Genomic DNA, 140,134 nt, shown 5'->3' on the forward strand with positions numbered 1-140,134 from the left:
TTTAGACAGCAAGTGAGGCTTAAGGGCATCTGGCCTAACAAATGATTTATTTTGTTTCCTTCTGTCTTCTGTTCACTGCACTCTTTATTTGAAAGGACTTAAAAATAGTGGATGCCTGTGCAATGTAAAATGGAACTGGGGATCTACGAGTAGAGAATTTTTTCTCCATTGCCATCCTCCGCTGCTCTGATCTGATCTCAGTCTTCAAACCTGATAATTTGGTAATTGGTAAGAAACCTGTCCCACTGGAGGGCCTGATTGAGTGGCTTGTCTAATTGAAGTATTTTGCTTGTTGAGAGCAACGGCTTGTATTAAGAATTAATTTCCTCAGTCTGCGATTTTTATACCTGTTTGGATGTTATGAAACAGGCCTCAAAGGGAGCATTTCTAGGACTGTTCGTTTTCAATCGATAGATACATTTCCCTTCCAGAGGTTTGATCCTTTGAGCTCTGTAAGAGAGCTTAAACGTACAGATATAGATCTGGCACCCAGCCATTTTTCTGTTTTCTCCTCTGTAATTTGTCATGAAGGATGAAGCAAAGATACCCCCATACCAATAAATCCTGGAAACATTCTCCTAATCTTGATAATCTATTCTTCTTAGGCTTCCGCTGGGAACACCTTGAAGATATAATTCACTTTTCAGCACTACAACGGTTTTTAAACTATTAATTTCCCCTTGAACAAACAAAAGCGATAGTTTCTATTTTTTCTAATCTGATCACCTGAGACTCCTCCATACTGACCTCGGCGTCACAAGCCGACTGAAGTTTAGGCTTATCAAGAGTTGCAACAGTTTCCTTCTTTGAGGAATCGTTCACAATTATATTCATCTGCTTGCTTAATAAAGCTTGCTCAAGGGCATCACATCCTAAGTTTCCCCACAACTTACTTTGTTACTGAGAATATTTCTGCATTTTCCGTCTAGCTGGCCAGGCTGAAACCTAGGCGTGGGCAGGAATCAGTTATATCATCATGAATGTAATGTATTAACATTATATATCAAACCCTTGCGCAACTGGCTACCTCAAGAACAGTAATTGAATCTGGAAGAAAGGGGTGGGAGCAAGGTCGGCAAGTATTGAAGTGCTATTCATGCTCTTTACTCCTGTTGTTTAGCTGGAGGCCAAATGCCCTAAAGACCGTTTCAAGTTTTCGTGCTTGTGTGGGATATTTGACTTCACACAGCGTGTGCTCATTGCCAATGGCTGAACTTGAATGTGGCTCGTGATGGAGCAGACAGGTGTGGTCAGCAGGTAAGCTGTGCCAGGGGAGCAGAGGCAGCTTTACTCTGCATTTGATCATTTGTTCTGCATTTCAGTGCATTTTGCCCACAAAATATACAGTCAATTCACTTTACAGTATATTCTGTGAAGTGCTTTGAGATGTCTCGAAGACGTGATGAGGGGCTATATCAAATGCAAGGATAATTATTATTATTATCAGCTGCGAACCTGACCTGGGAGTCCAAGAATGATGACATTGCGTAATAAAAGTTAAGGATGATTCAATTTTCCCTGTACTAAACACACAGAAGATTCATTTGAAGGAAGAGATGACACGAATCCAATGCTGCTACAATAAAATAAAACAAACGCAATGATACCTAAACATCATTGCATGCTATGAATGAGGTGAACCTCTGCCTCATCTATTACTGTCTTGTTTTCTTCGAAGAGGGCGTGGTGCGAGAAGCACTAATTGTTTGGGGCTTGCATTCATGTGGGAAAGCACTCTAAAATTATGCTGTAATAAAGTAAAATGACAGTAGCTGTTTATATGCTATGCTGATTATTATTGCAACCTCACCTTCATTTCTCTGTCTGTACACTGTAATCAAATGCGATCCCATGTTGGTACAACTATTCCTATTTTAGCAGCACCTACTTAGCAATCACATCATGTAACTTGAATCCAGAGCTGTAAGTCTGAATGCCAGGTTGCCTTAGCAACCAATAATAGTCTGCACACAGGTTACTGTATACAGGAGGTAAAACCTGCTCTCTCTCCCCCCACCCCACCCCACCCCTTAAAACGCAACTGTTCAGATAATCCACTTCTATCCACATTTATGGTTCAAGCGATGCCTGGCTTCTCCCCACTGGGTCAAGGTCGGATTCCACGCCCAGTGACCGACTGACAGCACAAACACCACCACTCAATTAGAATTAAGAACATTTTAGCCTCTGTGTTTTGGGGACATCTTCCTGATGTGAAAAGAGCTATTTTAATAGAAGCAATTTGTTGTTTATTGTTGTCTTTCAACACAGGTATACAAACAGGTTTTCTCTCCTGTGCTATTATTGTCTTCTCTCGGTTAATCTCTTCCCACTGTTCTTTTCCCTGCAAGATCTATGCAGTCAGTTCCTCCTCTCAGTTCCTGTTCTCAATTCTATCAATTTTCTTCCTTTCACTTTCCTCCTTTTTTAACCCTCTCCTATTCCTGAGGAGCGAGAGTCAGCAACCCAGGAAGATTACATTTCCCACAGGAACTGAATCCATTTGCTCCACACGCAATAAACATTTGCAAGTCTAATTATATATGTACGCCAACCTTTTGTGCATAGCCAGATGGTGCTGTACCTTCATTTATTTTATGAGTTAGAGGTGCCATAAAAAACATGACTTGATATCATAGCATCAAGGTGTTTCATTTCAACGCTCCATGACAATGTTTTACATGTGTAGTATGCGAATTAGATTGCACTCTGTACTCTTTTTCAGTTTCTGCCACGCATACACTTCAGAAATTGCTATAAAAATGAGGTCATAGATCCTGTAATCCTCCCAAACATTTTTCTGCTCTCCAGTATCTGCCCAGGTATATTCCTGTGACTATTATCTCTTCAGGTGTCACCTGATTTAAATTGATGGTGTGTCTGCATATTATGTTCAACCTTCCTTCATGCTCTGGCAAACACTTTGCATAGATTTGATAAAAATAATAGTTGAGTCCGGATAAACAGAGTTAAAAAAAATAGAATGTGAGCCTGAATGCTACAAATCTGCAATCAAACCAGAGAATACAGAAAATCGACAGCAAGTGAATGGGTATCCGATGAGAAAAGAAGGTTGATGTTTTGTGCAAAGTCCGTAATTAGAACTGAAATTGTGATCTGGGCTGCTTTACTAGGGTAGGGAGGACAAGAAGATCCAGATCAAGGGAAAGAACTAGGAAGAAGTTGAACAGGATTGTACACACAAGCATGTGTGATGGATGGGTCCGTTGAGTCATTAATTGGTTGTGAGATCCTACAAGGGGAGGTTAGAAAAAATAAAAGCAACTGAAACACAATGCACAGTCAATCCACTTTACAGTATATCCTGTGAAACGCTTTGAGACCTCTCAGCGATATGATAAGGTACTGTATGAAATGTAGGGATTATTATTATTATTATAACATGTTCGCCTACAAAACACAGTCACTAGACTTTACAGAAAACCACCATCCAAATGTAAAATACTTTCTATCAAATGTAAGGATTATTAAATTGCTGTCTTTATAAATATTCTCTTCCTTTTTTCCCCCCACATTCAGTTGCTAATAAACCTTGGACTGCTTTACTTTGTTCTTGTATCATTAAAACTTAGAATATCGTAATAAAGTTGATACAGAACCACTAGACTCTCAGAAATACTCCATTTTCTACATTAATTGAAGTGCAATGAGCCAGGAGTTCTTGCTGCAGCACAACAAACTCGTAGACATGCAACCAATAGGATTTGATGCCTTAAGCTAATCGTTCTTTCAAACACGTTCACATCTGTAATACAGTTCCTCAACAGAATTATTCTTTGAACTACTTTTCTATTGTTTAACCTCAATGCTGCCAGTTGCTTAACATGATAACTGGAGAGATGCCTGTTAAAAGAGAAATATGGAAACAAGATCAAAATACAAAGTTATTTTACATCTATCCACAGAGCAAAAATAAATCATGGGGATGGGCACTTCTTGAGTACAATAAAGATTTCCCTGGACGTCAGATTGCGAACCTTTGTACAGTGTCCCGTTTAATGATTTATTCAGTGAATTTGCATTTCAGTGTTCTGCATTTAGAGTAATTCACTTGTGTTCTGAAGCCCAAGTAATTGGATAAGATTCATTCTTCTGGTCCTTCTGGTCGTGGAGAGAAACATACTGAGCATGTGCAAGCACCATGTAGGATACCAAGACTCTCTCCCAGCTGATGGAACTGGCTCAAATAGCAAGGTTTGAGAAGATAATACAGGACCTCTCTCTCTCTCTCTCTCTCTCTGAGGACTCCAAGCAATTGGAGAGGTTGTGAGACCTACTGGGAAAGGCCACTTTGACATGACAAAAGAGGTTAGTGAATCAGAGAAGACTGATAATTGGAGGCAGAGGAATAGAAGCCTTTTCCATGTTTTCCTCGAGGCTTCTATAGCACAGATTTTCCACCTGAATTGCTTAAGTGTTCTCTTGGAATTCAACGCTTAGAAGGATGGTGACTTGCATGGACTGTGTTTTATAGGTCACTGTGTTTGACAATAACAAACTACATTCATTATTATGTAATTGTCAGCATCCACATAATACTTTGCATCATTGCATCATGATGGTTGGCTGGCTGTTGGACATTTGCTGTCGCACACTTGTTTTACTTGGAGCTAAAATATCAAAACAACCAATTAGCATTTCAATCCACACAAAAAACAAACAAAAAATCAGTTAGAGGAGATCAGGAGTAACGTGTGTTTAACAACTCGTTTTTTTAAAACTCATTTCTAACCAAATTGCATCAGCACCAGAAAAAAACAAAATATTTGCGAGACATTCAGTTTGACTCGTGTTAACAGCAGCTTTTGAAGGAAACTCCCAGTGGGGAAGCTCTCAACCATTAATCCATGCCTCAACAGTGCCCAGCTCAATTCACAAGAAATCCATTGTACCTCACTACCTTCTGGACTGATAAAAGCTCCGGGGATTAATCCAACTCCACACCATCTCCAACTAATACTGTGCGAAATGCTAATGTTAAGTGGCACTCCCACCTAGACGGAAATAGAAACCTTATTATAAAATGCCACCACAATTCTCCTCAGTCATTTACTAAAATTATGAAGAGTGGCACTTCTGCTTGTTTTTGGAGCCCTGGACATGACAATGGCAAATTCAATTTCAGATTCCATTCTTTACTTTTGACCGGTAGTTGGATTTGTGGAAGTCTTCGAGGAATTAGAAGTCAATTATTGTATTGAGGAAAATTCAATGCTTTTGCATTATTCAGTCTCACAATGAGATTTTGCTACAGGATGCATTAAATGATCACATAATCGGTCGCAGGGATCATTGGATTTGAGACAGGGACCTGGAGCAGAGCAGATTTAGTGTGGGAAAGAGAGTGACAGAAATAAACTGATTCAACTGCAATACGTGGAGAAGAAAATCAAAGGATTTGGGGAGGAGAGGAGGGGAAAGATTTAACAACCGATAAGTCATTTTATATAATTGATAATTTACAAAGGCGGATCGCGTGGCAAAACTAAAGTAAAAATGTCAACATTATACATCTGGTGAAATGCAAATCTCTCAACCGGGATTAATTGGGATTACTAGCATTTACTACGATCTGTTATGGAGGCAATGTTGAGGACTTTTCTTTAAGAAAGTTTCGATCCCAAAAGATTTCAGCATTTCTCTCTTGGTGTGGATCCAGTGAATGCACCTCAGTCTAATGGCTCCTTTACTTTACATCACTGCAGCTAACACCAGCCACATCTTCAGCAGCAGTGCTGAAATATCAACGAGGAAGCTTCCAGAGGTGACAGCGTGTGGCACGTCAATATAAATGGCTTCTGCAGGTACGTTCACACACTGTGCTATAGCCCAGGTGTGGGAGACTCAGCTTTCAGCCCATTGTGAAAGATCAGCCGCACATTTATCCAGGGATGTGGATAGCCTCCTCCAACCAGAACACACATGAACGAGTTTTTGGGTGCTCAGCTGTTGGCGCAGGTGATGCCTTGCAAAGAAATATCTCAGAGGGGACCTTAGAGGTGTATAAAATTTTATTTGTCTCACACCCTGCACCCTCCTTCATACTCTGGCAACTGGTACAAATGACTTCATTCCCTGGCACTTCCCTATCTCTCCAACCTACTTACATCCTCCTCTCTACATGCCCCCTTTGCTCAGTTGGCTTCAGCCTCCTGCACCAAAGACAGCAGCGAGACAGCAGAGCACAAGGATATGGGTTTAGGGTTCCAAAGGACAATTTCAGAATAAAGGGTAATGAGGAATGGTTGAGGCCAGGACGCTGGACTGTTTAAAAAATAGCTTGATTCTGTGATGCGAAGTTGGTAGGGTGGTGTTCTGAGATCAAATGGACCAAAGAGCCTTTCTCTTCTGAACCTTTCTTGTGATCTTGCGATTCCATCTCACAAAGTAAAGAAGACAGATTGAAAGCCTGAAGCTATTTGAGGAAATATTTCTATTTGAAAGCAGTTTGTGCGATAAATTCAGCATAAAGGCAATTCACCAGCGTGTGACAGATCTACCATTTTGCTCGACTTCCTACTTCTCATTATGTAATTATACATCACGAGAATTTGCAACAGGCAAACATTATCTGTTTTACTTCTATTTTCTTGGTGTAGATAAAGCACATTAACAATTACCGTCAATGAAAGTATGAGATAAATATTTTATGGCTAATCAAACACTTCTGCTAACAACAGTTACACTCGAATTTATTATTAGAACAAATTGAATTATTATTATTATATTTTTTTTATTGATATATTTAGTGCTCTCATTGCCATCTGGCTGAGATCTGCCAACTCAGCACAGGCCAGAGAACAAACTTTCCCAGTCTGTTTGGCTCAGCTAAACACTGAATAAACACTAAACCCTTAGGGGAGCTTTACTAATGCATTATAAGCTCTAAGTACACAGCCACACCAAGACAGCAAAACAAGAGGACACAGGTTTAGAGTTGCAATTGGTAATAATAAATAATAATACTACTAATAATAATAATCCTTGCATTTAATATAGCGCTTTTCATGTCTTCTAGATGTCTCAAAGCGCTTCACAGAATAGATTGTAAAGTGTAGTGACTGTGTTTTGTGGGCGAAATGCGGTAATTTCATGACAGACCCCAGTAAGCATTCCTTGTGCCAAGGAATTTGCCAGGAAGGTTATTTGAGGTAAGGCTCCTGGACTAATTTAAGAAAACATCCTGATGCTATGATGGGAGGATGGTGGGTGGATGTTCTGGAAGGATGAGATCAAATGGGCCTTCTTCATCCAAACCAATCTTGTGATCATCAACTCTCTGTGATCAACAACAGTACACAAAAAACATTCCAATTGGGCAAGTCCAAAACTTTTCAGGTGAGAAATTCCACCTGAAAATGTATGTGACATTTCAGACAGCATGTAACTTGAAGCCAGTATTCTGTTGTTTTAAGAACTACAAAGCGCTGACATCAAGCTGTCTTTGGATCTTTATTGTTCGCCTGAACAAGCAGCCAGGACCTCGGGTACAAAGTCTCATCCGAAGGATGGCCAAAAAGCAACATATCCCCAGCGCTGCATTGGAGTGTCAGCCGAGACTATTCCTATTCCCGACATGGGGCTTGAACCCGCAACTTTTGGACTCAGTGGCGAGAGTGCTATCAGGTGAGTCAGGCTGACACAATTCCCTTCCTTTCACCCTTGAGATTACCTGACAGCCACAGCTTTTCCTCTTCGGAAAGCTGAGTCAAGGGTCATTTTTGTATGGACCGCTTCTGTCACAGCAACAGTGAACCTGAAGAAACAGCAGAGCGCTCTCACAATCCCCTCGCTGCAGAGGCTGGGAAAGGCTGTTCATGCACAAGGGCTTCGAAAACCATTTGAACTCTTGCTCCAAATGTGACTTGAAAGGTGGTTCAAGCATACAGAAATGTAAATGGAACGTCCTCCTGGTGTGAAAGGTGCTGCATAAATGTAAATTTGTATTGCACAACTAAAAGTAATCTGGGTTGGTTTAAATTTTTAGTTTAAAAAAATAATAAATTGGTCACTCAATCCACAACTATTTGTGGGACGCTGCTGTGTGCGTCTGGCTGCCGTGTTTCACCCACAAAATATACAGTCAATTGACTTTACAGTGTATTCTGTGAAGCGCTTTGAGAGGTCTCGAAGATGTGAAAAGGTGCTATATCAAGTGCAAGGATTATTTATTTTTATTTTAACCAGTGATGTTTCCTTCCCTCACCCCACAACCATACACACACATCCACAACGCACACACATTTTAATCCTACGCTGTGTGATTCCTTGCTGTCTTCATCAGCCACAGATGTGCTTTTAGGGTCCTTCAGGGCCCTGTTCTCTCAGCTGGCTTCACAATGAACTTCAAGTGGCCTATATAAACGACTTTGCTGGATTGGAAAACCACAGCAATTCTAAACTAAAGCTTCTGACCAGTTGTTGTGTCCCCCAAGATGAAGCATTCTGCTCCATTTAGCGAGCCCGTGAATGTCAGTGGAAACCCAGTGACAGATATCTTTGAGTGGCAGCTGCCATACCATGCAATGTGTGGCAACGATGTAATCCCTAGATGGCCTGTATTGGGAGGAGCAGAAGGTTGATGTAGATGTTGGAACCCATTGAGTACACAATGGGCATTGGAAAGGGACACATATTTATATGAAATATGCTTCACTGACTCCATGGTATCACTTGTCACTCCGCAGTATAATATTAGCGCAAAGTGTATTTTAAACACTAAGCATGTTATGACAGGGTTTATACACAGGTACACCATAGAAAAGTAGGAATTGATACTTCGACAGCATGAGAAATAATTAATCACATAAAAAAATAAACATGTTTACAGCTAGATTAAATACATGTATTTTATAACTGCTGAATTTATTTTTTACTTCCACCGTGATAGTTGTTGTGAAATGTGTTGCAGTACATAGCCATTGACTAATCATTTGGATGGTTCAAATCGGAATTGGAATGACATTAAACAACAACAACAACAACAACAAGATTCCATTTATAAAGCGCCTTTCACGTCAGGAGGACGTCCCAAGGCGCTGCACAGTTGGGTCATGACCCGAGCAGTGGGGAAATGGTCAGGGTGAGGGGAGGGAGCAAGGAGGGGGGAAATGGTCAGGGTGAGGGGAGGGATGGGAGGGAGGGAGGAGGGGGGAAATGGTCAGGGTGAGGGGAGGGATGGGAGGGAGCGAGAAAGGGGAAGAGAGTCAAGAGGGGAGCTGAAGGCTCGGTCAAAGAGAAAGGTTTTGAGACCGGCCTTGAAGGAGGAAAGGGAGGAAGCGGCGAAGGCACTGGGGGATAGAGTTCCAGAGCCTCGGGGCTGAGAGGCTGAAGGCCCGACCACCAATGGTAGGGCGATTGGGGCCGGGGACGTGGAGCAGACCGGAGCCGGAGGAACGGAGGGTACGGGTAGGTAGGTAGGGGAATTAAAACATGTTGTATTGAGCTTATTGGTGCTAGGAGGTGTAGGATAGCTTCCAAACTCCCACAGAGTATGACAAAGACCCCCAAAACAAGTTAATGACTCCAAATACTTTCATTATGTGTTGGCAAATATTTGGGCAGATGTTCTGAAATGACTAAATACACAGGGTAGAGCTGTTGTTTGCTATACAGCATATAAAATAACCATGCCTTGTTAATTATCAAATTTAAAATCCTCCATGCTTTGTTTTTATACCGCACATTTACAACATAATGCAACCGATTATAAAACAGCAGGATGCTTATGGCCAGTACACTCTGTGATCTCCAAATTTAAGGTTTGATGCTTGCTGCAAATCTGATTCAGATTATCGCAAAATGCACAGTCACTACATAATATCAGTTACACTTCCATTCATTGTTCTGTCCAGCAATTGAACTCATCTGATTTGGCTGTTCAACGCATCTGGTTTGGTTAAAAGAAACAGTTACATCAGTCTTTCTGCTTTACAGTTCCCTAATATTATATAATTCATGCAAGTGAGACAGAAGCAGAATTGGAAAAGAAAGGAAAATTATTTTCTGAGTGGAGTAAAAGATCAGTTTAGATCTAATCCTCAGAGTCCTCCGTAATTTTAAATAGACTTGGAAGTGTTTGTTGTTACACTCCTTCCATCTGCTTGGCTGCCTGGGATCAGCAGTACAGATTACTCTGATTCACACTACAGTGATTTAGTGATTTCCATTTCCATGCAAAGCCTAATTGGACGGTAAAAAGCATCCGACACAGTCTCAGCATTACATACCAATCTCAATTAAGCGTTGAGCCGCTTGTTTGCATTGATATAAAAGCTTCAGGTCAGTTTTTGATAGAAGCACTGCAAAAATGATTGCTTTAACTGCATTGAGCAATTTACATCAATGTACATCCAAACTAATATAAAACAGAATGGAATGATTGGAGAATGATACCTTGTTTGTTTGGTTGTTGCCCCTATATGAGTAGTATATGGTAATAATCACAGATCTTTGCAATACCCACTTCTACACTTCAAATTTTCTTTTCCAATATGTCAGTACTGCTTATCAAATCCCATTATTTTAAGCTGAGGGAGTTAGTATTGCAAAACGCCTGGAAATTGACTTTTTTTTGCTTGGAGCTTTATGAAATATTTTGAGATAAATAAGGAATGTTAAAATGGAGTCCTGTAGCTCAGTGGTTTGAGCACTTGCTTTGCAAGCGAGACACCTGGATTCAATTCCAGCCAGAGTGAAACCTTGGGCAAGTTTCCTTACTCCACACGCCTAATAATAATAATAATCCCTCCAAAAAATAATAATAAATTGGTCATTTTCAATCCACGACTGTTTGTGGGATGCTGCTGAGCACAATTGGCGTTTCGCCCACAAATATACAGTCAATTCACTTTACAGCATATTCTGTGAAGCACTTTGAGACGTCTAGAAGAACCAAAAAGCGCTATATCGAATACAAGGATTATTAATATTATTATTATTATTAAAAGTTTATTTTGTGTAGTTTTCAAATAAAATCTGCTCAGAAGGTTAAAGTAGGATTCCGAATATTTAATGAATTCCATAGAGAAAGTCCAATCACTACATTGAAAGTGACCTCACCGCTACACATCGAAAGACTACTGTACTATTTTATTAGCACAGAAAAGGCAATAACACAAAACCTATGTCCCAGAGCGCTTAAAGCACACAAAACAAAGAGAAAGGAACCGAAAGGGGAAAATAAAATAACTATTGTATTAGGCATCTTGAAGGAGAGTTGTAAGTGCAACACTAACAGTAGCAATACAGTGAGCAAATAAAACATCTGAAGAATACTCAAATTAAAATGAAATTATATTTCTTATTCTGTAATTTTCAGGGCATACAAGGAAATAAAATTCACATTCCCGAAGTTCTTACTGACAGATAGGCACCATTACTTTCTATATTCAGTGTATTAAAAACTGAAACTAAATGTCCAATGACAGTACTACTTCAATGAATCCTGTTATAAATAATTGTTAAATCTGTCAGAATTACTGAAATTCACCATGGGCCTATTGTATTGCATATGGATTCTGCTTAAAGTAAATTTCCCGTAAATTTCCCTTTGCACCGGAATTTCATATTATACCACAGTTTGCACAAATCTTAGAGATTAAAACTATTTATATGGAGCTACTGAGTCTTTAAATAGAAAATTAATAAATGATCGCAAAAATTGGATTTTCCACTAGCTGGTGAATCAGTAGCATTTGCGAAGCTAAATTATTTTCATTGGTTGTATGATGATAGGAAGTTTAATTTGAGTTAACAGCTATTGATTTAATGGATATAATTGGCTAGAAATGAATCCCTTGACATATAAAGAGGTATTAACAGGTCTGTAGGCTGGATGAAGAGCATTGGGAAACGACACAGAGAAAGGATAAGGGTAAAGAATGCTTGGAGAGTGTAAAATTGAACCGCATGCTGCAAATAACAAGTCAAGAATCAGTTGTCACGTTCTGACTAAAGGTCATAGATCTGAAATGCTAACTCATTTTCCTCTCTCCATAGATGCTGCCTGACCTGCTGCGTGTTCCCAGCGACTTCTGTTTTATTTCAGATTTCCAGCATCTGCAGTTTTTAGCCTTTTGTCAAGAATCAATAGCTGGCTTACATACTCCACCCCAAATCACAAACATATCGCTGGGCAGAAATTACAAATATAATTGATTGAGTTTATAAGAAAGGTCAAAAGAGTTGGCAGCTCGATCACAGCAACACAAGAAGACAATATTACAATAACCAGGCAATCTCCGAGAAGGGTAGCTAGAGCGATGTGTCAAACATTGGGTAGACTTTTGAAATGAAATACTTGCATCTTAATTATTATAATCAATAATTTATGGATCACAAAAAATGTTAGCTGGCAAATGTAGGCCCCAAATATACACATATATATTAGTGATATATTCCATTATAACACTAATATAGGTCAATGTTTATACTTCAAGAGTTAAAGACATTGCTTTCAGATTGAAAAGTAAGGCGAGACATCCTCAATATTTTTATTGATTCGTTGACATTTGGTTATCTCACCTTTCACGGGTGACCTTGGACTTTCGAGAAGCAAAATCATGGCCTACTGATGCCACCAAAGAGCCTGACATTGTGTCTCAAAATACAGAAAATGTCACCATCCGAGTCGTTAAGGTTGGCTGAAAGGGCGGTGTAAGCCGATTCAATAACAACTTTTAAGAGTTGGGGATCATTTATTTGGGGAGGACAAATTTGCAGGGCTATGGGGAGAGAGCGGGGGAGTGGGATTGATTTGGTTGGATAACTCTTTTCAAAGAGCAGGCACAACACAATAGGTCGAATAGCCTCCTACTGTACTGTATAATTCTATGATTCTATGATCATTTGAGTATGACATCTCTCATAATGAAATACATTTACTTTGGAGAATCAGAGTTTTCCACTTTATCACTTACCTCCATCTTCTTGACCGTCTGGTATCAACAGGGAAGATTATACTGATCTCCGACTACCCTGAGTTAGTGTTTATAGGCCCATAAAAGCCTAATTGGATACTCAATTGAGCTTCTGACTCAGTTTCTCAACTACTTAACAATCTCAATTAGATACTGAGCAACCTGTTAGGTTAGAAACTAGAATATTCATTCAATTTTTAATGGGAGGATGGTAAATACAATTATTGGACTATTGAATTAGATACTCGTTCATACACACACACACACACACACTGTGTCTGGCAATCTGATTAAGAGGCTGAGTAGGAGAAAGAATCAGCATCTTTGGAATCTCCACAATGAGAGAGCGAGAACTCCCACATGGACTTGAAAGGCGGAAAGACACAGAGTATGACACTTTGCAAATGGTGCGTAAAACAATGTAAGAAAACTGGGACAAGTAGATAAATGTGTTGGCTCATTCATCAGCTTACTGTCTGAACCCATCCCCGATTAGATATTCTGCTTCAATGACCTTACTTGGCTGCTACACTGAAGGCCCAACTCATCAAAATGTCAGTGGCTTGAACATGGTCATAGCTGAAGTGTCCAGCTCAGATACCCCTTTTCAAGGCGCATGAGAAATGCTTTGTTCTTCTCTTTCCTCTCACAGATTTTGACTGTCAAATAACTTGCGTGGAGTTCACATCTGTGTGACAAGTAAACTACAGACGCTCTCCTCCTGAATGGACATGCAGTCTCAAAAGAATATAGCAATGAGAAGCCAATTTTCAACCTTTATCTGCCTGGTGTTCTTACAATAAAATACGATATCAGGTACACAATGTATCCTTCTTTAAAGACATTCTGACTTCACTTTTACTTGACAACATTTGTTGGATTTTACAGTGTGACAGTTTCTTGTCATGAATCTTTGAATGGATGAGATTACATACATTAACATGATTAACATTTAGTCAGCATCTCCTCACGGTCATGTTAATTACTATTCAATCTGAAAATGCAGCATATATTGAAATCCCATAACACTCAAAAAACTGGTAACCTTTTGTCTCCAGACATTTAATACATTTCTTTGTATGAGCAATAAAATCAAAAACCCTCTCTGTGATGAGGGGTGACAGATAGTTCCGATTCCTGTCACACTCATAACTCTACTCCTGCCATAATTACTGGAAAACCTCAGATTGAAAATCCCATTACCGCAGGCAATAACCACATTAAATGTCAATGGAAAATTAAAACTGGAGTTCTGGGGACAGCCCCGATGATGTAGTGTATAGAACTACATGGACTTCTTATGGACCAAAGGGTTCATTAGTTTGAATCCCAGTGATGCTGAGTTTGCTGGTCTCTGAGCTTGCTGGTCTCCCAGGGTTAGGGAGGGGAAAATCAACCAGGATTCCTGTCTAGCACCTTCTATTGGTCTGACGACACACTCCCAAGGCTGTTTTTTTGTCAGACAGGTGTCTGACATGCGGAAACCCATCGCCATACTTATCCAAACCAGACTGGAAATTCCACAAATGCATGCCGCTGACACATGGAAAAAAAAACCCACAGGTGATTTATTTGCACACTGTGAATATACTTCTTTCTGATGACCACACTTGTAATGTGCAGTGTCATTGTACCTGTGCTACCCTAACAATGACACTAATAATAATAATAATAATGAAATGTTCACTCAATCCACGACTGTTTGTGGGGCACTGCTGTGCGCGATTGGCTGCTGTGTTTCGCCCACAAAATATACAGTCAGTTCACTTTCCAGTATGTCAAATTCAGGGATTATTATACATTATTATTATTTTTAAGCAGATACTTATTTAATTTGTTTTGTTGAAGAAGCTAACTCACAGGATCAACTACTTTTGTTCAGAGTGTGTTTCCCTGTGTGAACAAAACTATAGAAAAGATTGAGCTTGTGGTTTCATATTTCCATTACTCTACGGAAGGAAAAAAAAACAATGTCTGGTCTGCGGTCCTGCTCGAGCTTGTTTTTTAAATTTTAATTTGAAGCCTACACCTTCCAGTTCTGCTCTCATGATTTAAATAGAAATTCCTGCTTTTGTATTGATTTTCTACTCTATTCATCACCTTAAAAGTCTGACCGTATAAAAACCTTTAATCCTTCTTCGCCTAAACCTCTGCAACGTTTTAGTCTAAACCTCCTGCAAGTGCGTAGTACTTAAACCTCTGTAAGCACATAATTTGTCACATTACGTTCCCGAATGATCTTATTCCTCCACTCTGATACTATACCAATGCATCAATATGCTTTTGAAGATTGTGTGCCAAAAGTTGAATATGTGCAAATGTGGCCTCAACAGTCATATACACAAGATTTAATACATATGTCCCGCCAACAGATTTTCTTCTAAAAAAAAATGCAAGGATTATTATGGCCATTTTCATCACCTAAAGGCCAATATTGTTCGAAGATTCACAGAATTTATTATTAAATACTCAGATTTCTAGCTTCACACCATGGAAAGAAATTGTGGAAAATTAATTTCAATAAAAGCTAAACTCAATGAATAGTGTTTATATATCTGATTTACGGGTAATAATTCCTTCAAAAACAAAAAATAATAATAAATTAGTCACTTCAATCTACAACTGTTTGTGGGACACTGCTGTGTGCAATTGGTTGCCGCATTTCGCCCACAAAATATACAGTCAATACACTTTAGAGTAAATTCTGTGAAGTGCTTTGAGATGTCTCAACGATATGATAGAATGCTGTATCAAATGCAAAGATTATTATTATTATTACTATGTTCAGTTGCCTGGAGTTCAACAACTAATGAACAAATATGAATGGCTAAGAAAATGTTTCAACAATGTGCCAATATGTGCCATAATACATGAGTGTAATGAAGATTACAAATCCCTTAGAAGCTAGAATTAAATTTTCTCTTAATCAATCAGGCAGATGAAACATTTTGGGAAGTGCATATAAACTCCTTGAATTAATCTAAGACCAAAATGATGAATATTCAAATTCACTGTGTAAAGAGACTCAAATAGACAGCTTAAAATAGGAAGATATCTGTTTCCGTGCATGCACATCAACTAGATGCTTGATGAAGTTTAATCACATACCGAAGGATATTTCTTCCCGAGAAACTCTTAATTAAATTAGGTTGGAGCTAGAATTAATATAAAAGCTCAGTTGTTTGTAAAGGACTTGTGTTTTGGATTTTCAAGTTATATGGTTGGTCATAAAAATCTTGCATTTGATACGATGCCTTATCAATCTGTTGAGGCATGAGTTATTGAACCACTTGTATGAACAGTATTATTGGCAAGATCACCTTTGGAATATTGCGTGCAGGTTAGGGCACGCAACAGCAGAAAGAACACTGAAGAACATTAAAATATTTGAGAAGGTTGAAGAGAAGAGTGATATGTGAATGGAATTTTTTGCATTTGGGGTATGTCAGGGCAGTGGGATTGAATGAGTTCTTTGCTCTGAGAGCTGATGCAGACTCAATGGTCTGAATGGCTTCCTTCTGTGCTGTCAATTTCTGATTCTAACCTATAAAGGGACGAATCCCAGATTGGTATTTGTTCTCATTACAAAAAGGGGAAAATTAATCCAGGTTTAATATAATAATAATCATCCTTGCATTTGATGCAACGCCTTATTACGTCTTCAAGACGTCTCAAAGCTATCACAGAATATACTGTAAATTGAATTGACTGTATATTTTAAAAATGACAAGAGGAATAAATGAGCTAGATAGAAACAGGTTAGTTAATAAACCTTAAGAGCAGACCAGAGGTACATGCTTAAAATTAGAAAACCTCTTCTCACCTCCAATAAAGCTGTAAATTCCGGATTCATTCTTTACCTGAAACATGTCTAATGCAACAAATAATAATAATAATAATCGTTGCATTTGATATAGCGCTTTTCACGTCTTCTCGACGTCTCAAAGTGCTTCACAGAATATGCTGTAAAGTGAATTGACTGTATATTTGTGGGCGAAACGCGGCAGCCAATTGCACACAGCAGTGTCCCACGAACAGTCGTGGATTGAAATGACTAATTTATTATTGTTTTTGTTTTTGGAGGGATTATTATTTTGAAAAGAAATTACGTAGATAAACTCTCGGAGGTTAAAACAAATATTGGCAAAACAAATTTATTAGTCAAGACATGGAAACTCTGAGTAAGTAAGTTGCAGATACAAGCTCCAATGAACCACTCTGTGTCTTACCCACAATACACTCATTTCACCGAGACCAGCAAAATATTCTAACTTCTCATTAACAATCATCTGCTTCACATTTAAAAAAAATCCTCTTTCCTTAATTTATACCCAATAAAGGATTTGGTGCATCAAGAGATTATAAAGACTTTACAGATTACTTTGGAGGCAGATAAAGTGAAGCAAATATTTTAGGAGCAGCATTAGTATGCAGACAGACATGAAATAATGCCTCCACGATCCATATAAAGGAATTATTGAAGTCGCATAAAGAAAGAATACCTGGTACTCACACATCGCAATCTACAAAAGACATACTTTAAATGGTTTACAGCCCTAGCACCTGTCAGGCGGAATCCACTAAAGAAATCTCTCATCAGAAAGATAACGTAACTCATTGTTTAGCCTCACAAAGGACAAACAAAATCTCCAGAATTCATTTGACAAAATATTCAAGAACAATTTAAAACTCAGTTCAATCCATTTAATTAGAGCTGTGTGTGATACAAACAAGCCAAACACATTTAAATTAGATACGAACATGCAGCAAACAATGGCACACCCACAGGCTGCCCAAAGGGTAAAAGGTTCTAATTACCTGCATTAATATCAATGGAACATGCATAATAACTAATAATCAAGGACTGGTTGCATGTCACGAAGGAACTATAATCTATTGTGAAACAACAATGAAGGTAGACATCAGTGCCATCATTCAGAGATCAACCCTTCCCACAAGATATATGTACAGCGTGGAGGAGTTGGGAAAATTGGATGGTAGCATATTCTGATCATTGAAGGCAATGATTTGAAACGTCCAAGAGGATTTTCTTTATTGCGATGAAGATCAAGATTGGGTGAAAACCCAACCTGCTTTATGTAAGTAGAGGCAACACAATTGGAGAATAGAAACCTTTGCATTTGATATAGCGCCTTATACCGTTGTTGAGACGTCTCAAAGTGTATTCGTGGGCGAATTTGAAAACAAATGCTGCGGGTTCTTTCGATTGTTATTTTACACCAGCGTGGATTGACTGTGTATGTTGTGGGTGAAATGTATATTAAGGGTAGCACATGCAGCCTTTTCCATATAAAGGAAAACCTCACAAACTCCTTTCTTTCTTCCTGTCTCGCACACAGAAATAACAGTAACTACAAAATTATAAACTCACACCAACTCTAATATTTCAACGCTATTGGAATTGATTCAATCCATAGACACACTACAGCTTCAAACTTGTCAACAGCTATAAGGTATGATTGGAAGCTTGCCAACTTACTCTGCAAAATAGTTATTTTATAACCGGTACTAAAGGGAGTTGGATAGCTGGAGCACTGATAATAGAACACAATACAAAAGTGATACATCAAATCTGAAAACATTCAATTTTAAAATAAATAAATCCAAACATTTGGTTGAGGCAGTTTAATCAAAGTATTCCCTGTTTGGGCATTAAGTAATATGATAGAAACCATCATATTATACTGGACATGTAATGCATAAAACAAATACAGTACCTACAACCCTTGAAAAAAAAATCAAATATATTTGTAAGAAAAAGAGGTAAACAAGAAAAGATTAAATCATTAAAAACCGTACAAGGTCGATTCCTTTTAAGACATCCCTGGATAAGAGGTATGTATAGTGACTATGTATTTTGTAGACGGGCACGGAAAAAAAGATTTATACACAGCAATATCCCCAAGTAATCATGAAACGAGTGATCAATTTTTGTTGGGAGAAGTCTTGGCATCAGTTTAACGTCTGATCCGATAATTGGTAACTCCAGTCATACAGCACTCGCCCAGCACTAGATTGGAGTATCAGCCTAGATTATGTGAGTTCAAAATCCCAACATGGGGCTTGAATCCATAACTTACCAACTGTGCCAGCTGACCTGATCCACCAACACATAAGCAATATTTTGAAACATTTTCTCGACTTTTACAAATGTCACACGGTCTAACACTGAATAATTTGTTTACAAAATAAAAGACAAGGTGCAATATTTGTTACATTGTCCAAAATAAGGCTGTAGCAAGTTAAATTTTAAAAAAATATTATCGCTAGCTGTGCTGAAAGTTGAATCAATAAGGAATCTGTTACGATATAGGTTTCATCACTGCTTTTGCTGAACACAGAGAGTTATGTCCTGTTACGGTCTGCTAATGGTCTAATTGGGTATGCAAACAGTCAAACAGGGAGACAGTGTATGATAGCACATGCAATTTGGCACATGTCAGCCAGTTAAGCTTCAACAAATATGAAAATCCTGATCAGACCGGGAGGTGTAGGAGGCTTGAATGACCTCCAAAATAAAAAAAAAACCTTAAATCATGCCCGGTAGTTTCTACCTGGATTATAAAAGGAAATGCAATCTGTTTGTCGACAGCTGCAAGTTTAAAAAATAGTTTTGGTCGGAGAATTTAACACGTACATAGTTCATAGGCTGATGATGAGCGTCTGTCTGTGCACTGAATAGAAATGTTCCAGTAGCTGACTACCAAACAGCAACAAATCTTATCACCATGGTAACGCTCTCGCTTTCTTCTGAACCGCAGATGTAAAAGAGGATTGATAAGGACAACAAAGCAAAGGGGTGGGGGGTTTAGAAGGAGGAATCAAGGAATCAATTGCCCACACATTCTGAACTGTATCAAACCCCAATCTGGAAGGAAAATTTGCTTACAGCACAATAACCGAAAAGCACATCCATCCAGTAATTGTTTCAGAATGAGATACAATCTCCCCTTAGTCTTTTAACCCGTCTTCATTTTATCATTTGTTGCACTTGTCATTTCGATACCTCTCTGCAATTTCAAATCTGTCTGCGCCCAGAGTACCCATTCTATCAATTTACTCTGCAACCAATTGTGCTTTATGAACCCAAGACCTCCTCGAAACGCATGGTCAAACAGTTGGTTCTGGCAATAACAACAGCGGGTAACATTACTGATGGAGGCAGTGATCAGTTTTAAAAGGATACAATTTAAAAAATGCAAAACCTAATATGGGCTGAACTTTCTGCACACTGCGCACTTATGTAGAAGGTGTGAGACATATTTTCACAGTACAAAATGATTGTTGTCATAATGTTTTCTCATTAGCTGACAATTCGATTGTAAAAGCTAAAATTGCGATGCTTTGGGGACTGAATCATCATATGGCTGAAGTTTCGTGTGATCAGTACACGTGAACTCAAAGTCTCAAATTAATAATGCAATTTCAGAAATTTAGCGTAACCATAGTGCACTGAAGGGTCCTCTTGGAGGTTGTTTAATTCTAAGGCTGGAAATGCATTCCATGAGAAGACATAAGCTCGTCTTTCAGGACTTAAACCAGGCATACGTGGGGCTGTCATTCCAGTGAATGCATTAGCACTTCACATCTGAGGAGGTTTCACTTGACCTTTTTTTAAAATGTACAAATGTTGTACTGTACTGTGTGCAATACCGTGAGCCTGCACAAAGCTCCATTCCCTCATTCCTTCTAAGAATTCCACGCCTGAATCACAAGATGAAATGGGATTTCAGAAAAGATAGTCTCCTTCAATGCTGCAACTTCTAGCATTAAATTCATGCAAGTAAGGGACCAAAGAACTCATCAATAGTGACCTAAAATTATAAAATTCTGTCTCTCCAACTGTTTCCCGATGGGAATGTACGAATCTGCTAGTTTTCTCAGAATCTTAACATGGTGTCTACTCTGACGCCTACGAAAAAAATCACCCGGTCGTGCCTGAAAAGATCCTAATTCCCTGTAAGGTTTCTGTCACTTTTGCAGTCAGTGTTAGCGCAGTTGTCAATATTCCGTTTAAATCAGCTCCACGGTAGAGAAACGCATACTCAAACCTAAGGAATAATGTAATGGGAAATGCTGAATAAGTTTTGCAGCAATAGCCCATTTCTGGGACTGGACCATCCAGTATTTTTTCAATACTTTATTGTACAATTGTTCACTAAATATATTTACAAGACACTAATTTCAACATCAGTGCGGTACATAATGTTGCATAATTACCAATTGTTGAAAAAATTGAAAGTAACAATGAGATTACGGTTGAACTGCGATAATACAATTTTAGAAAGCAACATTTACAAGTGCATCGTTGAAAAGGGTAACAACTTCACTACTTATCAGAAACAGTAATATTCTTCCAATCAAATCACCAAACCAGCCTGTAGCTCTGTAAACATATGGCCTCTTAATATGGCATAAAAAGTAGTCGTGTGTGGATGTAGATAGAGGATCCCTTTGGCAACATTTGGAAATTAACAATGCCATTTTGTTTCTTTTGAGAACATTTTGAACAATGTCAGCTGAGCATCATGTTCACAGTGATACGTCCAAAATGTTGAACCAAGGTACCGTTAATCTTTTTCACACTCTGAATGATAAGGAAGTAATTGTTAGAAAGTCATAAAGGGAAATTCTGAACAATGTGCTCGGGATGTAGTAAACCGCTCGCTCAATGGAAATGGCATAATATGCCTGAAGAAAGAATGGAATATGTAATAAACAAAACAGCAAAAATACACCAGTGGGTATCAGGATGTAACTTAGCTGAGGTACACAAACATGCACTGAACGGACAGAGCCCAAGAACATCACAGTAGTAAAGAGACAATGCCTGCCACAAACAGAAGACCAACAGATATACTCATGTAAAAACTACAGAATAGCAAGTTAGTACCGGAATTTAATCACTTAGCAAATTAAAAAAAAGACAAAATACCAAGAAAAATTCCCTTGGGCAATCTTGATTTGGCACTTTATCAGAACAATTGGATTCCGAGAGACCAAAGATTAATGCATTTCAGTACACCCCGTCCTGTCAACATAATTATGGGCTGAAGTACTTTATAATTATCGGCACACACCTGCACACAATCAGATGAATGTACCCACACAGTTAAAACAGACATGCACTAAAGATAACTTCCGTTAACTTTCCTCGCAAAAATCTTTCACTCCCTTTCGGTTTTTACGTGGATTCTTCAGCAGATCTGGTATCTGATTTGAGGCGTACAAATTCTTTGGCCACTTCATCATTGGTCCTCTGTGAGAGTATTCGAAGAATTGTCAGTCCGGTTTCATCCATGTAAACGTTTTTGATGAGAGGATACCAAGATGCGCAACTGCCTTTCTCGGCTATGTCCTTTAATTGGATGACTGTCATTCCTATAATCCGGTCTTCTCTGGCAAAGCAGTAATCCTTCACAGAGATATGAAGCTCATAGGATTCAGGGCCATTCTCATTACTCAGGATGCTGTATGTAGAAACAAAGCTTCAGTATGAAGATATTTTACTCCGCACCCTATGAATGTTATTTACAGTACTTCCATTTATCTCACTACAGCTCTCCATTGCATCTACATTTCCACCTTCAACTGGTAGCATAATATACATCAACCCAGCAAAAGCATTGTGATACATCAGGTTTATTCTGTTATTTCTTTACCTCCACACTTGCTCTGCGGATTCAACATTCTGTGGTTGTAAGTTGTCACAGCCTCGGAAAGAGCTGATTAAAACTCAATTCTAATGGTTCTTACAAAAAAAATCATATTTTTTGGGTGCGTTTTATTTCTTTTCAAGGTGAAAAATGTCAACTTAGGGAACAGAACTTTCCACTTTATCCATCCACATGGCAGTTTCAAGCATGCTGAAGAAGCTAACAGCTGCACCGTTATTACATTTCCACCACCCACATCAGCCAAAGTGGCCTTTTATCTGAGCAAGATGGTCAATTATTCACTGTTGGCAGTTTTATTCTGAGGATTGACTGGTGCCCACTAGGAACTGAGTTCAGAGAGTTTAAATTCGTTTCACTCAGCTGAGAGAAAAACAGACCATCGTATTTCAAAAGTAGGTTTGGACTTCAACCCGGGTTCAAATGAAGAGCAAGTGTCTGGTGGGATTCAAATATGGTGGGGAATTGTCAACAAGAGCTTTCTAGGAGAAGTTTGAAAATGAGTCCAACTTGACTGTCGTTCATAGTAAAGTAAGATCTGATTTTAGATGTTAATATTTTGTAGAACAGTACATATTTGTTCATTGGCTAGTTTGATTCTAAAAAAATTTAAAACTTTCCAACTTCATAATTATTTAGAACATTTGAAACCAATGATTAGGTTTAATATTATTATTATTTATACATATATATATATAAGAATACAACCAAGAATATTCATGAGGTTACTTACAAATGAAATGTCTCATTGTATTTCGGAGACCAAGCATTGTTTTTAGTCTTGGTGCCAAATTTTCTTTTCTTGTCGCTAAGATTTGGCCCGATTACATTCAGCTCTACAAATGGTCGAAACATAGCAGTCGTTTGCCAGAGCAACTTATTCACTGCGACAACTGGAAAGGGAAAAGAAAGCATCCCTTAGCGTTAAATTCTCACAATCTTTTACTCTGTTTCCAGGCGCAGTTAATTAACTGGCTGTTTGCTAATATTCAGAATGACAACAACTGCACCAACATTTATATAGAGTCCCTCACGCAGGATAGTGTCCTAGAGCGCTTCACAGTGGCGGAGCATGACGCCAAGCAGTGGGGAAGATCACCAAAGGCACAGTCTTCAGGCGCGATCTGAAAATGGGGAAGGAAAGGGCAGAGGGATACAGGAAGAGCGTTCCTGAGTTTCAGATGTAGTGGCTGAAAGCGTAGCCACCAATAGTGGAACAGAGGGCACGGGAACATATTGCGCTAATCTGTTGAAGTGAATGGAACACTTACTTTTAACAGTCACTTTGTGTTCTCCAGTGCCCGGATGTGTGAAAAGATCAACGTGAATTGATATTTCGCCCACTGAGCCATTGGTGCATTGAGCTGTGAGGTATCAAAGTAAACGAGAAAAGAAAAATTAGTCATAAACTTAAAGTCTTTTGTACTTGTTACTTTCAAGCATATGAACTGGAGGCTTATTCCCAAGCCCACGTAGATGGTGAGACTAATGGGACAGATGCTCTTCGGTTCTACAGAAGAACATATTTCAGTGTTTTAAACGCACTAGCTAAATGTCATTTGTACTATACCATGGTTCCAGGGTCTCTGGAGGGCAAATTACACATTTCCCAAAGTGTAATGTAAGTACTAACACCAATGCCAATCGCAGGCAATTCCTTTCCTGAACAAGGCTTTTCCGAGAAATGGTTTCACAGGCAAGAGTCCAGCTCTTGTGTTCTCTGAGAGCAATTTAGACCATTGCAGAATGCTCAGCTCCTGTACTCTTGCCACTAGCTTCATACAGCTCTATTTGTAATCCTTCAAACATTCACTAGACAAGACCATCCTGACCGAGTCCTCTGTTTATGCCGCTTTGCCATGTACTTGAGTGCAGCACTTTTTTTTCTTCTACTCCCTGACAAAATTGAGTTCTAACACTCCTTCGCTGAGCAGATATTGACTTTGTAGAACACCTATGGTGCCCCCTGTGACAAGGACTGTTGCACCTTTTTGGTTGAGTATTATGTGCACGTTGATAGTATTACACAAACAGATTGAACATTTCTCTATAGGTAGTACACTGTGGAACAAGCTCTTCGATAAGAATCAAAGTTTGAGTGTGTGTTTGGGATACTGCTGGAGCTCAACCAGATAAAATACATAGTTTGCCATTCACAGCCTTGTCTGACAAGCTTTCTGCTAAACTACCTTGACCAACTTGCTTGAGTAACTAGGACCACGGAAATCCTACTGCACTCTTTGAGGAAAATGAGGTTAAAGAGGAGGGAAGGTGGTTATGAAGAGGAAGCACAGTACTGTGCTATATTAGGAAAAATGATCCACTGAAGGTTAGTTGAGATGCATTACACTGGGTATATTGTGTGCACTTACCTTACTTGTTCTGTTTAGTATCACTTCCCAGGATGTTAATTTGTCAGCTTTAACATTAAACTTGACATTTTTTGATATTAAAAATATGAGCCATCAATCTAGTTGCCCTTTGCTGTACCTTTTCCAATGACAAGATGCCCTCCTTGTTATATGGCAACCAGAATTCTTACAACACCAGGTTGTATGTGTGTGGTGTGTGTGTGTATGAAACAAATGCCCTGCGCGAGTTCAATATCCCTTGCACATTATACTATTTTCACTTTACACTTGTTTTAATGTGGACACCAAATTATTATTCTTCCTTTTTTTTCCGACTGAACATTGATGGTTTTGGCAGCAGAAAGCATTCATATCTGAAAATATGGGCAGAAATTAAAGGCAAGGATTCAAATACCTATTAAATTCCTGTAAAAAATGTTGGCAAACATGGACACCAATTACTGTATAACCCAAGGCCTATTTATAATTCACTGTAGTCTGGTGCTTTTCAATTAAATTGAGTGATAAATATGTTTTTCTCTGTAATGAAATTTGGAAACGATATTAAAGTCCTATGAAATAGCTCATAAAATAAACTAAGCCTTTGATCAAAATAATTCTGTTTTCTAAGAGCATGCTTGCTTTTCCTCATACACAAATGCATTTGGTGAAAAGGACATCACTTCAACAAATCAATCAATAAATCTGAATATTCTCTTTTGTATCTGCATGGATTTTTCTGTTGACCTTTTTTTCATGTGTCGATGTGCGAATCAAATCGAAATGAACTAGGAAATGTAATAGTTTTTTGCTTTATGTCTCAAGACGTACATCTTTGACCGAGCTTTCTGTCAAAAAAAGCTTTCTCCCCTCACTCTTGCCTTCCATCTAAACTACTCTGCCAATGTGTTAAACCTCCAGACTGTAGAGCATCTGCCTTTCCCTGTTTGATATTTGTCAGTGTTTGCATTGCTCATACTTAAAGATATTTGAATGAGTTTATACTCATTCAAAAAGTATGAACTTTTGAATGAGTTTCAAAGAGTCGGCACAGGTACGGTGGGCCGAATGGCCTCCTTCTCTGCTGTATAATTCTATTGATTCTAGGTAAGGTTTGCACCAATTGGCCTTATTTTAGGTAATTGCTCACCTCCACTTAGAAATGGATGAAAATTATGCAGGCCATTTCAAAACGCAGCTCATGCAAATGCCATTACTTTCACTCCATTGATCTGACCCACATTTCACAGTTCAGCTCAGAGGTACTGCCGAAACCCAATGCACCACAAATCCCTGCTTGAGATTTCATTTCATAACCCAGCGCTTGTTAATTAATCAGTTCAGCTTTTGCGAAATATGACCGCATTCTCCCATTGTAACATATATATTAAAAAAACACCCCCTGATTGCTGGGAATCTTTAAAAGTTCTTGTTCCTGTTCATCCTCAAAGCAAGTAATTAATTAATTAATCAATCAATCAATAAATCAATAAAGCGATCTAACAGGACTGAGAAGAAAGAAAGCTTTTGGATGTGAGTTTTTAATGGATGCCAACAACCCTCAAATGTTCGAGATTATAATGTGTTTGTCCTTTGATATTACAGTTTCCAATAGGAAAGAAATGGGCTGTAAGTGGCAGCAGCAATGCTCCAGTTTACATGATGTGTAGAGCTGAATTTGCAATCGATAATAAAGCTGGAAACTTTATTATTTTATGCTGTGGTTGATTGCTTCCAACACGACTGACTGAAAAAACAACTGCATTGTTGGAAAGCATATAACTGATGCTGGAAGCTCCCAGTACATTACCCAATAATAAGGCAGAAACATGGATAATTTAGCAATGTCAATATGGAGATGCTGCTGATATATATTATATATTTTAGGGGGTCCATCCAGAAGAGGTATACATTTCGCAGGAGAACACAGGATTTTTGTCCCCTTTGCATGTCATAAAAAGTGCATTCTGAACATTTATGAGTTAATTCTTTCTCTCTGCTACACCTTCCTTTCTCATGTATTATTTAAATCTCAACAACTCTCTCAGCTAATCAGAGCTGAAAGGCTTTGGTGGCCAACGTTTCCTGTTCAGGTTCAAAAGGTCCCAATTCAGTGTTTCTTCAGATTGCACTGCGAGGCTTTGCTAGCTATTTCTTTCAGAAAGAAGTGCTCGGAGAAGCTAGCTATTAAAGCTTGCAATGCAATGTGGAATCACACGCACACATCCACACTTTCAAATTATAGACCAATGGCTTTTAAACCCTTAATATTGAACCAGCCTTACATAACCTGCCCCCTTCAGTATAGGTTAAATTTATTAAATTATTTCCAATTGTTCTGTTTCTTTTTCTCACTGTTTTCAATTCTTTTTTTCTCTCTCTCTCTGGCTCTTAACATCCTTAACTTTTCCCCTCCCTTTTGCAAGATGTTGTTCTTTATTCCCTATTTCTGCTGCCCAAGGCAACTGAAATGATTTGTGGAAAAGTCATTGGATGGCTCTGCCTCTGTTAAGACGCTATCCTGGGTGGAGGGCGCTATATAAGTGCAAGTTGTTGTTGGACAATTCCATAATTCCGAGACGTCCCCCTGACATGAAAGGTGCTATACCAAATGTAAGAATTAATATTATTATTATTGTGATTTATTATTATTATACTAATAGTTTGGTGCTTTCAAATGATTGGGGCAAGATGATATAAGTACGTAAATTGTGAGACGGTGACTCAAGCTGTTCATATCAGACCAAGGGGAAAGGATTTCTCTCTGATGATCAAACAGACAATGTTATTCTGTACTGAAAGTCTTTTGTGGTGTATCATTGTCAAAACAAGTTTCGATATCACAGTAAAGTGAGGCAACATTCGTTGGTTCTAAGGCAACTGTGATGTGAGGAGGAAAAGTCTTCAGCATGCTCTTGTGAACAGGATGATGAACGTTTTGGTATCTTGAAAGGGCCTTTACCTTACTCATGTCAATCTCTCTTACAATCTGCTCACAGAGTCAACAAATAGTAATGACTCACCAAAATGCATTGGTTTCCCCCCCACCCCAGTCCACGGCTGGGATCTCATACTGATAATTGGAGCTTAAAAAGTCAACATGCAACCTTCCAGGCTCACTTAACCTCTGTAGAATTCAATGGAAGCTGGAAATAGCTTGTCGAATATTTAAGAACCCTTGTGGTCTGACAAGGGCAGATGGCTAGTTCAAAGCTACATTCCAATACATTTTCCCAGCGCTAATTAAGTAGTAACTCTCTGAGCTACTCCCCGTGAATTGCCTTAAATCATGACTGAAGTTCAGCAATGCTTGTGATTGCACTAAATTGTGAGCCTGTGACCAAATTGAGTTTAATAATGACGTTGAATCTTGCATTTTTATGCCAGTTTAAAAAGGATGCAGTTCATTTGAGGATGTGTCGTGCAATCGACTATAAACATTTAAAGGCATTAACCGTAAAACCTATTTAATTCAATCAATCCCTCTGTGAAATAACTGGATTGGACTCTGCACAAATTTTTAAAATTGTAATCATGAAACTACAAGTAAACGAAAATGAGTTTAGGTAAGTAGCTTAGGAAAATACTACTACAGATGCAATGAATTTCCCCTAATAAAACTAATGCTTGAAAGCGATCGTATCTTCGTCATGGATTAAGTGAAAAAAGAATAATGAACCTTGTCTGCTTGGCAATGACTCCATATTTTCACAAGCCCATTCCACGGCCTGTTTCCATTCTAAGTTCAAAATGAGAGGAAAGACGCACACAGACACGGAACCCACTGCAGTAGCAAAGTTGGGTTATCCACCACCTTGCCTATGTTTTTACTCATTCACAAGTTCATTGTTGGCATACCAAATGATTTGTCCAGTGAAGTCAAACAATAGTCTTTAGTAAAGGAATGATGACTGCTCCATTGCCAAGCTTATAAACACAGAGTAATTTTAGTGTCTGAAGACACCATGACCTTTGCAGAATGGGTTTTGACATTTGTGGTCAGAATGCTGCAACTCATTCAAAAACTGCTCGATACTGTGATGGTAAAATGATAGAGTGGGCTTTCTGGAAGGAATGAGATCAAATGGGCCAAAGAGACCTCTTCATCTGAATCTCTTTTGTGATGTGATATTACTCTCCAGTTCTCTGCCTGGCATCTGTGATTAAAGTGAATTCAACCCTAGGGGTCATTTAACACAATATTGTTAAATAATGGGATTAACTAAAATTCATGAAGTAAGGTTCGCTTTTGTTGATTCTTTGAATATAAAGCATTCTTTTATAGCAAGGTTCCACTTTGAAGGGAAAAAAATAATAGGGTGAAAAAAATATGCACTCATCTCCAGAGAGAGTCGACAGTCATGTAAAATCTTGGGGAAGAATTCTGATAAAGCCTGATTCTTAAACCCGGTGACAGGTTTAACCAGTAGCGTTCTCCGGAGCGGCTTGGAGCTCACCAATGTGATAAGGTACTCGTGAGATTATTTTGTAATGTTAAATAAAATTAAAGGTCATGTGAAGCAATTTGCTCAAAAAGGGGAACATGAAGTTTGATGTATTACAAGACAAAAAAAATTCCCAGTGGGATCAAAGCTTTGTATGAAGAATTTAATGTTCCTGTCTTCTCTTACAAACTTTTCGCGAGCAGAAGAATTTGTCTCATTACAGTAGCTTCAGTGGCTAAGGGGGATTGGCAGATATTGATAGATTATAAGCTCTACTAAAGCCAGGCTGCAGACTCTTGCTACAGAAAGGATTGAAGCTATTATAAGACAGTAGCTATGTCAAAACTGACAGTTTCAATAACGGCACTATATTTTATTTTGTGTTAAATGTACAGAATTTTATGATACTCTGAAGGTAATTCCTATGGAAATTATCAGCAATCTAGAGACATGTCATGAAATGTAGACTTAAGGGGCCATTTCTTGGTTACTTGATAACAGACATCTAGTTTGTGAGGCAAGACAGGAGATTGAACTGTAATATACAACATTATCCTGGTTATGATATACACAATAAAATTTAACTGGATTTTCAACACCATTACACACCAATGTCACGTTGATTGATCCAAAGCAAAACACCAAAAATGATATGAATTATAATACAGGGGAGATACGTTAAAGCGTGATGTTCGGGTCTATAAAATCCGCTTCCTGCGGTTCCATGCGGCAAAAAGCGGCTGCCTTTGAAGTCATAGGGTTGCTGTTGACTTCACTTCCTGTGTGCTACACGTGTCCACAGAAGGAAGTGAAGCCACAGAAGGAGGCGATTTAATGATCAGGAATTTGGGCATTTAACATGAGTGCAGGAAGCAAGCAGGCTAGGGGCAGGCACGCACAGTAAATGGGATCCATACTACAAGCGCATGATAACTGAATCAGTGCTATAAAGAAGTGTGTTATAACATGGCTGCACTGTGTGCATTGTATTATATAGGGAATATTTCAAGTGCTTTCAATTTGATAAGGTTATAGAGGATACTATAAGAATATTTGGCACAGATGAATTTCCAATAAATCTTTTCTATTTACAATGACAGAATCAATACTGCAACAATGCCTTTCTGTAGGGTGTTCCAATTCGGTGACTCTGAATAGTACAGTCAGATTTCAATGCTCACTACAATGCTGAATTCTCTTCAATTATCTGTCTGTCACAATGGTGCAATCGTAATAATAATAATATAATCCTTGCATTTGACATTTGAAACAGCATTTTATCATGTCATCAAGACATCTCAAAGCGCTTTACAGAATACACTGTGAAGTGGTGTGACTGAGTGTTTTGTTGGTGAAATGCAGCAGCCAAAGTGCAAAATGTGCACAGAGCAACATCACTGCACACAGCAACCTCCATTTTTGACTTCAGGCTATAGTAAAGAATTTGAGTGAGTGACTTCTGCTTTAGACACGGGGACACGGGCTGCGGAGTTCTGGATTATTTGCAGCCTGTGGAGGAAGGAATTGGGAAGGCAAGACCTAGGGGCTCATTTTTATTGGAACAAAAAAGGCTGAGGGAAGACCTGATTGATTATGAGTGGCTTTGTTAGATTGGAGAGGGAGAAATAGTTTTCACTGGTCAGTGAGTCAGCGACGAGAGGACATCAAATTAAGATGATTAACAAGGAAGCAAAGGGGCAGATATTAGGAGGAATCATTTTTTACAGAGTTGTTGGAATGTGGAATGCCCTGCAGTGATCAAGGCAGCATCCGTATTAGGTTTCAAAAGGGAATTGATAGATGTCTCAAGAGGTACAATTTGCAGGGTTATGGGGCAAAGGCAGATTCATTGGACTGAATGAATCTTCTTTTGTAAAGAATCAGCATGGGCTGAATGGCCTTCTTCTGTGCTCTAAATTTCTATGGCTCTATGTTACAAACCATGGTCATAGCTGAATATGCTTCAATGTTATAAATTGTCTATGATAATTACGTTTAACGAACTGGATTAAGTAACCTGAATTCTAAGAGTTTTCTTCTCCCTCTTCCCTCGTTTCTTGATGGAATGCTACAATGATAACCAATAAACCAATCCACGTGGCATGGAACAACAAGACAATATAAATCATCTTCTGGTTGGGAGAGAGAGAAATAAAAACCTTCACTATTTTCTTCAATATCAGGAGAACCAAGGTCACAATATTTCATACTATTTCATCTTCCCTCCATTCCAAAAGCAAATATAAAATATAGCCAGATTGAGATTTATTTTGAAGGATAATAGTCGAGCAAATAACATACAGGAAGTAAAACAACAACAACAAGAAACCACACCATCACAAGAATGTATCCCGAATTTTTAAAGATTTTAGAATGATTGCGGTCAAAATAAAATAGCCAAACATATTTCTCATCCCTCAATAATCCCTCACTCAATCCACGACTGTTTGTGGGACGCTGCTGTGCGCAATTGGCTGCCGCTTTTCGCCCACAAATATACAGTCAATTTACTTTACAGTATATTCTGTGAAGTGCTTTGAGACGGTTAGAAGACGTGAAAAGCATTATATCAAATGCAAGGATTATTATTATTATTTTATTATTATAATAAATTCTACAAAAACAGAATGTGTAAACAAAACTGACCAATGAAAAAAACATATATTCTTAAGTGTTCTAGTTTTGGATTCCATTATATAGTTGTGGAAGGAAATTTTAAAAAAAACTTTCAGCTAGTTTTAAAACTTCCTCTCTCCCCCACCCCCGGGCATAACAATATGTAAATTGCTAAAAGGAAATAAGACTGGAAAAAGAAAGCATAGATTACCATTAGTTAATGTTCAAAACTAGGAAAATGATTCATGGACTCGTTTTAGCTGCCGCTTTCACGAAGAATGGACAGGGCCACAAAATACATGTAATTAGAACCTGGGTCAATTGTAAACCTGGCATTGTACAAGACAAGCTTTGATATCATTCTGTTGGGCTAAGCTGTAAAGAGTCAAAGGACAGAGAGATTAATGACATGAATTTGCTGTATATTTTCTGGGTCCTTTGTTAACAGGAGTGTTTATCATCCAGTACATTGCTACGTTACAAACACACCTTCGTTGCATGTGTTTGTTCACATTGCTCATGTAGGAAGTCTTTATAATGGAATAAAGGGAAAAAATTAAAAGGTGAATTCATTGAGGCAATTAATGAGTTAACTGACCGTACCCTTTTTTTCTTATTGCAACAGCAACAGTTGTCATCAGGATGCCTATAAAAATATTGTAGGGCTTGCATAAAAACATTTCTCTATAAAAAAGGGTGTCTGTAAAATATTATAATGTTGCACATAACATTTTGCAGGAAGTAAATGTACCTTCTCTTTATTTAGGTTACTTTCTCATTCACCAGGTTATCCTGCACTAGGCAGCATCCATATTACAGAGAGCAGGTGGGATATCTATTCCCATGTATTCACTTAGAATTGAACTTACTTCTAAGCAGTGATGATTGATTTTCTCCCTTTCCCTCTGCAAAATGCTGAATCCTTCCTAAAAATGTGTATATGCCACACTACTAAATGTTACTACTCTAAAACACTGCAGTACAATGAACACCCTCATCGATATTGAAGACATTGAGAAACAAGTCTGAGAGATGGAGAAAAGCAATCTGATTTTTATTATTCTCTCCTTGGTTGGTAAATTAATAAAATAACATTACCTCCTGTGTGAAGTGGTTCTTCATTTTCCAATCATTTCATACAGAATGTAGATAGTAAAACAACATAAATTTTGCAATGACTGTAACTGAAGTAACTCAGTTGCCAATTCCTTACCTTGTGAAGACTGGGTACCAACAAATTTCTTAACCAAGGCGTCTGTGGTTTGAGTATAGAGGCTGAGCGCATATTTCAAAGACTGCAAATCTGGACTCTTTTCTAAGAATGTCTTCTTCAGGCCATTTCCTCCAGCATGGAAATATTGCTAAAGAATGGGCAAATGAATCAAGGAAAACCATTAAACAATGACAACACGGCAGAAAATATGATGTTCACAACGAAAAACTGCAATGGTACAGGCACTAAATATTCTCTGTGATGCTTTGTCATTTCTAATGCTGCTGACTTCAGTTGCACAACAGCTCAGGTTCTCAAAACTCCACACCCTTCATTTGTTTCTCAAACCTGAATAAATGGCGCAAAAAATTAATTGTTTTAAAACACTTGAGACGGAAAACTGAAATCACACACGCTCATTCATAACCATTAAATACTTCTCACATGACTACTCTGAAGTATCAATCAAAAAATTTAATCAGTAGTAATGTGCAGTTCAAACATTAATTACACATTTTTTGGAGTTATTTATGATTCTAGCTGTAAATAAACCCCCCCTAAAAAATTAAGCCTGCAGTGTAATTAAATTCACACTAAAACTTGCTTTACCAAATCGTTCCATTTCTCACATCATTCAAACTGCTGGCTCCTCTGAAACTGATTTAGCTTTGTTCTGTGATCAAACAGCCACAAGGAATCTATCCAGCGACCTCGTCGAGAAAGCGCCTCGTGTTTGTGCTTTGGTGAGAAAAGGATCAAGCTCGGTTGTGGTATAAAATAGCCACTTGGGTGAGGTTGCTGGAACCCGTGAAACCAAACTCCAGCAAATTGGCTAAAAAGAAGATCGCATACTTGACTGCTGAAAGTGTCAGATAATCACGATCGCATCTTTTGTAAACTTCTAATGCCCCAGTAGTACCAAACTGCATCAATGTTTATAACACACCATTATGCAATCCCAGTGATCTATGTGCCGTGTTGCTCCTCCGAAGTAGCATCCATATTGAATGATTCTCTATGGAAACGAGCACCTTGGGAATGAGTTTCTATTGTGAGCAATTCACTTCCCATTTGTTGGCACTTTTTGCTGGAAACGTGAGTCACAACAACCCACAGGGTGCACTGAGGAATTGCACTCAAAGAGATACGTTATGACAAACTATCAACATATGAGATACAAATGGCAGAAATGTAGCACATAGTTTGGAGAACAGAATATGTTTGATGTAATGAGGGTGAGAATTCTGTAGTTCTGAAGTGTACACTTCAGTATTCTATCTGACAACACCAACATTTCAAAATCATTTGTGTTATAGCGGTGCAGCAATTTCTTAAACACAACACCAACAACTTGTATTTATATAGCGTCTCTCACACAGGGTAGAGTCCCAGAGCGCTTGATTAAATATTGCACAACTTTTTTTTATTACAGAAAAGTGTGGATATAGATTCATTTGGCTTCAAAAGCCTTGCTACGTTTTTTTCATATCAGATAATTTAGTGTCTATTTGTCATTCTGTCCAGATACTTGCTTTGTGTTGCCTTTAATGCTGGACATGTGGGATGAGTGAAGCAATGCATTTAACGTCTTTGATACCACGTTTGGCTGTCACAATGAATTATTAATTGTGTGCTTTAAGCAAGTAACATATTGCTGAAACTGTCATGATATTGCATTACTGATATATCATGTGATGAACTCCAGCTCTAAAGCTGACACACAAGAACTCCCTGAGACGTTCTGTTTGGTTAGACACAATAAGATGAGCGCAATGAATGGCTCTATAAATTTGAATTACTTTTGCGTCATATGAGCCAAAATGTAACAGCAGTAGCAGCATCAGCAGCAGCATAAATAATAATTAATTAAACACACAAAAGGGGAACCTTGATGTTTTTAATGATTTTAAATAAAATATATTCATTTATCACTATCAGAATGAGGCTTTCTCATTTATTATTTAAAAGCTCCAGATTACTTTCTTCAGCAAGACTGATCAATAAAATGCTTTCATCATTTGGTAGCAAATATTTGGAATTGAACTTCATTTGCAGTCAATTTTCATTTTCAAATCACATAAATCTCTGTAAATGGCCATCGGGAAATAACATTAGTTTCATCTGAAAGGATTCATTTCCATTCAACAAAAGCACAGATTATCTGGTTTGTCTTCCAGATGTATTCTGTTTAATTTTCAATATTGGTTAAACAATGTCTGTTTTCTTTTGTGAAGAAAGTTTCTGTGATATCTTTTACCTTGCTTTTTTTTTTGAAAAATAAATCAATATTGTTACTCTTGCAATTTATTTAGCCCATAGTCTAAGGTAATACTCCAACACAGTGCTGGGGGTACCCTGCAATGTAATAGACTCTGTACCTCAGATGAGACGTTAAAACAAGGTCTTGTTTGCTGCTTAGATGGATGGTAAAGATCCCATGGAACTATTCGAACAGAGAAGGGAGGTTTTCCCATTGTCCAGCTCAACAATCCTTCAGATAAAATTGACCATTCACTTCATGGCTGTTTGAGGGACACTACTGCGTGCAAATTGGCTGCAACAAATTGGCTGCAGCAATCCTGTGAAGCGCATTGAGGATGTGATGAAGTGCTATACCAAATGCAAGGATTATTATTACTATAACGTGTATGGGTTGCTTCCCCAAATCCAATTCCCAAACACAAGTATATCAATACCTCGCTATGGGCAGCAATTATTGGGATATTCTCTGTGATAAACTATAAAAATAATTATACTTAGTGTCCTGCAAAATGTGCACATTTCTGTGTTGAAACATTCAGCACTGCAATTACACTGTAAGATTTGTTAGTTTGGATGTGCCAGGTTTTATTTAATGGCAAGTGCCCTGAACCTAATTGCAGAGAAACGTGAATGGCAACCGAGGAGAGGTATTTATGTTTGTTTCAGCAATGGAAACATTAGGTTGCATGCAGGGATTAAAATGAAAGAAAAAGGAGCATGATAACCAACAAAATGGATCCCCTTGATAACCTGCAATGACAACAACAACTTGCACTTATATAGTGCCCTCCACGCAGGTTAGTGTCTCAGAGCGCTTTAAATGAATGAAAGAGATGAGAAATTAATGGAGGCAGAATAAACAGCTTTGAGCATGGGCACAATGGCCAGAGTTCCCCAAAGACGCAAATGATTAAAGGGATGAACTTGCAGAAAAGAAATGGAGAAGAACAGTGTAATTGTTGCAATACTCTGATCAGTCCTACCCAAATGTTTCTGGGCACCAATGCTCACAATTAGCTTGATAAACTGATGCATAATACACTTCTCAGGCAATTTTATAAAGCATAATTATTGGAGAAAACAATGAAATATTAACATTAACTTTACAACATTCGAATTGTTACAGTGTGCTCAATAATTGACTGGAGTTTTGCCAGCTTCACACTATGATTTTGTATTCCAGACTCTGCTGTTGTTAAGTACTCCGAGACGCTACCTTGCATGAAATGCTCTATATAAATGCAAGTTGTTGTTGATTTCCATACTGAGTTCATGCCATATATTTGGCATGAAGATCATAGCAGAACTAACAAGGACAGTAAATAAATGAGCTCACATTCCAACAATTATAATTAGTGTGAAATTAGCCTTGAATTCTTTCAGATCGTTAGTTTACTGCTATGAAGGATATTGTTACTTTAGAAATAGATAATAATAATCCTTGCATTTCATATAGCACCTTATCACTTCTTTGAGATGTCTCAAAATGCCTCAAAAATAAATAAGAAGGTAAACTTTCTATTCCACCAAATGAATCCAGGACACTCATCTTTCTTTAGGTAATGAACTGCAATGGAGTTAGTCAAATTAGTTTCAAGCAATTAAGTTTTTAAGCAATTTAACCTGCACAGTCCTCGCACATGAAAAGAAGTAATGAGGAAAGGCATTCGCTGGGTCCTGCTTGTTGTGTCTATCAAATCTACGTTACATAGACCTACAAAGATTCTTTGTATCTTTGTCCGACCATGATATCAAGCCCTTATCTCTCTAATCAATCAACAATAACACGAACAACAAAATTACATTTGTAAAGTGTCTTTCGCGTTGAGAGAACCGTCCCAAGGCGCTGAACATTCAGGAATCAGGACCTGAGGGTGGGGGGGCAGGGTTGAGATGAGGGAGGGCAGAGAGCTAGGGGGTCGGCTGAAGACACAGTCGAAAAGGAGGGTCTTGAGTCGTGCCTTGAAGAAGGCAAGGCTGGGAGCCAGGCGAAGGGATTGCGGGATGGAGTTCCAAAGAGTGGGGTCAGAGAGGCTGAAAGCCTGGCCGCCGATGGTATTGAAATTGAGATCAGAATACCACGAAATCCCATACGTCTTTTGTTTAAAATAATAAATATAAGTTTGATATGTAGCACATTTGCAATACTTTCACTTAACGCAAGTGATATTTGCTTGGGTCGTGTGATGCCATCTCAATCTTTTTGTGCTACTGCTTTGGAAAAACTGAAAACAACAGCATCACAGAATGAGTTAAATCATTCACAACCTGCCCTGGGTGTTGATTAACTATCAATCGAACTGCAAGCAGTTGCCCAACTCATCACTAAGTCAGAGAAAGAAACAAGTTTTCCGGCACATAAAATATTCAGATGAATCCATCACAGATGAGAAGCATTTTATTCAAAAAAAATGTTTAGGTGTTTTCTTCAATTATTAAAACCAAATGGAAAAAAAAGTCACCACATGGCAAGAGTCCTCGAAATCCCAATGTTATCTATCCTATAAAAGTACCTTTATTGTCGCCAACACCACTTCCATTATCGCACACTGTCGCGGAGTGAGACTTTTCCCTTCTTCTCGAATCACATGATCCTATTCCCGAAAGGATATTACAGTCAGTCGGTGTTTGCAGTTTATTTAAACCAACAGTAATTATAAAATAAAAGTGGCAGTAAAACAAAAGTTGAATCACAAGTTTCTTTGCCAAGAGCAAAAGGAACTGAAGTTCTGTCCCCACCCTGCAAAATAGTCACAGTTACGGAATATTTGTGGCAGAAACTTTAGTATTAATCAATGCCTGTGTTTTCAAAAGTATTTGTGGGGGTGCATTATATGTCTGAGTAACACACACGTGAATAGAAATGTCTGGCTAAAGAAAGCAGGAAGAGACAATTAAGTGATGAGGTGCACAGTTATTTTAACAGCTGATTAGTTATATAATGGGTACAAAAAACACTTATGATTGGTGAACCAACATAAACTCAAGATATATATTTGTGCTTTCCATCAGAACAGCAGCAACTTAATTAAAGCTTAAAAATACAAAACTGCAATTTCAATCTATGATTGTCAAGCCCAATGAAGAAAGTTGCTCCTTTCTAAATTAGGAATGCATAGATCAGGCTACGCTTTTGTGATTAACTTAGCTCTAATTGGATCTTTAGAGAACACATCCTTGGCTTCTTTTTTTAAAAAAATATGCAGCACTTTCTGTTTTTCCTGTGAACTGTTTATCTCTTGTGATGCGTTGTGAATCATTCCCCAACAAATCAGTGTGACTGGTAACTTGCAGAATTCCACGAGCACCTTTTTAAAATGCGGTGTGCGTATCAATTGACCTCACAGGTGGGAATTCCTTGAAAGTGCTTCAATAGGAGGAGGTACTGCACCATCACACAATGAATATTCAATTGAAAAACACTGCGTTTTGAGTGTTAAGTACAGAGTGTTAGTGAGGACAAAAATTACAGCCCGGTGAAGCAAATTAATATCTGTTACCTTTAGCTTTGATAACTGTCCCAAGTCTTTAGCAGCACTGAAGATCATCTGAGCTCCCTGCAATGAGATTAAAAGAAATCAGCGCTGAGTGAAAAATAGTAGGCATCTAAACTGGAAAAAATTTACGAGATTTTTTTCCCCGAAATATAACTTTTTTTAAAAAAAGTAGAAAAATAGGGGAAAGTCCTGAATTTTTGGGCAGAAGAGAATAACGATGTGTTCTGACTATGAAATGAGATCCCATTTAACTTTAAGAGCAGAGATTTGTACCACATGAATCTGTCTAACACTTGTCCCTTCCTGAACACATAATACATTTTAATTTAATTTATGTTAGCAAGTTAATTCTGGACATTACATTGTTCACAGTCATTATGCGCACAGTGTGGGCTTCACAGCCATTTGATCCTCTAGTTGATAATGAAGCAAAATGAGTTTTCAAAAATGCTGATCAGCATCAGTGACTGAGGTCATGTCTTGATGAAAGCCAATTGAACTGCCCATATAAGTTGTCTATATTACTACAAGGCTTGGGTTAAAGGATGTCTTGGGACATAAAAGGTCCGTGAATTTCAATATGAATATAAGGGCGAAACCTTGGGCAAGTTTTCTTACTCCACACGCCTAATAATAATCCCTCCAAAACCAAAAACAATAATAAATTGGTCATTTTCAATCTACGACTGTTTGTGGGACATTGCTGTGCGCAATTGGCTGCCGCGTTCGCCCACAAATATACAGTCAATTCACTTTACAGTGTGTTCTGTGAAGCGCTTTGGGACATCCTCCCAACGTGAAAAGTGCTATATCAAATGCAAAGATTATTATTATAAGAAAACACGGAACAATAAACTACCACATCTTTGATCAAAACCCACTCCTGCCATAGACCATACAAAACTCCCCCTATCGTAGACTCCATCCATCTTCTACCTAGTGTAGTGGGTGGATGGGTCAATGTTCTGTATAGATATTCTCTGTTCCCTAAAGGTAATCGAACAAAAATTCATCGCAAGTATATTCTTCCATCCACATGTCTCCATTATTGAGTCTAGTCTCCTTCCCTTCTCCCCCTCACTGTCCCTGGCCCTAGCAGCACAAGAAGCATTGTGGCCCACATAACAATTTGTTCATTTCAGTCTCTAACCATTCCTCTGTTCACCAGGTTCAATATACATTCATACAATTTTTTTAAAAAAAATCGAGTTAATCAATGGAGTATCGTCTACTTTTGTTTGAAGTCTGTTTCGCAATTTCACCTGCTGCGAAAGAAAAGCAATCGCCTGATCTCTAGTCCTTGCTTGAGGCACTTTAATTTCAAGACTCATGTTCTCTCCACCTTTACTCACAAGACCAAGTCAAATAGCTGGGGGAAGGGAAGGGAAAGAAGAATATACCTGCAGGAAAAAAAGACATACAAGTGTGGGGAAGAATGTAGCAACCGTGGAGAAAACTGAAAGAACGGATGTGCCTTAGTGCAGCGGACGTATTGAAGTAAAGCAATTAATTCAATGGAACTACTCCAGGGGAATAATGCATTAGATGCCTCTTGACTCACAATTCTTATGAAATGGGAAGCACACTCGAGAAAATAATACCTTCAAATTCAGAAGTGTATTGAGAAATGCACCTGTTACCAGTATTTATACTCTCCATTTGTTATGATCTAAGTTAGATTTTACTGTTAACAGCGGATGGCTAGCTCTGATATTACTCGCATTCTTTCCTTGTGTGCTTTGTCTTTGCTGTGGGTTTTGTAAAAAATGTCTATGTTAATTGATAATAATAATCCTTGCATTTGATAAGGCCCCTTTCACAGTGGGAGGATAATTTGCACTCAGCAGCGCTATACAAATGTAATCTTATTGTTGTTGTTGTTCCACAAACAACTAGGAAGTGAACAATCAATATTATCTGATGGATCATTGGCCAGGACACTGGGAGAAACTTCCTTCTGAGGCTGATGGAGAAACCGAATATTTGGTTTAACTTAATTAATTTTGAATTTCTCATTGTTTGTTGTATAAAATTAACTTAATTGGCATTCTCTGAAGTTTGAAAGACTTTGTTTCAAGACTAGAATTGCAAGGAACCATGATTCCAAGGGACTTTCTAGTTTGACACTGATATTTAATTTTAGTTTCACATTTAATCAAAAAAGTTAGAAAACTAAATCACGCTACTCTTTTAACTTGGTTCCTAGAATGCTACCGGTCGGTTATAAAACCATAATTTGTGATGGAACCAAGAGTTATATTCCTTCTGAGGTCATTCAAGACCTAAATAAGTTAGTTGTATTGATAGTTAGCAGAGACGAACACAGGAACAAAATTCCAATGAAAGTGGAGGCAAGAATAGCAAATAGATTAGCTATTGTTAACAGGAAGATGAATGTGATTCCTCGAGAATGGTATTCGATCAGCGTAGACAGTAAGATTCTGGTTTTGTGAAACGGGAGGAAGACCAGGCAGGATTTTTGATTTAACGAGCAGATATGACAAACAGGGGGCACAAATAGAAGATAGCGACTAGGGAATATAAAAGAGAATTTAGGAATGCGATTGTGGGACTCGCTATCAGAAGTGGTGGTTGTATCAGATAGTATAGATGCATTCAAGAGGAAACTAGACCTTCACTTGAGGGAGAGGGGAATAGAAAGAAGTAAGCAATGGGTGAAAACTCATGTGGAGTATAAGCACCACCACAAACTGGTTTGGCCGAGTGTTTTTTTTCTATGCTGTACATTCTTTGTAAATCTTCATATAGGATAGGATGTTCACAAATGGTGACAGCCTGAAGCTGGGCAGGATTAGGTGTCTGTCTGATGAAGTGGCCTCAGTAAATGAAATTGATGTGAATGCCAGGATGGTGCTGGGTTGTTGACTGTTAGGAAAATAATTCTGTTGGAAAAGTAGCAGAAGTTGACTCTAACCTTCGGGGCTGAAAATGGCATTGCACCTCCAGCCTCACTTGTGTCACAACATATTACAATCAACATGGCATCCCTCCTATCTTCTGGATGTCATGACATTGCAGTCTGTAACAAATGTGTGCTAAAATAACCCATTTCGATGTCAGTGATTCAGAAATTGCTCAACAATTCTGTCACTATGTAATCACTAACGGATCAGTAAGAAATACAGTGGGACTGTAATCTTTTCAGAAAAAACATCTTTCCTCAGAAAAAAAATACACTTTTTGGCGTAATGTATATAGTTTGACATCATTCTGGCTGTCTGATGTATTCAATAGCCATCCGATGGTAGAATCATTTAAAATGAACAGCACAGAAAGAAATCATTTGGCCCATCAAATCTTCACTTGTGCTAGTACCCCCACTGGAGCAATCAACTTTAATTCTACTCTCCTGCTCTTTCCTTACATCAGGTTTGGACACTGAACATTTCACTACTGCTTCTAGGCAGAGCATTGCCTTAGATGCTCATGATTTGCGAGGGCATAATGCCTTGTCCTTCAGCGAGCAAAAGGTCAAGAGATCCTTCTAGAAACACCAGCTGCATGTTAAGGAACTTGGGCTGTAACCACCCAAATAAGCTGCTTGATTCATTTTTCAGTCTCTCTGGCTTTTCAATTGTCCACTAACTCAAAAGTATTGAAATTATGGCCCAAGGTCAAGCTTCCTGCCTCTTACACAAATTCGGGTACATTTGTAGCCTTTGTAAGACAAAGGTATTCAGCTGTTAGTGACGGGCATTTTTTTCAGCGCAGAGGTTGGATGCCGGTCCACATTTAATGGCAATGTACTGAAAGCAAGCTGCTGACACCTGTATTTGATGGAATGGTCCCTGACCTCTTTACGTTAGATAAAAGCAGCCATACATATCTTAAGGTCCATTACCCCCGCAAAATATCTCATGCAAACAATTGGGTCAAAACGCTTTGACAGTCAGTATGGCAACTTTGGATTTATTCTTCAGGAACTTGGCTGAGTCCCTCAGATCAATTATTGGTTTGAACCGAGTTTTTGTAGGGTTATGGATTGGTGAGAACAAAACAACCAGGCTTTGGGTCCTACTCCTTGCCTGGGAACGTAACAAATAACTTATTTTTCTGTATTTCCACTTCAACAGACACTGGAGATGAGAAGAGACATTAAAATCACGGTGAAACCTTGGGGGAATAAATAAAACACTTCTGTTTTGTACTTGTAAGTGAATTGTGGAAAAACTATCAAACATCCATAGAGCAATTGAGTCATACAAAAACTAAATCAAACTGTGTCAGGCATGCATAGCATTACACAGAAAAGACCCAAAATGAGAGAAGAAAAATTTTCCTCCCATAAGATTAATCAAACATCTCCGTCTATTAATTTAAGAGATTCCCAGAAGGAATGAGTTATAACATTATGGATCTTGATATTTTCTGCAGCAGATACACTGAGTTTCCTCAATTATTCATAATATTACAATAATAATCATTGCATTTAATATAGTGCCTTATCACATCGTCTCAAAGTGCTTCACAGAATATATTGTAAAATGGATTGACTGTATTTATATTTCAATGCAAAGCAATACCTATCAGGAAAAGATTTTTTTTACCTTTCCTACATTAAGCATTCATTCACACAAGACATTTATTGTACTTACATTAAGTATTCATTATATCATAAGGCCACATTCCACAGCTGACAGCCCAGACTACTTCTACTTCATTTGTTATTAAACAATGGATGTACCATTGCACCAATTTGGCAACAAGGAAAATTACAGAGTTTAGACAATAATCATGAGGTTAAGAAGTATTAGTGCTACATTACTGGAATTCAAAATAGAGTGCACTGATGTAAATTTCCATCCCAACATGTATTCTGTATTTATTTACAATCCCAACATTCTTCCATGCGATAATAATAATAATAATAATCCTTGCATTTGATATAGCGCTTTTCCCGTCGGGAGGACGTCCCAAAGCGCTTCACAGAACACACTGTAAAGTGAATTGACTGTATATTTGTCGGCGAACGCGGCAGCCAATTGCGCACAGCAATATCCCACAAACAGTCGTAGATTGAAAATGACCAATTTATTATTGTTTTTTGTTTTGGAGGGATTATTATTAGGCTCTGTGTGGAGTAAGGAAACTTGCCCAAGGTTTCGCCCTCTGCCTGGAACTGAACTCAGGTCTCTCACTTGCAAAGCGAGTGCTCTAACCACTGAGCCACAGGACTCTACACTATAGCCTAGTTTTAAAATGAAAAGTGCAATATGCTACAGCAGCATTTTTGCATGCACAGCATCCATGATTGTTTGCTGCGCTAGAACTCAACTGAGGCTACCTGCTGCCTAATAGTGCTGAAATCTAACCACTACTGTGCCCGTTTAATATGATGTCAAATTGTGCTGCAGTATCTGCAGTATCTGCAGCTCATTGAAACTACTTCTTGCCTTATAAACACTTATCTTTCATCTTTCATATATCTAGTTTGGATGCCTAGCAACTTTTGGGAATGCAAAATACACAGTCATTACGCTTTACGGCATAGTATGTATCCTGTACACTGCTTTTTGAGACCTCCTCTTAATGTGAAAGTCACTGTATCAAATCTAAGAATTATTATTTATTATTGTACAAGAAAGCTACAATGACTTCATTAGAGCATCAGCTTAGACTTGAGTTCAAAGTCCCGATGTTGGGCTTGAATCCACAGCACTTCTGACAGAGGCAAAAGTGATATCGACTGAGCCAGGCTAACACCTGAAGAAACCAGATTGAAGAGATAGTTAGCAATTACTTACACTTTGGTCTGTTAATGGAGGCAAAACAATTAGTTTCTCTATTGTGTTGAGAACTAATTTCCAGAGTTCCTTTAGGACCCTTTTCAGAACAGTCTTCTCACAGATTTTAGCAAACAGCATAAGACTGGAAAAAAATAGAAACATATCAACAGTTGCCATATGGCTAGTATTAAGACATCAAAGGACCTGCATTAAACCGAACAGAATCTACAGACACACCATACATATAAAACAGTGTCACATCAATGTATCAGTAAAATAAAATAAGCTGGGAAGTCAGCTTTCTGATAAGTATAATTTAAATGTCACATTTCCCTACTGTCAGTACAATATTTGCATTTCAATACGAGTCAGGGAGCATTCAAAATGGATTACTGTAGTTTTTTTTAAAAAAAGGACTGTGAAATTAATATCTTTAGACTACAATTTATTCACATAGCTGCATTACTTTTTATCCAGGAGATCCATCAGAGGCCTCAGGACAGTTTCTGCTTCCAGAGCTGCACTGTTGCGGTTAGACGAAGAATTCCCATTGCCTCTCATTTGACTCAACTCGGCACTCATCTGCCTCACGCACTCTTCAATGACAGACTGGAAGCTGCAATGATTAAAATTAAAATTAAAATCAAAATCGCAAGCGAGTGAAACGAGCACGCTTAAAAAAAGTCTCAATACCGGATTTTGTCACTCTATCGGCAACGGCTATTACTACTTCCCAAACTTTCTCTCCGTAAATGTAGTTCTTTTTAAAAAAAAAGAGAAATAGACGACCTTGCTAAGGTCACGTTGTTACAGTTATGATCAGCTGAGTTCTACTTGGTTAAAAAATCAGCTATTTTGAATAAACTTTTCTTTTTAAACAAATGAAGTGTTAGAGGTTAATGGAAGGCATGGATAAAGCACCTTTCACGCCAGGGGCCAGTCTCATGCGCTTCACAGGATTCACTGTAAAGTGTTTGTGATTGTCTATTTTGGAGGAGAAAATCCCTTCTCTTTTCAATTAGTGCTACAAGATTTGTAACGTTCACCTGAGCTGGCAGATAGGACCTCAGATGAATGTGTCACCTAAAGGATGGTCCTTCGAATTTTTCCTGCAGGACTGTCCTGGAGTCAATCTAAACCGTCAAGTCCCAATGTGGGGCAGCTTGAAAAACCTTCTGACTCAGAGGTGACAGTGCTACCAACTGAGCCGGGCTGACACCAGGAGCCATATGACAGAATAGAGGCTACACAATGTCTACCCATTACAGACATCGTCGCATACGTTGCTAAATGTCACTCCTGATGAATCACGTGTCAAATTAAGCAATTTGTCAAAATTAACACAAAAAGTTGTCTAATTTCAAAGGGGATCGAAAAGGGTGTGTAAACCAGCATTTTCTATACCGAGTGCCTCTCTCAAATCACAATTTTTTTTAAAAAAGAGAAAGATGGGAAGAGAGCATTGTGCCGACATTCCTTCATCTTTAATCAAATATGTGTCTGCACTGCAGCAGTGAGGATTGATGTGCAGGACTGAAAAAACACATTTAAGTTGGTTTCAGCAGCCAGACTCCTGTGCAATTTACTTGCAGATCAAGCTGTTTAACCCTGATTAATACTAAAGAGCAGTATAAACTGGGAATTAAAAATAGAATTTAACATTTACATTTTCCTATAATTTTGGCCTCTCAGAAGCTGCTCGTTACGAACGCTTTCAAACAGGAAAACGAGAACTGATCGGATCAGGGGAAAAATGGATGCTGCCAGATCTTCCCTTCTCCTCTATCACGCAAAATGTATCCTTAATTGAAATGCCAAGGCACAAGGTCTGTAGAGGGCATGGTTCGGACAGACTTCAGGAGCACCCCTATACACATAGAAGGTAGTTAAAAGCTTCCTTCATTCTGAACCTCCCTAATATTGTGCAATAATCTATTACGATTTACATTTATACTGTGCCCTTCACGTAAGGAAGATGTTTCATCATGCTCAACACTGCTGGCTGGGTATCTGAGCTGGTGTTGGCAGCCAATGTGGGCAGGGAGGGAAAAGATGACTGAAAGTGTGGTTAAGGAGATAAGTTTGAGATGAGCCTTCAAGAAGACTACAGAAACTGTTTGAGCAAAGCGTAGCTCTGGTATACATTTATCAATTGTAGTAATGTTGTTCTACCTCATGCCAAAAGTACTACTCAATTCATCGAGGACATTGTTCAGCTTGATCTGCAGTTCTCTGAGGTTCCCGCTGGCTTCGGGATCGAGCTGGAAGGAAAGCATTGGCAGTCAACAAAATATTAACTCACATTATATTTTACCGCACTGATTTCAAAATTAGCTTTTGACGCAAAGCTTTGTGATAATCCTGTGATGCTTTTATACTAAGCACCCAAGGATGAAAATCCATCTTCATTTACAGAATGCAGCCGTGTACACAGTTGACTTTCAAGCGAGTGCTATTATTTTGCCAATTGGGTTGCATTCAGAACAAGAAACTGGCATAAACTTAATGAAATATCTTCTATATGTGCTTTGATACACAACAGATGAATCTGCACTAGATCCAGCACTATTGTGTGCAGCAGAACACATTTGGTTGGGTTTAATTACCGAAAGCTTAAATGCACAGCCTGCGATGCATCATTTATTCGGATTTTCTCCGCGAAAGCTATGATGAGGCCTGAAAGCATGTACAAACAAAATTGCGTGAATAAAGTGCTCTAATTCACTGGGTTTGGCCTTTATTAGAAGTGAATAAAAGCCGTAGTGATTTTGTCATTTTGAGTCTGACTCCATTTACTTGTCAAGCAGCTGCAACATGGTGCTTAAGAACAGATTGGTGGATTACTCTGTGCAATGAGTGCAAATCAAATAACTTTAGACTGCTGTCAACAAGGCAGTGGACCTCAGTGGAAAACCTTCTCAAATGATTCACCTCACACAAGATTGAAATTGGGAACAGTTTGCAACGGGCATCACCAGGAGTGAGTGACTCAAATCTGATAACAGGGAATCCTGCTGGAAACAATGGTACGTCATAGCTGATTCACTGTTTTTCTTTTATCCTCTGGCTTGCCTGAGCTCATCAACATCCCGTCAAAATATAACAAAAGGCTGAGGGCAAGAAACGAAGGTCACTGGCATTCCAGTCGCTGAATACATTTTGATGCTCAGTAAATTCACAACTGATATCAAAAGACATTTACAATTACTTGACCGAGCAACTCATCTCAGACTGCGGTTTTTACAGCATGCGTTGTACGCAATCCAATTGATTTTGTCTACCTTAGTGAATCATGCTTTTGTCCGTTTGTGATGCCAATTCCACTGAGATGTCGGGAGATGTGACAGGCTGATTCATTTAATATTCCTAACCCACTCTCTGAATAATCTGTCACATAGTGTCGATTGATTGATCGGGAGAGGAGGGAGGGGTTGGAGGGGAGTAGGAAAGATGTTTTAAAATATAGCAACCCAAGGGGTAAAGGCAGCCTAAAATCAGCAAATTTAGAACTATTCAGAGTATTAAATGGGAGGGGGGAACGGAGAGGGAAAACAATTGGTAGTAATTCTGTAATCCTTTTAATACCATGAAAATCATTCATATCAATGACTGCGAAACTGATGTAAAAACAAGATGTTCTAACATTTCCATGATATGCTTCAGAAGATGGACAATATATTATTTTTTTATACAAATACACGATTTGCACAAGATTCCGAAGCGCCCCTGAAAAAATAATGATCTTTGCACTTGGCACATGAATGGGAGGACATCTCAAAGCGCTTCGCAGGAATTAATATCAAGTGCAGTGACTGTGTGTCACACTCTGCTACCAGAACTGTGAAATTATAAAACACTTTTTTTTTGTAATCAAAATCTATGTCACCTTCACCCATGCTGTGAAAACCTATTACCTGGTAATGGGAGCAGAAAATAAAGACATGCAAGGCAAGACTCTGCAATTGGAGGTGACTGTATAGACTCGGATGGTAATACAGTACATGGTAATGACAATAGAAACAAGCACTTCGTTTAGTCATGTCTTTTCAATCCAAAGCCTATTCCTTTGCCCCCAAAATATCAATTCAGCGAAGGTATCGCTGCACGCAATACCAAAGTGGCCATCAGGTGCATTGTTCCCTATCAGTAGCAATGTTTTTGTTGTGTGCTTATGACTCCTAATAATGCAAGCACTCAACAGAAACATGACTACAGCCAGTGAATCCTCAGCAGACTGCAGTATGGGAGCAAAATAAATTCCAGTCATTAATAATGCAATTGCTGGTAATCTCATTTTAGGAAGGAATATTTCTGATTCTTGGTCAGTTGTTTACCATGCCTGTTCATACACAATACAAGGCCTATTGTCTCACCAAAGTATGAAAAGTGCACTATCTAAACCTTTTAGCATCTGCAACATGGTTAATAAACAGACCTAATGCAGAGTATTCAATTGCTTGCAAAGAATGACTTGGAATGCAAAGAATGCAGGGAAGGACCAGTTCTGGTGAGACGCATCCGATTTGATAAGGAGACACTGATGCACAGGTGGTTCCTTCAGATACTGACAGACACGCTAGCTTATTTTTGCTCTACTGACAGTCATATTATAATATGTAGAGTGACTGAAAAGTGTGGACAGCAAGTTGCTATAACCTGCTGAGCCAGCAAGGTTAAGCTAATAGAATAATACAGACTGCCAACACGTACATCAGTTTCGTTCAACGTTAGTGGCAATAGCTTTATGGATTTATTTGGAATAAATATAGACCGTGGCCCTTTGCTCTATTCATGAGTTTGTGTGTGATCTGAGCTCACATTAACAGCGATAATAATAAAACTAGATAAACGGACTGGTCAGCTTTGGAAAAGTAAGCTTACCTCTTTTGGGGCCTTACTCTGCTAAATAAATATGAATTCTACGTGGACAGATCACCAGATGCTTTCACTGCCAATGTAAGGGATTACCCGACATCAGTGAAACTGCTGCAAGACATATTTGTCTACATATTTTTCCAGAGCACGATGGAAATGTGACAGCGCAAAGCAACAGCAGGGACTTAAAGTAGAAAAAAAATGGGATAATGTAAACTCACAAAATAAGATCTATATTCATTTGATATAGGCATAAAATGCTACCTTTTAATTTTTTGTGCAGGTATCTCTCAAGAGAGTGTTACCTAACATACAATGTGTGTGAAATTTTACTCTTTGTTTGGAAAATGCTGTCAATTTAATAATAATCCTTGCATTTAATATAGCCCCTTATCACATTGTTGAGACGTCTCAACGCACTTCACGGAATACACTGTTTTGCGAATTTGAAAACAGGTGGCGTTGTTTTTTTATTGTTATTTTACACCAGAGAGGCAATAAACTGGCGTATCCTCAGTTAAAAATAAATGTTTTTTTAATATGCGAATGATTCTGTTCTAACAATAGAACAATAAACTTCATCAGTCGCAAGAGGCTAGATCTGGGGTCTGTGCTTATACAGTAGTAAGTGTGATGAACAGCTTTCCCTAAAGAGAGTATGATTGTGTTTGTTTATAGCTTTGGTACTGATGAAACATGCACTACTGTATGAATTTATTATGGATAAGCAGACAAACATAAGAGAAGCTTGTGGAAATATTTCTCAATTAAATATTTTGTTCTATCCCATGATATGATTTTAAAAAAAATCAAAAAACTGTAACTTTTACAAACGCACACCGGAACCGGGTTATTCCATAAAGAAACCACAAACTCCAATTACCCTAAATGTCTCTAGGGTTTCGTGATTTGCACATCAAATTCAAAGCGTAGATTTAAAACTACACTGACAGAACAACTTCACAGCAATATAATAATAATAATAATCCTTGCATTTGATATAGTCTTCTAGACTTCTCAAAGCGCTTCACAGAATATGCTGTAATATTTCCTTTAATAGAGTTGTAAAGCTCTTGAAAATGTAATCATGAAAACTCCCTCAACTAATCTGAATGCAAACCATGAGTCATTAACTGCACAATGTATGGAATATTAAAAGGATTTTTCAAAATGTACCAACATTGAGGAGAGATTGCAAGTGAAAATCTACACATTAATAAAGCAGGTTGGAAAAGCTTCAGTTTTTTTTACATAATTAACCTGCGGAAGGGGAATCAGCACATTTCTCTATTTATTTGAAACTGAAATACACTGTTACCATAAACAGTTTCAATATCAAATAAACATGATCATCATCATCTTTGCATCTGAAATGCAATGCACCTGATCACATCATTGAGACGTCTCAAAGCGCTTCACAGAATATACTGTAAAGTGGATTGACTGTGTATTTTGTGGGAGAATCGTGGCAGCCAATTGCACACAGCAGTGTCCCACAAACAGTCGTGGATTGAATAGCCAAATTTATAGAGCGTAAGGTAGGAACCATGAATCAGCCTGGGTTCAAAGGTTTTGCTCAATTTGATTTAAACCCTCAAATGCTCAGGCTGAACTGAACGGAACTAAATCAGCACTTTCAACGGTGACATTTTAAAAGTTGAAAGGGGGCGAGATGCAACAAAAGAGGCTTTCCTTTTGCTAGTTTTGTTTTTGCAATCAGTCATAAACATCTGCTGATTTCTCATTTTTAATTGTTAATCGTTTTGGAACCCAGAATGACCGCATCCTCTCGCTTGCACCAATTTAATTAAGGTTGGGATTTGGCTCGGTTCCTTCAAGTGTTGAAATTTGAGTGAACTCGGATTTTGATTTTCTCTCAGTGCTCTTTTCAAAAAGTCAGATCCTGCTGTTATTTGTCCCTGAAACTTACAAATATAAATGTCAGTGAAACTGCTGACTTTTGTGAAAGCAGGCCAGGTGCATACATCTATAACACTACAGCAAACCCTGTGTAAATTAGTGCCTGTATAAAGTGACTGCCATTAATAACCAATACACTCTGTCGCAGAACTTTCCCGTAAATCAGTGACTGTGAATGTGATGGCATCCAGAATCCAAATGGTCACCGCACTTTTGTATCAGTGAATTGGATCTGTCACTGTTTGCCTTTCACAGCCAATTGTGGTTAGTCCTGAGTTTAACTACTTAACACAGGGTTTACTGTCACACAAATATTTTTTTGAGATGAATTTTGATTCATCCATTAAGTATTCGTCCTTGTACACACAGACCTTACAAAAGGCAAATCTCTCTTCCTCCTGCAGCAGCATAGTTGAACGCAGAGCAAAAATATTGGACAAAGACAAGACAAATTACAGACAATGCATAGAGCATGCAATAGACAGAAAGTACAGAAAGTATTCACGTAGGTTTACATCACAACATTTAAACATAAAGCACGTCAAGTGGTTACTGTAACACTCGTAGATACTGTTTAAACAGTGAATTGCATATAACAAATATAACAGGCATGAATGACACTGATGATAAAGCATTTGTAACAATTTTAAAGAGATAAAATTCACAGCTGTAAAACAAGTAAATAACCTAACACAGCTATAAAGAACACCAATAAGCCGTTATAAGCGTCAGCGCCTTGGGACGTCCTCCCGACGTGAAAGGCGCTCAATAAATGGAATCTTGTTGTTGTGTTGTTGTATTTATTATTATTATATATAATAAACAGAATGTGTATATATATATATATATACACACACACACACATCTTTGCCTATTGCTTTGCCTCAGGTACTGACCTCCTTGCCACCCATTGATTCAAACATTTTCTCCAATTGGACTCTCAACTGTTGGATGTTATTTATCAGGATACAAGGCTGCAGGGATTGCAATCCATAAAGAGTTTAGAAGTGTCCATCAATTTTAATCAAAAGATTACACACACACACACACACACACAAACAACGCGCAAGCACAAAATTGATTTGAAAACAGGGAAAAAAAACAGTATTAATATGAATAGGAATTGGTACGTGTAAAATTACGCAATAAGTTAATTAATTACAGGGTATTGCAATTGAAACAGTAATAAAATAATTTTAAAAAAATCTAAAAACAAATATCAGAATTCAAAACCTTGGAAAAAACTTGAATCCAGCTGAGATCTCAATGCAAAGTCTTTTTTTAAACAAAATTGTTCTATTTTGTCGAACTGACTATTTTCTTCCAAATTAATTGAAGTGGCTCGAAGTATTCGAACTGCTGATAGATTCTGAATAAAGCCAATGAGTCTGAAAGCTTCCATTGGTAACGGAAATCGACAATAGTGCATGATAGTACACCAGTTAAAAAAGTGCTGCTTGTGACCACTTTAATACCTTTGCTGTGATACAAAACAGCAATGGCCCACGGACAGGCTTTCTGCAGTGGTGAAAATTCAAATTTAAATACATTAAATGTCATTTCTCAGCTCATTAATTGTATAAGCATTACATTCATTAATGACTAGGTTGATGTGACTATATATATTTTCATTTCTCCCCCCACAAACAGATGTAGTACGTTCATCATATGGCCATTTGTGGTTTCCATAATTTGGGCCATTAATTGTTAGTAAACGAGCAAACCCAATGCCCTCACACTGGCATCCTCTTCTAAACTCTGGGATTTTTTTTTATGGCAGTATAGTTGTTGTGTACTTACCAATGTTTCCTTGGAACAGTAGGAGCTGAAATCGTTCGATACAATAGCAGCATATTGGAGAAGAACTTTGCCTATTGTCTGTAATGAAACAACAATGGCACAATTACATTTGTATAGCGCCTTTCATGTCGGGAGGACGCATCAAGGCACTGATATGATTAGTGGATTCAGCATGTAAGTGTTATCATTACAGATCCTGTGCTTTATTAGCACCAAAGGGAAAAGACAAGAGGATTCTACCATACAGGAAAAGGGGAGAGATGGGAGGACTGGACATTATATACCGGGGCACACAGTGACCATTTCTTCGAGCACGACAATGGAAACTGCTAACAGTTGTGGTTGAATTTGAGATACAGTTATAAACGACAAAGATAGATCTTTGTGTGATACAATGATAATTCAGAGGAAAACACTACAGCTCCTTTGCAGATGTATGGTAGAACCGTTTTAAACGTTGCCACTTTTTAATACAGCACTTACTTCATTTTTAAAAAATTGTACTCGATAAACGTACCTTGGCAAATCTTCTCATAAAATGTGCCAGTGCCTCAGGATTAGGACACTCCAGTTTTTTGACAATCTCAAAGCTTTGATTCAGTTGAGTGAAGACATCGACCACAGAACAGGAGAACAGTGCATGCTCAGAGGTCTGCTGGAACTGGATTCGATAAGCAATTAGAATAGTTAATATCTCAAGGTAAATTCAAGCAAAGGCAAGCTCATCAACTTCAATTTGCAGTCTGTTCCGGCTCAAATTTAATTAGCTGCAAGAATTGCACATTCATAATAAAAAAATGTACATTGTTCTATAAATAATCCAGTTATGAGCAGCCTGACACTTGCCCCATCCTTTTTGTCTCTCTCAAGTGCTCCGTGAAGGAATTCCATTGATACGTCTTCATTTTCATCCAGCCAATCAATCACAAAGGGTTCGAACCATCTGCACCAAAAGAAGTCGTCATGAAATTACTACCTGTTAAACTTATTTTGCCAGTATAAAAGTCTGTTCATGTTGCACAAGTACATTTATCGATTGAGAGACCTCCAAAGAGCGAAACTTTAACATATGTGAGTTTCTGAAAGGGCAGGTCTGCTCAGCTTTACATGTACTTTACTAGTAATTGAGGTTGCATTTCAACAGAAACGTACCATTTGGAAAGTTCTTCAAGTCAGACTTAATTCGGAAAGACGGTTTTCAGCAAGTCATACAGTTCTTAAACTTATCCTGGAAACTAATCACAGGGAATCCAGAATTCTACAGCTATGCAGTTTTTTTTAAAAAAAAAATATTTTTGTTTTCGAATTTTTCCACTTGCGAGCCAATTACCACTATGTATCCTACAGCTAAGAATGTAAGAGAGGCTGACCCACATACTCCTCCATGACCATCATCTATGATCAGTCAGTAGGAGACTCAATTCATGCAGGATGAGTCAGATAATCTGTGATTTCCCTATGATAAGATGGAATTCATTGCCAGTTTGGTTTGTCGTTTAATGAGCACTTAAATACTTACATGCGGGGTCATGGACTGGGGTGAGCATCACTGAAGCTAAAATATCTTAATATCATGTCAAGGATATCAAAGTCATGAAATACTTCTGAATGATAGCATTGTCTAACGATGTCTTCAGGAGGAATAACATAATCAAGTCAAATGTGCACAGTATTGCAGATCCAAAAAGCAACTGAGGGATTTGCTGATCAGTCTTGCAACACACCATCAACCATATGTGACACACAGACCGATATGGTTCTCACAACATGTAATATTACTTTAACCTGATCATTTATTTTGCACATCTCAAAAACGACAATCACCAATAAATTTAGGATTTCTCCCTCTTACAAAACAATGACAGGACTATATTTGACAATTAGCAATGCAAAAATAATAATCTGGAACCCCTTAAGTATATAAAAAAATACAGCTCTATTTCCATACAATAATAAATTCAGCTGGTGCAGTGAAAAAGGCTTGTGCCTCAATGACATGGCTATGTTTTGAAAAATAAGCAGAAAGAATAAAATGGCATTACTTACAAAGAGTATTCGGCTACAGCATCTTTCATGGCTGGGAGATCTCGTACATACTCATTATAAAACCATTTTACTTTGAAGTGCAAATTCATATAATCAGTACTCTTGCACAGCCTAAGCTTTTCATGCTCTGTTATATATATAAAAAAAAGAGAGAAATGATGGCATCTTACAATATTAATATGATTTTCAGGATAATTTGAACAATGGCTTATTAACTTCTCGTTGCTGTTCTTTTAAGTGGCCCCGATATTTAAGTCTAATGATTTAATTCCATTGATATAATTCTGACGGCCTCACCAAACTATTTCTATTATGTTAATATCACTATATACATTATGTATCTTGTAATTAAATACTAAATAATACATTGAAAAGAGTAACACATTAATAAATTCCTACCCCGACAAATATCATTGTAATCACAGAAAGTCGCCTCGAGCTGTAAGTAAGAGCAATTCAATTGTAATTACAGTTACACGTAAGCTAAAAGACTGTCATTGTAATTGATTTTGTTTCAGTGAGAACCTTGGGGTCTCTTGTGTGACTTATGTAAACCATTTGTAAATCGATGTTTATTGTGCACCAGGTGTAAACACAAATGCGCGTGCTGGAGGAATTACAGGTGTCTTTTAACCATATAGTTAACAACCAGTGTCCAAGATTCACTCATTAACAACCATCGTGCAAATTATCATTTAACGAACCATGGATTACATAATTAAGATCACTCCATCCACGACTGTTTGTGGGTTACTGCTACACGTACTTTGCTGCCGCGTTTCACCCATAAAATATACAATCAGTCCACTTTACAATATATTCTGTGAAACTCTTTGAGACGTCTCAACATCATGATAAGGCGCTACATTAAAAGCAAGGTTTATTATTCTAATGCATACTTTATATTGGAAAACTTTGGAATCCAATGCTAGCTCAGTTAAACACTTTTTAATAAAAGACTTGCATAAGATTGTTTTTAAAAATGTACGGAGAAAAAATTCCAGTTAGTGTTGTTTGCATTACCTTTGGCGATGTCAGCCACTAATAGGATTTCCCATTATAATCGTGTAAAACACAATGAAATTCCTCCCCTCTATCCCACTGCCCCCACCGCAGTAGTTTCTCGTATCAACAGAATAACAACAATTGTAAATACAGTCCCTAAGGGAGAATCATGTCATAATGTCCAATTACACAGTCATTTTTGTATAGAGACTGTATTTGTCAGTCTGCTCTAGATCTATATTATTATAAGGTGTTTCAGTTTCACTTCTGATTTATTACTTTATAATTGTAAAAAAAATTGTCTTAAAAACACTGTAATTACATTGATTTCTATCTGCAATAAACTTAAAATGGGTCATCGCAAAATCAAGCTAATAAGTTCTTGCAGAATAATCGGTGACAATTCCTTGCTTCAAGAAATATGTATCAAATTATGGCCTAAGGGGAAAAGCAAAATTTATTCTTACATTAACTCATGAATCTTAGTCAGTACAATATTATGTCGATAATGTCTACAATTCGTTAATACAGTACTGTTAAAGGGCTTCAAATCAAATCGTGATATCTTTACAAGAGCAGTAAAATTTACTGATTTAATCTCATGTACATCCCATCAAATTTTTTAAAGGATAGAAGATGGAAGATTCAAAATTCCTTGCTTGAATGAGACCTCATTAGATCCAATATTAAATTAATATTTAAATTGGAATCTTTTTTAATAAATTCAGTACGGACAAGTCCATTCTCATATTTATGTGTGCATTATTTTGTATCTGTTTTCTGCTAAATAATAGAAGAGATGCCTTGTAACTTAGCACCCTGGAGATTACAATAATTTCATTTGATTTTTCCTGGAAGTTTTATCTCCAAGCGACGGCAATTACTCAGAGACCAGTGAATAATAATAATTACAATAATAATAATAATAAATCTTACATTTGGTATAGCGCCTTGCACAACAACAACAACAAGATTCCATTTATTGAGTGCCTTTCACGTCGGGAGGACGTCCCAAGGCGCTGGACAGTTGGGTCAGGACCCGAGCAAGGGGAAATGGTCAGGGTGAGGGGAGGGAAGGGAGGGAGCGAGGAGGGAGTAGAGAGTTGAGAGGGGAGCTGAAGGCATGGTCAAAGAGAAAGGTCTTGAGACCAGCCTTGAAGGAGGAAAGGGGAGGAGGCAAGGCGAAGGCACTGGGGGATAGAGTTCCAGAGCCTAAGGGCTGAGAGGCCCGTCCACCGATGGTAGGGCGGTTGGGGCGGGCATGTGCAGCAGACCGGAGCCAGAGGAACGGAGGGTACGGGCAAGTAGGTAGGGGGATAGTAGGTCGGAGAGGTAGGAGGGAGCAAAATGAATGGCCTTATAGGTGAGGATGAGGATCTTGAATTCACGTCAAGTGGATGTCTCAAAGTGCTTCACAGGATACACTATAAAGTGCAGTGACAGTGTGTTTTAGGGCGAATGGGGGAATCATACTCCCCTGTGATAATAATAATAATAATAATAATCCTTGCATTTGATATAGCGCTTTTCACGTCGGGAGGACGTCCCAAATCGCTTCACAGAACACACTGCAAAGTGAATTGACTGTATATTTGTGGGCGAACGCGGCAGCCAATTGCGCACAGCAATGTCCCACAGACAGTCGTGATGCAGTGATGCTCTCTATAGTCAAGTGACCAGTTGACTCTCACTGTCCAGTCTCAGACCAGGAGTAGAGGCATATGCTCATGTGGAGAAGCAGCTGGACACACTAAATTATATTATAAAAATCGAGCCATTTAAACTAGTATCTATAATAATTACAGCGTGATCGTAAAATATATATATATTACATATATATATACATATATATATATACACATATATATATACATATATATATACACATATATATATACACACATATATATATATATATATATATATAAACATATATGGACACAGCAATTTCACAAAAAGAAGACGTTTTCAAACCAATATTAATTTTGATACAGACAGGTATTACCTGCAATTGATTTTAAAAAAATCTTTCAGCTGCTCACCATTCCAAAATCTGTGATTAAATCATTAAAGATTTGGTAGCTACCAAAAGCTGTGATTTATTGTTGTAATTAATACGCTGATGCTTCTGTTGTTTCCACTTTTTTTTGCTTTGAAATCGATAGGGAAATCAAAACAGATAATTCAATTAGCCAAAGACCATTAAAATAGGATTCTCATTTTCACTCCCCTAATGAAGCTTTTATGTTTGTTTTTTAAAAATATTATTCCTAAATGCCCTGATTTTTAATGAGACCAAATGTTCTGCTAATGCTAAATATGCCCCTTTTATAATTATAATTATCACTTATATTTGATAAATTTAGGTGCTGCAGTCCTTTAATTTTACAGTGTGGTTTTCCAGTTGCAGTGACATTAACTCTCCCTCGCATTAGTAGTTAAGGTAAGCAGTTAGAAGTCTAAATAATTAGCAATTTACCATAGCTTGTGGGAGTCATGGAAGAAATCTCTGACCCTGCTGGTTAACAGCGGAAAGCTGTGGGGAGTATTGAGTTGAACGCTGACATGATTCTATTTGTGGTAAATGATACACTGTGCATATTTGTGTCCTGGTCAATGGAAATGGAAGGGCAGTTAGAGTTACAAGCACTTTTCTTGCCACTAGCATCTTCCATTGGTGTCGAGATCTTAATCCACACATTGAGAGTAGGATTCCTAGTTATTTTCAGTGGTACGCTCGACTGAACGAGGGCTGAAGTGGCAGTTCAGGCCTGACTGATTCTTCACAGTGATTTGGTTTGCCTCTTATACCAGGAACAGAAGGCGAGTGGGAATGAAAGCTGGAACGCAGGATTAATGCTGACATTTGTTTTCTAACAATTGGTGATGTCTATCAGTCTTGCTTTCTGCCATCACTTCAGAAGAGGAACGTCTTGTCAGGGGTTCTGTAGATAACATTCAAAATCCTTGGCACCAGAGCTGCACCTACGCTTCAATATGGAGATTAAGCCTCAAATCCGAATGCAACAGCTTGAACAGTATGTAGCTTAAAGGGTCACAACGCCACACATATCATTGCGTACGTTGTGCTTTTGCTAGCTGTGGCTCAAATCTCCTTCCCGCTGGGGAAGAAAAGGACGGGTATCATGTACGTGTGATGGCAATATAATCCATGGCAAACTGTGAAATTTGTATTTGCTAACTGTAATCGCAACGCAATGAACATCACCTATTTATAGATCATTGCAGCTTTTGTTGCTGATCTGGAGGGCTATGACTGACCTTAAACACTCAGTCAGCAGATAATATTTAAGCTTGGGTGATGAGTTTCCGCATGTGTCAGACACCACGGCTGACCAACAAAAAAATCGGTAGATAAATGCCTGGAATGTGGGCTCTAAACTTCAGTGTAACATTCCCATGGCAACCCTGTATCAAATTCCAAGGATTTAGAAAAGGGGTTTACCTAACACCTTGCAATCCAGAGCACAGCAGGTAAACTCAGAGGTTTTCAATGCAATGATATATGACTCTGAGTACTGCCAGAAAGGTAGAACTTCAGACGGAACTTAATCTCTTTTGACAAGCAGATCATGAAGTCATGGCAGTTCCTTTAATGCTATAACAGCTTGTTCATGGTTTAAGGTTTAAGTGCTTCAAGTTTAATTCTATCTGTATAATTAAACTCAAATAAGTCTAAACAGAATACATACTGGGACACATAAATTAGATTGTCAACCAGGAAGAAGTATCTAATATTTCAACTAGAATTGTTTTGGAATGTTACTACTTCTAGGAGCTGTTAAAGATTTTTTTATTTTATCGGTCTTCTTAACTTGGAAACAAGATTTCATGTTGTGTCAAAATAATAAAATGAAGTTGCATATCAGTTTCATTCTTCCTCGTGTTCTAACATTTGGTTTGATATTCTGTTCAACATTTCCTCCCAACTGTATTTAATTGTGTAGTAACTATGATCACAACTATTTCACAGTTACTAGCACTCTCGCTTCCAAGTCAGATGATTGTGCGGATTTTGGAGGAGAGTGTCACAAAGTGGGAGGTGGGGATGGGGTGGGTGGGTGGCAAAGTGAATGAAAGCTCCCCCATGGATTTCCTGCTTCATGTCGACTGAAGAGCAGCTTTAAACATCTGAATTATTTTGAACAAGGCATATCTAAATGCTTATCAGCAGCCAACAAAATTATCTTTCAACCATTATTAGCTTGTCTTTAAATGCAACATAAATCCTCAAAATGTTAATATTTTGCAGATTTCTACTGTTTCCACGAATGCAGTTTGCATTACAGGGCTGCGGTATACCAGTATAAATTGTCTTGTATTGCAAATTTTATATATTCTAAAAATAACAGTAGATGCCCTAAAACCATTTTTGACCACAGTTTTAGCCTTTTGTTACCAAACTGTTGGGTCTCACTATCAAGCTGCCAATGGCATTCAAATACTGGAGAACATATAACTCAGTTGTGGGTAGGCTTCCAACCTAGGAAAGAAAAGCTTGCATCTGACTCCTGATGCAAGAGTCGGTGTGGATGTGATTTGGGTAACAACAACATTAAAAACAAGTTTACATTTGTGTATAGTGCCTTTCACGTCGGGAGGACGTCTCAAGGCGCTGGATAGAGTATAGCATTTCGGAACCGAGCTGAGGTCAGTGGGGGGAGAAGGGAGGGTAGGGGAAGGGGGTGCTGGCCGATGGCATGGTCGAAGAGGAGGGTCTTGAGGCAGGACTTGAAGGAGGCTAAGGAGGGGGCGAGGCGGAGTGACTGGGGGATGGAATTCCAGAGGTAAGGGGTAGATTGGCATTTGTTCACTGTTGTTAGCCTTTGGTGTTGTGCAATTGCCTCGCTGACAATCTCAGCAAGGACACCTCTCAAGTTAGGCACTGAACTCCCTGACTGTCCAGCGCTTTGAGATGTCCTCCCGACATGAAAGGCACTATCCAAATGTAATTTTACATTGTATTGCATTGCATTGTATTGCATTCAATGTTCAAATTTCAGATTTAGAGAAACAATATTTTGGGCTCTCAAGACAACTATATGTCTTTGCATTCCTTTGCATGTAAATAATTTGTCAGGGCTGAGATATTATCCTGAATCTGTTAATCAAGAGTTATTATTTTGTGTATTAATGTTTAAAACTATAACTCAATTGCTGCTAAGATCGTATGAAGATTGTAATTGGGCTGTACAGTTTTGTAAACTCTTAGTTTGTGCAAAAAGAAAGTTTTAGTTATATCTAGTTCATTCCTTGGCATTACTTTCCTTGCGATGATTTGGCTATAAATTTTCCTTTGAAGGTATTTCTTTTCAGTTAATTGCTTTCAATAGGGAAGAAATTCCGCTTGATCTAGATTTATGCTACTTTTATAGCACTTTTAAAGCATGCAGAATTAGTGAATTCAGTCTTTTTCTATAGCTGATAAAAGAACTTGCAGAAAAAGGGCTCCAAAATTAAGATTGTGTTTAAAAATTCTTCCCAATTCTGCACTTTCCGAAATGCTACGAAAATAGAGTATCTGGACCCAAGCGGAATTTCTACTCCAGTATTCTTTCATAAATAGCCATATTGAATCAACTGGCAAAACTAAAGATGCATTTGTAACGGGAAATTCATAAGCCTTGGTGTGAAATTTATTTCCAGCTACATGACAAGGCATGTTAGTCCAGAGGTGTCAATGGGAGCTTTCAGCATATTAGGCCTGAGATGATAGCAAACATCTTGTACCACTGGATATATGTGAGTCACCCTCACCTACTCTAGCTGGTGATTACTCTCTGTGTAAAGAAATACTTTTCTGTCTATGTTTTAAAGACTTTCAGAGCTTTCATTTGCCCTTTGCTGCCCTTATACCTATAGGAAAATAATAATTTCTGGGACCAATGAAAGACCGATCCATTTCTATAAACCCTGGAGTTTCTAGTTTTCTTGTTTTATAAGATTGGACCTTACAGTTGGTGTCAGGTAATCCCAATATCTTTTTTTAAAATCTTTACCATGTCTGTTAAACACTTGATCAGACACATTAACCAGACTTAATCCTCTCAGCTACTTTGCTGGAAAAGTATTTTCCTGATTTTGTGGCTGGCCACAAATTTCAAACACAAACACCCCAGTGCTAAAAACATCAATACAATCTTCCATCAAAACAATAATTTGGCTAAAAATGTAGTTAAAAACATTACATCCCAACAAAGTACTGGTTCTGTTACTAACATTTTTTAAAAAATGATGTATTCTCTGATGGAACGAATGGACTGATTTGCATTCGAGGCAGATTTCAATTCAACTTGTATGTTTTGTGGGAATTTGGATGCTTATGAAAGAGACACGTTTTGGTGTTGCAGAATGGATTGCTTTTTGAAGTTTGACACTGAGAAACTATAAATTCCACCTGGAGGTAAAACGTAAGTATATTCTGTTTTAAAATCTGAGAGTGTGCAGAACTGTAGAAAATTCTTCAGAGCAGTCTTATATTTGAAGCCAGTTTTCTACAGTTCTAACCTTCCACCACCCCATGCCAAAGTCAGACTTCCAGTCAGTGATGAGAACCACTTTGAGACACCCTCCTGACATGAAAGGCCCTACATAAACGTAAATTATTGATGTTGACTTCCAAATTAAAGTTGAATGTAAGAATTTCCCCTCAATTCTGCACCATCTCAGATTTCAAGAGAAAATATAATGAGATTTCACATTTTAGAATAGATAATAAGTTACCTTCCAGAGCATACTTCATGTCCTGGGCAAACAGTTGCCATATAACCTCAGCACTTATTTTTCCCATATTAAGTTCTTGCGGGAACCTGAAATTCAATCATATTCCATTAGGTCAATTTAACTTTTTAAACATGGCTCAATCGTAAAATACATTTTTAAAGCAGTGAATAACGAGTAAAACTCAATTTCGAATGCATAGCATTCTGAAAAGAAGAATGATATTTCGCACGTATAGTTTTTCTTTGGAATATTCTTGATATCGGGATTTCTTGAAATATAGTCTTTCACTCAGCTATTGATTCCTTTTTTTTGCCGCAGAATACCGTACACGCCATGCTAGGGAGACCAAAATTAGTCAGTCTCCTTAAAATCTGTCTGCATTCTGAAGCGAAGGAGTCAACTGAGTCACAATGCTGTTCTAACATGTTGAGTGAAGAAAACTAAGCAAGCGACAATGTCAATGCATGCAATAAATCCAAGGCGAACACTGAAATTTGTAATGGATGGGTTAACACACGTATGTGTAGACTGGTACATCTGTAACCATTCCCCTTCTTGAAGCAAATTCTTCTTCGTGAAAGAAGTCAGTAAGAGCACTGTCTGAAGGGGAGGATTTTCCAGAGCTACTTGGATGCCCCCTGAGATAATGATTTGAAACCATGCCAACACCCTTCAATAATAATTTTAGCTGATACGCATCAACCAGAGCAGATGTGGTGATTGATGATCCACAGACGTTTCTAAAAATACAGCTCCTGGTTGGAATCAGTGCAGTCTCAAGGTTAGAGGTTAGAGACACATGATGCAGCAAAAAAAGTTTAGAAGGATTTAGGTGCACTTCGTAATTGGGCAGATAAATGGGCTTTATCAAATGCAAAAGTTAATATTGTATCATAAGAGTTTCAACAAAGAAAAATGTGTCAATAATAATAAATAATAATAAAACATGCAACATTTTTATACAGTGAAGAGGATTGAATTGGTAGAGTGAGACCTACAAATTAATTTGGGATTTATTAGGGTACACTTATCACTTTCAATGTCAGAATAGTGTATCAAAGCAATTAAAAAAGCAAATCAAATGTTGAGATATATATAAAATATAACAGTACAAGATATCTTTTTAGATTTAGACTCTTCTACCATCTAGAAAGAAAGCAGACGAGAGAGGAAAAAGTTAAAGTAAGAGGCAATAATAAAGAGTTTAGACCAAAAGGCTAACATACTATGTAAAATTCTATAAAGGAAAAGATAGCTAGAAGGCATTACACTGTATAGTGAAAAATAATCTGGAACACAGATATTAGGAATAGTGGTAAACATTTGGAGAAATCTCAGGCTAAGGATCAGAGCCAAAACATTAAAACCATCAAATTAGTTGCTTTTCAGGATAAATTGGCAAGACTTCAGCTGCCCAATACTTTCATGCTAGTCACATTCAATGATAATGGCTAATATTGACTGATGATCCAATACAGATTGATCCTGTTAGGAGCTAAAATACTTCTGCACTGAACAAGTACAGAAGTATTTTTGGTTGAATTTCAAAGAATAGCAAAAAGACGATAATGTGATGGTTTCAATTTGCAGAGAATTGCACAGAATAATACAATTGAAAACAAAATGAAAGCTTAACCTCAAGGATGCTGCGAATCCCCAATCAGATCATGTCGTCAATGAAGAATAGGCACTTTGACAGTTGCTGGTGTTCAACTTATTGAACTACACAAACTAATACAGTGCTTGGCACAATAATGCAAGTTAAAAATTTAAATCAAATTTTTAGATGATTGCCATGATAGTGCATAGGGAGAAATGAATCTGATTCTCTTAAGAGTATTCAAAACAATCGTCTTTTATATCAAAAATTAAAGAAACTATGGTCGTAGCAAATATATATATATAAATAGAACTAAAATGGTCGTAACTTCGTGGCAAAATCTACACTGTGAGAATTCTAATTATTGTCAAGCAATAATCATGATAATTTTACTTTTGGCAAATAAACATATTACCTAGGCATTTTGATATTAATCTGACACCAAACGGATGCAGTGGGACAATGCAAGAATGTACAATAATGGATAGAAGAGAGAACAGAAGCGTTTACAAAAAGTAGAATCATTGTTCTGCCTTATCTTGGATAACACACCTTAACTTGTTGGCATATTGAATGGTCAAATTAAATTATCCAATATGATGGGAGGTTTTGTCAAGTTCATGCATGAACTGTATATCTCAGTATAGCGCCTTTCATGTTGGGAGGTTATTCCAAGGCGCTGGACAATCAGTATTTCGGACTATAGGCAGACTATCAAGGCAGATTATACAGCATTAGTCTCAATTCAGTTAAATTTACAGACTGAAATGGTATTCTGGTATTAAACATGTAAGACTCTTTCATAAATGATATTTAAAACCAATTGGGTTGAAATGTTTTTAACAGTGCTCTTCACTGCAATTATGGATTGTGCATAAGAGCTTGATCTTGTGCTGAGTTCAATCTGCTAAAGCACTGAATGTATTTTGTGCCTAAAACAGCTGTTGTAGAGTAGAAAATCATAATGGTAATGCAGAGCACAATGAACGAATATGCAAACACTCAAAAACAACTCTGACGTTTTAAAAACTCAGGTGACAATGCCGTTTTGTAATTCTTTTTAATATTCATCTCCTATTTATTTATAATCTCCTTTCCTGAATATCTATTGTTAAGTAATTCTAAAAAATGTTTCATGACAGTAAATGTTGCTTCTGGAACATTTTACTGTAGCCATTTTAAGGCTAAATACACCACCTTTGTCCTAACAGCCAAGGATTAATAATCCCTACGTGAAAAAAGCATGGCGGCAAACAGAGCATATAATTTCCAGATGGATCTAAATCAACTGTGTATTGACATAAAATGGTTAGCTGAATAACCCACAGAGCTTCTAGCATTGTAAGGTGGCAACAGGGTGACTGCAAAGCAAATGAAATCTTAAGAATGAATTTCCATTCAAACATTAAAGTAATCTGAAAATCCTGCCAATTTCCTTGATAGTTCACACTTCACAAACATTTGTAACTGTGCTGAGAATGAAAGGAGAAAGGACCAGATATTGTAATGAGACAAACTCTTAAGCGTTAGATTTGTTTTGCAGTTAGCTGCATTCAGTTCATGTTTCTACGTTATTCCAAGTGAAGGGCGCTATATAAATGTAAATTGTTGTTGTGGTTGTCTCCGGCCAGCAGCAATCTGTTGCCTAGAGTGGAACAGACATGTCCTAGCTATGAGAATATAATGATGCTAATATAACTTTTCACTCCAATAAATTCAGGCAACAGTAAAAGTACAACACATTTGGTTTGTGATCACAAATTGAATGCAGTCTGAACAGATTTCATTGAATGAAATGAGGAACATTGATTTGCAGCTTTGGCACAGATATGATGAGCACCATTCATACTTCAAGGCACCACTGGGGAGAAATTCTACCTGGGTCTAGATTTACTCTACTTATGTAGCAGTTTAATACATATGGGCCTTCACCGCTCCTAATCCTCTGTCCCATAGCCCTATAAATTATTGGCTAAATCATTTTTATTGAGTTATTTTGTTTGCTCTTTGCATGGGAAGAAGCTCGTTGGGGAACAATTTTCCAACATTAGACAACCCAAGAAAGGAACAGTGCTGGATGCAAGCTCTTGCAGCATCTGACAGCTGGGCAGGCTATGAACAAAAGCCAAGAGACACATTAAACGGCAGATCTTCTGAGGGGGAAGTGAGGGGAAGCAGTTCTGAGCTGTAATATTAGTACCAACACACAATGGAAGCATTATGAATTTGATTTAATTCTGTGTTTGATCACAGGACCCTGATGTGTGATAAATAGAAGAAGAAAAAAAAATGCTTTTAACATTTAAAGCTAACAGTTTAGTGGTAGCTAAAGAATCAGATTTAGATCTGTTTCAAACCAGGGGTTGCACGTAACATTTGTTTGGTCAGACAGATACTGCGACATATACAGAAACTCATCATCTTGCTTCAAATGACACTTTGTAATACAAATTATTATATACAGGATAACCATATTTGAAACATGTAACTTAAAAGCCACAACTTACTGATTCAGAACTGGTGTATAGGCTGTTTTATCCTCATCGACACAGGAGACCATCAGAGTAATGAGCTTAGGCCAGAAGTCCAGGTTTTTGATGGTTGGCCCTTGCTCTTCCCGAGGAATCTCCTGTTTTTTACTCTATCAGTGTAAAAAAATTCCATGGTTAGTTTAAAATACCTTAAAGCATACCCGGGAAACTAACAGCTAACAGCTGTGTTCCTGTACGTGTGTCTGATTCAAGTATTCGAGTATTAACAACCTTCCATTTAGCAGTAGTATTATATATTTTCCATTCATATCACCAGTTGTTAAGAGTTATGGATGTCTTTATCCCTCTCTTCAAGAAACAATGGCAGACATTTTGCCTACAATGCCTTCTTCAAGGTCATTAATAAACATTATGATAAGAAATGAGCACCAGAATGATTCACTCAGGCTCCAATACTCACTGATGTCCACTTACAACAATTATCATTGAGAACCACAGACTGTTATCTGGCTGACAAATAATCCAATTTACAGCTTTACTTTGGACTGCCACAATCTTTTACTCTGGTTATGTGTCCTGGGAGAGACCTCATTAAATATTTACAAGATCTGTTAATATCCATCAACACAGTCTCATCAAAGATTTCAATATATTTGATGGGTATGCCTAGCCCAGCTTATACTGCCTTTGCCTTCACGAAAGGCTATTGAATTTCTTCCTTTATATTTGGCTCATTTTCCCGTTACCCCAAGCTGTATGGAAAGCAAGCCCATTGATAAATATTACTGATGTTGAGATGGGCAATTGTATGTGCTCAATGGGCAAACTCATTACATTACATCGCTTATATCCTGACGGGGTCAATTTTCAAATCATTTTTAAATGAGTCAACATTACCGATTTTGTTTTAAACTGCACTAGTGACAAAAATAAGGCACATATATATTATTGGCTATAATATATATATTGACTATATATATACCTACATTGGCTCTGAATATGTAGTAAATATAGTTTGCATTAATTAGCTTCACATTTTTAAAACAACAATCCAAATTTTTACCATTTACAAAGGAAAACTTAAAACTTACAATTAATTTGGCATGCTCATTATTTGGGGTGAAATTATTCATGAAGCACCCTCAGGAGTGGAATAGACCATTGATCACATTTAAGTGTTGTTGACACTTCCCTGTGTCAATCTTTGTTATTTCTTTTGAACCAAATGCAATCCTGCAGGAACATCCTTTTCTATTTGGGATTTAGGATTACTGCGGATGTAATGCCACAGGCAAATCAAGCAGCGATATTTGGAAGCATGTAAATACAAAAACAGGAAATTTATTTCCCTCGATTATAAAGATGCTTACTGCTCAACTGATTTAAATAAATCATAAATGCTCGTTACGTTTGAGATCATGCCTTTCACTATGTCAGGAGGAAATCTCAAAAGTGATTCATTGGATTTACTGTAGAGTGATTGTGTACCTTGTAGTCGAACGCAGCAGCTAATTTACACACAGCAATAGCCCACAAACAGCTTAACAACAACAACAAAATAATAATTGTATAGTGCCTTCCTTTCCTGTCAGGAGGACATCCCAAGGCACTGCAAAAAAGGAATCTTGGGTAAAACATATTTGAAGTATTTTGCAGTGTACCTTGTAAATACACTCATTGTGGATCCTGGTCTTTTATTATGGAGGCCTGTACAACTTCTGTTAAATAATAGCTTACTGGATGAATAGCCATATAAGCCCATATTGTTTGAATCTAGTAGTTCTATAAGAAATGGAGAAGGATTTATTACCTGATCTAGCATCTGGTTATACAGGTCATGGCAGTTGTCAAAAATGTACTTGTAAGTCGAGTCCAAGCAGGCTTTTACACAGTCTTTCACTACTGAACTTGCCCTTGGAGGACTTTGCAGTTCCTGAACCTGAAATGGACAAAGATCAGTCAGTAATTTCCATCTACAGATAACACAGACTTTTTACACCACCACATTACAGCTGTAATAGGATCAAGTCACTAGGGAACCTGCCCTGTTGAATGGATTGATTTGAGCAAACACAATAATGCATGGAGTAGAACATAAAATATTTATCTTTTACAACATATCCGACCATGATTAACAGTGAACAAACCGAATTTGCCATCGCTAAAAATGGATGAATTGCTTTCCATGAAAAGTAAGTACGATAAAAGTAGCGTCTCACCTTCATTCGAAAGAATGTAATGCTGGTTAAGAGGTCAACTGTTGACTTCAGGTCCTGCAGTCTTTCTGGATTAATTGCAGGGAAATTATCCTGGGAAGGGCAATGCAGAAGGGTTTGCTTTAAAGCTGTGAAAGCCTATCAACAGCCACTTACATTATATTTATGAATAGGCTCGATAAGGATATCATGAACAAGAAAGATACTGAGAGTTTAAGGATCTTTCATCATGCAACAGGAAATTATAAAATGAACAAGTTATCATTCTGGCCCCAGCCCATATCATAAGATATCATTGACACCAGGAAGGATGGTGCAAACTATTAAACAATAATTTCGATCTTTTGAAAATTTGCCAAGAAACAAATTCGCCAAATGACACATCACTAATGAAAACCAACACGTTTCCTCCAAGATCTAAGACAGAAAAGATTAACCAATAGATGTTTCACGGGCAAGTTGATAAAGCACGTCAACCAAAATCCATGCAATTTCTTATAGCAAAGCGGAAGAGGGGAAGACTTCACTGAGGGTTTTACATTTTGTATCAACCGCGTAACTTTCATCAATAAAACATAAATCATCAACTAACACAAGGTTAGACATATTTGATAACATATTGTAGTTATGCATTCTTTATTTTTTCCACACTTGATCTGTCAATCTTCAAAATATAAAGAGTGTGTGGAAAGATGGTTTGGGACTTGTTATTTTTTTGGTGAATTAATTATTTAAGTGTCTTGTATAGCTATGTATTTGGTTTTGCCAAATTAGGTTTGTCTGAAATATCAAATTGTTAAAAATGACTTTCTACCAGCTTTCAGGAGCAAGAGAGGGGCTTGGGGTGTACTTTACGAGCAGGTACAGCTGGAAGCAGTCATAATGAAGATGGATATCTGTTGAAATTGGTGCTTCCTGAGAATGTGTGCTGGAGCACTGAGTGACTCTGACCCAATTTTAAGCTTGAAATAAGCCAGGATCGTCGAGTGACTGTTCCCACTCGTGTTCCCTCCTCAAGTCCACATTGATGGGTATCAAATGGCAAAACTTTTCGGCAGAGTTCCACCGACTGAGGAAAAACGATTCCACACCACCAGTCCGAGCAGCGTTACAATATTCAGATTATCAATCAACAACTATTGTCGATTCTCCTGACTGGTGCCCTACGATTTCACAGCATGAGTAAACTGGTGTCTTGCTCCTGCACAATAGACTCCTGTGATGTAGTGTCTTGCAACTCAGCTAAGAAATCCCAAGAGAATTACAGCTCGATTACTGTGCCCACAGACACCAGAAAGAAGGATAAAAGCAAGCCAAACATTTGAATATTTGTAGTACGTGCATTGCAAATATTTGGTCAGATTATTATTTTTATTATTATTATTTCTGTGTCACTTCTCAAAATATATCACTAATAATTTAGTCTATATTATATTGTTTGGTGGCACAGCATTCAGAACAGGATCAAAACCACTTCTGCAGAGACATGATGCTGCAGTACACGACTGGATACTAAAATGGCATTGAATAATTCTCCAAACGAAACCATTCCATCGATGCAATTTCTCCCCACATTAATTTTAATACATATGACCTTAGAAAACAAAAATAAAATGGTAACCTTGCCACAGTGCCTTGTGACAACTTTTTACCGCCAACGCCAGTTGTGTTAAAATAGATCACGCTCTTTTCTGCTGTACATACCCTGTATTTAGAAAGATCGATCCTCAACGAGTTGTGTAATTGATCGAGTAACTTTATAAATCGTTCTCTCTGTAAAATACATCAAACATATATTACTGGAGGGTCTTTTGAAAATAAATTACAATGACTCTAAGAAGGTTTTAATGGTCTGAGCATAAATAATTTGGTAAATAACAGGGACATATGGTTTGGGTGACTGCAGGTGTGCATCCTTGTTCTTACATACTTGTCAAATATTGAGAAGTAAAATAGAAAATGAAATTTGCAAAGTGCTTTTTCTTCAAATTCTATTGCATCTGCTGCAGTTTTTATTATAGTATCAGCATCAGAAATAATTTGATTCACCGATATTTATTCCATTCTATAATCCAAAAGTAATAAACTGCATTTCGGAAATTTTTAATACAGACAGACATATACTGAAAGGATTAACAAGCTGTTTATTTTAAATCCTATTTTTGCTTTGTTCAGAAAGACAATGTTTTGTTTCAGGAAGAACAGGGATGGCAATGTAACATCTCTAGAACTCATGCGCATCATGCTTCAGGCAATTCCAACCAAGTAATATACATTTTGTTTAGACACAGACACATCTTTTCAACACTGCCATTTGCTTAAACGGCACACAATTCACTTCCATTTTGAAATACAGAAAAGAAAACCATTGAAGAAATCCAGTTGTTTTCCTCCAGGAGAAAAGTGGTAAATATTATTTTTTTAAAAAAACAACAGACCTGTGCTATTTTCTCCAATAGCATTTACCTTTTATAAATAGATAGGCAATGATTTCATGAAATTGACTGAACAGATAGGTTTTATGTCTAGGGGGATATTGTTAGAATTATGCTTCTTGGTACATCTAACTTCCTAAAAACTCTTTCCTGGGCAAAAAAGATTCAAGCATTATCTGCATTTTATTTTTCAATAAATATCTGTAATAAAATAAATCACAGCATGTTTTTTGTCAAAGATAACAAGGCATTATTTTGAAGAAGAGGAATTTAGAAAACCAAGGAATTCCTCTGGTATCCTGGACATTAATAGGATGTATTAATTGACCAGTCGTCTCCTTGGTGTGGGAGATTAATCTCATTGCTTTTTGGGGTGTTAATGGCAAAGACTGGTTGCTGTGTTTGCTTGCACATAACCTATCACTGCAATACTTGCAACTGTATTATTTTTTCACAGAAAAACATTTCACAGGGATTCACTGAATATATTACTTTGGTAACTTTGATTTTGCATTGATTATATAAAGTCTCACTTTAAATATTTCCGAAAGCACATCTTACTTTCAAATTAACGAATGCTGATTCATAATTCGGGTTTAAATGTGCCATGATTTGTTATAACAATCTTCGAAAAATGTATTTGACATCTCCAAATGTGCATTTTAAGATCAGAAAAGCATTGGCAAAAGAATATTATTGGTAATTTAATATTCTTCGCTTGAAAACACAGTGGAAAAAGCCAAACTAAACAGAAGGGAACATTACCTGAATTAGGTAAATGGCTCAGAGCCAGTTATTTGCTGCATAGTAATGGATGAACAATAAAGCCTTGATTTCACTCACAAGAAATACAAAACAAAACTACTCTGCTTTTCAGAACGCAGAGGAACAAAATAATAATCTTGCAAATTACAGTGATTAAATCAAAATGATTTTAAATCTAGATTATACTTTAACAGAAAGTACGCATTAAGGTGCAAACAATAGCGCTTAGACTTACTCCAAAGTTTGACGCAGCAAATCGATCCGAGGCTGATACATTTGTAGAAGCTGTCGTATGAGCAAAGTAGGCATTAATATTAGCCAACAAAGTACTCATTACTGCGGGAACTCCTGGGCACATGTATTTGGTTGACAAGCAAGAGAAATGCCTATATAAAAAAAACAGATCATTTGTTATAGATCATGCATTTCATAGAACTATAGACACGTGAAGATGTGCAAATGCTTGCTATCATTACAACTGCCACAGCTATAGAGCACTTGGATGCTCTAAAGTGACAATAGAATTATAAAATACACGATTGTTGCATCAGCTCCATCAACCTTAGCAACAAATTCCATCAATGTTTGTTTTACGATTAGCATGCAATACTACCATAATACAACAACTTGCATTTATATAGCACCCTTAGGTAATGTTTCGGAATGATATTTAAATGAAAATTGCTGTTTGATGAATATATTTTTAATAGGGGGGGGGATTGCAATCTTTGCGAAGCGGCAATTTATTTACTCAACTGCGGTAATACTAAATAATAATAATAATAATAACCATAACCCGACCTGATTGCTAGTCGCTGGTAAGCTATTGAATCTCGGAAAGTCATTCAACTTCATGCTGGCAACCAATTCAAAGTCTCATGCATTACTCCCCAGATTATACTGCAGGAGATGATTCACCATCACTTCCAGCATTAAAGTGAGGAGGTGCGCAAAGTCCAATTTATACACTGTGCTCTGAACTCACACACTGCTGTGCTGACTACAGTTAATAAATGGTCAATGTTTAAAATCAGTTAATATAACCACATTGGTAGTTAATGTTCTCTATCGTTAGATGTTGGTTTTAAACATTAAAAGTGGTCCCAGAAAATGACTTATCATTACTCCCAGCATTAAAACAAGGGGGAAGCATAGAATATATAGGAATGGCCACGTGTAGGCGAGATACATAGAACTCTCTTAGTTTGGATACTCCTAAACATGGTGATGGGTTTCTGCGTGTGCCAGACACTCAGCTGACCAAATAAAAAAGGTCTTGGTTATTTCTGGCCTAGTTTAACTACAACACCAAAAGATATTCAAGCCAACCAGTGTAATTAGAGCAAAATATACTGCAACATTCAATTCATGTGGTAATCACTAGTGACTTCAGGCATTCCCAGTTTTGAGAAAGTAGATAGACTCAAATTATAGATAAATTTAATATTACTGCAGGAAAGTCAATCAATCCTTTGCAAACATTCCATCCCCCTCCCGTGAATTTAAGCATATTCAATGAACAGCAATTTTCATTTAAGTATTGTTGCCGCGTTATTGTAAAATATTCATTGCTGGGAGAAAATGATATTCCTTGTGAGAGGAATGGAGATCTGTATAGAATAATGCCTGAAGGTTAATGCCACATGCTCACTTCAGAAAGTTCACCTCAGACATTTGGACAGCATATTATTCACTGAGTAAAGAGGTTTATTTTTTCACCTACAATGTGCTGATGATATAGTGAGAAAATCAGTCTCCATATCCATTTCTATTTATCTTGCGTGTTACAAATCAACCTGTTTTAATCTTTACTCTGGTGGGGATGGCTATTTTTACATCCTTCGCCAGGTTGGTGTACATTACATTTGGTGGAATGAGTTGGACAGAACCACTAACTTGGTGAGGAACACTGTAACAGTCAATTAAACAAATATAGATTATGCTTATTTAAAACAAAACGTATCCATACGTTGTGGTATGAACACAATGCTTACTGTTTAAGGGATATTTATGATCTACCTTCAACAACAATGACAACAACAATTTGCACTTATATATAGTTCTCCACACAGGGTAATATATCAGAGCACTTAACAGTGGTGGAGCCTGACTTCACGTGACTAGTTACGATATTTGCACAGAAAGAATTTGGATCGCTACTAATGCAGATGAAACACAGTGATCTCTCAGCGAGTTTATATGAACATAATAACAGTAAACAAAAGCATTTTCCTGAGTGGTCAAACACCAATGATAGGATCGCAGTGTACAAAGCTTGTGTGAAAATGAATAAACAGATAGTCTGGCTTGACTCTTGCTGATAAAGATAAAGTTTCAGTAAAAGCACTTAATTCTCCTGGAACAAAAACAGATAAAATGATAGATTACAAAAAATATTTGCGCCAGTTGAAATGAAACCATGCAGTCTTCAGTTCCATAAAGTAGCCTGTGGGAATTTTTTTTGCAAAATGTATACAAAACAAAACACTTACGTCATCGCTTGGTAAATTGATTCAATTCCATAGCGAATTGCAAATTCATCCACGATTTCTTGAGCGGAATCTCCAAAGTATACTTTCCATGCCTCGTCTCCTTTCAATTCTGGGATTTTCACCACACCATTATACTTTATCTCAGTCAAATAATTGAACAGATTCTGAAGTGCATAAGCAGATGGCAAATCTTTGAATTATACTTCTGAATAATTACATTATATCTAACTACTGAGAGAACCTCAATGTCAATTTTCTGTTCATTGTCCCCTCTCTTTCACTTTGACATTTACCACTACGTTACACTTTCATTTCGATATCTCGCAAGAGGAGATATTTATGGTTTGAAAAGCAACATTTCAATCAATAGTAAAAATAAATTTTACCTCAATTAATTTTTTAAGGGAAACAATACTTACAACAGGCCCAGGTTTAAAATTCAAAAGTTCAATTCAAAATCCAAATTCAAAAGAAAAGAAAATATTTATTTGCTCTCAGTATGTGTGGAAAAGACTAGCAACAAAATAGCTGGTGCTACATCAATGAGCTTCTCTGACGCAATATGTGCATGAGTAGAGTTTTGGAGAATTGGGACACAGGAGGTGGCTCAGGCAAACAAATTTCCCGAGAGATACAATGATTTGTGAACTGCTGGGGCACGAAAGAGGGAATGCTATCTGTGGAACGAAGGTTAGTTTGAACAGTCAACTTGTGGGAATGAAAGAAGAGAATCTCCATTCAGAGTTTTAGCCAATATGAAGAAGAATCCTGTTTAGTTTTAGTTTGGGCATGGCGTGGCATACATAAAGTTATTGATAGGTTATGTTTCTATCAAAAAAAGTAATTCATGTATATTAAAACCGTCAATTGCGGTGCATGAACCTTTGCTAGATTACCTCATGCAAACATGTGTACTGCACGTGATAGGGAGCTACTTTTTCTTCGCCTTTAATTTCGACGCTGATTTTCAATCGAATGGCACCAGAAACAGCAGATTTATCAGTTCGCTTCTCTGCAAGAGAAAATAACACATCACAATATTTATTTGATGTGTCTTGAGGCGAATGCATCAGATTTTGCTACTAATTTGAATACTAATGATTTATAAGTGACGACTAGGTGATAATTTCCAGCCTTCAACATATTCTCCGACAAAGTACAACAACTTGAATTTATATAGCACCCTTCGTGCATGCTAGTGTCTTAGAGTTCTTAAGTAGCCTGCATAATGCCTTGTTTCTTTGATCAACTGTGCACTAGGCTAGTCTTTGGCTGTGTTCTTCTGTGTTCCTCTTCAGTAAGTTCAATATGTGTCTGAGGTCTTGGCGTTCTTGCAATACCCTCGCAGCTGTCAATGTGCCATGACCAGCCTGTGCCTTGATCCCAGGACCTCTCTCCTCTGGTCGGGTGCTTCGTAACGCTGGCAAAGTTTGACAATTCCCATCTTAATGAGCCGCAAGGCTCCTATTGGGAGCCTTTTTTTTGTTCTGAATCTGGGATTGAGTTGTTGCCTTCCAGCCAATACAACAGACTGTTTGTGTATATCTTGCCTTACCGAGAACATTACCCTTCTGTCTGACCATCACATTTCAGTTTCCCTTGAGCTGCAGTGCATGATGCTTCAACCAGTCAATCTACCATCGTATAACAGAAAAGATGTACTACTAAAATTGCTGGATCTTGATTAACCTACAATAAAACTGGTAAACACTTTACTGACATGGAGGCGAAAATCACCCACGTTCTGCATATCCGTTGATACTCGAAATTGAACACAAATCAAAAATAGCCTTTGCTGATTACCAGGTTATAATTAATTCAGCCTGCACGTTAATTCTCATCTAAACAATTTTGTTATTCCTTTAATCCGGGATGATACTGCAGAATTCCATCTGAAACAGGCATGAATAATCACTTAGTGAGAACGATTTTTGCTCCCAAATTATTATGTGGAAGATCAACTGACGTCAGTGACATCTTGTCAAATTAAAAGAAAAATATTGAATTGGTCAAAAAATAAAAGTAAAAGAGATGATTATCTTACATCATAACTCAATGGAGGCTAATAATTGACATGATTGCAACTTTTAAACATTAATGTTTAATGATTACAATATTCGAGACACATCTCTTTGTTGGTGCTTTTTTGGTCATTTTTCCCTCCTCTCCACCCTCCTCGGCTCGGTTACCCAGCCAGCAGTGTCAAGCGCTTTGAGACATCCTCCCCACGTGAAAGGCCACTGTATAAACGTAAATCATTCCATATAGCCCGGTGGTAAAATTGACTCTGTACACACCGAGTTTTGGTTCAAACATATCGACTGTTTCTACCTCTGGATTGTGACCTGGGAACATTTACCGCTTAATGTTTTGGAATTAACACTCAAGAGAGATTCATTTATTTCTAATGATAACATACCATCCAGCTCCTCTCAGTAATGTCACTAACAGAAAAGCAAGTCTAAGAGGGGAGCAGCATCCGACAGAAAATGACATTTCTCTGCTCGGCTAACACTTGATTTATGCTTCAAAATATAATAGTAAAGAACGCCTTTTATTTGCAACAGTTGTAAATTTGCACTAGCCTCTAGAGCCTTGATGTGTGGTATGAACCTTGTATTAAAGCAACAGTTTAGTATGTTACCAAGCCACTATTAGAGAATGGTTTAAGCAAAGGCAGAAAATGATGCTGGGTTTAAACTGCTCTTCACGGTGAATCACAGCAAGCAACGAAGGGTAATTTCTGATTTTAACCACAGTAATTTATTCTCAAGAGCGATATGACCAGACCGCTTTGAGGAAATGGTTTTGCCGTGCAGCAAACTGACATGCACTGCTGCAATTATAAATGAATATCGATCCAGCCTCTGTTTAATTATGGTACCGCAAATAAATTTAGGTTCGGCTCAAAAAAAATGGGGCCTTTAAAAGTTACACTAAGAGACTTTTAATATTAATGAACCACTCAAGCGACCAGCTTTTCTTTATATAAACTTAAGAAAGGAACCGGTGTTTGACATGAGTTAGCAGAGCTCTGCTGCTAGTTTATAAGCAGCCTCTCCACAGCCTCCGGCTTTCCACTCCTAATCACTTCACAGTTTAAAGCGACAATAAATCTCTTCTTCTAGCAGTATAAACTGGGTATGAAAATCCATTATATTGATATTATACCCCGAAGAATGTGCATAGAACTACATTAGTTTGAATCTACAGGTCACAAAGCTGCTGTAAAGTTCTTTACAGACAGCAATTTGGATGTTTTCGGAGAGCTAATTGTTTGAGATCTGTTGGACATAATTTGCTGCATAGTGATTGCTCATTCATCTTGTCTGTCATTTAGCTTCATAATATTTTACTAGAGGTTTGCTGAATCGGATCTTTCTGTATAATCAAACAATCATACAGGATTTTACACATCAGTTGCTTCTCTTTGTATTTGACAGCAGTGAAATGTCAGAATTCAAACTTTGCACTGGATTTCTATTCACCCTTACATAACGATGACCAGGTGAAAATAAATTACGAACAAGAATGTTTAGTTTCAACCAAGCAACAGGGAAAGGGAAACCCATCTGTGGTTCACTGTACCGGTACACAGATGAGAACGTACCTAAATTGTACCAAACGTCCATCTCCCCACTCAATGTCCGTACTTCAATAATTGTTTGTCCGAGGAAATCATCCGATTCTTTCTTGAAATGCTGCTTGACCCGTGACTTGATGTCATCATCTTCATCCCAGACTCTTACTTTTATCCTGTCCGTGGAATTGTGGCACTCGCTATTCAATAAAAACACAATTTTTAAAAATAAAATACAACTTAGCATTCAAACTGTGCGCTTTGGTGGCCTCATCATGAAATATCTCAAAGGGCTTCACAGGTAGCGACGTTTATGTAAGCAAATGTAACTACCATTACAACAACAGCTTGCATTTATACAGCGCCCTTCACATGGGTTAGCATCTCAGAGCCCTTCAACATTACAGAATATAGTCGCAAACTCTTTTACACTGGAACGTCGTTTCCGTTCGATTGATTAATTAACCAAATGATGAATTGCACGATTAATTAAAAACAGGTACGGGATCAATCACGGTTAGTTATCAGTTCATTGCAGGATGGTTGCGCATAATGTTCAGCCGTGCATTGCAACCTGGAAAACATTTTCTTGTATCATTGCAATTTTCCTACAATAATTATCCTGCAATAAGACAAATGGCATGTCAAGTAAATTGTTGCTGGGAATGCGGCTGCAGCTTCAGAATTAGTTATACTCTATAATTCTGCACGGACGGAATACATTGCAGATACATGATTGAAAACAGTAAACCAAATAATAGTTACAGGCACTGTACTAAGGATAAGTGATGGTGTTTATTTTTGGTTTACTTTACATCCAGTGTTGTAAGAATATATTATTTCAAACATTAATGTTTTTAAGGAACAATGGCAGCATTCCAAGCAGGTATTTCCGATGTGATCAATTGCAATCAAATTATTATTATCATCATCAATAATGCTGGAATCAAAAGCTTTACTACAAGATATTCTAAAGCCTAGAAGTTTTTTTAAAAAAAAGAACACAATGTCCCAACGTTTCTGCAAATCAGAAACTTATGCTATTGTGCCCTTCATTGTTAGCTAAATAATAATGCCGTAAAAAAGATTTGATCCCTCCAGTGAATAGCTCAGAGGGTTTCAGAAGTTATATGTTATGTGCAGCAATGTTATCAGAGCTTCCATAACAGGTTTTCAGAGACGGTAACTTCAAATATTGTGAATTCATGTAGTCAGGTATCCAAAGAATGAGATGGTACAGAAACAAGCCATTCGGTTGGTGATTTTGCCCTATAAAAGTTTTCTCACCCTCCTACTCCTGTCCTAGTTGTGTTATGAATCTCTTCCACAGAGAGCAGATAGAACAGCTTCACTAAATCTGGGATTTAAAGATTCAAAATACTGAACCACCAGGACTCAGAGTACGTATTTCAGAAGTGATGTGATTGAATTTGCCTTATTTCCAACCAGAAGGGATCCTTGCAGAAAGCCCAATTTAATGACATGGAACAAGATTTGTTTTTCGTCCTCTGTGAGTACGGACGCAAACTGGCTTCCGGCCACACTTAAGCTGCTTTTTGATTACAGCTTGAACAGCTGGCAAACGTAGATTCTGTGATCAAAATGTCTGATCCCAGTCATCAGTCTCCCCATCGCACGTGCTTTCCTTCTTTGGCCTGGAAACAACATTTGAACTGTAAAATGCTCATAATGTTTATTTATAGATGTATAGTTATCAGCCTCAGTTAAAAACTGCAACTCTTTGTGATTTATGACTAGTAAGTAAAACATTATATGGAAATTCAAACAATGGAAACTATGGAATTCAGACATGCCCAATGCAGTATCTGTTCGCGTCACCCATCATGATTATAAGCCAGTACTTACAAGTGAAATTTTTCATCCCAGCTGGGATTGAGATTTCCGAAAATGGTTTTGGTCCTCCTTTTGGTTTTACCCACTTGAACTGTGACATACGGGTCACTTGAGCCTGTCTTGTCTTTGGCTTGTAAACCCTGAGCACAAAGCACTGTAAGCACAAAGGAAGGCCTGGAATATTTAACAAAGCACCTCAAACAGATATCTCAAAGATAATATGTGGCAAAACATATGTAGAATATCGCTGAGCACACCAGCCTACTTGCAATTAGCAGCTTGGTGGATGGTGGGGGGGTGGGGGAGAGGGGTCAAATCTTCAGTTTTACTGATTTTATAAGCAGTTTGTGGGTTTTTAACTGTTAGTTTCAGGAAACGGCCAAATATTTGTTTTAATATTCACTGCAAAGTACAAACTAAGTTTATGAATTTTAAGCAGGTCTATTTTGCATGGTAATTCAGATTGGTTAGTGTTTGCATTATTGTGACATTTTAAATCCCACTGCTTTGTCTCACATCATTGAAGGCTAAGAATACTTGACTGCTATTTGCATATTTACATGTGAAATTTTAAATCTGATGGCTTTGCGGTGTTTAGTTAAAAGCAAATTGCTTTCTTATTTTACTGGAAATGCATTTAAACTTGACCCCTTGGTGATTAATCAAATCCACAGTTTTAAGGAGACTGATTTATAATACATTCATTATTTGCTTCCAATGCTGCATTTATACTCCTGGGACGACATCACCTAATGCTTAATTTTAGGAATCTGAAATCATGGGACACTGAGCATAATAATTAATAGAACAACAACTTGTATTTATACAGTGCCCTTCACATGGGAGTTCACTCCTACACCAGCCTCCATCAATCCTAATCTCCTATACCTCACTTTTCCCATTTCTTTCATGTATGGATCAAGTTTCCTCTAAAAGCCATTGATGCGTTTTGCTTCAACCACCAACTTCCAGCAGTGGCTTCCACATACTCGCCACTCTCTGCACAAAGAACTTCCTCCTAAACTCTCTCTTAGATCTGCCGTTAGTTATCTTATATTTACACCAAAAGGCAAGGCACTGCAGATGTTGGAAATCTCATATAAACACAGAAATCGCTGGGAACACACAGCAGATCAGGCAGCATCCGTGGAGAGAGGAAAATGAATGAACGTTTCAGGTCAATAAGCTTTCGCCAATTCTCCGTGGATGCTGCCTGACCTGCTGCCTGTTCCCAGCAACTTCTGTGTTTATATTATATTTACACCCCCTCGGTTTGGACTCACCAACAAGTTGAAACAGCTTATCAGTCATAGAGAATCTAACCTGTTATGGTTAACTTGGCTGACCACTTGGAAGTCCCATCCAGGACATTCTGCTTTGCTGCTTTTAAATTTTGTGCATAGTTTTCTTTCGACACTTGAAATTGCTCTTGAATCAGCTCAAAAATCTCCGGGTTGTTTTGCTCCCGGATCCTCATTCTCTCCTTCATGGCTGTGATGATACTTTGCGTCTTGTCCTCTGCGCCGTGTTTGGAACTTTTCTCAGCTGCTCCTGGAGTTGGGGGAGAAACAAAACATTGAAAGAGTTTCTAAACTAAAAACTTGGAACAACTGTTCCTTGATGATGGTGGAACAAACACTCACTGTTAAATCATTTTTTTTTAAGTTTACCAGAAATTAATGGAGCAGATCAATTTAACTTCAAGAGCCTGAACGTTTCATCGTGTAATGGATGCAGTGTTGTAGTAGCCTATATTATTACTTAAAAGTCCTCAGTGAAATGTCTTGCTGCTGGTATCACCAATGTATCTTGGCTCCAGTAATTCTTCCAGTTAGAAAGGCCTTTTTCGGCTGTACTCGTGGCTTTAATGTTCCTTATTTAATTAAAAACCATTTGAGGTTCGAAGATTGCCGTCGCTGGAGTTTTTTCTTGTTGCATTTAAACAGAAATACAGATAGATCGACAAAAACTTAAGAAAGCAGAATTTAAAACCATTTTAAAAGCTTGCAATTCCAGCCAGGAGAGATCACCACTGATTTCCAATGGGCATTAAATGACTTGCAGGTAGAGGCACCAGTTTTGGCACAAAATCAAAGGGCAGCAGAAAAAGAGTTTCAAAATCTAGACTGCTGTTTAGGTTGTTTTCTAAAATTCTGCAAACTCTCAAGCCTAAAATTCTGAATTCAGTGCCTCACATGCGACTACTCTGTACAGCGATTGTGAGCAGGACTCTGTGCGTCTCTCTTTCTCTCAGTGAACGTACTCACGTTGTAAACAATCAGCATTTAGAAGATCCTGACACTTCTCATGGCACTTCACACCACACTCTGAGCATCGCATGCCCTGTCTGGCTATTCCCCAGAGCAGTCCCTCACATTCATAGCAGTATGTAGGCGTCGTGGCTGTCCAAACCTCAAAGTTGTGTGGAGTGGTCGATGAGATCGGATAGATTAAGGCCTGTAATGTCTTCTTATAAACGTGTGCTTTCTGTTGAAATTAAGATCAAGAAGAACTGGAATCCGTTAATCCGAAGCACCACTCTCAATGATAGAACAAAAATACATCTTATGAAATTTGTTTGAGTCGCTTTGCAATATCATGACCTATAATAGGACTAACAGAATTAATAAAAGTGTTAAAGTTAAACAGAAATACAGAAAGATTGACAAAAACTCAAGAAAGCAGAATTGAAAACTATTTTAAGGGTCCAGCTGGCAATTCCACTGATTTCCAATGGGCATTAAATGACTTGCAGGTAGAGGCACCAATTAAATACAATCAAAGTGGCATTACCCAAATTAAAAGTCTGGGTATACGTAACTTCAGCACAGCACTTTTGTCAATTGAATCACCAAAAGCTTTTATATTTGGACTCATAACTGTACGTGCTATTCTTAAACAGATTGCACTTGCAGGCACAGTGATATACTTTATAAAATAAACATGATAATATCAGAGTGAATCTGGTCGAAGATCAACCAGAAATGGGGTAGGAGTTTTTTCGATCCAAATTCTTCAGCATTCGTGGTTAAACGATTGAGGGAATAAAGAATACAATTCTGGTTTAAAGAACATCAGCGAAAAAATCTGATTCTTATTTCTTCCCAAACTTTAGCATGGATACAGTCAGTCCATGTACACAACGGTTATCTTTCAAAGAAATACATTTATATATTATCCACTGAAAGCTGTACAGTTTGTAAAGTGGACTGGACAATTTGGAATGATAGATACAAGGGAGTTTTTTGGAAGATCATTCCAAATGACACTTCTTTACGCCTACAGTTTCCAATTTGTCTGCAGGATTCCTTTGAGTAATTCCACCCAAAATGATCTGGCAGAGAACGTTATGTCCATCATATCACTTTACCAGGGATAAAATCTGACTTGTTAACTATTTTACAAGTGATATTTTAATATATCAATCCCTCTGCACTAAAAATACACGGTTACTTTAGGTTAATGCACTGATCCATTGGACATTGCATGTATTTAGCTATGCCCCACTGCTTCTAATTCTCTTTCCATATTATGGGATTTCAAAGCATTCTGATCAATGCTTCAGAACAAGTCATTGATCAATCAAATCATTTTTTTTTAAAACCACCTCTCGGTGGTAAAACAAAGATACAAATTTATGCTGATTTAATTCTGCCTTCCAAAATGGGGTCCATTTTCCTCAACAAATGTGAAAGGTGAGTGAAAAAGCTCAGGCAAACATGCTTAGAAAAGAAATAAGTGAAGCGTGACAAATGCGGAAATTGGCAGTTTGGCAGGTGAGGTGCTTTGCAATAATGTACCAAATACTCTCTTTTAGCAAATGTCAGACCGCCATATCATGAAGCCCATTCATATGGTGTGTGTGTGAAAAGAGGCTGTAGCTATCTGTTGGCATCCTAAATGTTTTGAACTCTGCTCGTCTCCTTTCAACCATGGACCAAATTCATCGAATGAGCATCTGATATGTTGATAGTCAATTCCACTGACTCTTACTTACACTTGATCTCTTCTGTCTGCTTATCACCTCACCCAGTGCTTAACAATACACTGGCTTCCTTCCTGCCTGTCTAGAAAACTTTCTCAAAGATTTACTGTGTAATCTGTGGGCAATGTGCTGCAGTGTCACTAAACACAGAGAATGAGAAACACCAAGTAATTGACATCACTTCCCTTTGATGTGAACAGCACAAAACAGACCCCAATATAATTGTTTCTCCCGCCCCCGCCCCCACCCCCCCGCCTTCTCTCGACAATTCTTGTATCGTTTTCATGGTGAACATTTTTCTCCATCCCCAGACAGCAACATATGTTCGGCTCGCAATCCCTTGGAAAACTGCAGATTGACTGGGATTCATAGATCATGGATAATGCGGTGAGGTTGAAGTTTGGACAGGATAAAAAAAATGATTGAGGATATGTTTATATACTAGTTTTACCGGTCTCCCTGTTCTTTAGAGATTGTTGTGGCTTGGAACTCGCCCTGCGTAAGCACAACTAGGTGCTGCCCTCTTGGTAGCTCGAGGACATAACGTCCCATGGCTCTACTCTAATCCGCTGGGCGACCGATAAAAGTTGTACTGATAAACACATAAAAAAAAACACTTACCAATTCTTCATTGTTTAGTGAGGTTCTGGTGGCCATGGCAAAAGATATGCCTGCCTTTCGGGCAGCAAGAGTCTGTTGGGGCGGGAGAAAACAAAGCGCAAATAGTAAGAGATGAAACGAGAAATGGAAAAAAATCCATGTAAATAATAACTGTGTACTCGAAACTGATGTGATGAAGGGTGTGTAAACTAACACTTTTCCAATTGGGACCCCCTCCTCTCCAAAATATTAATTACCAGTTGTTGAGTGGGGTTGTATGTGCTGAAGTGGTTTACAATTAATACTAAATGAACAAATCAAATCTTAATTCTCTGCTTTTCACTGCTTTCTCCGCCATCGTTATTGAAGTTTTCCGTTTAGATTTATTTTTCTTGCAATGATAAGGATAATCAATTTTCTTTCACAGAATCATAGAATCATAGAATGTTACGGCACAGAAGGAGGCCATTCGGCCCATCGAGTCTGTGCCGGCTCTTTGACAGAGCATGTCAGTGCTTTCATTACCCATCGAGATTAAGGATACTGAATACAAACAGTTGCGAAGAATTTTTTTATCTGAAATTTGCCTGAGCTTGGAGAGTCTCGCTAAAATAAAACAAAACAAGTGAGAATGTCTCTCAAGTGCACCCAGCAATGTTTTCAGATGTTGCAAACAAAATTAAAACCATATACGTATACAGAGTTTGATGGAGACAGCAACAAGGCTTATCTCTGATTTGTATTGTAAGGATGTTGGTGACACTCTTTCCTGAAACAGGTCACCAGTGTCACTTCCTGGGGTTTCTACTCTACATCCTTTCGAACTATTTAAAAAGTAAGGACCAAATATGCGAGATGTGTTTTTAAAACGTGTAGAAAACTGGTCAGCTATTGGTGATTTAACCTACTAAATGAATATGCAATAACTTTTAAGGCTGTTTTAAGGCTGCGTTTACCAAGTTTGTCAATCAGCAAATGACATATGGCGCAGAAGGCATTAAATATCAACACCAGACAGATTGGGTTTGCAAATAGGATGATTCAGCCTAATGATAAATGACTCACTGAAGAGGAGATCACTGACCTGGGGACTTGCATATTTAACTTACCATGTGCTTTGCTTGAAGGAAATTAGTTTAGAAATTTGATTTGCCCCTGAGTCAACATCTGGCTTCCTGTTTATTTGCAAAATTTAGGATTTTTATAGCGCCTTATATGTTGCAATGTATCAAGGTTTTTCACAAGTAATTACTATGATGAGGATTTATCAATTAGTACGAGTCACAAATAAATGTCACAAATCTAATTCACCAGTAACGTAAAATTTACAGCATCATTATTTTACTAAAGTAGATAAATCAAAGACATTATTTCACAGAAGCTTTAACCTTAGATCTGTTGAATGAGCAGGGACGGATACAGTAAGCACAATAAATCCTGTGACTGATATTTTCCAGGTTAAAATATCATACTGTACTCAGCATGTCCATACAAACTTACCATCGCCTGTTTAATCCAAGAAGCATATGAAAGAAATTACAAAGGTTAGTTATTAGATTCGCTGTCTCCTTAGCAATTGAAAAGACTGAAGCAGTTGTAAAACTAATTTTTGCATTGATCATGCTTTAAAACAATTTTGATATCTATTTGATACTTTTCTATCTTCCTTTAATTGAAACAGAGAAACTTTCTTTGAGGCTTTTTGAAATTGCATCGGGCTTTCAGAGCAAAGGGGCACAAATCACATGGATGTGTTGACACTGCAGTCTATGGATGTATCAGTTTACTTCTCATGATGAGCTCCCAATGTCAGTCAGGTTGGTCAAGGGGGAGAGAGGGAGGGGGTTGGGATGAACGATAAGGAAATTGGACAGCACAGTAAGCAATTGCCCCTGGTATCCCCAGTAGCTGGTTACAGTCAATCAATTAAAGGAACGTGGTGTGGTTCAGGGATGACATCAACCACCCTAAAAGTAAAAGAGCAACATAGAAATAAATAGCTTAAACCGATTGAGGAACTTCATCAAAGTTGAAAGTCTCTTGTTGTTATTTTGAATGCATCAAGTCAATTCTAAACCCCAAGAGCAGAGGATTACTGACTACTTTTTGTGGCCCGTGTTTTATTAGTTCAATACGGCAAACTTCAGATGATCTAAGCTATTTGGTTAGAAAAAGATAACTTACCACATCCCGAACAATAGGCATTGTCTTTTTTCGACGAAGGTCGGGCATGCTGTCAATGCCATAGAGTATGCTTCCAGGCCTAAAGGAAAAACCTGCTTTAGTACAGAAACACACACTACATATAACATATTGGGCAAACAATCTTGAATTGATGTTTAAGGGAGGAATGTTTTTTAGTCTTGCTCGTCTTCTGTTACAGGCACGTGAAAATTTATTTACTCTATAAAACAATAGTATTTATCTCTACAGAGAAGTCTGAACTGTTACAATGCACAAAGTATTACCCAGACACCTGTTAGCAAAAAATTGGAAGGTAAAGTGAGCCTCAGCCTTCTGTGTTCACTTATTGGTTCACTAACCCCCAAAATTGGTATGGAAATGGACATACATTTCTAAGAAAACTATTTGATCTTCACATTAAAGAAGTCAGGCGTAGTTTCACATTTTAAACAATTTCCTTCAATCACATAATGGAATGATTCAAATCTGGATTCTTTTCATGCATTTTATTTCTCGTCTGTTGCCTCGGAAATCTTTTCAAAGCAATCTCAGATCTAAAAATCATATCTGTCAGCCTGGATTGTTCAACATGGAATCCTTATTCACAAGTTATACATTAATAAAATTCATTTCATCGACTCACCGTGTTATTACTGCAATATTACAACCCCTTTCTCTGTTTTTTCAAACAGTATACTGCAGCTTCAATATTTCACACATTGTTTCACAATGGGAGATATTTTCTACTTCATTCTACAAAATTCACCACAAATCGTATGACCTGCTTTTGCCTAAACCTGCATCGTTGTTACTTGCTGGTGCATATAGCAGACAATACAATCCTGTATATGTTGGAAAATATGTGAGGTGTGGGTTCAAGCCTCACCTCAGGGGTTGGAATCATATCCAGGAGTTTCTCCCGGTACCCGGGCCAACCATCCCCCAAATAAAATTAGTCACTCACTCCATAGCTGTTTGTGAGACAATGCTGTGCGCAACTGGCTGCTACATTTCACCCCCGAAATACACAGTCAAATCCATTTGACAGTATTTCCTGTCAGGCGCTTTGAGACGTCTCAATGACATGACAAGGCACTGTACCAAATGCAGAGATTAATATGATCGTAATAATTATTATTAATAATAAAGAGATACATCATTTAAGGTGTTTAAAAGCACGTTAGGGTTATTTACTTTATTTTGGAAATTTGTGCACATGTTGAGATACGCAGCAGCATATATTGTAAGCAATTAACCTCTGGACCCCTGCCACATTCAGGGAAATTCCAGGGACAATATTTCAATATTTGCCTGGATAGTTATTTACTATCAACTGGTTTACAGGGTTATAAAAATAACACTAGTTGGCAGATCCTTGCATTTAGACAGAGAGCTCCCCCTGCACCAGCCACACAATTAGAAAGATGAAGATTGAGAAGGTGTAAATCAGTTTCTTGATCCTCATCTCTTTATCACTGAAAGTGGTATTGCTTTATTGGTTCCCAGCAATATATTGCAGTCACAGTCAACTCTTCGACAGTAACTTTGCAGATACGTTGCTTGCGAAATGTTATTATCGAAAATCGTTCATCACTTCCGAGTAATCTAAAATAAAGTCAGTGTGAAGTTGATTAGTCTATAAAGTCTCCTCGAAGTGGAGACTAAAAGAAGACTGAGCTTACTTAGGCAACTGTTTAAACTATCCAAATCTGTGGACTGTTCACAATATTCAATAAAGTGCTCGGCTTTAAACAAGGTACATTTTAATCTTTGGTTCTAAATAATGTGAAAATGCACAGTCACTACACTTTACAGTACATCCTGTGAAGCTCTTCGGGACATCCTTCCCGCTGCTGTTAAATACAAGGATAAAATAATATTATAATAATCCATGCATTTTATATATTTGATATCACATCATTGAGATGACTCAATGTCCTTCACAGAACTTCCTGCAGAGGATGGTGATTTATCATCAGTATTTATTTAATACAAAGAACACTTCTCTAATGGAAAGCTCTAAACACCAGTTTATTTTTACCATTTCATCTTCACAGCTAAAACATAGGATTAAAGTGGAGGCTTTCTATGTGGCCTACAGCTGTGATTAACTGTTTTCAAATTAAAGTTCACATCCCTTAATTGCCAAAAGCTGCTGGGGGCCTAACTTCTGCTGTCTGAAGCACAAGGTAAATGAGAACCATGAAATTACTGTACAAGGTTGAATTGAGCAATTATATTAATAAAACTGTTTTCGCTAATGATTACACGATGTATTTAATAGCTGCTATCCAGCAGGTTTGTGTACAGGACATTTGAAGCCTGCCTTTATCCTTGGAGGGTGTTTTTATAGCTTTACAAAAACATATGATGTTCTCATGCACTCGTAACTGTAAGGATGATGTCAGTGATTAGACTCTGATGAGTAATCCATTATTCTGTAAGGTTTGTCAAGTCACCAATAGATTCCTTGGCACAAATCCTCAAGCTTCAAGGAAGCTGCTTTATGTTGAGGCATCAAACTATTTCACACTGAATCCATCAGTTAGTAAGCTGTATGAAGAATGATCTAGCAACAGGAAGGATCAATGGTGAAAGCAGTGATATTTTTACCCTCCAAAGACTAACAAAAAGTACAACATACATGTGTTTTCAATTGTCAAATCATCCAATCGGAAAAGGAAAATGATGCATCATGATCAGAAAAATTAAAGATAATCATAAATAATAATGTTTGAATCTCATATAGCACCTTATACCGTTGAACCAACAACAATTTGGATTTTTATATCGTGCCCTTCACATGGGCTAACGTCTTGGAGGCCCGAAATTTCTCAAAGTTCATCACAGAATTCATTCTAAAATGTAGTGACAGTATTGGTAGGCAAATGGCATGAAATAAATTAGCAATTTTATTTGGGGATTTTTGGCCGGGATACCAGAAGAGACTCACTTCTCTTTTCAAATAGTGCCACAGGATTTTTAATGTCTGAATAGGCAGCCGGGATCTTGATTTAATGTCCAATCCACAGGACGGCCCCCTTGGACAACACCCCCACCCCCCCACCACACCCTCACTGCATTGGAGTACCAACCTTCTTACTTAGAGGCGAGGATGCTACCAAGGGAGTCAGGTTGATCAAGATACTATAGAGTTCAAAATATCATTACAGATAGTGCAAGCCAGCAAACCAGCCTTCATATAGATTTCAGAGTGTGGATAAATTCAGAAGTCAAGTCCCAAATTTGCTGAAATTGGCTGAAAGCATTGTAAATATTGTTTTTCCTCTATTGTTTCAAATCATGTCCTTTTCCAAATTGGTTTATGGGCCAGATATAGTGGAGAACAACTCAGTTTATACACTATGTGTTGCATTTGAAGAAGCAGTTTATGCTCAATTGTTTTGCCTCCGGTTAAGGTTGCAACTACATTGCACCAATCCATTGTGATTCAACTGATGTCATCCAGGAATATGCTGCAGTCATTCATTGCTTACCTTGTTATTCCTCACAGCAAATACAACAACTGAAACAACCCGGCAAACTCAGCAAAACATTTATTTATCTAAATCAGTTTACTAGAATATTTTACAATTTGGGTACGACTTCAATACTTGTAATCACCTTATTGACACAACAAAGATTGCTCTGGATGAAGAAGGCCCTTTGGCCCATTTGATCTCATCCTTCCAGATAGAGCACCCACTCTTCCATCTTCCCTTCAAAGTGTCAAGCTATGTTTAAATCAGTACAGTGTCCTGGTCTCAGCCACTCTTCCTGGTAATAATAATAATAATCCTTGCATTTGATATAGCGCTTTTCACGTCGGGAGGACGTCCCAAAGCGCTTCACAGAACACACTGTAAAGTGAATTGACTGTATATTTGTGGGCGAACACAGCAGCCAATTGCGCACAGCAATATCCCACAAACAGTCGTAGATTGAAAATGACCAATTTATCATTGTTTTTGGTTTTGGAGGGATTATTATTAGGCTCTGTGTGGAGTAAGGAAACTTGCCCAAAGTTTCGCCCTGCCTGGAATTGAACTCAGGTCTCTCGCTTGCAAAGCGAGTGCTCTAACCACTGAGCTACAGGACTCCACGAACCTCTCTTAGTCATTAATTAACCTCTGGATTAAGAAAAAACTGCCCGGTGCCTGTCCTGAAATTGCGCTCTGCAACTTTAACTCTATGTTAATGGAATAAGCGAATAATGATGTGATAACAGATCACAAATAGAACTTTGCTCTCTATTTTCACAAAAATAGTTTGTTCAATGTAACAAAATATGTATATGTTACATTGAACAAACTATTTTAGTTTATATATACACAGAGAGAGAGCCATAGAGATAGAGAGAGGTAGTCCAGCCATTAGAGAGTTTTATTTCCGCTGCACAAAAGAAACTACTCGTGAAAAGGCACTATTGTTTATCTTCTGTATTGTAAAAGTAATCACATGAACATCTGCACAAAAGGACGGCAGACTCGCTTGCATAATGTCATCTTTAATGATATAACATTGGATATATCAAAACTTGTTAAAATACTATGGTATGTTTTATTCCCCTACCTTAGCCTTTGCTTCACCTTGCAGTATATTTTGCTTGCGGCCCTCTAATTCCTGTAATGAATACTTAACCAGCTCATTTTTCATACAAGTTATTTTATTCATTAAGTAATGCCAATTTATTCCAATTCCCTACCATCGCCTTTTAAGTTCTCCCTCCACGGTGATTCATTATTATTCATAAATTCTCCAAAGTATTTTTACTCCTCCCTCAAAGTACAACAAAATGTGGCTTCAGATTCTCCATCCCTGTATTCATATAAATTTTCTCTACTTGGTTCAATTTCTGCTTGATCCACGTGCAAACATTAAGCACAATAGGAGTTGCAAACTGAAAAAGTATGGTAAGTGAGTTACATTCTCAGTAAATCAGCAAACTTTAATGTAGCTTACAAATCGGCTACACTCTGGCCAGATACTTCTATAGCTGAAAATGTAAGGGCTATTATTTATTATACTATTATATTCTAATTATCTAAAGTTTAAACAAATCTGGTAATATTTGCTAAACAAATAGAGCTGAGGTCAAGGGTAAACGGCAAAAGTATCATTAACTAAGACAATATTTTTAACAGAAACTCCACATTGAAATCAGATCCAAGTGGGATTCTCTCTCCCCAACTCAATCCTTTCAGTTAAAGTCGGTTTCCACATATTACATATCTACTGCATATTATCCAGATCACAGAAAGTATCATCAAAATAACATTACAAATGCAAAATACCTGTTCGATTTCTTTAAACTCCCTGTGATGGACATCGCATCTTTTGACTCGTTATGAATTTCACTTTCTTCAGCACAGTCTACGTCTCCAGTATTGTCAAGTAGCACATCGGACGCTATGGGCTGTTGCTTCATTTTACTCTTTGTCATACCTCTTTGCCTCTCATCTGGATCGCTGTTCATCCAAAAAACTTTATATTTTCTTTTCACCTTTTTCTTTTCTACGGTATTTTGAGTTTCGAGATTATGGCTCATTTTTGGGGGGTGGAGGGGAGTGAGTGTTTTCAGCTTTAAGGTGGAAGAAGTGTGGTTGCATTTAGTGCCTCAACTCAACAAATTGAACGTTTTATGGAAGGATTATGAGCGAAAACTAAACACAATAATTCCGGTGTTCAAATTTAACTACACCCTTCCTGTAAATCACCAAACAAAACGAAGCACAGGTCATTGCAACCAAATGTCTAATATGAATTCATAGCCTGTTGTGTTTATCATGTGACAGATTAATTTCATTACTCAATTTTTTTTAAAAGCACGCACCTCATAAGTCATCAGATGTATAACTAAATATTTGCTTTGAAAGTGCAAACAAGCTAAATAAGTTTGATGAAATAGCCATGATAATAATTAACTCCACAGTTCCTTGAATGGTTGAATTTTTCTTTACTTTTTTTAAGCTTTAACATTGATGTCCCAAATCATTGTTACTTACATTTAGTATTGCATTAAAATCTTAAACCAAGGCTTGGGGACTCCTGAGTGTGCATTGGAGTGTTGACAAAACAGCTTAATGAACATACTATAGAGTGGAGGGACTGTGTATTTGTGGGCGAATGCACATAGCATTGTCCCACAAACAGTTGTGAAATGAATTACTGGTTTTATTTGGTTCATTGGCTAGACCACTGGGAGAAACTCCCATCTCCTTTCGAATAGTCCAATGGGATGTTTAACATTCAACCTGAACATGCAAACGGAGCCTCAGTTGAACATCTCCTGCAAAGGACGACATCTCCAACACCCCATCGCTCTCCCAGCATTGATCTGCACTGGAGGGATCAGGGGAGAGACCGCATTTCAACAGTGCTACAATCTGAACCAAAGTAACTCCAGACAGTCTGTTTCCTCTTAATTATACAGCAGACATTGCAGTATCAAATATTTACCCTAAATGGCAGGTGGATGACATTAATTAATTACTTACTGTACATCGAGCCAAACAGCTTTATGAAATGAAAATCCAGCAGCAGGAAACGAGTGCTACATAACAAATATTTTGAGAATAATAAAAATGTCTAGCGTTGCAGAAAATGTCTTCAGTTAAAAAGTGATTTTAGATACCAAGAATCGCAACAGAAACAGAAGTCGCTGGGAACACTCAGCAGGTCAGGCAGCATCTATGGAGAAAGCAAAGTGAGTCAACGTTTCGTGTCCATGACCCTTCGTCAGTGACCCGTTGTGACGAAGGGTCGTAGACCCGAAATGTTGACTCACTTTCCTTTCTCCATAGTTGCTGTCTGATATGCTGAGTGCTCCCAGGGACTTCGGTTCATGTTTCAGCTTTCCTGTATCTGCAGCATTTTGCACCAAGAATCGCAAGTCGCATTACGAGCAGGATTTTTACTTGGTTTATCTAGATAGAATGCGTCGAAGATTACTTGACCCCAAAGAATTGTATCACAGCTAAGCCTGATCATGCTCTCACCTGTTGTCCACATGTGGACTTTCCAAAAGGATCACTGCAGAGTCATCAGGAGTGGGAGCTGGAAACCTAGACGACTTTCTTCTTTCTTTAGACCTGGATCACTAAAAGCAACGGCTGTAACCCAACTCCTATCCCAGTTTATATCAGCTAATTCACCAGACCAGGGATTAAAGCTACAAACTTCTGGTCTATATGGCTCATTGACTTATAGGCGGCAACTTCAATCACTAAGCCATTGGAGGTGTTCACCAGAAGAACTTTATTATTCTTATTTGAATCCCGTTGTTTTTCAAGAGAATACTGCTGATTCACACTTCTACTGCACCAGAGTTGCAAAAACTTTGATATGTTTTTGATTAACAGGCAAAGAACATTGACATGAGTTTTAAATAAGATGGAACGACTGCAAAGGATAAAAATTACGTCCTAGCAACATGAGCCCATGAAAACAAGATGTCAGAAGATAAAATGGCTGGTGATAACCTATAATAAATATAAAAGAGGACATAGCTACAGGATGTTCATAATAAAACCAATTCCGTCAACATAATAAACTGTCCAAAGGGAGATAGTACAGAACTGTTTTTGATTAACTAATTCTTCAGCATAAATCATGGTTTAGAAAACTATTGGGTGTACACTGTTGAGGGGATTATGAAAGCAGAGTAGTCTTGTTAATTTTGCATGGTACAAATTACTTGCTACCTTGTACCTCAGGGCAGTCGACTTCTAGATTTTCCTTTATAGTAAATGTTCTTAAGTGCATCGTTATGGTTATGACAACTCAGGAAAATAGTCTACCTAAGACAACATTTATTCTGTGAAGGGAGTTTTTCCTGGTGTCCTGACCAACAATCCCTCAGATAAAATTTGGTTAATTGGTTATTCACTTCATAGCTCTTTGTGGGACATTGCTGTGCGCAAATTGATAACATTATATACTTTTACTATAAAAATGATAACATTATTTATTCTGTTTTAATGTCGATCTATATATTTTGCCCACAAAATCCACAGTCACTACACTTTACAGTATATTCTGTGAAGCGCTTTGAGACGTCTCGAAGACGTGATTAGGTGCTGTATCAAATGCAACGATTATTATTATTACTATTATCTAAAGACTATCTCTAACATAGATGAGGTGCATTTCAAAGTCCTGTAGTTTTTTTTATATATGTGGACGCAGGCTGATGTGATAAATTCTGAGTGAGTTATGATCATGTTCCAGTTATATCGTACATCACAATTAACCATAGATCAGGCAAAGGTAATTAGGAAAAAAGTAATAAAACAGACTATGGACTCAATGGTGTGTTATATTCCTTTGTGGTTTGATTCAAATAACACCTGCTAATTAGGCTACAATATGTGTGATGTTAGTTTAGGATATTTAGACTTTAAACATTACATTAATGAGGAGGTTGTGTGATATCATTTCTGTGAAATATAAAGCAAATAGTTCTCATGAATAAGATTGTGTGTGGTACTACAAAATTTCTAATGCTTGCTTATACATGTGGAAGCAAAACGGTGTTACTCCGAGGTGGAAAAGGAAGCCTCATTTGTATATGCATGCACAGGACATGCACAGAGCGCCAATAAAAAGCAGAGAGCACCTGCTAATGTTGTCAAACATAATTAATGTCTTTGGAATTCTTAAGTTTAAAAGTTAGTTTGGGATCAGAGTTTTTGTATTCGAGTCAATTCTATTCCGAAACCACTATCACTCGACTGGAGGTGGTTTTAACAACGACACACAGAATCACTATAAATGGGAGTCATGCTGCATTTTCAGAATTTTTTGATTTGGAAACCTCATTGAACCATGCCAAGAGTGTAACAATGATTAGGGCTTAAAAGCAAGAACACCAAATATAGCTACAGTTAAACAATTTTTTTAATATAACTTATTAGGCAACATTACATACCTAAGGGAAAAATATTTCTACTTTGGTTCAATCTCATTATCTATAAAAAGTACCCCTAATGGTAACAGACTTTCACCCAATATTAGATTTATTTACATTTGAACACTGAAAGAGCCTACAGGTGAAATGAAAGTGTTTTGACAGTGATAATAGCAACATCTACTGTGTAAACCTGCTTCACAGTACAACTTGTGTGTGTTTGAAATGCTATTGTACCACCAGTAGACAACTCAGGGAGCGTTCTGGTTTGCTACCCCCCATCAAGGGTGCTATATAAATGCAAGTTGTTGTTGTTGTTGTTGCAGAAAAGCTATCATAGTTTCAATCACATCACTTAGTGATCTGATAAGTTTTTAGTGGTCGTACTCTTAAAACACACAAAGTATTATTTCTCCAATTCTTAAATACAGAATGCTTAAATACAGCATTAATTTTGAAGCCGGCTTTCTGCAGCCCTTATAAGAAACGGCAGAAATCCGACTTCAAAGTTAGGAATGAATCCAACAGTTTTTGACACTCTGAAATGCTACCTACACAAATAGAGTAGAATCTAAACACAAGTGGATTTGTTTTCCCCCAAAAGGCTATTCGGTTGATATCATTTTCTTGGATTTTAAAGGGTATGTGATAAAATTCTGCCAGGTAAAAACTGAAGCAATATAAAACTAACAACAAATTAGCCATCGGGCCCTGGAATGGGAATTGAAAGCTGAAACTTGTGATAAAAAGAAGATATACAGACTTGAGGTCAATGACCATTGAAGTTCCACAATGGTTTTCTGGACTCCTCGCTGGTTTTATTATGCTTACTACTGGAACCATGAGAAAACAAAGAACAGTAGTAAATTTTGTTTAAATTACTAATCAATGCTGGTGGACTGCTAAACACAAAACCTAACACAGCTTTATTTTTGCTCTCCTGCTTCACTTTACAGAGGGCTGATTTTACCTTCCATATTGACTGTTCTCTTCTGGTTATCTCTGGTCTGGCTATTTATCTTGGGAGAAATTGAAATCCCACAGATCACACATAAATGAGTGCGCGTGTGAGGGAAAAAAAAACCTGGGTACATTGTGAACATATTATTGCGTGCTTTTGGGGCACTGATTTTTTTTATATACAAAAAAAATCTTTTATTTTATTTTTTATATACAAAACAAATCTTCCCACCCAACCCTCCTCCTTCTCTCCTGCAAGTAAATAGCTCCTTTTTCCTTCCACTGAGCAACGGTTTCACAGGAACTGCTCACTTTCCCAGTCGCGTGTCCAAATAGTCTACAAATGCCTTAACAGTGAGTGCAGTGAGTGTTGGCAGGTTATTCACTCACAAGAGTGAATGGAGAAAATGCAGACACACCTTATATTCTTCTCCTCCAACATCCACATGCACAAGTGTAAGTAGGATTCTCCAGATAGAGATCAGGAAGTGATTAGCTTTCTCTTACCTAAGACAAAGGGCAAGGACACCAACTGTTGCCCTAACTGAATCATCCTAACTCAATATAAACCTGGATGTAAACCTTAATGTGTCCTATACTATTTGCTGACTGCAATAAAGTGTATGTGTGAAGGAAGGGAGATGGCAATGCTGGTGGGAGGGGAAAGGCTGCCAGGTTTCTGCCAAATGTTGGAAGGTGAGTTTGTGTGTGTGTGTGTGGATGATGGGTGCAAGACAGGATAAAGTCAGACTCAACTGTGATGACCTCCTGATTGAATAGCCTGGAGCCCTTACTGTCAAAGCTCATGCATGAATAATGGCCATCTGGGCAATTGAGCGCAATTGAGGGCTGTTGAAGGGAAATAAAAAGTCAGACATTCGGATGAAGAAATTAGATTTTGTTGGGGGGAAAGGAAACTGCGAAGGGTCAATTTTTAATAAAGTCACAAGCGAATGTTTTCATATTTTCTTACATTTTTAATGGATTTATCTCCAGCCCAGCAGTAAAATAATAAATATTGCTGTTCTGCTTGATCCCCTCTAGTCATATGAGCAATGAAAATAAAATGAAATAACTATTAACTTTCATACAGTTTACTTCAAAAGTGATTGACAGTTGTGAAGAGGATTATTAGAATACACTGAAAATGCAAAATTCGCTGATTAAAACTACTTTTTTTTACATTTAACCTTTTCAAAATGGACAATTACTGCCACATGATTTAGCTCACCAAATTGAAATCACAAAACCAACTCTTTCAAAGTTGCAATAGTTATACTCGACACGTGTGATAAAGAGGTCTAATTTCCTTAATATTAATTGTTAATCTTATAATATTGCAGACCATACCTATATTTTTCCTACTGCAAAAATCAACCCGTCCCTTAACCCTCAGATGAAGTTCAGCCAAACTTTCTGATTCACATTTCAAGACTTACAAATTCAACACCACACAAAGAACTATAAACTGACCCTCTTGGGATTTATATAAATCCAAGCAGACTGGTGACATGCAGCAAGGACACAATTTCGGCTTGTTCATGGCTTCGGGATCATGGAAATAATTAAACACCCTCATGTGGAGGCCTTTTTCATGCTCCGAGTACTGAAACCAGGTACTCGTTTTTATTTGATGTTCTCAAAGAGCTCTTGAGTTAGAACTACAGCTTAAAATCCATTGCATAGCCATTTGTTATCAAAATGATGAACACAAATATGTAAAAGGCACTCTGTTTAACAGGGGGAATTCAGCCAATCGTCAGGCTTTGTAGTCAAAAAAATATAGTCTAAAGGTCTAAACAAAAAAAGAAACGGTAAAATAAACGGCGATATTATTGGTCGGAAATTGAAACAATAATAAAAAACAAAACCAGGCATCGCTAGTTATTGGTAGTAATAATAATCATCCTTGCGTGTCTCAAACGCTTCACAGAATATATTGTAAAGTGAACTGACTGTATATTTTGTGGGCGAACCGAGAAGTTGGAAGGCACCTAGGGGAAACTTGTAAGAAATTTATCTATAACGTAGCACAGTGAAATTATTTATGGCAGAAGTGGAAATTAGTTTGCTTTAGGGAGAAACATTACTGCTCTGAGTATAATTCAAGAAATATCTTGTCTAAACATTGACTCACCCTCCTGTAGGCTTGAAGCCGGAAAGAATAGCAGCATCCAATACATTTTCACTTCCGAGATGAGCCTTTAATAAAAGATAAATAAGTAGAAAAGGTTACGTTGTGAAGTCTTAAATAATTCACAGTTTATAAAACCTACCTCTTCACATTGTACACTTTTTCGCACTTATAATACACGTGAAATATTTTATGTGTGATTGCTCTTGCAAAGGTTAATTTTCAACGCTAAATATCCTGTCCATATATAATGCATCATACGCTGAATACAGAACAATTAATGACAATTTCATGTAGATCTGAGGGTGAAATCCATGCGACACAAGTGGGACGTGAAATGGGTACATTCAACACAAAATACCACAATCAAAAATGCAACAAAATTCACATGATTCTTTATGAAAGGTGAAACAGCAATTTAGAACCTGTTTATCCAAAGAACTGTTATCTGTAAAAGAACCAGGGAGAGGAGGACATAATATGTTAGATAACCAATTTTCTAAAGTAAGGTACTTTGCTGTCCATTCATACAATAAATATAAGAAGCAGAATGAAGAAATACTTCATTTACAGTGGTTATGATGCTCAAGTGCTATGGAACAGAAACAAAATAAAAGAAAACTTAGAAACTAATAGAAATAAAAACATTTCCCCAAATTGTTAATTTTAGTCTTGGTGGAAAAAAATGACCTAGACGTCAAGAAATCCTTAAAGGACAACTTAAACAATTTCATGGTTAGTAAGTTACTAACGTGTTGAAACTGCTTAAGGTTGAAGACCTCAAACAATGATTTAGATACTCAGTCTTATTAATGCCACTACTAAATCATTGAAATTTCTTTCCGTTTGGAAAATGCACACTGTGAAGTAATGTTCAATTTAAGATTTCAACTGCTTTGGTGAATGGACTCAATCCACTCAATAAAATCTGTTCTCATGCTATTTGTCACCTTGATGCATCATCTTAGTTTGAATCTGATTCAGAGTATAGTTTGTATGGATATCCGCATGATGTCTTTACATCTACCATGAAGAAGCCTCAGTTTTAATCAGAATTAACAAATAATAATGATAATAATCCTTGCATTTGATATAGCGCCTTATCAACGTCTTAGAGATGTCTCAAAGCATTTCACAAGATACACCATAAAGTGAATTGATTGTATATTTTGTGGGCAAATCACGGTAACTAATTGCGCACAGCAGTGTCCCACAAACAGTTGTGGATTGAGTGACCAAATTATTATTTCTTAAAAAAAATGAAGGAATTATTATCCCCGTAAAAGCAATCCACCAATCGATTAACAATCGGGTTCCTACTTACTGCTAGGTAAACAAAGGCGTATGGAGTAAGGAAACTTGCCCAACTTTTTGTCCTGCCGGGAATCGAACCCAGGTCTCTCGCTTGTGAGGCGAGCGCTCTATGACTGAGCTACAGGACTCAACAAATGTACCAATTATTAAAACACAATTGCAAACCACATCATTTCATGGGTTTCATGCTGAGAATATGTAACAAATTGAATACTCGGCCAGGAAAGACATGGTGAATGGGAGACATTGTGAATGGGTGAGCACCCATTTACCCCTTCCCCCCAACTGAGCCTATGAAGGTCTTCAATCCACAAAGATGCTGCCCCTTCTTCTGGAAGATCCAGTCAAAAGTATGAGTTTTTATAGTTCAACTCCTATATAGGAGCTACTTTAGCTACTGACTTCAGGCTTCAAACTAATGTAAAACACCTCCCATCAGTTAAGAAAAAACTAAATAATTCCCTGAGCCATTAAATTATTTCAATGTATGCAGAAAGTTTGACAAATACATGCATTTATGGCGTACTCACAGTTATCCCTCATTATTGCTTCATTACAAATCAAGGTTTTACATATTTTCATTGCCAGCTTCCTTAGAAAGTGGTAGATTAAGTCACTTGTCACAAATTTGAGGACCGCAGGGCTGAAATTAGGATTTTATTTAATTCTGCTCCTGAATATGAAAAATGCACAATCACTCTTGAGGTTTTACAATTACTCAGAGCATAAAAATCTTCACAAGGCAATTTTGTTGGAATTTTTATTCCTGCAAATTGCTCTGCAGGGATGGAAATCTCTTTTTCTTTTAAAAATCCAGCCCTGTGCTACTTGGTTTATTTTATGCTACATTTATATCACACGGCTGGCAGTAAAGCATCACAATTTAACCAGTGACTTGACGTCTGACACGCAAGATTTAGTCAGTGCAAATCACTGGCCCCACTCCTGTTCGCACCTCGATGATTCAAACTAGGGTGATTCCCACAAGGTGAGGTCAGAGCTCGCGATTTGGACAACTTGATCCTCGAATGTTTACTACAGCAACGGCCCAAGAATGACCCCCCCAACCCAGGTCAGACACGTTTTACAGTCACTGAAGAGACGATCGCACATGCTTCTCTTCAGCAACATTAAACCACCCAAATCCAGGGTTTCAAACTTGGCTCCCAATGCAATGTCATACAGCACAGAAGTTCACCGGTATGAACACTGCGTAAGAGAATCCAGTCAGTAAGACTAAAATGTGCGCATTTCGACATTCTAGGCTTGGGATGCAACCATACTGTAAATGAAGGTCTTCACACAGAAGGTGGTGAAAATATGGAACTCGCTCTCAGAAGCAAATGATTAGGGCAGACATCAACAATACGGTTTAGAGAAACCTTGATGGGTACATGAGAGCGCAAGAAAACAAAATAGAAGGGGTAAGGGGGCCGAGGACGGGGTGGTAGGCGGAGGGGCTTAGGAAAGGGTCTTAGAATGGGTGGTGTGTAAATACCAGCACAAGCTGATGGGGTTGAATGATCTGTTTCGGTGCTGTAGATTCTATGCAATTCAAAGCACTCTGAGATGCTACCCCATGTGAAGAATGCTTTATAAAGCAAGTTGTTGGAATGTAGACACAGATTTTTGCACGATAAATCTCCATGAGGTTTTACCTCATAAATGTAGTGTTAATTATGCATTCTCAGAGAGGGCACTCTTATTTGGGATCAGTGTGTAGTTAACATATGATTCTAATTCAACATGGGGTTCTCTTCCTGTTTCAGATGACAACTTACTTGACTGAACCTTGGAAGATTTTTATTTGTTCTATTTAAACCATTCAGTTTACCAGCCAAGCTACTTTGATGTTATGTGCTTTGCTCTCTATTTCTGAAAGAGTGAACATTTAATCAATTTAAATGCAAAGTGAATGCGAAATCAATTTCCTGAGCATAACATGTCATTCCGCAAGTTCTTTTCACTTTTAAAAAAAATGGTTTCATCTAAAAAATACCCATTTGTTTAATAGTTCATGTAACATTATCATACTAACAAGATAATAAATTGCCAAATAATGCAGTACTTCAGAAAGAGTTATAAGGACCAGAACATTAAATGTATTGCGAAATATAGATGATGCTTTTTTGTACCAATTAATCAGCTGCGTAATTTAAATCTGAGCAAATTTCCTCACTTCCTTTCAACATTTTTGTGACTCAAATTCAAAAATAACAAAGGCAAAACACCAAGCAGATTGCCTCATTTCAATCAGTTTGAGAGTGACAAAACTAGTACCAAGGCAGCAATTTTAACCCAGCTATCCAAACAGTTCAGAGTATAAGAATTACAATGAGGCCTTCGGGGAGGATTTTTTAAAAATGTCTACTTCTTTTGGAGATAAGGTTTAAAATAAAGGGAAAAGCTTTCTTCATTCTCCTTGTGCTCCATCCCTGGCCTGAGAAGTGGTATGTCATCTGCTCCCAGGTCTCTGCCAATGCCACATTGGCTTTAGTTGTTGGCACGTGGACAAGAGCAAACAGGGATGAATCTACCTGCTTTGCTGTGCTTTGGGGAATTGCCTGACCTTCACTTAATAGTTCAGGTAGGAGGGTGATCATCTGAATTTGGCAGATTGTGAGCACAAACCCACATCCCACCATTCCACTCCACACATCGCTCACCAGAAGGACCTTCTTCATCCGAACTATCTCGGGATCTTGTGAATTGTATCGGACAAGATTTAGGAGCCCAAGCATAGTTTCGCTGGTTCCCCACGAAGGTAAACTTCTGAATAATTCTGAGATCTGCTCGCCAGAGGAATTTCTTATTCTTGGCCAGATTAACTGATTCCCATCACTAATGCGCTGTGTTAAGCCAATCAAACTGTCAACTGCGTCCCTGGAGTTAGGTGACAGAATGATAAGATCACTTCATTTATTTATAATGTAATTTATAAGGGCAACTTGAACCACATAATTACTTTAAATGTTCTGTGCCAATCACCGGTGCGTGCCAAGTTAGCCACAAGGGTATCAACCCTGTGCATCAACTATTTCTGATCTTGATACTTGATTAAATAAATAAAATATCCAACAAAGCTAATAGAATTCCAGAGCAGAGCACAGACGCGGTAACACATGGTGTCAAGGAATGACTAGAAACAGGCAGCTCACATGGCGAGCTCCTGATCTCAACCAAACAGTCAGTCAGTAGGTCACAAGGGAGAAACAACACTCCATAAGGAGATTGAATATAAAGCCATGTAAATCTATGCTGCTTTTGTTTATTTCCCAGGGTCAGCTCAAGAAGCCAAGTTATATCTGCCAGCTCTTGCCGTCTGAAAATATTGCTCAGGAATACAAAGAGGGAGAAAGCAAGCAAAACAGAATCAATTAAATATTAGTTGGCGACTTAAATCGGGTGGAAGGTTTGAATCTTGCAGTTGCTGAAGAAGATATTATCCAGATCGGGCAATCAGTCCACTGTCTTGTGTGTGGCTTGTGAAGGGCTTGCACACTTATGTTAATTATTATGGTGAAAACACACATACAAGTGGTTCCAGAGATAAACTACTTGCAGCTAAGCCTGCTCCATATGAATGTAGCCAGGTTAAGGTTCCAGCTAAGTGCATGGCAGAAATTAGTTTTTATCCCCAAAAAACTGTGAAAAGATTGACCCCAAATTTTATTTTTTAAAAAAAATATTCTGCGGGTGTCCCCCAGTCACAGTCAGAATACACTATGCTGTTAATCTGCGGTGGCCTAATTGCTCAAGAAACGTTGCATATACAAGGGTTGTGGTGCTTCTCAACCCTGTGGAAGGCAAGTGGCAAGATTGCAAATAAAAATTAAGCTTTGCAAAATTGCTGAGAGGCATTTCAACTTTAGGTACTGGTAATAGATGTTGACTACTCCATTTGCTTTGGAGGAACGCCAGAGAACAAGGTGCAAAAGAGACATGAGGCTGGGTGCTCAGACAAAGCAGCCGGTCTGTACTCCACAATGGGGCCAATTAAAGAGCTATTTATGTTGATGATCTTGAAAGCTTTTGAGGCTTTTGAGGAAGGATATTGCCATTGGAACTGTCCTGGTAAGTCATTTAAAAAAAAGCATGATAAAAGGTCATTTCAAGTCTTTCAAGTTTGTTCCTTCCACAGCCATACAAATCTACCCTCACCATCTCATCCACGATCCCAGCTTTGAGGAGAATGTATTCTAAAGGTACTAGAGTTTGGTTGCAAGTGTACAAGACAGCAGGATCGATAAGTGCAAAAGCAATCTGGACTCCCACTTTGATCATCATTCACTTGGAAGTACTCTCTCTCTCTCTGCTCCTCCTGATACTAAATGAATGTGCGCTGTGACCAGACAAAATGATGAGTATAACTCTCCAACAGGTTAGTTTTCTGCTAGAAATTGGAATTGCTGTTGTGAAAGAATAGTAACGTTTATTTGATTTCACTAGATTTATTTGATCTGAGTATTGCTCAAAGCGGCTCCTACCAAATTAGCCACGGTTATCAGTTCTGTCTGGTTTGATCCCATCAAGCCACAGCTCCTGTTATACTGAAGAAACTTATAAAATACTTTTGCTTCACTTAACCAGGCTTAAATGTTACTTAACAAACTCATCACTTATTAGTGGTTTGCAAGGCAATTAAGCTGATTGACATATTCCTGCCATCATACAAAATGGAATTGGGGGTGGGGGGGGGCAATATTGGAAACCTAAAATAAAGACTTGCACTCAGCTGCAATTATTTTCTACTTTTGTATGTGGCATTGCAAGGTTGATGTGCAGGTCCAGCTGAAGTACATAACAACACTCTGTCCTGCCTGAGATGATAATAGGATGCGTCTCAGTGAACTCAAAGCAGAGCACTCCACATACACCAGCTATGGACGGTCTCCTTAGTAAAATTTACACCATTATCAATCATTAATGTCCCACCGAGAAACAGCATGAGTTGTGAAATGTTGTACATTTTATACCTTGCAGATAAAATTGGTCCTTCATTTCATGATGACTTCTTGTGTATATTGCTGCGAGCACACCGGCCACAGTGTTTACCTACAAAATACACAGTCACTGCACTTTACAGTAAATCCTGTGAAGCGGTTTGAAACGTCCTCCTGATGTGAAAGCCGTTGTATAAAATACAATGATTATTATGTGCTACAGTAATATTCAGGAGAATTCTCTCTCATCCCCACCTTGCTATCTTAAACATACAGCTCAGTCATTCCCAAGTATCCAAACTCTAGTCATTCATTAAGACTGCTTCAATATTCCAAAGTCTCTAACCTGATTGAGTCTTTTCCATGCCCATGGCACACAATTTATCTCTCCTACTAGTATTTCACTGTCTAGTGTGTCTTTTGATACCATTAAGAGAGGAGCATTTATTTTTCTTTAAAATGACGGCAACAAAGGTACTGAAAACAATTGGTAACATAAAAATCATGACAATGAGGAATTAAGAACCATTTGGTTTTGATAGCTAAGATCTATCAATAGGCTCTGAATAGACTCTCCCCCTAAAAGATTGATTGTCAATAGACTCCCTTTATATAATATGTTACGTATATGTTAATTTAAAAGAAGCTGTTCTTCATTTAGCAGCTGAAGATGTACTCTTTGTTTGTACCAGGTTACAGAGCCAAATAAATTGTGTCAGTTGTTGAATTTTCTTTTCAAAGTAATATTATCTGGAGTTAGTATAGACCCATGGATTTGATACTTTAATCCAATCAAAGAGATTTGAAGTTAGCTGCCAGCAATATTCAGTGAGAGATGACCACTGTAAAATACGAAATAGCATTTGTAGAGCACCCGAAGAAGTCAAAACCTTTCAACATCAAATACGGTGACTGGCAACTTTCTGGTATCATTTGCACTAATCAACAACAACAGCAAATTACACTTGTATGGCACCCTTCACATTGGAAAGACATATATTATGTCCTGTTAAGTAATTTTTTTTGTACGTTAAAAAATCCCGTTAAGACAAATCAAAAGTAATTAGATTGCTTCAACTTTAAAAACTAATTCCTATGAGCGCTCAAGTAATTCACAATGGGCAACAGGTAGTGGAACATAGATTATCCATGACCGAGAAAGACTTTCAGAATCACCTCTGTTTTGTCAGGGTTTCAATCTGGGTACTCCAATGTTCCCAACCATGCATATTTTATTTAACCCAAGTTAAAGAGACTGAAATTTATAACCTAACACAAAGAACAGAAGATGCCTACAGGGTTCAGAAGAATGTAAAGGAGGAAATCATTCAGGGGGAAAGACATGATTCCATGAGCACTTTATGGTTTGAAATAGCTTTATACTGAAATAAAAGAACCAGAATTACAATAAGTAACTGCATTGAAGGTATCAGCCTTTGAATTCCCGTTCTTGGTAGCCACTCCATCACAGAGCAGAGGGAGCACTGCATAGTTGGAGTTGATGTCCTTCAGATGAAACCAAGGACCTTTACACTACACAGAAAGAAGGGAATGTCTTCCTTTTGCCAACAATCCTCCAGATAAAACTGATCATTCATTCATGTCTGTTTGTGGAGACTTTGCTGTATGCAAACTGGCTGCCGCATTTGCCAACGAATATGCAATCACTATACCTTAGAGTAAACTTTATAAAGCTGCTTTGAGACTTTTCAATGAGGCATTTTATCATAAGGCACTTTATCAGATGCAAGAATTATTATTATTATATATTGTATATTAAAAGAATTCTCTTAAATCTAACAACAAACTCCCCCAAAGCCTCGGCAGATTGTTAGAACAGCTCTATATTAATATGAATAACAGTCAAAGAAATATTTCAATGATGTAAGTACACTAACAAATTGCGTTTATATAGCCGTTTCACATTTGGAAGCCAGAATATAGAGCCAGAAGGAATGCAAAGGAGAAGAAGAAACACTGAGTGGAAATACTGTATTATGGAGGGACTGAATATGGCAGAGATAGAAAAAAATGTAGATCAGTCTTTTGAGACGAAAGGCTACTGCAGTAGCTCAGCAAGTTTACCCAGCTTATCCAGCTGAGCCATGTAGACTGTAGAGGTTGGATGTTCAAGCCTTCGTATGTGGTGAATTAACCAAGAAACACAAAGTGCTCTACAATTAGCCTTAGCAGGGAGGGGAACATTAGCTGGGGTGCTTTCTCGTGATTGATATGCTGCTGGAGGTGGGTGCACATGCAAAGCCCGAGTGGCAACAGGAATAGACTCAGATGTCATGCCCCCTTGTGGCCAACGAATATTAATGCTAATTAAAATCTACTGTCCTCCTGTTACATACATAGCTCCCTTCATGTCGGATAATGTCTCAGAGCGCTTCACAGGGATGCTGACGGACATCCAGCAAGGGAGATGGGAGTGGGGGGGGGGGCAAAGTTTCCCTGGGAGGAGTTGAAGAGATATATTCTTCAGGCAGGATTTCAAGATAGATAGAGGTGAGACACAAGGGAGATAATTTCTGAGTGTGTAATAGCTACCAACTTATGATCAGCCCTGACATAATATCATCGTTTTACCCTCAAGCGATCGCGGCAGGAATCTGAGTTGCTCCCATACAATGTCCAGTTGAGTAGAAACCAAACTAGTTTAACAGGCTGAACAGATTCTCATTTCAACAAGCAAGTATTTTGAAACCTGTCATTAGTGACTGTAGATAAAAAGGTTTGTTGCAGGTATGTTGCCTATGTCTTGTATCATCAGTTATCAGCACCAATAGGAGCAAGCACTGTGGAACAGGCAGAGAGTGGCTGGCAATGGATGAGTGCTTCCATTTCCCAAACTGCTGGAGTTTAAGTTCACGTTTGTATTTTCATGTCATGATTAGACTCAACACCTAACAACAAAACAATAAACTTCCAACAACCAAAGAGAGAGTCCGACACTGATGGAAGATTACTTCCAAGTGTATCAGTTTTTTAATATATATTTAACTAAGTGAAAAAAATCATTTTCATTGGGGTTGAAAAAAGGCAGTGGAGTCTCCGTGCTTTGTCATGTGGGAAAGTTCCTTATGTCATGACATCAGCTGCAGGGAAAACCTCCTTGCAAAGCTCTTTGTCTGAACCAAAGAACATCTTGTAGCTGAAATGCTTTTACAACCCCAATACAATAGAATATTTTACTTAGCAAATGGACCAAAGACTGGAGATCCTTGAAATCCTTTGTATGGTTGCTTAGCTCAGATAGTGCTAGCAATACTTAATCATCTCCATTGCTGTGAATGTGCCTGGATTGTTGTCGAATAATATTTGACTGCACTTGAACTAGTTTGATGGTCACGTTGATCTTGGCGGTCGTGTATGTAAATTCAAAATGGCATCACGACAATACAAGAAATCATAGCTATCAAGGTTGTCTGTTTAAACTAAAGAAATGCCGCACTGATACTGCTTTGAGCAATTTGATGCAGAATTTGAAATTTCCTCTGTGAAGCATTCTGCTAATGCTGGGTTTTGCCTACAAACTATACAGTCAATTCACTTTACAGTATATTCTGCGAAGCGCTTTGAGACGTCTCAAAGATGTGATAAGGCGCTATATGTCAAGTGCAATGAACATTATTATTACATTAAGAGCGATCGACTTTTAACCGATTTACATTTCAACCGATGGGATCGATTTCATTGTGAAACTATCACTTGCTCCAACATATTGGATTTAAACATCATTTCCATCTGTAAGAAGTTTACACACCAGCCCTAATTCAGCCAGTGGTTTGGGGGCAATACATGAAAGGGAGAAGTGGGTAAACTCCATAACACTGGGTATCCTCTGAGTCTCTCCAGAAAGTGAACCAATTTAACCTTGGGTCTATATTAAACACACTCAGGATAGATTGGTATGGGGATGGTAAGATCAAGGCTGGACGAGACTTAATAAAGTTCAATAGCTAGTTTCTGCAGTACACTAATATAAATATTGGATTTTCGTGAACTATAGCTTTGATGCTAATGTCAAAGTATTCTCTCTCTTTAATGTACCATGATGAAACCTTGAAACCTTGAAATGATAAAAGGCAATCTGTCTATCAAGCTCATTCTTTTCACAGATCATGTACAAGATACCCTAGCTTATCGATTAATCACCTAAGGGCAAGATCCCCCATCACCAAAGATAAGCAAAGACGATTTATTTATTTCCAAATCTCTATCATTCAACCACAACCTGCTTTCCTACCAAAATTATCTCAAACTCCCCCCGCAACCCATCCCCTATCCCAAGAGCACAACCACCATTAGGTTTGTGGAGGATTTGATCATCTCAATAAATAAGTAACTTTATAACCTCCAATTAGACTCCAAAACACATTTATCTCATTTGTCTTGAAGGTTTTCGCACAGCATCAATTATATTTGCTGAGAAAACTGCTCTATACAGCCAAAGTCTTTGGGGGGAAAAGTGTTTCTTCTAATCTTGTCTCAAGAGGCTTGTTATTTTCCAACTCATGACCCCAAGCTTTGTGCTCACAGTCCAAGTCAAACGATATTTGCATTATCTATATTTCCGAGCATTCTAGAGGCCTACATCATGGCCTTAATCAATCTACTTCTATGCACTGAAAATAAGTCCAGCTCTATGCCTAGCTTCATAACTTACAAGCCCAAGTATGACCCTTATTATAATAATTTCAACCTTTGGAACAGTCCGTCCGACTCGCCCCATCCCTTGCCTCCTTCAGGACCATCTCAAAACCATCCTCTTCGACCATGGTTTCGATCACCCCAGCCCTCCACCGTCCCCAATCCCAACTCCCAGCACGGGTCCGAAACACTGACAGTCCAGTGCCTTGGGATATCCTCCTGACGTAAAAGGCGCTATACAAATGTAATTTTATTGTTGTTGTTGTAGTAATATCCTACTATGTATATAAATAATGTACATTGAAAGTTATTTTTGATTCTTCCAGCTACGATAATGATGACAGCTTTGCTGCTCAGGTAACAGACACAAATATAACTGCAGCTATCAACAAGAATGTGCGAATAACTCACTGCGGTAAATAACAAAAGAAAGGATAACCCTTGGAAAATAAGCACTACATGTAAGACATTTATATAATTTGGTAAACTCCTGATACTTCAACCCTGGGATAAGTTGTCACTCCCACTTGAGCCCTCAAGCTGACAATATCCTAGCCGCATTTATTTATGTATTTATACATATGCCTAACTCGCCACTCTGGATAACTCTTTACTTTGAGTCCTTTTGCCTTTGAGTGATGAGCTATCAGCCGTTTACTGTAAGCTGCAGCATAAAATTCATGAAAATAAAAACAAAAATGGAATTGGAGCTGCGCAAAACATTATGTCCTCAGCAAAGTAGTTCATCACTGACCTACTGCAATGCTGCTGTGGTGATTTGCCACAATAAATGCCCCATAAATCAGAGGGAAGAACGAGGCTAAAGCTCTGCTCATGACCTCACTCGGTTAATGTTCAGAAACTAACACCTGACTTTGGAGCTGAGCTGCACATGCAAAGATCTCCAAACCTGTGTGCTCTTTTTCAACAGAATCCAGAGCAAGAAGCATAAATCAGGCCTCCTGCTCCACATTGCTCTATAATAATTTCACCCACAGTCAATTCCTTTACAGTATATTCTGTGAAGAGCTTTGAGACGTTTCAATAATGTGACAAGGCGCTATGCCAAATGCAAGGATTATTATTATTAATAAGACATCAGTTGCTACATAAATTAGTCTGACTTGTTACCTGGCCTACATACAGTACTTTCAGCAATAATTAATATTTTCTTTAAAAGAACCATCTAAAGGTAGAAACAGTCAAGGTGACAATTATCATGTTCGTCTTGAAGAAGGACAATCCCTATTCTGTATAATTTTCTAAACCTCAGCATCAGATCTACTCTAGAGAAGAAAGCGTGCAGGATAAAAAAAATCCTGCACTGCGATTTTTGAATTTAAAAGCACAATAAAGCGATACAATTACAACAGTCAACAAACATTTTGGCCATCTAAGATTCTTTCTGGCTGTATTTCTGTTAAATGTCAAAGCTATAGTCAAAACAAATTTCCTATTTTTCTCCCCCATATTTTTCTAATTTCCCGTGACATACGCAAAATCTCATCAACAGGGTGAATCTGCTTTTAGGACTCTTTCTCTGAACTAACCAGAAAGAGAGGCACAAGATGAATCCAGAAATTATTCTATTGTAACCATCTCCCATGTTATTTCCATTAACGGATGTCATTAAGAGCAAGAACTATACACAGTAAACTGGCGCCACATCATTCAACTTAACTTCAAAAAAACTGGATCTAACAATATTCCTGTATTACTAGTACCTCCAGTTAGTATCCTCTCTTCCACTTGTTGTTTATATGCTCTGAAAGCAGCTTGTTTGAATGTAGGCCGCATTTTAACTTTCTTTGGAGCTTCAGAACGTTCCTCTACAGCTTGATTTTCATCGGGTTGTTCCTCTTCACCTACAACTTCAGATGTAGGCTCAATGATATCTTCAGGCTCGATAATATCTTCGGGTTCCATCATGTCTTCAGGCTCTATCATGTCTTCAGGATCCATCATGTATGCAGGCTCTATTATGTATTCAGCCTCTATCATGTATTCAGGCTCTATCATATCTTCGGATTCTATCATGTCTTCCAACCCCAACACGTCTTTGGGCCCCAACACTTCTTCGTGCTCGAAGTCTTCAATGATGCTGTTATCATAAGGCATCTCGTAACAACCCTCATCTAACATTGGAACACTCAATTCGTCTGAAGGCTCATATGATGGTGACAGTTCTTCACTTTCTTTAGGAAACGTTTTATTTTCCAGTTTCGCAAGCACTTGCTCCATTACCTCGACATAGTCGGTTTCATTCTCCCCGGCGTGTTCACTGCTCTCGTCTTCTTCAGCTCTGTAATAGTAAGGCTCGTAATACGCATCGGAATCAAGAGTGGTACAGGATGCGTCTGCTGTGGATTGAGACAATGTCCTGAAGCGACCTGTTGATGATTCTCCTTCTTCGTATCCACTCAGACTTTGGGTGCTTCTGGAGTCCATTTTGTTCCAGACAACCTCTAAGGCAGATTTAGCTCGCTGAAGGGTCGATCCAAATTTTTCAAAGCTGAAACCGGTGTCTGACAGATCAATACTCAGCCGACTGTGCCAGGTTTTGGGAGGCGTCACCATTGGTTCACTCTCACCTTGCAGCTCACTCTGACTCCGACATCTTAGAGAAGATCTGTTTTGATAGTGATCGTTGGAATACGACTCGTGGTAGGAGTCATACGTGCTGTCCCACTGAGCTTGGGATTTGCCATCAAAGTCCTGACATGCTGAAGGATCACCATCGAGTGTCGTCTCGTATTTTTCCTCTTCATAGTCCAGACCTACAGCCTGATAACATTCATCGAAATCGGTTGTGTAGTTCGAGAGGTTTTGGTCACTTGGGCTATTTCCTTCAGAAACAAAGACATGTTGCGAAGTATCCAAACCGGAGTCCAAACCTTGTTGTAATGGCTGCCATTCTTTCCACGGTGAGAGATCACCTTGCAAAGACAACTGGGAGTCGCTGTAGTGACTTTGGTCCCCTGACACACAGAGTATCCCATTACTCACCCCACTATCGCCAGTTTCAGTGTTCTCCACCTCGTTTTGTTCCACGTAATGTTGATCCTCATAATCGTACTGCTGATTATCTGCATCGCTAACCCACCCAGACGCCGTCTCTTCCTTTCCTCTTGACCAAATATCTTTCTCTGACGTTGACATGACCGAGGAGCCATCAGCCCTCGCGAAGTATTGATTGTCTGAAAATTCTTCAGAGTACGATATTGACTGGCAGAGTTTGGAAAAATCAGACTCTGAACGGCTGAGTTTCGGCGTTGAGTAATCCCCTTGTAGGGTCCAGGAGGGTGTAGCTTCAGTGTAATAAGGTTCTATCTGTTTCTGAGACTGTTCAAAAGCTGAGGAGTGAAAGTTGTCATCCGGACACAGTTGTGTTGAGTTAGAGTATGAACTACATACCACAGTCCGGTCAATGTTCACAAGATTGTGAGATTCTGCACCTTTCTTTGTGGAGATGGACAGTTTTTCAAAAAACGTTTTGGAACTAATTTCAAAACTGTGGCTATTAAAGTCTTCCTCTACCTCCTTATCGCTAGAATCTGGTGATCCCCACTGATTCCTTCTGAACTCCTCTTCGGCAGTTGTAGATTTCATATTCATACTTTCGTATGTCTGAGATTTGGGGGGAAGTGAATACTCTTTTCTATTGTGGAGGTCGTTAAAGATTTCTGTAGAGATTCCAATGCCAGAACCTTTCAGTTTATAACACTTTTTGAGAATTAAATCTCTATTCTGCGGACTGTCAAAATATACAAGAATAGGACGGGGCTTAGCATTGGCACAGTCTCTCAGTTGCCCTAATCTGTGAACAAGTTCCAGTCTAACAGTTTTTCGAGCATCTGTAAGCCCTAACTTTTCTTCTACGATTCCATAAATTACGTTTTCCGTATTCTCATGGAATTCCTCAGGAACGTTCATGAATCGTAGGCTCACTTTGCTTCCTTGATAGCTAATTTGTCTAATGTAGTCATGTATATCTCGGGTTTCCCTTCTGGACTGAACAAATCCCGAGCGCAGTTGCTCAATCTCACTTTGAACCACTTCCACACTGCTGGAGATTTCATCGATCGACTGTTTAAGAGAATTAACATGCCCTCGTAGTTCAGACAGCTCAGTTTCTATTTGACTTATTCCTTGGAGTTCTTTAAAGATCATTTCCATGACATCATGGGTTTGACTGATGCAGCCAGTGGAACTGAACGAAGGCTCCATTGTGCTCTTTTGTTGCACTCGACCTGTTCTGTCCAGAGACTTGCTCCTAAAACCAAGGGTTTTCTTCCAGCTGCTCATTTCCGTCTCCGAGGAGATGCATTCTTGACTTTTTTTCCACTTTCGAAGTTTGCGCAGTGCACCCAGTCTCAGCAAAGTACGTTCCCCATCTGAGCTACCATCAGACGGAGCCAGGCTACTGACGCTCTTCCTGTTCCTCCTCACTGGCATCGTCCGGGATCGACGCTCCTTCCCTTTATGCAAAATGCTTACTTCGTTCAATGATTCAGAGGTGCCGCTATCAACAGACCATACCTCTGGGCATAAGCCGTCATTATTGGATGAAATCACACTCTTCTGCAGTCCATTAGCTATCGCCACCCTGTAACTCAACGTGGGAGAAAGCGAGTACTCGGTCTTCCCTTCCTCTTCCTCAACAGATAGATTGCGGGCAGATTGGCATTTTGCTATTCTCTTGACTGTGCTTTTTAGATTTGTTGAAAATTTCTGATTCCGAACTGGATTGGCCTGCTGTGTATGCTTTGGTGCCTTTTTGTCTAGGTTGCTCTCTTTCTTTCTCGTTGTGTTTGCTTGTTTCTTAGCAAACATTCCTTTGTAAAGTTTTAAGATGTAGGACTCGAGGAGATTTTTCAAAAGGGAAGAAACCATGGGGGGAAGAAATAGGTATCACCAATTCCTAGCAAATACCAGCGTTAAGTTTGACCATGAGAACTGCAAGCATTTAAACATGAGCATCTTTTTTTTCAGCCTTAAAATAAAAGCAATAAGCTGCATGCGTCCTGTAAGTTAGCAAGCAGGTAGCAGCTGTAAGCTGTGGTACGCAGACAATTGCCAGAAAGCAGTCAGCCTGTATTTGCATCAGACAGCAGTTATAAGTCCTGGGGGAACACCAACAGCATTGAACTGGCTGGATATTCCATGTCTGCCTGCGTTGTTACAGAAGAAGAAAAAAGTAATTAGTATGGAACCACTTATAATTCTAAACATTTTTGTTTCTGTGCTAAAAGTCAACAGCCATAGTGACAAATGCATTCAGTGGCAAATGTATACATCAAGAAATACATAGCAAGACTCTCGTAAGTCAACCAGATAAAAATGTTCTAGTTGCATTTCACAACTAAGGAAATGTAACCCTGTAGCACACGTTTGCCAAAGTCCTGCGTTTTCAAAAGGTTTGCGCAAAATTAAAGTCATCTACAAGTCCACTTATTGCTATTGCGACTTTGAACAAAGCTTTTTTAAGTTCATGATATTACATTGCTTAAAAATAAACTCTCTGGGACCCAATATTCGATATCTCTGCGGATATATAGACTTCTAGTAATTTAATTCAGACACGATGCTAAAAATGATTTACAAAAGAAGAATTTTTTGTTCAATTTGGACAGAAGGAACTTCTTGAAATTATTGAAACGACAACCTATTCAAAGTGATAAATTTCAATCGTTTATGATCACACTCTCGTGTGGTGTGTCTTGATTAGAATTTCAGTTCATCGACTGTAATGTTTCACCTCTGGGATCCCAATTCATCTCTTCCTGAAATGGAATGGTATCATGGGGGTACATTGCTACATCTTAAAACTGTGTCCCACAAACATTTCATCCAGGATAAATCTAAGCAAAAGCATAATTAGGGCTACAAACTGTTATCATTTACAATTGTTTTTTAAAAACTAGAAAATAACCAGAAGAAGATTTTCCATGCAAAGCCCTCTGCAGAATAACCTGCATGATAAGCCAAAAATCCCTCATCCACGCTGGTGGAAAAATGGATTTCTCCATAGTAACACAGAATGTCAAATATTTTGGGCACAGAACTGAATTTAGGAGCAAATTATTCAAATTCTCGTTTTGAGAACAGCATCCAGGAACTTTTCGACGCGTTTATTACAGCTGCAACATGCTCTTTCGCATTTCACTAAAAGTGGTCACGGATCCTGTGTCATTTATCAAATTGCTAAGGCATTTAAGTTGTTTTATTGTTCAAACTCCTGAATTTGGCATCATCTTAATCGCATTAATCTGGCACCATTAGATTTACATTGAATAATTGTGATATCATAAGTGCTACCTTTGTTTCCTTTCTGGCTAAGTGAAGCCAGCAACTCATGTGGAAAGTGCGCGAAGGTTAGATGCAGGAATGATTCAATATATCGGGCTTTTAAACCCTGATTGTCGTCAATGCTCTCAAACTATGCAATCGTGTAACAATTACTGCATAATCTTAAACATCACTTTCATTTCGATTTCCATTCGTGTCTGTGAGCGGGGAGGGGGCTAGTCTTTAGAAATAGGGTTTACTCTCTTGAATTATTTGGCGTTTCCATCCAACTCGTTCAGTGGCTGGAGTGGTAAGAGATCTTCTGCAAGTTTCTGGAGGGTTCTTAATGCTGCTCTGTAACAAGCCAAAGTGGGAGGGAAGAATTTCTCTTTCAAAATTGTTCTTGACAGCTCTACCCTCCACAGTGATGGGTGACATCCTATAGACCAGCCAAGAACAGGCAGAATTCAGTGAGCAAGAGCAGAAATGGTCAGAAGATCATTTGAGCTTAGCATTGAAATCCCATGTTCCAATACTAGAACTGAAATGCCATAGTCATTTAACTTTAATACCAATTAGAGCATTTTGAAAAAATGTTTGCAAAAAGCCCAAACCCCTTTCTGTGCAGAACTGCCAAAAAGAACCACTCATCTTATTGATGTTTTACTTGTAAGGCATTTCAATGGGAATTTGCCAATGCCTTCAATCCATTGAGACTTCAAATAAAGTACTATCTTTTACTGTAACTTGACAAGCAAAATCCACATCTTGCCTTTTGATTCCAGCGTTGGGCACTAGGACTCTGTACAGATGGTGTGTAAATAGGCACAGCAAAAGTCTTTCAAGGTAACAACATGTTATTACTGTGGCAAAATGTACGGTCCATTAAGGTACATTTGAAGTTGTAAAACGTGATTCACTAATTGACTCTGCCATTTAAAGGCAAACTTGTAGTAGAAATAGTAATTGAATTCTATGGTAAAATGACCATATTTACCTCCTTATTATGAGAAAATACAGCTAGTGTTAAAAATAAGATTCAAAACATAAATGACATTTTCATAATAATACGAAAACCTTAACTGAATGGGCACTCTGCATTTCTGTAGAATTATCAATAAAGTCTTTAAGGCACAGCAAAGCTTTTTTTTTTCTGTCTGGTCACGATTTGACCAATGTGTTAAAATGCTGTGAACATTTAAAACTATTGATAAAAATGTTAATGGATAATAATGCTTCATCTGAAGGCTCAAATTCTAACTAAATTATAAAAAGGATATTTGTCTGTATCAAGTTACAGTAGAGTAGCACTTACAAAGAATGTACAATACGGAAACAGGCCACTCGGCCCAATCAGGCACTTGTTCCCTGGCAAATTAAATTGAAGAGGAATGTTAATATAAACTCTGGTCAAACACCCAGATAGAACTAGAGAAATATTTCACTGCTTAGATGTGAGGAACTGAGGCATAACCATCTCAGTACAAGAATAGCTAGTCAAAGCTCTATTTTATCATAAATGCAATGCATTACTCTGCATTTATTTGCATTCACCAGTTTCCATTTGCTTTACAACAACATCTTGGATTTATATAGCGCCCTCCACGCCTTGACGGCATCTCAGAGCGCTTCACAGTAACGGATCCCGGTGCCGAGCCAGGGGGAGGGGGAGGGGGAGGAAGGTGACCAAAGGCGCAATCAAAGAGAAAGGTCTTCAGCAGAGATCTGAAAATGGGAAGAGAGGGAGTGAGGCGAAGGGAGTGAGGAAGGGAGTTCCAGAGCCATAGTGGCTGAAGGCACGGCCGCCGAGGGTGGAGCGGAGGACTCGGGGGACGAGGAGGAGGCCAGACTGGGAGGAACAAAGGCAACGGGTACTGGTTTGAGAAGAGAGGTCAGAGAGGTCGGGGGGTGCAGAGGAGTGGAGGAATTTGAAGACAAGGGTGAGGATCTTGAAGTCGATCCTCTCTGGGATAGGCAGCCAGTGCAGTCTGGCAAGGAATGGGGTGATTGGGGAGCGGAGTTTGGTGCGGGTGAGAATGCAGGCAGCAGAGTTTTGAATGATCTGGATTTTGTGGATGGTAGTGGATGGGAGACCGGCGAGGAGGGCGTCAGAATAGTCCAGCCGAGAGGTGACAAAGGCATGGACTAGGGTTTCAGCGGCTTTCGGAGATGGGTATTGGCGGACAGGCAGCTAGTGCAGTTATAGCGTGTGGCCCTATAGCATGTGGTCTATAAATTGGAATTTTCCAGATGTATTGATTTTCATCTTTTTCTTAATAAATCAAATCAAACAAATATTGAACCATGAATCCCATCTTGCACTGCTTTGTTGTAGAGTAATACAGGATATGCCCACGGTGCCTCTTGATCAACTCAATCCTAGTTTCTGTGCAAATTTCTGAATTATTTACACTTGCACAGAAACAGGATTTTGTTCTGGTTCATCTTGGTGTTCTGATATTTAAATATCTTTACTTTTGTGTGTGTGGGGGGGGGAGCAAACACATAAGTAGTTTTAAAACAGTATGACATTCATGAATTAGGCAACAAAATGAAACTGGCATCAAATTACATGCTTCATAGCCTTGTGGTTACATGTTAAAAGTTGCAGTATCGACTGAGATGTCAATCCACAAAACATGCAATAAAGTCTGTCTTAGCTCTTTTGGTTAACCACCTACATTAATATTAACAAAGGGCCAGCCTATTTTAGGGAAAAGTAAACCATTTTGCCTTGCAGCAAATATATGGCTCATTGACTACAAACTGAATTCCCAAAACTCATGGAAAAGCCACTAGCTCTTCAAACACATGCCTGTCTCCTCCTTCGGCTGTGTAGAAAGCACATCAGCTGGGTGTCTGATACATGTGGAAACCTATCACAATACTGTTAAGCAAGGTGATGGGTTTCCGCATGTGTCAGACACCCATCTGACCTAAAAAAAAGAACATTGTGATGGTGAATGGGAGAGCAATATATACTGTCAAAATAACTCTGTGGGATATATTCTAGTTTCCCTTTAATGGTTCATTTAAATCCTTTAGATGTTTGAAAGACTTTCAAGAAAAACTTTGTAGAACTGCCTGTTTACTGACAGTAAGATCATTGGGTTTGCTCCTCCACAAGCTAGCAGGTATCCCATCTTCAACACAGTTCTCTTAAAAACTAACGCTGCCATATTAAGCAGCAGTTTGCAAAATCTAGCCAGTTGCAATCCCATACATGCTGTGAAGTACATCAGTTAGCAATTCAGAGAATTCCAGCAATATAAAAAATACCATCGTAAACTAGCTGGAAGCTAGGACCAAATTATATAATTTCATTGAACACAAGAACAAAATATTACAAACCGAGTTTAAACCTGGCTCTTCTCGATCAGACAGGGCTTTGGATTGCGGTACCAGATATAATTAACTGTTAAACAAAAAACTCACAAAGAAAATATTTTACACTCTGGCTGAGAATTTTTCATTCAACCTAAGATGAAAATCATGTTTTAAGTGTTCTATGTTTCTCGAATATTGAGGCTTTTAAAAAAAATGGAAGGAATTCTCTGAATCACTAATTGATGGACTTCACTGCATTACAGATTGTATCTGTAATGTTCAATCAACAGAAAGGCTACTGTCTCTTAAAGGGCATTCTGCCTGCTAAATTGCTTTGCAAGATAATTTACCAGAGTAACGAATCGAGGAATATGCAGTGACAAGATCGATGGCACGGTTTTGGCAGTTCATCATCAGTTGTATCCGACCAACATATTCAGCAAACATTGATTTTCAAAAGAAAATTTGAAGCAAAAGGAATAAGCCAAATTTCACACTATAGAACTTTGCACTCCCAGACATATAACATCTGCTGTTGGGTAACTTTCCCTGGCGGTCAACACAACAGCGTTTTGGACAAGAACTAAATGCTGTGTGAAACCACTCCTCATGAGGCTGCAATGCCCCTTTAAATGCAGAACCCATTACATACCAGTTGGGCGCTTTCAACTTCATGGTGGAACGCACAGCCATGGCAGGGATGGGGGTTTTCATAAGGATTGTAGGACGCTGTGCCATTAAGGATTTTGTGTTACCCTCCCAAAGGATGGGGATAACCTTTTTTAAAAAGAATGGTTTTGGCGTGACAGAATCAGTGATTATCAAACAATAAATTCCCATGTCAAAACAAAAAGGCTAAAAAAAAAGCTGATGGGAAGGAACAGCAGAGAACAAGTACGGAACCTGAGAGAACAACTGCTCAGCTTTCCCTGGCAGTAGTTCTGAACAAAAATCCAACATTACATTTTAAAAAGCCTATTTAGTTGGGTCTGCGCTCCCGCTGTGGATGCTTGTTGGTCCAGGGAGATTAATCAGGAATGTGTAGCTTCACGGAGTAGTTGCTGCACAATATTTCTGTTTCTATTTATCAACTGACTTGGAAAAAAAACATTGTATACCACTGTAAAAAAAATCTTCCACCAACAATATGGTGGTGAAAAAAAAAGAGAAATAGGTTTTTTTTCCCCCCTCACCCAGCTAAGAACTGAACTACATTGTTAAAGCCTGGTCATTGAGACAGTAATACACATAAAATTTAATGCTCTGAGAGATCAAATGGGATTTACTTACACCAGCAATCTATGTTTTCTGTATAACATCTGAAGCCTCTATTGATTTAAGCAGAACAAAAGGCAAGACGGAGTCTATAATAGTATTAACTTATTAAGTGCCAAGGAAATTATTTGAAGCGTCTCTTTTCAACCACACTACTTGTCAAGAAAGGGAGGTCAAATTAAATAAATCGTACATTTCAGACACATTAAAAAAATCAAAGAAACCTACCTTTGTTTTTCCAATATTTGATATTGCGAGAGAGATAGAGAGAGATTACCCACCAAATAAAAGGAACACTTGAGAATTCTTCCTTCAATGCAAAAGCACAAAGCAAAAACCACACATTTGTTCTCCCATGTTTCAGCTAAGAAGCAAACACTACCACAGACGGTTCAGCTGATCCTCAGTGCTTCAACTCAAGTGCAATCAGGCATACTGGTAGCCTGCAATGTTATCTGTTTCTCTGAATTCCAGTGGTTTCCCTAGGCAGCATTAACTACATCTTTACAACTTGCTACACGTAGTAAATTGCTGTCACTATTCCCAAGCATCACCTGAAGCACAATGCCTTTCTTCCTTTTCTTCCACGCTACTTTTGCGCAGCTTTGTGAGTCAATATCCCTGACAACTATTGAATTGCTACAGCTTTCAACAAGCACGGCAGACCGACAATCCTATCATCTCGTGCTTCAGGTTCAGCTTCAACTTCACACGGCAGCCTCTTTTGTGCCAGTACTTCATACTCCTCTGCCCACATTCTGAATGGTGATAAACGCCAATCTGTCCACCCTCCAATAGTAAGGTGTCTTCCTGCTTTGTGAGTGTGAAATGAGCTCAGCACACAAAAAGATTCCCTGCACAGAGATTACACATGCAACCTTCTCACAGCCTACAGCATTACTAGCTGCAATACTGACAGCAGTGTGAAGCTCTCTCCTCCAGGGCTTCATGAAGAAGTGTTTGCTAGGGTTGTGGCATACCTGACCTTTCATTTATCAACTCAACGTGACCCAATGCGATAACTACACGGACGTTTCCTACAGCTGCACACCGTGTATGACCGATGGTCAGTTAATTAACCGATCTGAAGGATATTTTAATTGACTTTATTTCGAAACAATGTTCTTCGGTACTTCCTAATACCTGTGTAACTCAAACACCTTTGCGTGTCACTCTTTAACTCAACTAGTTATTGCTTGTGCCAATATAAAGTTTTACATTTTTAAATCAAGTCATGTCTTCAACTGAAAACGGGTTACATTCCATATAAAACTGCAGAACAAAATTGTGCATGAATTTTTCTTGCTGTAAGATGGCAAATAGGGTGCAAATGAAAGGCAGGTGATAATTTGGACACAAAAACACTGATGCAATTTTATATGGCGTTTAAGGTAATCCATCTAATCAATATCCAATACCTTAAAGTGAACGTAAAATTCCTGAAAAATGTATACTTTGAGGTGGTTTTAGGGCGGAATTTGATGAAGCAGCGGCTGGCTCTTGAAACGCTACTAAATGACCTATTTCCCATCCCCAAAGATTGTATTTGTGTTATGTATAATTTTCACAATAATTATAGTATTTAAACTTACAACATACAGTAGAAAGAACACCCTTTAGTTAGTGCAGTAAACTAGAGTACCATGTTTACATAGGTTAAAAATGGGTTATTTTGATGTAGAATTTCACTTAGCGTGTCGGATTTATATTGATTGAAAAATGAATGTTGCACATTTATCATTGGAAGAAAACCCGATACCTCAAAGTCAATCAATTGTGTCAATTCGTTTCTTATTACCATCCATTAAATCATCATTTGCTGGTTACTTACACTCTTATTTATCCAAAACAATGTTGGCAAAACTGATTTCTAAAACAATTAAAGGTGAATTTGCTGTGAATGGATTTTCCATAATATAATGTTTCCCGCAGTCCTGGCTAACAATTTCCCCAATTAAATTGGTCTTCACTTAATAGCTGGACATTGCTGTGTGCAAATTGCCTGCCACATTCATCCACAAAACACACAGACATTCCACTTTACAGTGTATCCTGTGAAGCGCTTTCAGACATCCTTCCGACATGAAATGCCAAATGTAAGGATTATTATTAAAATATTATATGGTACTATTCATCATTGAAGCAATTTATGTACTGTAATATTCGGGCAGCAAATCCTTTCTAACTACTGAATTATGGCTACCTATGGAATGAACCATGTTTGTGGCAATTACTGTAGTTTGGTGTGGATGTACAGTGAACCCCTGTACCAATAAACTATACGTTCAAGGCAAGAATGGCCATTTCATTTTGCTTTATTAAAATATGCAGTGATACACCCAGAAGCATTGATGTAAATCATTTTTGAAATATATTCCCTCTATCATTTTTTGGGGTTTCTCCTACCTGTAATGAAAAATTTAATTTCTCTCTGCTATCTGCTATGCCTCCTTCTTTATTGACACTTATCCTGTTTCACCATCATTTATCTTTTTGGCCCATTTTCCTTCATTTACCTGTCCCCATCACTCATTTCGACTAGATTATAAACATTTGTGAACCATTACCTACAGTGAGACCAAGTTTTAAACTACTAGGAACAAACAATTTATTTGAAACTATCTCCAATATAACAGTAGAAACAAAGCAGCAAGTTTCTTATACTTCATTAAAGAGATGCAATTAAACAAACGTTACTAAAATTATCTATGGGACAAATGGATTGATCCTAACGTATACCGTACTGTACCACAATCCATTGCCAAATGATTAGGAATGCACTTCACAGATGCAAGTGCAGCGCACATTCATGTTTTCCAATCAAATACCAGAATATTACCATTTGAGAGTTACAACTCAATGCAGTACGATTCAATTTACATTTACATAGTGTGTTTCATGTCAGGAGGCTGTTCCACATGCTTCACATAGATTGCTGGGTACCCACGCTGGAGAGGAGTTAGGGAGGGTGGGGTAAAAGATGATCAAAAACGTAGACAAAGAGGTAAGTCTTGAACCGAGCATTAAAAGTGAGAGAGTGGGAGGAGGGGTTGGGTGGCGGGATGGGGCAAGGTAGAGGGATTACTACTGGATGCAGCCGGTGAGGCAGATCGGGATTTGCAATTGTGCACAGAACTCATTTAAATATTACTCACTCTTTTTGCCGAACTTCCAATAGTTCAACAATGTCAAACCAAGCAACAACAACAACTTGAGTTTATATAGTGCCCCTCGCGCCAGGTTGTAAACCTCTTCCTATAACGAGGACATTAACTTGATAGATGATGTTCTCAGGAACAGAGTGAAATGGTCTGTTACTGCAAACTAACTACTGCAAACATTAGCCCATGAGGTCACAGAGAAGAACGAAGATGGGATAAAAAGCTCTGCTTGGATAAATGCAACCTCCCAAGTGAAGGCAACGAGCTGGTAATATTTTTAACATCCAAAGGCACACAAAAGGGGAAATGTGCTGCCAAAAGAAGTTGCATGCATGAAACGGAGGCACAGATCATTTACCAAAGCTGGTATCACTCGTATTACACAATTCCCTCCTGAGGCGGTTTCTGTCATACGAGTCCAAAGGGCAAAAAGATTAACAAGTTCAATAGACATTCAGTTTCAGATGATGAGCTCTTTTAGTGTTCCAATCAACAGTGAGATCCTAGCAACAACAACAACTCTCGTGTATATAGTCCTTCATATACACAAAGTGATCACAAAGATGGGATAAAAAGCTCTGCAAGGGAGAAGGGGGCGGGAATGGGAGGTGACCGTATGCACGGTCGAAGAGTCTGGTGAAATGCACATAATTGAACATTTCAGAGAGACTGTCTGAAGCAATATTACAAGAGCAATTTGCATTTATATAGCACCCTTCACACTGGATAACATACTTAAATGTTAGTCCAACATCAGTCCATCATCTTATGACTACAATTCACATTTAGTAGCATTGAACTGCACTAAGGATTAATCCCCAAACACGATGGTTGCATTTCTTTCAATGATAGGCCAATGTTAAGTTTTGTTTCATTGGATTATGTATAATTAAATAGATTTTCTGAATTCTACCAACAACAATAACTTTAGCTTGCGATGGTTCATTCCCTCCCAAGCAAGGCTGACCAGTGCTTTTTAACCGTTGTTTACAAATTTCCATGGATGTATCACCTCATAACTGATAACGGACTATTTTTATATCTGGGTAAAACTTCTGGGGAAGTCCTATAAAAAGCAAACAGCAAATTCAGGAGCACAAATTGTACATAATGCAGGAAAAAGGGCCAACTGTGCCACCTGGCGGTTGAGATATGGAAGTGTAACACCACCTAACCATTTAAAATACGTGTTAAACTCCCTTTATTTCTTTAATGAATAAGATTTAGAGCCTTTCATGTTGGGAGGACATCTCAAAGTGCTTCATAGGATTTACCGTAAAGTGTTGTGACTGTGTGTGAATTATCTGTTGCGTTTACTGTCGAGGAATTCGTTAAGGTATTTACTCCTTATTCTGTTATGCAATTTATTGGATTATGGTTGTCATAAATTTTCCAAACGGAATTATTCTATAGTCAGAGGGATTCACCAAGAAAGTTTAAGATATTTAAATTCTATTTAATGAACACATGGCCATTTATTGTCTCATGGAAAATCAGCAGATTATCTTTATTGAGTAGACTGGGAAAGAGGGATGTCCATAATTGTTTATCAATAATTAAATCAAAGCAGTTAAATTGAAACAGTAAAGCACGAAAATGCTGTCTTTGGAATTCAGCCTTCGTTGTGCAAGTTCACTTTTCACGAGTACATAACAAGGCACAGCGCTTTACATAGAACGTTTTCAGTGACCAGTACACCTGAAATAAGGCCAGATAGGAATTGAATTAGGAATTTGTAATGCATTGATTGCTTGCTCTAAAGTATATTCACTGCACTGAATGTGTTGTGAAAGATTTATATTACATTGAATTATTCTGTTTCTAAAATAACTAATATTTCTCAACGCGTTATATAAATAATGATAATAATCCATGCATTTGATAGAACGCCTTATCATGTCATTGAGATGTCTCCACGAGCTTCACATAACATACTGTCAAGTGAATTGACTGTATATTTTGTGTGCCACAAGTGCGAAATGCTGGGTGTCTCTACAGGGTCAATAACTTTGCCAGACCAATTTTTAGCACAAAGTTGGAATAAATAGTTAAGATAGACATACAAACAACTTTTTGTTCCTACTTGAATTATATTTTCCGTTAACTTTTAATTTTTTAAAAATGAGAACAAGTGATGCAAGCACTGGAGAATGGAGCACTATTCTCTACTTCCTTGCACCCAAGATTAGCATCAAATAAGTTTGGGGCAAGTTTCTGGAAGTATCGAGACTTTGTCCCAATAATTAACTGAAAACAAGTACTTCCTTCCTCATACCAGAGGGACTATTTTATGTCCTGTTAGTGAAAATGTTTTGAATTTACTACCGAAATACTGTTACAGTATTTCTGTTGTGATTCAGGTCTGTTAGAAACTGAGGCGAGACTGCCCCAAACTCATTTTGCATCTAGACCCTTTGCAACCATGGTTGGATTTGCAACCCTTTACAACCATAGTTGGATTTAAAGTCGGGTCTCAAAGGTGAAAGAACAAAGCTCTAACGCACTCCGTCACCTATTTCACCTGTCTTTCTGTTCCTAGTTTCTGATGATTTTTTACAAAACCGACCAGTATAACATCACAGCGATCACTCTGGGAAATCTAAACACTCTGGTGCTTACCAGAAATCCCGTTCTTTAATGCAGCGGGGAGACATTATTTGAAATTGAATCTGAAAAAAAATACGGTGTCTGACACAGTACTGTGGTTATGTGCCGTACATAGCGTTCCTATTAAACACTGCATTACTGGACAGAGAAGTGCCATTAACTTGAGATAATGACCTGTTCTTCAGCACAGTTATTCCTAACTTCAGTAGGGGGAAAAAAATGGAAGACGGTCACATATAATTTTTAAAAAGTTACAGGAATTACAACTAAATCAGGAAAGTTGAGCGCCAACACTAAACTCTTTTGAAACCCTTTTGGTGTCTGCTATTCAACAGGTTAATGTGACTCTTGAAATTCTTGTACAACAAAAGACAAAGGGCATTAAAAAATGTTTGATGGCTTAAGCTTTACATTCTCTGCAAAGGTGTTGCAACAATGTGTGAAATTCAGCCCCTGGAGCCTGTTCCATCGTTCTATAAGATCATGGCTGATCTGTCTTCAAATCCAATTACCTGCCCTTGCCCAGTATCCTTTAATACTCTGACCTAACAAATAATTATCCAGCTCAAACTTGAAGATGTGAATGGATCCAGCATCCACAACCTTTTGGGGGAAGAGAGTTTCAGATGTCCACTACCCTTTGGGTAAAAAACTGCCTCCTAATTTCACTTCTAAATGGCCCAGCTCTAATTTTAAGATTATGCCCCCTTGTTCTGGATTTCCTTACCTGAGGATTCCCCTACCAGATTCCCCTACATTGAGATGTCAGACTGGTAGTGTCCCAGGTTGTGTTCCGATCTTCTGAACAGAGATTATGGGCCATTTCATCAACGTTCTGCAAGTTGTATTTTAAGCATGGATGCTTGGATTCTAGAACGTTCCCCACAAAAGAATATAACTGACAGGTCAATGAAGTGTATGTGCAACTAATTATCAATTTAATGAAGTCATGACCTGTTACAGTCCAGTAAGTCTCTGCTGTGTTCCTTCCGTTGTTCAAGGAAGATCCAGAAATAATAATGTAATGAATTCATTAGGAGTAGACCTTGGATTTCAACTTGATACTCGTGTAATAAATTAGCTTTGTACAAATTAATGATATCAGACAAGCAAACTGTCCAATAAACATAATAAAACATAAAATATTTCAGGTATAGTCACAGCCATTATTAAAGTCCAAAGGTTGCAATTATGTTAGAATCATACGTAGTTTCAATATTTATATGACAGCTGGGAGTGTGACGTGGGTGTTAACGCTTTGCTTGAAATACATCTGCTGAAAACTTATAAAAAGGGACTTGGCAGTTCTTCAGTGGCATTAGTTTTCAGTACAATTTTTTTTCCAGAGGGGAGGAACCAACATTCTTGCCTATGCACAGACAATTCAGTTACAGACCAAGCCGTCAAGGCTTTGCCAGATCCAACAACATGGAACGAGCTTGGTCCAGAGAGAACTGTGGACCTCGCTGTCCACCTCCCAAGGGGAAAAAAAAGACTCAATGTTCATTGCCCCAAAACACCAATAAGGGACAAAGAATCTAATATGTGAAGGATGAAATCAAGATTAAGACCCAACAATTTTTTTAATAAGTCTTACACACAGAATATAAATATCTTAGTCTCACGGGCTTTAAACATTCAACTGTGTTAGCTTCACTTTTGCAACTATCCTCTCATATCCCATAATAATTTAGCTTCATTTTTATTTATTGGGCTATTTTTTCTCGAAAGCCTCCAATAAACTGATAATACAGTGGGAAGCCATTTCTCTATACAGTGTGGAACGATGAACTGAGCCTGGTTCATTTGGCAGCATTCTCGTCTCCGCGTCAGAAGGTTGTAAGTTCAAGCCCCACATTAGGGGACTTTGAGCTTATAGTTTATGCTTCCATTCCAATATAGCGTTGAGAAGGGAAAGAAGAGTTTCTCCTGGTGTTCCAGCTAAACTCCTCCAAGATAAAACAAAATGGTGATTCACTTCATGACTGTTTGTGGGGCTTGCTGTGCGCGAATTGGCTGTTGCATTCATCTACAAATACAGTCACTACATTTTATACAAAAACTCTTGTGAAGCATTTTGAAGCAAAGCATATCAAATGCAAGGATTAATTTGCGATCAATCTATTTGAATGACTGGTGTTGAGATAAACAGTTTCCCATGATTTGTGTGTTAGAGACACTGTGGTATGGTATGAGTGCAATAAAGCTATGATCAACGCAACATATTCTGCAACAAAGCCAAGGGACAATGGGATCACGAATACAAAGAGAAGTGGAGAATCTATTGCTAACCAATACTTATCCAAAGTCATTGCCTGAATTTTAAAGATCTGTGATTCCTGAACATCTCAAAAATGGTTTTGTCACAAGAATGTGATGAATTATTTCATGAACTAGCTCAAAAGCAGCATTAACAGAACATCCTAATGCCAGTTAAAATCCCGGAGATGAATTTGAGCAATTATAGAAAGCAAAATACTGTAGCTTTAGATATTTGAAACTCAACCTTGTAATTACTATACATACATATTCTCTGTTTGTACCAATAGTTGTTCATTACTATTACATGAATAGAACCAATATAACAATATTGCTTCAGGTCATTTTTCATCCACAAATATACAGTCAATTTACTTTACAGTATATTCTGTGAAGAGCTTTGAGATGTCTTGAAGATGTGAAAAACGCAATATCAAACGCAAGGATTTTTAAAATAATTTTCTTCCTCTATTAAATCTTGTTTCAATATTGGTTTTGGAAGCTTTATAAATACAGGATTCAACTCAAGACCCATTGTCTGGAAGAATTGTTACTTGCACATTTGGCTCAGGATGGAAAATCTAGGCTTTGTAGTACAGTATTTTCAAATAATGTGATAAATATCTGGTTCCCAACTGGAGGACAGGTAGATAATCAAATGTCTGCTGTTATGTATTCAGGAGCATTGTTGAAGTAAACCTCAGCTTTTAATGTGACACTGGACATTAAGGGCAAATAGCAATTAATGGTTTTAGCAGGATGGATGATTGAGAGCAGGAGGCTAGATTCATTTGAGAAACAGCTTGATGTTGTATTTGGAGGACAGTGGGCCAGGTATTCTGGAAGATTGAGATCAAATGAGGCAAAGGGCTTTCTTCAACTGAATCTCTGTTGTGATCTTGTGACCAACACAAATTTACAGGAACACAGAGAAGCTAATTAACTTAGGCAAATTAATTATGCAAAATATGGCAGGCAACTGGTGAGTGTTGAAAACCTGCTGTTGACGGGACAGTAAACTCTCTGCCCACCTGAAGATTAGCTACTAAAACATTTGGTGGACTTGAATCGGTCTAAAAAATTGCAATGTTCAATGGTTAGTGGCTGCAAGTTTCATACGAGACACCATGTAAAGTTAATTATTCTGCAACAATCTGCAATTACCTAAACAATGTTCTCGTACACATCACTTAAAATAACAATCAAATCATTGTTCCTGAGGTCTATAGAGTAAGACAGCAGCAAATTGACCTATAATTAAAACTCATTGAAACATTGCCACGTGGGAACAGAATTAAAGGAGCACAACTGTTGCACTATCTGTCATGGACAACAAAAGATGGACTATTGAGAATAAAGCTCACAGGGCAAAGATTCCCCCTTGTGAAGGGGTTTTAAGATGAAGTGTATCTATTCGACAGTGACTGTAGCAGATTCACTATCTTGTTTTATTGTGAGCACTGAGATTCCTGTACAGCCCATGATAATGCAATGGATCTCTCTCATGTGTTACTCATTTAAAAGGCCTCATACAGCGTTTGAGCAGCGTCTATCGTTGAGACTCACAAATGTGTTCCTGTGGAGAGAACTGTGAGAATCCCTTAATGACTGAAGAATCCCTTGGTAATTTGTTGCTCTTTTGTTCTGAGAAGCAGCCTGCCCATTAGTTAGTCAATCTCAACATGCGTTATTAAGATGATTCATCATCGATGAAATGATTCTTGGCAACTATTTGAAATTACATTTCTAATTCCAAAATAAAAGTTTGTTACTCTCCGAGATTAAATTACCAATGAAAAGCAAGACTTTTCTCCAGAATGCAACAGAGCACCACACTGTTGCTGCTTCTGCTGTCAAGAAAAGATTCCCTTTCCACAATAGAGCTGAAAAGTTGAGACTAATTTTCCAAGCTGACAGATGTTAACATGTAAAAATGGGAGAATTACACGGTTGCTAAATGTTTTGCCTTTGATTGAGTCCATCTCCCATCTGAATACATCACAAATGGAAAGAGGCATTTCCTAAGTGGAAGAGCTGCCAGGAGCTTTGTTGATGCATAAATTCAAGTTGTTGGTCACTCCATTTAGTGAACATTATCTGCCTTGGAAACATTGTAAAAAGATTTGTCAACAGCAATAGAAGTTTGTTGCATGTATATTTGACCAAGTACATGACAAAAAAGCTTTAAAGATCGGAAAGCTGAATCAGTGGACAACAATTGATCAACACACTTTATTTCTAGCTTGTGTTGGTATCATTTTGAATTTGCTTTACTATAGATGTTCTGCAATAAAAATAGTAATCTGTATTTTTACATAAGCCCTTAAAGATTTTTTTTATACGGATCATAAAAAAATTGCAGTCAGTGAAATTACTTTTATGTGTAACCGAGCACACTGTTTCCATTGCAGAAGTTATCAGATCTTGTAATGTGGCAAGAGGAATTGTGTGTTACAGTGTTTTGGCCCTTTCTTATGTTGGGAATAATCTGCACAGTCACTGTCCTGCTTAAATTTTATGCTCCTTTTGTTTACATTGGGTCAAACCTGCATAGTCGTGCTCTCATTACTTTCATATGTGTATACATGCTTATAAGATAGATAATTGCAGTTAACCTGCACTGATATTTTTCAATATTTTAGAGCACTGCACTTGTCATATTTTTAGATTTATATTTTCTTAACAAGGTAGTTACTGTTTCCCAATTATCTTTGATAACAGTGGGGGCCATCACACATCGATAGCTAAAATAGCAATCTGTTCATTTACATCTTTATACTGTAACAGGAAAGCTTTCATTGAAGTGAGGAACAGTAGCTGGGTCACAAAGTGGAATAGAAGTGAGTGCCTAAAATTGGCACTTTTGTTACCAATTGTAAGGCATGTTGGTGGTTTGTATAAAATAGAAGCAAGGGTACAAGTGTGGAAAATGACAATTTCTGTTCTGAAACAGTAGGAGATTACCCTTATACATGCTGGGTATGAGAATATTATTGGAATGGTAGAAGAGAATGGGTTCTACAATGCAAGTAATCGTGCGCTTCTTAATAGGGTTAAGAGTGTAAAATTAATACTGTAGCGAAATCCATCCTTCAACATGGTCACCCCTCACTTTAATAAGCACAAAAAGTATCACCACTAAAAATAACAGCCTTGGTTATCAATTATAAAAATGTTTCCAACACTTTCCCTTATTTAATGGGCTTGCGTTATTTCAACAGCTGTTACTTGGCAATTCATCAAGATAACTACCACATCCTCCATGGCTTGCAGAATTAATGGACATTCTCAGGCAGACGACTGACAAACCTGTCCTTAAAACAAATGGTTATTGGTCACAAAGACGATACTACATAATTGTCAGATATAACAGCAGATCTGTTACAGCAGATCAACTATCTCTAGCCTACCCTGGGAGTTTTCCAAACGTCATAGGCTATAACCATGATTAGGTTCAAGGTAATACATTTAGTAATTTNAAAAAACATTTTCTGACACCATTCGATCATTCCACATTTTTACGACCTAAATTGTTTTTAGAGATGCATGTTAAAGATGATAAATAAAGTGAGATGCTATTCACAAAATATACGCAACAGTGAACAAACTGAATCAATGAAGTTCCCAAATATGGATCACACTTTGAAACAAACACAAATCTTTAGTATTCAGGAAATATATTGATATCAAAAAGCAGACAAAAGCTGTTCGTATTTTAAGCTGTATTGCTGTCAGACCCAGTCATTGGCACATTTCTTTAATTCTTGTCTTCAAACTCTCACTGAATGTATTTGAAGAGGCAAAGTCACATTTCCCCTGAACTACCCTGTGTAGGTCACACCTTTAAGTAGGATTTTATTTAAATGTCTAGTCATCCTGGGAGTAAAACTTCTGTACTAGCAAGATGAAGACACTTCAAATGAAAGTCTGTCATAATTACAATAATAAGTTCCAATGCATCAAATTGTTCATCCTTAGTCACTGTGCATTAAGGCTAATTGCAGCATTATAACCTCAAATTTTGATGCCAGTGCTTATTGTTCAACAAGTGTTATTTTTAATAAACAACATCACGGCTCCATTGTGAACAAAATTGAATAAATGTTACGTTGCGCAGAACGGTTATTTATCTTGAACAGAGCTAGGTCAAATAGCAATAGGAAACCAGAAATAGGGCTGTATAATTATAATTTTCCCTTTCTATACCAAAGCATGTGGGTGGTTTTATATTGGGACTTGCATCCATTTGGAGATACATTTAAGCTCTCAGAAATGATTTCACTCAGGTACTTGTAACAAAATGTCACAAGAGAAGATTTATTTTAAAACTCTCTCTGGAATGGACTCAATCTCAAGTCTTAGCAGTGAATGTGTGAGTATTTAAACTCAGGATTAATATATATTTTCCAATAGTCTTGTTGTACAGGAGTACAGATATTCATTAATACTATCATGCTACTTAACGCTTTTAGATGGCCATTTGAGTTTGTATAATTGAATTTAATCATCCTGTATGTCCTTTAATCACTTTTTAACCTAATTTATTTTCAGAAAAAGAAAATAAACCTAACTGATAACTCACTGGGAAACATGGTAATAATTCTAATTTAGTAGAATACTTAGGTGTTGTGTAGCTGAGTTTCACTGCAAGGTTCATTCTTGCAAAATAAAATACAGTTCTTGAAAGTCTTACAATATTACATTAAATTAGATAATTTGAGTTAGAAAACACATTTCACCACAGAGAAATAAATCATAAGTGAAGCTGAGTCACAAGTGAACTTAACTGAATTGAAACTTTAGATTCAATTGGAGTGAAAACCTTAATGAAATTATTGAAGTTTGATTGTTGGTGAGCAGAAATCTTGACATCAGTATATTTCTTTTGCGGCCAACAGCAACAGAATACAGTATTCTGATTAGGGAACTTGTTTACAGACGGTTTAACCTGCATTATATTCTACCTGCATCTGTTACTTGGGGATGTACCTTGCTTACAAACAAAACACAACATTTCAAAAAAAAGTGTTCCATCAGGATTGAAAAGAAACAAATGCTGGCCAATCTAACCCCAATATATACACTCAATCAATCATGCTTCCATGTGAAGGTATTTAATTCACTGATGGAATAAGGATGGTTAATATTGATAAATCCCACATCAGCAGTGGAATAGCTTCTTTCACTCACATTGGATGAAGTTATTCAAAAGCTAAGTATAAGATCAACTCTCATTTTTCATGATATGAGCACAAAATTGAAAAGCATAGTCTCTCCGTCTATGCCAGACAAGGATGTCTATTGTTGTGTCAGTCCTGAGTGACTTGTGATGCTGTGGAATGCATTCAATTTACCTTCGGAATCCGAATTATATTAAAACAAAAGGATATTCCATTTTTTTTTATAAAATAGTCAATGAATCTCAATCCAGCTCATGTGTTCTCAACCTTACAGCAGAGAAAGCTGTTTAATTAAATTATAAACTCTATACAAAGGGAGCCCATACACATTGAAGATTTGATGTTGTGGGCTGAGGGTATATTATTATGGCAAAATCAGAAGAAAGCGCTACAAATATAAACAATTCTCTTGGTTGAAGAATTGCATTACAGGGCACCCTCATTTTTAGCATGCAAACCAATGCTTTAAAATCCTCTTCTACCCCTCTTGACTCACTTAAAGTGATACGCTCATTAACTACATGAAAACTTAAACAGCACCAGCAGAAACCAATCACCATCCTTAAGATTATCCAAACCAACTGAGAATTCCGGACAACCCACCTATACATGAAAATTCCAGAGATATTTATTGGAATGGAATGTACACTCTCTCCCTGGAGGGATGCATCCTGCTTACCTAATTTCGGGGATTATTAACGGGCGGGTTAGCAAGAGCCAAGGCATGATGACCTTTTAGTTCATCTTTTAAAAATGACAAATTACAAGTAGTACAGATTTCAGCTCTATTAGGCTACAATTTTAAGTACCGTGCTATCTCCCATTTTGTGAATTAAAAGTTATTATATACATTTTCTTTCCCTTTGAGGTACCAAAATGTCAACGTTCCTTCAAAATCTACGTGGTATTGTGTTACCAGCTCTGCTCAGGGAGCTCCCGTATTTTGTTGCAAACACAGAGTATGCAATTTGATCTGTGGAGATGGAAACATACATAGAAACCAAATGTATTTCATAACAAGTACTTTCACAGTCACAACAATGAGTGGTTCGATTCAACCGATTCCTTGACGGCTGCAGACAGACAAATTGGATAAAGTAGAATGCTATTGTCAACTAGATTTAAAGAGACTGCTCAATCCATGGTGCTGTTATATTTCTTCCAAGTACCCACTCAAAGCCTTACTTTATACATATTCCCTGGTAACACTACCCAACCAGAACACAAAGCAACAATTCAAGTCTTCCAATGCAAACATATAACAAATGCAGTCCTGGTTAATCCATTTCACCCCAATATTAATTCTAGCACGAAACCACAAACAAAGCCCTTCCCAGCCCAACTCACATCAAACCTGGTAGCCTCCATTCTCCATCAATTCTAGCTCGCTGATACAGATGAGTCAACTCCCCTAGACACACAGGCACTTCAGTATCATCCAAGCTCCAGTTAACCCTAGACAGCCACACACGCAAACAGGGAATTAGTCTAGTCTCCGGGGAATACTTCACATGATGCCATAGGAAACATTTGAATAATATTAAAGAACTCTTCATATTTGCCATCTCTTAGGCAGCAAAAATAACTTAAAACAAGCACAAAAAATATTAGAAAGCCTATTGCATTCACATAATCTGCACTTGAATACTATGGATTATAGCATCTGCACGTGTTCCGGTATGAAGAAGTCTTTTAAAGCATACAACCACAGGTTTATCAAGTCTCACTTAGCTATTTTTTTGTGAAGCGCTTTGAGACGTCTCGACATGATAAGGCACTATATCAAATGCAAGGATTAAGGATTATTATTAGCTGGATCCCACCGACTTGTCCACTTGTATCCAATTCGGTTTTCCAAAGGTAATATCAGAAATTTGTTTCATTGACATGATAATCAATCAACTCAAAATACAATATTGCAATTGCTGCAATCTATTCAAAATGTAATATTAAATTGTGGTAGTAAGTAAGCTTCTGAGGTTTTTAAACCATTTATAAATATAAGATAGTATCTATGTTCAAAGAGCTGTCCCTTTTCCTGATCAAATAAATCACTTGTGTCCTGGAATGTGATTGCCCTAATATAGATTTTTAGTGCTCAATTATGACCCGGGAATATTTTCTTTTAGTTAGAAAGGAATACATGACCTTGCTCCCAGGTAGTAGAGAGACACAAGAGAAATTAAAATGCCTTGCATGTTTGCCTCGAACCATAATCGTTTCTTAACTTTTGATGTTTTCTGGTCTGCAACTCTGGCATCCTTTGGAGACATCAATGTTAGCGACCAAAATGTTTTCATCAATTAATTCAGTTAATAATAATGTGCGAATCAAGGTGTATAATAACATCATGACTAACAATTGTGAACAATGTATTAAAATTGCAATTGCCGTTTTACTTGTACAAATTGTACCATAGGTGGTTTCATAGCATTACTCACTGTGATAATTACTGTGCGTCGAGAGATTTTTTTTATAAAGATAAATTTATTTTATTTCTACTGTTTTTGTTCCTTGCATGGTAAATGCAAGTTAGGCGCACAATGAATTAATCAGTGCACTTGCTTCTTGGCCTGAGGTAAAATAAATGCACCTGAGTTTCAATTATTCAGTTTAGAGAAAAATAAACATTTTACTGAATCATAAAAGCTTGGGAGAGGGATTTTCCTCATGTTAATCATGAGGCCCATTAAAAAAATAATTGGGCAGCAGGGATATCATGTGAAGACATCCCTAGTATTAATGGTAATAGGCTACAAAGCACTAGCAGATTTCATGGCACTTGTCCATTTAGCACCATCCTACCCAGTAACACATCTAAGATACTTCCAAGCTTCACTGAAAAAGTTTCCATTGGAAAAAATGGCAGATTAATGTGCCTTGCACTGGAAAATAATGCCTTGGGATGTAAAGTGCATCTCCTCCATCTGGTGGAGTCTCAGATCGTCAGACGCTTTTTGCTGTGAGAGTCCCCATTTACGTTTTTCTGATAAGTGGTCAGTCATCAGAAGTGTCTTCAATTAACTGTGAGACCTGTTTCACTTGATAAGTGTTGTGAGAATGCTTGTCAAGTCACTTGTCAAGACCTTGCCTTCCAGAAGAATTGTTTTTAAACATAATATCAACCCTAAAAGCATCAAGGAGTGAGCAGGCCCATCAAAATTTCAATTCACAACTCTCTGCGTCCCAAGTTTGCTATTCAACTGATTTAGCTATTATTTTCAGCAGAGCAGGACAAAGGGAAATTACTATATGCCCATCAATCATATAGCTCACTGAATTATTTGTTATTCAATATTAAAAAGTTTCAGAAGATAATTTAACAAATACTGGGCATTCTCTTGGTGCGAGTGCTCTTAAAAGTACTGTAGTCTTAACTATTAATTCATCAATCCAGCACTTTAAATTATAAATGAAACAATAGACTCTCCCAAAGCAAATTACCATCAAACATTGCCAGAACTGAAATACAGTAATGCCTCCCTCTAAATAAAATGTGGAGCTTTGAGTTCAAACTTTTCTTTTAATATCTAGGTGAAAAGTCGAAACGTTTAAAAATGATTTTATACAAAAAAAACAATGCTTAGTATGCCAACCAGTTTCCGTACTGACGTAGCTGAACACCCTGACCAGCTCAAATGTAATCATCCTTTATTCCAGCCTATTTCTGTTGATTTATAAATAATTAAACAGTAAGTTTCTGTTAAGAGACATTGGAGAAATTGGTTAAGGGATTGAGGATGCTGAATAAGTATAAGCATATTGACGTTTAAAACAAAATATTACAGTACTATAGCACCTGGTCTTAATGGCTGCATAAAACCTTAACCTCCGCATCTCTGTTGAATTTGACTCACAAAAGAACAAACATATTAGATAGAGTAGTTTGTAAACTAAATAGTTATGCTTTTCTCTCAACCCAATAAGTTTATCTATTGAGGAGCTCAGCCATACAGAGCAGAAAGGCTACAAGCCTCAATCTCTTTTTTATTGAGGTACCGGAGTCCAGACAGAGCACTCCTGACAACTCGCCTCAGTGCTCCAGGTTTACTAAGGGCAAAATCAGCCAGGATTCCAGTTCCTGTAAAACCGCTCCTTAAAAACTGGAACTCTAAGATGTCTCAAGAACATGATAAGACACACACCAAGTGCAAGGATCATCAATATTATGTTGCACTTTTCAATACTTCAAATGCAAGGATTATTATTATTCAAGCGCATCCCTTAATTTTGACTCATTTTTTCCAATAAGTGCATTGCAATAATACAATGATACGTTTTTATATATAGTTCCCAAAGGAACTATATATGCTGAGCAATTGAAATTTCTAGGTTAAATACATTTCAGGAAAGTACCAGCATTCAAGCAAGTGAATCATATAGAAGGGAGATGGCTTGCTGGTGTAAATGGCCTGTTCTCATTCCATGGGTTTCTTCTGTTTTTATTAGATGTGGTATTATTTGCAGTCACGATTACCTTTTACCAATATCAATTTTGAGTATACAGGCAAACCAAAGAGTTTTTCCAGCCTACGATGTAATATTGAACATATCAAATTCAAAGCTTGAATGCAAGCAAGTATGATAATTTTCAATCCATCACTTCAGGCAAAAAATCTTCTCCGAGAGTGACTTTTAATCAATTTCAACTGATTTAACTCCAACAGTTGTCTTCTCTCATCACCTACAAATACATCCAGCAAGGGAATTGAGTCTATAGATTCTTCAGCTGTCACTGAGTTGAAATTCTGGCTCGCAGCTTTGATCATGTGGGCTATTGATAGGATTTCCCCATTATAATCCCCCTAAGTGTCAAATGATGCAAATTGTTGTTGTAACAAGCAATCCAGGACGCTCGCTACCCAGTGTGAAGGGCGCTACATGAATGCAAATTGTTGATGTAACGGGGACCACAAATCCAGTCCACAACTGTGCATAGAAGAAAGATTCCAGGGCTCAATATTTATCCATGACTTTGAATATAAATATGCCGAAGGAGAAGAAAACAAGTCTCCTTTGTATTTCATCCTACTTTTAACAAATTATGTTACGTTTAGAATAATTACTTCATAATCTGTGACTAGCTCCATTCTCTAAATTTTCTCGCTTACAACAGACTTTTTCGAATAACTGTGATAAGTTGATGATCAATTGCAAAAATAAATGCACTGAAAAATTACTTCTAAAAATCTAGAAAAGTATTTTCTCACAATCAATAATACAATCATGTATCTAACAATAATTTAAAAACTACTACTAAAATTTAAGCAATATTTCAAAAAAAATCTGTCTCGAAAAGGATTTAGACTAATTTGTTTATTGACTTTGCAAAATATACTTTCTGTCCCACCGAGAATACTGTGCTTGATATAAATCAAACTACTCTACATGACATAGGGGAGCTAGTGAGATAGATTCAGAAGATGCTATTTGTTCTATTCACTGGTCTCGGGGGTAATTTTTCTGAAAGGAAAATGTTGTTACAAAGTAACGGATATGTTGAGTGTATTATGGCCTTGTGGCTAACAAATGCGCAGATAGTTATTTATCAAAGAAATGCCCAATGTCTAGTAACAAAGAAAGGGCTGTCGTTAGTTAGTAACCCAGGCAAGGTGACACTGTCACTGGTGATCGGTGAGGATCTGAAGCAGTTCCGATTCACTGACACTGATTCGAAGGGATGGTCCAAAAACTAATTTCTCACCAAACCCATGCAGGTGGCCATCTGTAAAGGCGAGGACAAGCAGCTTCAATTGTCCTGC

General features: G+C 37.9%; 1 protein-coding gene across 1 annotated transcript; it reads right to left on the bottom strand.

Annotated features, from left to right (window-relative positions):
• Positions 1–21,087: 21,087 nt before the first annotated feature.
• LOC103189394 (protein unc-13 homolog C) lies at positions 21,088–115,221 on the bottom strand. The gene is made up of 34 exons (XM_007909769.2): positions 112,000–115,221; positions 110,870–110,939; positions 103,343–103,559; positions 99,366–99,430; positions 94,540–94,677; positions 94,359–94,451; positions 87,361–87,439; positions 85,198–85,269; positions 82,859–83,078; positions 81,915–82,142; positions 80,604–80,745; positions 78,768–78,937; positions 76,054–76,169; positions 75,158–75,321; positions 72,901–73,051; positions 71,170–71,238; positions 69,469–69,558; positions 69,060–69,188; positions 67,265–67,398; positions 63,158–63,243; positions 55,409–55,535; positions 54,209–54,305; positions 53,880–54,023; positions 53,363–53,440; positions 52,459–52,536; positions 46,940–47,028; positions 45,234–45,383; positions 44,786–44,909; positions 39,024–39,080; positions 38,037–38,117; positions 33,262–33,409; positions 23,908–24,000; positions 23,370–23,529; positions 21,088–22,432 (listed from the first exon to the last, which is right to left on the bottom strand). The coding sequence occupies exons 1-34, from the start codon at positions 115,166–115,168 to the stop codon at positions 22,147–22,149; spliced, it is 7,314 nt and encodes a 2,437-aa protein (XP_007907960.1). The 5' UTR covers positions 115,169–115,221; the 3' UTR covers positions 21,088–22,146.
• Between the last annotated feature and the right edge of the window lie 24,913 nt (positions 115,222–140,134).

This window comes from Callorhinchus milii, unplaced genomic scaffold (genome assembly GCF_018977255.1).
Source record: "Callorhinchus milii isolate IMCB2004 unplaced genomic scaffold, IMCB_Cmil_1.0 Scaffold26, whole genome shotgun sequence".
NCBI lineage: Eukaryota > Metazoa > Chordata > Chondrichthyes > Chimaeriformes > Callorhinchidae > Callorhinchus > Callorhinchus milii.

Coding starts and splice junctions, on each gene's coding strand:
- LOC103189394 (XM_007909769.2), bottom strand. CDS start 115,168: ATGGTTTCTTCCCTTTTGAAAAATCTCCTCGAGTCCTACATCTTAAAA. Junction 78,938..80,603: donor TGGGATGAAAAATTTCACTT/GTAAGTACTGGC, acceptor TTTATTGAATAG/CGAGTGCCACAATTCCACGG. Junction 39,081..44,785: donor CTCCATTAACAGACCAAAGT/GTAAGTAATTGC, acceptor ATCTCATTGCAG/GGAGCTCAGATGATCTTCAG.